The sequence below is a fragment of the Phocoena phocoena genome, chromosome 13 (genome assembly GCF_963924675.1).
Source record: "Phocoena phocoena chromosome 13, mPhoPho1.1, whole genome shotgun sequence".
NCBI lineage: Eukaryota > Metazoa > Chordata > Mammalia > Artiodactyla > Phocoenidae > Phocoena > Phocoena phocoena.
Window position 1 is genome coordinate 89,725,397 of NC_089231.1, and position 142,038 is coordinate 89,867,434.

The following is a 142,038-nucleotide window of genomic DNA, read 5'->3' on the forward strand; positions in this document are numbered from 1 at the left end:
CACTGCGCCACCAGGGAAGCCCTGTCCTGCAATTTTAAGTGCAATCTTGAGAGGACCTCCTGGAGGCTCTGGGACAGCCCTGGTGGGGGGTGTGCTGCTTCTCAGCTCCAGCCCTGGAGTGTGAAAGCCACTGTGGACGGTACAGAAACCGAGGGGTGTGGCCGTGTGCCAATAAAACTTTATTTATAAAAATAGGCGAGGGGCCGCGGGTCATCGTTTGCTGACCCCTGCCTTAGAGCAACACAAGAGGTGCCTGGCCCCGGGTGAGCCGCTAGAACAGGGTTCCTCCCTGGACGGCCGACCAGCTCTGGCTCCTGTGGGCGAGACATCAGGTCTGTATGGTTTAATCACTCTTTGCCGGACCGAAGCAGTCACATCAGTCTCCTCGCACAAGCGCTGCTGGGGGTTGTCTTTGAGGCCACGGCAGCTGCTGTCCCCATCCCCCCTCACCAGCCAGGGAGAGCCTAGCTCCGCTCGGTTTAGATGGAGGTGGTCACCGGGGCAGCCCCGCCAAAGGGCGGAGAGGTCAGGAGCTCGGAGTTCACAGGGGGCTCCTGCTGCCTGGGGGATGGACGGGAGCTTCAGCACATGCAAGGAGGTGGCCGCTGGCGGCTCGACAGGAATACCGTAGAAAAGGCACGTGATTCAGATCTGGAGCTGGCGGTCAGCTGACGCGCTTAGGCAGAGCCACCAGCTGCGGGGGGTCCGCGCTCCTGGAGGGGGAGAGGTCCCCATGTCCCCATGTCCCCAGGACCCGCCGGCAGCTGAGAATAGGTCCCCCCCCCCACCGAGGGGATGCGGGCACGGCCAGGGCCCTCTGGGTTCCAGTGGTGGGCTGAGCGGGAGGGGCCCCACGCCTGCCCCAGGTCCTCAGGGTCTGCGCTGGAGCGGGGGCGCAGGGTGAGCCTGGGGGTCAGTGCCGCCCTGGCTTGATCCAGTTTCTGATGGTCCACTTCTGCCCCGAGCACCTCTGCACCACCAGCCGGAGCCCGAAGTTGGCATCCTTGGACATCTCCACCTCCAGGCACCGGCCTGTGTCTCTGTTCATGATGGGACCGCCCTGCATGGGAGGGAGACCCAGTCAGCCCGGGGGTCCCATCGCGAGAGCTTCCAAGGAGTGGGGGTGATACCAAGGCCAAGCGGTCACTGCACGGCCACCTGAGACTCGGGGTCCTGACTCTCCCAGTCCCTCTGTCCCCCAATCCCTCTGTCCTCTCGCCCCCGCCCCCGTCAGCCATCTCCCTTCTCCTGGAGTCCCAGGAGTGATCAAGACAGTGGACCCCAGGGCCCCTGAGACAGGCTTCTCCCCCAGAATTGCCCCCCTGACCCCTGGCATGTCTGATTTGCCCATCGGTCACCTCTGCAGGCCCTCTGGTCCCCCAGACATCAAGGGCCCTGGCCCAAACCCAAGGACCCCCAAGCTCATGTCCTGTACGTCCTCTATCCTTCTCCAGACAGGTCCCTCCCATGCACGCTGGCCTTCAGCGTCCTGGCTCCAAACGCGGCCTCCTGGGGACCCGCTGGTCTTGCTGGGTCCACTTGAGACAGTGACAGCTCATCCCTGCAGCCTCTCCTGTAACCAGGAGCCCCCAGACAGGACCGTGCACACATCTGTCCCAGGGTCTCCTGCGTGGGAGGAGTTGGGTCGATTTCAACAAATCTCTGGGGAGTCCAGTCTGGCCCCGCTTGGCCAGCAGCTGGGGCGGGGCTTCCGGGGCAGTCAGACCCCATCCCTTCTGCCTAAAGCCCCTCCCCAGGAGGCCAGAAGAGGCAGCCACGGGGCTGTGAACAGCCCGGCCCTTCCCTGGCTGTGGCTGCTGGCAGGTCCCCTAACGTCCGTGAGGGGGTCACGTGGGAGCAGCTGGTCCAGCCCCCGAGCCCTGCAGCCCCCGCTGCCCTCGGCTTCCGCACAGGCTGGTCCGGCGGCCCGGGGTCCCAGCAGCCCGCTGACCTGGGTGAAGTCCCACAGCCGCTGCGCTGGCCGGGCCACGTCCTCACACTTCCTCAGGGCGGGCGTGCGGCCCCTGCCGTCATCCACCAGGCACTTGGAGTCGGGCAGGAAGGCGGTGGAGCCCAGGGGGCCCAGCTGCAGCAGGCCCTCGGCGCTGTACCGCACCAGCTGGGGAGAGGCGTAGCCGTCGGTGGGCCGGGGCTGGCCTCACAGGGGCCCGCCTGAGGCCCTGGAGGGAGTAGGTGGGGCATCGCAGGCGGGACCAGCCCGGTCAGGGGCCAGCCTTGCTGGGGAGGGGCCGGCCCGAGGAGCCCCCTCGGCCCCAGGGCGCCCAAGAGGCCATGGGCGGGGAGCCCACGAGGGATGCCTTCCTGTGGCCCCGCGGCCCCAGCCCCCTTTCTTCCACAAATTCCCCCAGCGGGATGCTCTCGGACTCCTTCCCCGGAGCTCTGCTCGGACCCCTCCCTCCATGGGGCCCAGAGCCTCGGCCTCAGACGAGGAGGACTTCACACGTGCCCCGGGCCGCCCGTCTGCCCTCGAACCGGAGGCCGCCCCAAGTTCATGGTTCTAGGTCATGTCATTTGCCAAACACCAGCTAAGTAACGCCTGTGCACCCACGAGGAAACCAGTGCTCTAGATTCCTCCGCCCCCCGGCTGTGTGGCTTTGGGCGAGTCACGCCACCTCTCTGTGCCTCGGTTTCCTCATCTGTGAGCGGGAGATGACGACAGTGCCGGCCGGGCAGGGCCACCGTGGGGAACCCACAGGCGTGTGGAGTGCAGGCTGAGCACAGCAGGTGCCGGGGTCGGTCAAGAGCTTCTCTCCTCTCCTTTCTCGCGTTTTCTCTCCCAGGAGAGTGGGTGCGCGCACACACACACCCTCTGCTGTGTTTTCCAGTACAATCTGATGGCGCAGCACCTCCCCTGCATGTTCGCACGGCCCTGCGACTCTGCCACCCCCGCTTAGCATGGGGCCCACGTTCTCTCCTGCGTCCTCCTGGGGGCGGCGTGTGAACATCCCGGAAGGGGTGCCACCAGACTCGGGGGCTGGGCGTAAATGCACGTGACACCTCCCACGTCTCCTGGGATGACCGTCCTCGGCATCACCGCTCCAGGGTGAGGAGACCCGAGCAGCAGGGGGGAGGCCGTGTGGGGAGGGGCCGAGGCCCCGGAGCGGCAGCTCACGGTGGCTCAGACGTGGCCTCACCAGCCTGCCGGGTGGCCTGGGCAGTGCCGTGCAGAGTGGGTCCTGCTGCAGATCTGTGAGTAAAATAAAGACTGTGATCCTTGCGGGCCATTCTGCCTGGGGACAGGTGGTCACAGATATGCTCGTGTCCCTTCTCTGTAAACTTTCTGAAGCCACGGAGATTTGAATATGGGGTCGGCAGCCCCTGAAATGTCCAGCACAAGCTCCAAGCCAGAGCCCCTGCCACCTGTAGCTTCAGCCTCGGAGGTAAGGCCTGGCGGAGCTCGGAAGCGGGAGCCTCAGTGCCGGGGAGCCAGCACGGCCCGTGCTCAGGGAGGTCTGTCCCAGATGCCGAGCGGGGCAGCGAGCCGGGCTGGGAAGGGCTTCGGTGACCACAGGCGTCGCCGCTGGCTTGTGGGGAAGCTGTGTACTTTTAGAGATGCGTTCTGAAATACTCTGAGGTGAAAGGACCTGACGCCTGCAACTTGCTTTAAAATGACTCAGAAAAAAATAAATGATGCAAATACGGCCCGATCTGAACACCACTGCATCAGAATCAGGGGTGGAGAACCGTGTCTGTGAAGGGCAGGGAAAAGCATGTGTGCTTCATGGTTACTGCTGCACGTGTTTTCCCTTCTTTTCCCTCCATAAACCTTTAAAAAGGTAAAAACTTTTCTTTGGCCGGCAGCTGCTCTTTGTTGACCCCATGACCGTGTGGTTGGTCATTTGAAGACTTTTCTACTTTTCTGGAAGCTTGAAAGTGGTCAGAATAAAACCTGACAGGTTAAAGAAAGGGCCTCCTAACGACCCCCAGGCTATGTCGAGTCCAGCCCAGGAGGGGTCCCACGCCCACACGGAGGTGGACGCGCCTGCCCCGTGTCCCTCTCACTCACAATGGTCAGGCCAGCGCAGCGGACAGAGGACAGAGGGCTGGGCCCCATCGTGAGGGGTCCATACACTGGTCTGTGTCTGCCCCCTGAAGACCGTTTACTAACCATCTGTACGTGTGCAGATTTTGGTCCGAGACTGGCTTTCTTTATGTTGTAGGCTGAACCGTTTCCCCCCAAAAGTCATGTTGAAGTCCTAACCCCCTGGCACCTGTGAATGGGACCTTATTTGGAAATAGGATCATTGCAGAAGCGCTCGAGGTAAGATGAGGTCACACTGGGTTAGGGCGGCCCTAATCCAACGTGACTGGTATCCTGATGAGCAGAGAAAACAGAGACACAAGGAGAAGGCAGGGTGGAGACTCAGCCGCAGGCCCGCACAGGCCACGCAATGACGGAGGCAGAGCCTGGAGGGATGTGGCCACCAGACAAGAACTGTGGGGCCACTGGGGCCGGAAGGGTGGCCCTAGAGCCTCAGGAGGGAGCACAGCCCTGCCCATGCCGTGATTTCAGATTTCTGGTCTCCAGAGCCGAGAGAATAAACACCTGTCATTTGAACCGGTTCCCAGTTGGCCCCAGGACACTAACACAGCCGGGGATCAGGGTTTGGGGATGTAGCTTGTCCCCGTGAACACTTCGGCAGCCTCCACTGAGACCAAACCGACTGAAGTCATTTGCAAAGGAGACACCACCACGGGCGTGTCCGGCCTGGTGGGCACACAGGTCCATCTGACCTCCCCGTGGGGCGCGGTCCCGTGGGCTGCCCTCCCCGTCCACCTGTGTCCACATCCACCCTGGTTCGAGCAGCGAGGCCGCTTCTGCCGGCCGCCCCAGGATCCACTCGCAGGTGGAGGGGGGCGCTCCCCCAGGCGTCACGCGGCGTCCTTGGAACACCCACACCTCACTCAGCAGCGCGATTCGCTGCCCCAGACACCTCCGAGGCTGGCCCCGCGCTCCACAGCAGGGCTCGCTGGGAAACGACCACCGTCCACCCAGCCACCTGGAGTCGAAGAGGAGCAGGGCTTGTCCGGCGACGCCCCACAGACGTGGCCTCTCACCTCAGGTCTGTGCCGGCCAGAGGATTCCCTCCTGCAGCTGAGGGTCCAGCAAACTGGATTTCTCCCGGGAGGCCGCGTTTGCACCTCGATGGGTGATTCTGCTTCGCTCTCTTAAGGCAAGGCCACGTGCCAGCAGGGGTCCTGTGCAGAGGCTGCAGGGGTGCCAGGGGGCACGGTCTTCTCCATCGCCACAGGCTCGGCACCTCGCGCCCGCGATGGACCCCCACGCAGCTGTGCGGATGTGTCAGCACCCGTGGGTGTCCCAGAGCGGGAGCAGGTTCAGAGAGCTTCAAGGGGGCCGAGTGTCATTTCGGGGGTTAATTTAAATCCCACCCACTGAGAAGAAGCGTTGTCACTGCAAGCAGAAGGCGGGTCCGCTTGGGATTGGAAACATCAGGCTGTGCATCGGGCTCCAGCACACCAGCACCGCCACCTCTGGAAACACACCTGCCTGGGGTCTGGACACCCGAGGGGCTGTCTTTAAAGCCCTCCAGGTGATCAGAACTGGTGGCTAATGTGATACTTCCTGGGTTACGTCTACACTGTGGCTACCATTTACCCTCATTTTCCACTTCAGTCCACACGGCAGCCCTGAGAAATAGGTCCGTGATCATCCCCTCAATGGATAGGGAAACTGAGGCACAGGTGCCAGGTGATTCGCCCAAAGCAAAGCCGTTGCTCTTAATTTACCCAGGGCCTGAGCTCACAGCCTGCACGGCATCAGAATGCCCCGGCAGGCCTGCCTCTGCCCCCCGGGAGCCACCTCCACCTGTGTTCGGGGCTGTGTCCCTCAGGAACATCACCGCCACCCCTACCTGGGAGGACATCCCGTGGCAGGGGTACAGGATGGCACGGTCATCGTCTTCTGCCCCCTGGTCCAAGCAGTAGCCGCTGGCTTTGCTGTTTCTCACCTACGACCAGAAATCAAAGGAGAGGCCCCGTCACAAGGGTGCTAAAGGCAGAGGCAGGCTAGAGGGAGCTTTACCGACCAGTCCCCCGCCCAGGGCCTGTGGTCGCAGGAAGGGGTGGCCCTCCTGGGATAAGAGGAGGGACAGGGGGAGGGGGGAGGAAGGAAGGGAGAGGGGAGAGGAGGGGAAAGGGGGAGGGGGGAGAGGAGGGGAGAGGGGGAGGGGGGAGAGGAGGGGAGAGGGGGAGGGGGGAGAGGAGGGGAGAGGGGGAGGGGGAGAGGAGGGGAGAGGGGGAGGGGGGAGAGGAGGGGAGAGGGGGAAGGGGGAGAGGAGGGGAGAGGGGGGAGCGGGGAGAGGACAGTGCCCTGGCCGGTGGGCTGGCTGCGGAGGGACTGGCTGGGCTCCTCGGAAGGGATGACCATGCCTGGCTCTGGGGGCGATGTGGACAGATGTGCCGTGTGTGCGTGCGTGTGCGTGCGTGTGCGTGTAGACCCGGCCACCCTCCCCGGGTGAAGCTCGCCACAGAAGCGGTAGCCCTGGAAAACAGCGAGGAGGGCCTGGCTGGCTCCCGGGAACGGCCTCCCCACATTCACGTCTTTTGCCGCGTGACTGCAGCTCGTCCCCTCACTGGGGGTCAGGGTGCTACTCCCACAGCCCCCGAGTCTGGTCTGGCCTGGAGGCTTGCTCAGCCAGGAGACGCAACGGAGACGGCTGTGTGTAGCTCTGAGCCTCAGGACACCTGCAGCCCCCACTCTGCCTTGACCCCTGACTCTACCCCGAGAACAAGCCGAGCTGCCCGCTGGGGGTGACAGACATGTCACCTGCGCCCCAGTGCCCTGTTGACAGCCAGCGACCCTCCAGGTGTGCGGGTGAGCCCGTCCCCAGAGACCTGATGTCAGCCCGCCCCAGGTCAGGGCTGCCTGGACGACACCTAGGCGCGTGAGCAGGCACAGAGGCTTACTGCCCGAACCCTCTGTGTTCTAGGGATGTTTGTTTGGCAGCACTAACTAACTGACACAGCACTCCCACCCCAAGAGGTAGCACAGGTTTGAACCTTGTCAGCTGGCGAAGTTCCTAACGTTACAGCTTCTGAGGGTGGGCGATGCGTGAATCTGACTCATCGTGGTCAGGAGCGCGCAGGGCAGCCTGGGAGGGGCTGGGAGGAGGGTGGCCTCCCGCCCACGCTGCTGATACGCATCCCTGGAGCTCCCTGTCATGTGGGAAACCTCTGTGTCCAGAGGAGCGGGAATCTGGCTCGGGGGTGTACCAGGAGCTCCAGGAACGGACAGGCCTCCTGGGATCATTCCCCGCCCCTTGGTATCACTTCTGCTTGGCCCACCTAAGTTCACGCGTTCCTTCGCCTTGGGGAGCCTGGGTCCCCGTGGAGGAGCTGAGGCCTGGGGTAGGGGGAGGCCTGTCCCCCAGCACAGCCCAGGACGAGTGGGCAGGAACGCAGTGCCCTCCCCCGGCTTTAAGGAGAGGTGTGCGTGGCCGTGCACGTGGGGGCCGGTGCAGACACGTGGGTCTTCCCGCAGCTGGTGCCTGTACTGGTGTGAGCCTGTGTGTCGAGCACTCGCATGCAGGTATTGTGGCACACAGACACGCCGTGTGTGTGAACGCATCCGTGTGCAGGGCTCTGCACACATGCACTTGTGTGTTCACGTACCATTTTGCCTCAGTAACAAGTATTTGCAGCGTGCAGGGCAGGCAGCTTGGGTGGGGTCTGCACACACAGGGGAAGATGTACAGGTAGCTTTCAGTGTGCAAATGTACACTTCCGTGTCTGTGTGTACTTGCACCCATATGCACGTCTGCACAGATCAATGCGTGTGCATGACGGCATGTATAAACACGTGTGCGACACATACGTACGCACACGTGTCTCTGAATCTACTTTGTGTACCTCGGTATGCAGGCACGAGTGTGTGTCCCTGCGGCTCTTACACTGGTGTGTGCGTGAGTGTGCCCGTGCGCTCTGCTGGCTGCTGTCCGTGGACGTGTGCCCGGGGACAGGCCAGGATGCCGGGAGGCGGGGCGCGGGTGCGGGGTGCAGGGTGCAGCCATCCCTCGGAGGCGGTACCTCTCCGTACGTGAGCGTGTCGTTGTAGGTCCTCATCTCCGGGTACACGTTGTCCAGGTACCACTTGAAGCTGTGGCACTTCAGCCTCTGGCGCAGGGCCAGCCGCTCGGACACGTCCCCAAAGTCCACGCCGGGGTTCTGCGAAGCCGGAAGCGAGGCGGGACGGGTGCTGCCGTGTGCAGAGCCCGCACCAGCCAGGCCTCTGCCCGGGGGGTTGGGGAGCCCCAGGACCTGCAGGCCTCCCATCACAGGACCGTGCCACGCTCAGGGCTTCCCGGCCCCGAGCCTCGTCTGGGGGCCTTCTGCCCTCCCAGGCTCCTTGAAGGTCCAGGGCAGCGGGGCCGATGGGAAAGACCTGGCATCTCCGGCCTGTTTGCAGCAGGACCAGCTGGAGAGCAGCCGGCCTGGACAGACAGCCACAGGCGGTGTGTGTGGGCCAGGCGTGTCACACCCTGCACCCGCCCAAGGAAAGACCTGCCCTCAGCCAGCTCCTGGGAGGTGACTTCAAACATCCCGAGTATTGTTTACGGGGGCCAGGCCAGGTCGTCTGTGCTACAGGGTGATCTACGAGGGTCGCCGCGGGGCATCAGCTTGACCTCTGCAGGGGCCGGAGACCAAGGCCGGGCACGTGGAGGTCAGCCCCGTGCACGTGAGCCCCAGTAAATTCTGGAGGCTGAGGCTCGGGTGCGCTTCCCGGGTTAGCGATGCGCTGTACGTACTGTCACACATTGCAGCTGGGAGAATTAAGCGCAATTTCTGTGACTCCCTGGGAGTCAGTCACATCCTTCCGTTATAAGAAACCACAGCCCCCACGTAACAGCTTTTCTGAGTTCTGAGTCCTTGTAGCCAAACACTGAACCTGAGGGTGGCCGTGGGGGCCCTGACACTCTGTGACAGGTTGGGGACGTGGGTGGGTTTGAGAAAGCCCCCTCCCCAAGCCCGGGTCCCCGAGGCTCTGATACCAGCTAAGGAAGGACCGTGGGCCTGGTGTGAAGGGCAGACCCTGGGCTGGACGCGGAAGCAAATGACCTTGGGAGCCCTCCGCCTACAAGGCGGCCTCACCCAGACATGGGGCCGTGAATCCAACACAGTTCAGGAGGCTGCAGTGAAGATGTTTAAAATACCAGGACGTTTTGCACAAAATGAAGATAACGTCTCTTAACTTTTTTGTTATATACACGAAGCTCTATCTGCTGACAGCTGGACATCCGTGCACACGTGTGCCTGTGTGTGTGTGTCCTAATAAAAGATCGAGCTCCTTCTGTGGGTGGATGCTTCCAGGATGGGTCTACCCCAGAGACGCGAATCCTCCCGTGTCCGGGGGAGCAGAAGTGCGTGAGGCTGGTCCTGCAGCCAGTGGGGGTGAGCGGGACGGGCAGCCTGTCCTCAGCACTCCCACGCACACGCACATACATGCATGCACACAGGGCGAGGGGGATGCTACGTGTCCCAGGAGGGGCTGCGGTCACCCTGGGGCAGCTCTCAGCGCAGCAGCGGCTGCGACCCCGCAGTGCCACGTCTGCAGCCGCTCGGGGGCTCACACCATGGAGGGAAGGAGCTCTCGGGGCGGGAGGGAGGCGTGCCAACCAGCGTCACAGCTGCTGGAAACGGGCTCTGCTTGGTGAAGGTCATGCGTTCCTGAGCCTCATCCTGGCTGAGCTGTCCAGGAGGCCCCACCTCGCGTGGCCGGGCTATGCCTTGGATGACCACTGAGGCTGTCCCCGGGGGCAGCCCCGCCCCCAGCCCTCCCCGTCACCACCCGGTCCACCAGCTTACGCTCATGGGGATGTTCCACGCCATGTACACGTGGGACTTGAAGCCGTCCATCCACACCTCGGCCGCCCGCAGGGCGTTGCGCTTTGCGTAGTAGTCAATGTCGTTGTTGTAGGGCTTCTTGGTACGCTCGATGTGGGCCACGCGGGAGCAGGGCAGAACCTCCATGCTGCCACCGCACTGCCACACCTGTGGGGACCCGGGTCTGGATGGTGGGTCCGCCCCTCCCAGCAGCCACCGGGGCCAAGGGCACCCTCCACCCTCCCCGCAGATCCCCTGTTCTCAGATCCCCGGGACAGGCCTTCCAGAGGGCAAGGAGGCCCGGCCGCCTGGGCCGTTCCAGCGGAAGACGCCAAAGAGAAGCCGTGGCTTTGGGTTAAGCCCACCAAAGCCTGGGGGCAAGGCTGCCTCCCCTTCTGGATTTCCCACCGAATTGCATTTCTCTTGCACGTCCCACGATCTAAACAATGGAGGGATTTTTTTCTGATATCCTGACAGTTCATTATTATCCCTTTCCTATGGCCCCTGCCACCACTCAGTGTTTGCTCTGGGCCCAGAGCCTGGCCTGAGAGGGGGCTACTTCCTACCAGCAGCTGTCCTCCCCCCGCAGCTGGAAGAACCAACCTACAGTCTAATTTTAAAAGAGCAGCTTGCGGGACTTCCCTGGTGGCGCAGTGGATAAGAATCTGCCTGCCAACGCAGGGGACACGGGTTCGAGCCCTGGTCCAGGAAGATCCCACATGCCGCGGAGCAACTAAGCCCGTGCACCACAACTACTGAGCCTTCGCGCCACAACTACTGAGGCTGTGCTCTAGAGCCCATGAGCCACAACTACTGAGCCCGCGTGCCACAGCTACTGAAGCCCGTGTGCCTAGAGCCCGTGCTCCGCAACAAGAGAAGCACCGCAATGAGAAGCCCGCGCACCTCAATGAAGAGTAGCCCCTGCTCGCCACAACTAGAGAAGAGAGCCCCCGTGCAGCAACGAAGACCCAACGCGGCCAAAAATAAAATAAATAAATTTATATTTTCCAAAAAGAGCAGCTTGCTATGCAAACAGTGCTTCAAGCACCCCAGACACAGTCTCGGTCTAAAGGAAAAGTCTAAACAAACAGCTGTTTCTTCTGCAAATAAGGCTCCCCAAAGTCCCTAACTGCTAGAACCCTCACTTATAATAGAGATGTTATCTTGCATCAGGATCTCCTTTCATGCCTGCTTGCTTCTGCACTGCTTCACCTGACAAAACTTAGCCTTACTGGGCATGGGCTGTGTTAGTCTGTTCTATTCTACCCCATCCTATGCGATCCTACCTGTGCCATGAGGCGCCCAGATATTTGGTTCACACGGCTCTGGGTGTGTCCAGGTGAGATGAACACAAGTTGGTGGGCTGAGTAAAGCAGATTGCCCTCCTCAGTGTGGGTGGGCCCCAACCAATCAGTTGAAGGCCTGAACAGAACAGAAAGGCTGAGGGAGGGACGGTTCACTCTTTGCCTGATGGTCATCGAGCTGGGCTGCTGGTCTTCTCCTGCCTTCAGACTTGGTCTGGAACCACACCCCCGGCTCTCCTGGGCCTCCAGCTTGCCAACTGCAGGTCTTGGACTTCTGAGCCTCCGTAACTGTGTGGGCCAATTCCTTATCATCTCTGGATAACCCAGACTAGTGTCCTACCCTATCTTATCCCACCCTATCCCATCCCACTGAAAAGATGCTGGTGCAACCCACCAGGTCGACTTCACCACGAACAACTCAGTCTGATCAACTTGGCCCAAGCTCTCTTTGGTCAGACTCTTACCCCTGAGCCGCTTCTACTTCGACGTTTTGGGTGCCAGGCATGTGCTGAGCACCTTACGCGCCTCATGTCACTCAACCCACCACGGCCCAGGAAGGACGGGTACCACAGGCAACGCTCTCCTCACTGCACAGAAGAAGATACCGAGGGTCAGAGAGGTTAAGCCAGTCACACGAGCTCACGGGACCTGACCAGGCCCGACTGATCCCACAGCCTCTTAATGTCAATGCTGTGCTGGTCATACCTCCCCCGCACGGCCACTGTCTCATGGAAACTGTTGTATTTTATAGTTGAAATATAACATCAGTTCACAAACATTTGTCCATGCAGCCACACTTGAAAGTTGTCATTTCTTCTTTTTTTTTTGCGGTACGCGGGCCTCTCACTGCTGTGGCCTCTCCCGTTGCGGAGCACAGGCTCCGGACGCGCAGGCTCGGCGGCCATGGCTCACGGGCCCAGCCGCTCCGCGGCACGTGGGGTCTTCCCGGACCGGGGCACGAACCCCCGTCCCCTGCATCGGCAGGCGGACTCTCAACCACTGCGCCACCAGGGAAGCCCTCTCTTTTTTTTTTTTAATAATTTTTATTGCAATCTAGTTGATTTACAATGTTGTGGGATTTTTTTTTTTTTTTGGCTGCGTTGGGTCTTTGTTGCTGCTCATGGGCTTTCTCTAGTTGCGGCGAGCGGGGGCTACTCTTCGTTGCGGTGCGTGGGCTTCTCACTGCGGTGGCTTCTCTTGTTGCAGAGCACAGGCTCTAGGCCCACAGGCCTCAGTAGTTGTGGCACACGTGCTCATTAGTTGTGGCTCGCGGGCTCTAGAGCGCAGGCTCTGTAGTTGTGGCGCACGGGCTTAGTTGCTCTGCAGTGGAAGGGGTCTTCCCGGACCAGGGATCAAACCCGTGCCCCCTGCATTAGCAGGCGGATTCTTAACCACTGCACCACTAGGGAAGTCCAAAAGTTGTCATTTCTTATCGCAGAGAGGATGGGCCTTAATTCACTTCCCTATTGCCCCAGTTATTAAACATTTAGATTCTCCTCCTTTAGTTTCTTCACTATTAAAATCAAGGCTGTACTCCACATTAGAAACACGTTCTTGGGCTAAATCGTCAGGTACGTTGGCAGGCTCGAGTACTTTAAGCTGAAGTCTTGTTGACAAACACAACTGGGTGTTTCTCAGTCTTGGGCATGGATTTCACTCCGTGGGTCCCTCTGGCCTCTTGTCTAGCCTTCTTCAGCCTAAACGTTCTGCCTTACGCCCAGTTTAAGTGGCGCCGGCTTCATCAAGGCCCATTCCTCCCAGACAGCGACTGCGCAGAGTGGCCTTGACGCCTCGGGGCTCCAGCCTGAATTTGCAGAACCCACTTTGGGACCCATGAGGAGGGGCTTGAGAAGCGGGGCTGGCTTCACGGGAGGCGTGGAAGGCGGGGCCTGCTAGAGCTCACACCAGCTAGAGGCCGCGCTCGTTTCCTGGGGCTGCGTAACAAGGACCGCAGACCAGGTGTAAACAACAGACACATTCTCTCACGGCCCTTGAGGCCCCGCTCCCTCCGGGGCTCCAGCGGAGGGTCCCACCTCCCTCTCCCAGCTTCTGGTGGCCCCAGGTGCCCTTGGCTTGTGGCCCCATCCCTCCCGTCACGCGGCCTCCCCCCCATGGGTCTGTGTCTCAAGTTCCCCTCTCCTCTCTCGGGTAAGGACAGCAGCCATCAGATTTAGGGCCCACCCTAATTCCAGGAGGATCTCATCTTGAGACCCCTCACAGCTTCCAGGCAGAGGTCTCTGGGGCTGCCATTCACCCACCACAGACGCCAAGCCCCCGTCTCGGGGAAGAGCACGGCCCAGCCCTGCCTGCTCCCTCGGCCCTACTCTCTGCCCCCGGGAAAGCAGAGGAAGACAGGAAAGTCTCACAGCAGGTAACGGGCAGCCCCTCCTGACACCACCCACGGCTGGGATAAGAAATCACCCGAGCGAGGGAGGGGAGGCTGCCCACTCCTCGTGGCTCGCTGAGCACGTACCCAGCACGCTCTCCCCTGGCCCGGCTCATGGCCACTCGGGACCACTGCTTGGCACCCTGCAGGCTCAGCAGGCAGCACCCACGGTCTCCGCCCGACGGTGAGAACCGCGCACGCTCTGTATCAGAGACGTGGTGCATGTTTACGCCCAGGTCCCGAGCTGCAGACCCAGCCTTGCTTCCACGTGGCTTTGCTTCCACGTGGCTGGAGGTGGGGCCGCAGGGGGAGGGCTGAGGGCCCTGCCCAACTCCCACCACTTCCGCTCACACACCTCTGTCAAACCCCGGCACGTGGCCCAGCTGCCCAGGAGGCTGGGAGCACAGGTGGTCACCTGGTGAGCCGGGAACCTTCCAGGAGGCCAAACACTGAAACAAACAGAGGAAGCTCTGCACACCCGCAGGGCAAGTGCCCGGTCCCCCTGCCCATCCTCTGTGGCCACCGTCGCCGCACGTTTCCTGAGGGGCCTCCCTGCTGTCCGTGCCTGCCTAGTCTCCAGCCGGGGCCGGGGCTTCCGTCCAGCCGTGCAGGCCTCTGAACCTCCCCTCGCCCCTGCTCGTCTCAGCGCCCACCCCACACCCTGCCAGGGCCCCTGTGCCGGCTGCTCCCTCTGGCGGGAACGCCCTCCCCGAGCTCCGCTTGCCTGGCCGCCTCTCCACCTTCAACTGTGCTCGCATGTCACCTCCTCCGGGATTCCCTCCTTACCACCCCATTTAAAGCGCAGCCCCTCAAGCCTCATTCCCCGGCCAGCCCTGTCTGCCTCTGTGGCTTTTGTGTCTTTCTCACATGTGACACCATTTACCTGCTGATTCCATGTTGTCTGCCCCACTAAAATGTAAGCCTCGGTCAGTGGGGTTTTCCATTACCGCATTCCCAGCTGACAAGGCTGGACCAGGAGGTAGCAGTGGGATGACGACAAACCCCAACAATGCCATGCGGGGGCGAGCAGGGGATTAACCTCACCCTCGCTGCAGATGAAAAGAAGAACTGAGGCTCAGAGACGTTAAGAAAGACATCCAGGCTCACACAGCTGGTTCGTGGTGGGACAGGGATTCAGAACCCTTGCACGAAGACCCTGAAGTTTCTGCTTCACCCACAGCTGTGAAAGGTGTCACGGGGACGATTCACACCATCTAAGTGTTCCGGTCACGCCCACCCTGTGTCTCAACCACTAATTATCTCAATCGACTTGGTTAGTTGCCACCCAAACAGAAACAGCAAACACGAGGCAGAGGACCAGGTGTCAGGCCTTCGGGCAGCGGCTTGGAGGGAGGGCGAAGGGCACGGGGGCGGGGGGGCGCCCACGCCGCCCAGAGGGACCCCCGCCCCTCAGCCAGCAGATCTCAGCTCCTGGAGCCTTGCTGCTGGTTTCTGAGGCTGGGATTCCAGAGCAGCAGCCCTTATACATAAGCCCTTCTTACAAAGTCCGGAAATAACGGTCCATCAGCAGGAATGCCTGTGAAGGTTTATTTACCCTCCAGCCGCCCTGGCAATGCGCGCCCGACAGGTGTCCCAATAGGAGCCGAGGGGCTGGGACCAGGACCCGGTGACAGGGGGGCCGCGTGTGGCCTGGGGATGGCAGAGCGGGTGACAGGGCCTGAGTGCCTGCCCTCGAATCGACGCTCTTAGGACGTCCATCGTGAATCAAGCTGCCGTTTCTCGTGGATTCTTCCCCATCTTCCTCCTGCACCACAATGGTCAACACGACATTTCTGGAGAGCCCTGCTACTAAAAAGCCAGTGCCTCCTGAAACCTGAGCGGAGAAGGAAAATGGTCCCAGCCACTTGGCGGGAGAGGCCACGTGTCCGTGCATCCTTTGTAGGGAGACGCCTCTCTGGACTCCGAGTTCATCCCCTTGGCCGCACAGCCCAGGAGCGTGGCACACGGCTCCTCACCGGCCCCGCCTCTCCGTGAGCCTTCCCGTGAGGGCCGAGGGACACGGAGGGGCACTGCCGCGCTGCCAGCGCAGGAGCTTCCCAGCCTGCTCTGCGGTAGCATCTCCTGGTGGAGGTTAAAATTCTCACCCCTGCTGACCACATCAGAACTGATGGTCTGATGGTCGGGTCCCTGGGGCCCGAATCTGCACTCGGGGGAGGCCGTGCTGTCCCAGGGGCCTCCTGGGGAGGCGGAAGGAGCAAGGCCCGCGGTTCTGTTTGGATATAGCTGAACACAGGGGCCTCTGCTGCTGCAACCAGGGTTTCCAACTGGGTCCCCCCAGAGAGGCGACGGGGCCCGCGGCTCGACCCTGCAGTGAGACCCGCAGGGCGGCCAGGTGGGTGGGAAAGGACACGCGCGTACACGCACGCACACACGCACACTCACACCTGCCGCTGGGGACAGCTCGCCCTGTGGGCGTGCAGCTGTTCTGTGGAGCAGGCCCCTGCCCCGTGGGGGGACTTCAGGAGGGACAACCAGGAGCCCCCTCTGCCGGAGGCCTAGGGCTCAGTGTGCCGGCCACTGGGACAGAAGGCCGCTGACACATCTTGGACCCGAAATAAAGAGCTTCGGGCCCAGAGCAGAGACCCAGCAAATCTCAGGTCCGTTGGAGCTGGCGGCCCAGCAAACAACTGCAGCTGCTTCTCCAGACGCAGCCCTGGTTGCCGAGGGGGATGGAGGAGGAATGGGGTCCGGCGTCTGCTGCCTCAGGGCTGACCCCGAAGGCCTCAGGGGTCCCAGCGTCGAAGCTGGAGAGCGGCCGGGGCTGCTGCAACTCCTCTCCCCTCAGAGCGGCCTGGGGGCCGGTCAGCAGTGCGGCTGCTCGGGCCCGGCCCACCCTCCCTGATCACAGCCGAGAAGCGCCTCTGGGAGACCTGGCGGGAGGTGCCGCGGTGGCCGAGCTCCTGTTGACGAATCCAATCCCTCCACAGGTGGGCGCTGGCTGGTGAAACAGTGCCGGATGAGAGGTAAACAGATAAACCACCAGGCTGCGGGAACTCCCTGGCGGTCCAGTGGTTAGGGTTCAGCACTTTCACTGCCACGGCCCAGGGTTCAATCCCGGCTTGGGGAGCTAAGATCCCGTAAACCACGCAGCATGGCCAAAACCACCCCGAAAAACAAAACAAACAAAACAAAACCACGGGGCTGGTCCCCCAACCTGGAAACGCAGGCAGTCTGAGCCTTGAGCCCCTCCCCAAACATCTGTCCATCCTTCCTGTACTTTCAGAGAACCTGGGGAGCACCGCTGGTATGGCCCAGCCTGGTGCACGTGGCCACTGCCAGGCTGGGTCAGGGCTGGAGACACCACCTCCTTCAGGATTATTCAGGGGAAGGATCACCCCAAAGGGCACTGGAAAAGAGGGCATTGATTCATGTGCCCAAATGCAAACGTCCATGACCTATAATGCTGGCTCGTTACGAGACAGCTGGCCTGGGCTTGCACAGACTCAAGACAGGCCAGAGGGGAGCCATGCAGAGGGGAGAGGAGGGCTGGCCTGTGTAGTAACTGTGTCTTTTTTTTTTTTTTTTTTTGGTGGCTCCAAGAGGCCGGTGGGATCTTAGTTCCCCGACCAGGGATCAAACCTTGGCCCTCGGCAGTGAAAACTCGGAGTCCTAACCACTGGACTGCCAGGGAATTCCCTTAACTGTCTTTTAAATGTCTTTATTCTGATACTTTGATGTCTGAGGCCTCGCTGACCCGGAGGGACGGCCTCTCCCAGGTTCCCGATTCCAGGAGGCTGTAAACCACTCACCTGAGCGCCCCTGTCACATGTAACCCAGTCAGCCCGAGCCCCACCCCGACCCCCCCTGTGGGCTCTCACACCCAGGGCAGGGCCAGCCCCGCGCCCCAGAGCCCCGGGAATGGCTCAGCCAGCCACTGCTGGGCTCCCCTGAGGCATCCTTCCCTGGGAAGCCCAGTAAAGGCTCTGACCCCGGTGCACCCCACCCTCTGCCTCCTGACCTCTCCACGGCCCCTCCTCCTGGGAGCTGGGAGTAACCCCCCTCCCGTCAGTGGACGTGGTCTCCTGATCTGCTGGCCACTCCATACCTGAATAATAAAACAGCTGGCCAGGGCTGGCGGCCACCTGGGGGCTGGGACAGCAGGTGACAGCAGGGCCTTCGACCCCAATTCCCTCTCAGCTTCCATCTCACAGAGCAGGGTGCGCCTGGCCACTCCACAGGGCCCGTCCCCGTTATTCTTCTCCAGCTGCCCTGGAGGAAGATTCTAGCTGCCGGGCAGACTCAGAGTGTGCCGCTGGGAGATCTGAGAAGCTGCTGGCTCCCACATGCGGGCCTGGGAGAAACTTCTGCTGCTGTTGGTGGCCTTGCCAGCCTCCTCGTGACTGCTCTCTGGTCCAGCCTGTTTAAGGCCACTTGGGAGGGAATGATGCACAGACTCTGGCTCTCGGGGGTGCACACCCCAGTCAGGCACCGTGGGCCCCGCCCGGGCCACTTTGGCGGAACAGAAGTCGTCAGTTTCACAGGCGACCTGCTCGGGACCCTCAAGTCTTTCTCACATGATTTGCAGGTGACACAGGGAGGCTTTCAGGAACAAACCACCCCTGGCACGCACCCTGAGCTGAGCTGTATCAGCGCTCCCCGTGTGCGCGGAGATGCCCGGTGGCGTCGCTCCCCGTGTGCGCGGAGATGCCTGGTGGCGTCACTCCCCCTGTGCGCGGAGATGCCTGGTGGCGTCACTCCCCCTGTGCGCGGAGATGCCTGGTGGCGTCGGAGTCACGGCTGTTCCGCGGACTCTGCTGTGTGTCCAGGCTGGAAGGGTTCTCTGAGCGCGGCCCTCGGTTCCTGGTGACGGCTGTTTCTTGGTAGCTGCCTCGGCTGCCACGTGGACAGGCTCACCCAAGCAGACGTCCTCTCCCGCCGTCCGGGGTGCGCACGCCGCTGGGTTCCCTGAGGGCCCAGCCCAGGCCGGCACGTCCCACATCCACCCCGATGGCCCCAGCTGGTCGTTTCGTCTCTGAGCCCTAGACCTGAGGATGAAGAGAACGACCCTTTGCGGTATCAGGACAGGCTGATCGCTCTAATCAGCAACCAGACTTCACTGGATGCGCACAGGAGTTCACGCCTGGCTTCCGTCTCAGCGCACTGCAAGCAGCGGGGCACACAGCCCCTGGGGACCCGGCACTTCGTGGCGGCTACGTGCTCTCCCAGCGGCTGTTGGATGGAGAAGGAGCGTGGGCGCGGGCGCCGAGGACAGCATGGGAGAATGTCCCTGCTCAGGCCTGAGGGTGGAGCTGACGCCCCCTCCCCGCATTGCCCCATCTGGGAGTGGGGGGCGGGGGTGGGAGGCCACACCTAATGGGGCGGGCTGGTGCTGGACTCCAGGAAAGGGAGGCTTGCGATCACGATCACGCAGGGGAGTTTTGCTGCAGGGGGAGGGGAGGGAAGGGGGAGGGGGGGAGGGGAGGGGAGGGGAGGGGAGGGGGAGGGGAGGGGGAGGAGAGGGGAGGGGAGGAGGAGGGGAGGGGAGGGGAGGGGAGGGGAGGGGAGGGGAGGGGAGGGGAGGGGGAGGGGAGAGAAGCAAAATGGAGGGGGGCAATCCGCCTGCGTGGGAGACCCCGTGGAAGAGAAGGAGCGCGTGCTGAGCGAAGGTTGGAGAAGCACATGAGAGGTCCAGAACGGCCCACCTCCATTCATCCCTTCTAAGGGGCGTCTGTGCCAGAGCTGGGGCAGGGCTGGCGTTCCCGAGGCCTCTCCCACGTGGGCTCGTCCGCGTGAGTCAATCCCTTGGTTCCGAACAAGCAGCGTAACAGGCAGAGTGGGGAAGCTGGAGGTGGGGTGTGGGAGCCCAGCCTGGCATCTCCTCGCTGTGCCGCCCTGCAGCACTGAAAGGCACTTTCTATGGCAGGAGGCTCATGGCAGATGTCGGTGGGTCCCCAGGCCTGCAGCACCCAATCCTGGCTTCCCGTCGATGTGTCCCTGGCATTCACTGGGCATCATCCTCCTGACATCCATGTGCCCTCATCACTCTGGGAAGGGGCTCCACAGTCTGTGCGGAGTGCGTTTTCTCTTTGGACCGGTGAGCAGGGGACTCATTGGCAAGACCCGAGAGAGCCACAGGGGCTGAAGCTGACGTCTTTGCTGAGTGCTGTTCTGAGTTTAAAGCTGGCTTTGTCCAGGCTGTGTATTATGAGGAACATCTTCTTGAGTCTCTGGGCTTGTCGTCCTTGGGCTAGCCTGCGTTTGTAAACGGTGAGGACAACTTGGGGATAATTTAGTTCTTAACTCCTAGGTTTACATGTGATGAACACACACGTTTCCTTCTGGGTGTTGGGATCCACTGAACATGATAGAAGCTGGTTTTCACCTTGAAAATACTGAGGATGGGACTTTGCCTGTCAAGCTATGGCCAACATCTACTCAGGTTGGCCTCTCTCTTCTTTACCTTTGTAATAATCCATGGATCTAAAACCGATCAAATTGTCCATCCACCCACCCATTCACTCATTGATAAACCCATCCATCCACCCATCTACTCATCCATCCATCCATCCACCACCTATCCACCAACCACCAATCTATCCATCCACTCATCTATCCATCCATCCACCCATCCATCCACCCACCCATTCATCCGCATTAGTGCATACAATCAACATGACTCTAGGCAATGTGCAAAGCTGTATTAAGATCAGGAAATCAAATTGAGAGGCGAAGCAAGCTCAGTGTTCCTAGCCCAGGCCTCAAGGAAAAAGGTCGGATGCACCAGGGGTCCAGGCTGAGGCTGACAGGAACCCAGGCATCCTGCCTCACACCTGGCACATACCCAAGAGGTACCAACCATCATCTTCCTTTTGGCCGAACAGAGTTTCCACCTTTAACAAAAAGCAGGGCTTTATATTCACCCTGAAGAAAACGATGTGCCTCATGTTTAGAGATTTCACATGGAACCTGATTTTTAAAAAAGATTTACCATCTGCTCAATTGCCCGCCCCGCCCCCCCAGCCCAGGTCCAATTCCTACAGGGCAGCCAAGGCTGATGCCTCCCTCTTGTCACACAGACTCCTCGCTCTGCAGGAATGATTCATCTCCAGGGGCAGAATTTGACTGCATTTAGCTTTGGAAAAGCAAGTCCCATCTCCCAGGGATCAGTTGGGCTCGATTCATAAATTTTTGACCAGAACACATCTCTTCCCGGACTATCTGAGGTTATATATATGTACACACACATATGCTATGAAAACTGCTGTTTCAGTGTTCTGTTCTTATGCCAGAAACTTTCAAGCTGAGCTTTCGTTCCAGATTCCTCCCACTTGTTTCACTGAATGCTTTGAACGTCTCAAAAAAAAAGAAAAGAAAAAACCAGTTTCCTTCCTTCTAAACAAGTGGTGTGCAAAGTGTGGTCCTTGGAGAATTCCCTGGCGGTCCAGTGGTTAGGACTTGGTGCTGTCACTGCCAGGGGTCCAGGTTCAATCCCTGGTTGGGGAAGGCGGCCAAAAATAAAAAAAAAAAAAGTGTGGTCCTTGGACCAGAAACATCAGCATCCCCGGACACTCCTTAGAAATGCAGATTCTCAGGCTGCACTCCGGCTGCATTCCTGCTGAATCAGAAACTCTGGGAGTGTTTTAATAAGGACTTTGGGGGGTCGGTTCTGATGTTTGCTGCAATTTGAGAACAGCTGTGCTAAATGCTGAGGCCTCTCATCCCTCCCCCCACCTTCTCATTAGTGCTTTGAGCACTTGGCATAATCGTCTACTTCAGAAGCTCTGTCCCTTGAACACTACTTGAGGGTGGGACCACATCTTATTGAGTTTTCTGTCGTCAAACAGAAGTGAGGCTATACTTTTTAGGTCATGACTGCCATGGAACCAAGCCCACTGCAGCCGGATGAAATGAAAAAGAAGACATCTAGCTAATATCATGGATGTGAAAATCTCCCCTATCTGCCCCAAACATATAGAAATGATAGACAAAATGATTTTAAAAGTTAAAAATATATACTAGAAAACAAGATGAAATTCCGCTTAGCTCAGAGAGAGCAGAAATGCACTGATTTAAGTGAGGCTGAAGCTCTAAGGCAAACGCATCTAACCCTTACAAGGGGCGGGGGGCTGAATGTGTAGCCAGGATCCTTGTGTGAAGCCTGGGGCTGAGACTAGGCTCCCTGATTACGAGTAGAAGGCGAAACCAGCTCTGACTGATCCCTGGGGTTCGGCCAGAAATAATCCACCAAGAGAGGAAGCAGACATGTACCCAGCATCTGGAATCAATCTGGTTCTCTGCATGAGAAGTGAAACTGGAGATCTCGGGGTGAAAACTATCACTAATCAACTATGGTTCAATAAAAAGAAAAAAAGGGAAAAAACCCCTAAGCCACTAAATTCTGATCCACGGATCTGGGGACAAGATAACCTGAAACTTCCTCCCAGGAAGGAGTGAGTGTGCTGTGAAGATATAGCACACAAGGAAACCCGATTCCAGGAGAGCCGCCAACAAATCCAAAGATGGGTGGATTTAAACCCAAGGAAAGAGAGAGAGAAAAAGTGACTAAGAAGGTCTTAAGCAGACTATTAACCTTTTTCAAAGAGATGAGGAATGAGGGAAAAGCACTCATGAATACAGAACAGGAGGTTATGAATCACAACAGGTAGTTATAAAAAAGAACAAGCAGGTATGAAAAACACCACCGGAAGGTCTCATAAATATAAGATGCATTCATTAAAATTGAAAGGCAAAGCTGAGTAGGTGGCTTAAATAGTCATCTGGACCTGGCTGAAGGTAGAATTTGTTCACTGGAATATGGAGCTGAGGACATTACCCAGAACACATGGCAGGATGAGGAAGATGTGGTAAAGTGGATGAGCTCTGAAGGGACCTGGAAGGTCGATGGCACAGCCTCACCAGGCATCCAACAGGATTTCCAGATCAGGTGAGGCCACGTACTAAGAACCCGAGCACTTTCTGGATCCGTAAAACAGAAGCCTCAGGCTGATGACGTACACCAGGACTCAAGAAGAATACAAGGCAAAGGGTCATAGAACACGAGGGATTCAGGGCCCGGGACTATCTTCCCATCCATTCCTGTGTGACACTCTGTAAACTCAACTGATGTACAGGTGGACAGAGTCTGATAAAATGTTTCTAAGTTCATACAAAAGAGGAAAAGCAAGAGAGCAGCCAGGAAGATTCTAAAATGACAATGAGGAAGCATTCAAGTGCTAGACATTAGCATATTTTATAAAGCAGGAGATAATGGCTAAAAGTAACAAGTTCAAAATAGACACAAGCGTATCTAGAAGCACTTAGAATATGATAAAGGTCGCCTTTCTCATCAGCGGGAAAGGATGGAATGCTTAGCGGATGGTGTGAAAAGAGATAGTCCGTCATTTAAAACAGTATAAAGAAATATCACAACCTTACTTATATAAATAACATATTCCAAGTGGACTAGAGATTGTAACGTAAAAAAGGAACTATAAAAGTGTCAGAAGGAAATGTGGTCAAATAGTCTTTCAAATAGGCCTTTCTAAGAAGGACAGCAAATACACAAGCCATTTAATAAAAAAGTAGGTACTTACATTAAAAATTTCTCTCTATAAAAAGTCAACATCATAAAATTAAGAACAAGGAAAGCACTCGTGTCACACAGTAAAGAGTTAATATCCCTAATGTATGAAGTGCTCTTAAAATCTACTAGAAAATGAGGGACGTCATAAGAAAAAGATTAGCAAAGAAAGAAAAATATATGGTCAACAAATGTACGAAAATATTAACCTCGGGCTTCCCTGGTGGCACAGTGGTTGAGAGTCCGCCTGCCGATGCAGGGGACGCGGGTTCGTGCCCCGGTCCGGGAAGATCCCACGTGCCGCGGAGCGGCTGGGCCCGTGAGCCATGGCCGCTGAGCCTGCGCGTCCGGAGCCTGTGCTCCGCAACGGGAGAGGCCACAGCAGTGAGAGGTTCGCGTAACGCAAAAAAAAAAAAAAATTAACCTCATTAGTAATTGAAGAAAAGCAAGTTAAACAACAAGACATTCCCTGTGTGTCTGTCATGTATGAAAAAAGGGAGATTATATTTAATCAGATCACATGTGTTATATGCCTGGGAAACTGCCTCCTCATGTACCATTTGAGAAAACACACACACACCACACACACACACCACACACACCACATACACAGACACACACCACGTAATCAGACACACAGACACACATAACACACAGCACACACACCGCATACCACATACACATGACACACACACACACCACAGACACACACCACACACAGACTTTTGTGGGGGGCAGGGCGGGGGATTTGGCAAATTGTATCAAAAGCCATAAAATTATGTGTTCCAGCTGATCTAGCAATTCCATTTCTAGAAGCTCATTCTGAGGAAATGCTGAGACATGAAGGAAGATCCAGACACGAGAACACGACTTCAGGGCTGTGCCGTGTGGAGGGGCTGCCCCATTATAGACAGAGACCCACCGCCGAGTAACTGTTGGGGTCACGGCTTTCAAGAAATGCACACATATATAAAACAGAAGCAAAAATGTGGCGCACATTATGTGCACATGGAGAGAATTTTAGACACATGCAAGGCACCTCTGAGAGGATGTCCACCCTGGCGACGACAGAGGCAGAATCCTGGGTGACTTAATTTTGTTCCTGTTAGCTGACCTTGTGTTTTTCTAATAAAAGTCGCTCTTATAAAGGGAAGAACCAGAGTATCCCAGAAATCCCTGCACAATGAGCACCGTCACATGCTGGCTACGTTTCATTTAATCCCCAGCCGGCCCCAGGAGTTGTGTCCTATACGCCCCTTGGGGACAGAAGTGGGAACTGAGGCTCAGAAAGGAGGTGGCCCAGGTGGCTGACGGGCAGGGCCACCTCCAAAGGCAAGTCTCAAGGGGACAGCTGATGACCCCATGTAGCCACAGGGGCTTTTCCACAGAACACTCAAGTGGATGAGACTTTCCCTCTCCCGCGTTGCATCTGCTTCCACTGTCTGGAGGCCTGGGTCATCTGTTTGGGGGAGCGGAGGCTGGCTGGGCAGGTGAGGGGTCCCCCTGTGCGCTACTGGGGAGAGGACGCGCGTCCTCATCTTATCAGGCAGACAGACCCACTTGTGACTAGAACAAGCCCTTCCTGAAGCAGAACCAGATGGGACTTCACAGGCTACTCCCCACTGCCACCAAGAAAGGTCCAGGACCAGCCTGGGGGACACCCACAGCCCCTCTGGTGTGGCCCGTGGAGCAGCGTGGATTCCTGCACGAGTAACGAGGCCACTTCCCTGCTCTGGCAGGACAGGAGCCTGTGACGATCCACTCCTGGGGAATAGGGAAAACCTACCACCCGGCCCCCAGACGTCTAGCGCTAAGACAGCCCCTCAGAGGGTCGGGAGTTGAAGGCCCAGTAATTGCCCTCCGTGCTGAGAGGTTTGCCTGTAACACCCTGGGAAGGCAGCGAGTCGGAACGTTTTAAAATAGAGAAGCGAACGATTTCCAATCTCTGTGTGGCAGAACTTTGCCTAACCAGGCGCGTGCCTCTTGATTCTGTCTTGACCTTTATTAAACCTAACGGACGCGACGGGTTCATTTCCCCCTAATTGGCTCGAGGGCTTTCCTCATTACTGGACGGGCAGTTGGCATTTCGACAATCACAGAAATGTAAATTAGCCTCGAGACCACAGAATTACTCCTCTAATTGGACTGAATCTATCAGAAGGGCTGCGTGGCCATCTGTGTTAACGACGGATCGGATTCAGCGGTGGCTTCAAGGGCCATCTGGGCGGGAGCAGGGGTTCCAGGAAGGCGGGGGAGGAGCACGTGGGCCAGGGCCGCTCATGGGCTCTGCCAGGAGGGCTAGGCTCCTGCCACAGGGCCTTTGCACTTGCTGTTCCCTCGCCGGGAACACTTCCCCATAGCCACACAGCTTGCTTCCTCTCCTTCATGTCTGCTCAGATGTCACATCTCTGTATTCCCTTCCCTGATTATCCCTTTTAAAATGACAACCTCCCCCATCCCAGACATTGCTACCCTGGGGATGAGGGGACGTGTGTACCCTGCTGAATCCCCAGCACCTAGGATGGTGGTCGGCACCCGGACACTCATATTCATCAACAAGACACTGCTCAGCAAATGAACAGCTTGCTTCCCTTTGATACCCGCCCCCCACCGACCCAGCACTTAGCACAGCACAGAGGCCCCCTCTTTCCCAAATGATCCATCTATCTATTCTGTAAGTAAAGCTAAACGTCGACAGGCAGTCGCATGCAGCAGTGAAGGAGACCCAGCCCTGGGCACAAGGACTCACTCACATCCCAACTGGTGACGGAGGCGGGAGACAGGCAGTAAAAATTAAGCAAACCAGTGAGACAGTGATGGATAGAGCCGCGTCGTGCGAGGAGACACAGCCAGGCTTTGGTGGGCTGTGGCTGGGCAGGGCCAAGACCAAGGGTCAGGAAGCAGCCAGGCTGGGCGGGGCTCCTGGGCTGAGGGGGATGGAGCTCGGTTTGGACAAGGGAGGCCGAAGGTCAGGGGCTGGTGCTGGTGGGCAAGAGGGTGGGCACCGGGACACATGGTCAGCTGGATGGTGAGAGGGTCCTGCACACCATGGGAGGGAGTTTGGGATTAATTCTCAGGGTGGGGAAGCCCTAATGAGGTTGAAATAGCCCTCTCTCAGCTTTTACGTAGAGTGGATGAGAAGGCAGAAGGGTGCAGGCCGGAGATGAGCTGAATTCCAGGTGGGATTGACGCCGACCTGGGTTTTTAACCAGTAGACGTTGATAAGAGGCCAGGTGAGGAATTCAGGCGTGGCTTTATCAGGTCTGTGCTGAAGTACCAGGGAGTGAGAACTAGTAAGAGGTGGGCTTGCCAGCTCCCGGGGAAGGTGGGCTGGTCCCTTAAATGGGGAGCGGGTAGGGGTGAGTCCAGGGCTCAGGCCGGAGGGGTGCCTTAGGCGGTCTGCCCACCCACTCAGTGATGCCATGTGCAGGGATCGTGGGCAGGACCCGGTTTTGCTCCCTGCACCTCACAAATGCCAGTTGGTTTGTGGCATTTTTGTACCTTATTGTTCAAAATTTGCCCCAACTGAGCATGCGTGCAGTTATTTTTAGTCCCTTATACTTTCTTCGTATTCTGTTGTCCAGCTGCAAGCACTCCAGTAAAGGGTCCCAGGTCCCAGCCTGTCTCAAAACCACACTTTTGGGACTTCCCTGGTGGTGCAGTAGTTAGGAATCCACCTTCCAATGCAGGGGACACCGGTTCTATCCCTGGTCTGGGAAGATCCCACATGCCACGGAGCAACTAAGCCCGTGCGCCACAACTACTGAGCCTGTGCTCTAGATCCCACGAACCACAACTACTGAGCCCGCACGCTGCAGCTACTGAAGCCCGTGCACCTAGAGCCCGTGCTCTGCAGCAAGAGAGCAATGAGAAGCCCAGGCACCGCAGCGAAGAGTAGCCCCCACTCGCCGCAACTAGAGAAAGCCTGTGCACAGCAACGAAGACCCAACGCAGCCAAAAATAAATGAATTAAATAAATAAATTTTTAAAAAAGAGTCAATATAACTTATAAAACAAAAACAGAAAGTACCAACAAACAAAAGTCCAGGACCAGATGGCTTCACAGGCAAATTCTATTAAACACTTAAAGAGCTAACAGCTATTCTTCTGAAGCTGTTCCAAAAAATTGCAGAGGAAGGAACACTCCCAAACTCATTCTACGAGGCCACCTGATGTCACCCTGATACCAAAACCAGACAAAGATACCACAAAAAAGAAAACGACAGGCCAATATCACTGATGAACATAGACGCAAAAATCCTCAACAAAATACTAGCAATTCGAATCCAACAACACATTAAAAGGATCATACACCATGATCAAGTGGGGTTTATCCCAGGGATGCAAGGATTCTTCAATATTCGCAAATCAATCAACGTGATACACCATATTAACAAACTGAAGGAGAAAAACCATATGATCATCTCAATAGATGCAGAAAAACCTTTTGACAAATTGCAACACCCATTAATGATAAAAACTCTCCAGAAAGTGGGCATAGAGGGAAACTACCTCAACATAATAAAGTCCATATACGACAAACCCACAGCCAACATCATACTCAACAGTGAAAAGCAAAAAGCATTTCCTCTAAGATTAGGAGCAAGACAAGGATGTCCACTCTTGCCACTTTTATTTAACATAGTTTTGGAAGTCCTAACCACGGCAATCAGAGAAGAAAAAGAAAAAAAAAGGAATCCAGCTTGGAAAAGAAGAAGTTAAACTGTCACTGTTTGTAGGCGACATGATACTATATGTAGAAATTCCTAAAGATGCTACCAGAGCTCATCAATGAATTTGGTAAAGTTGCAGGTTGCAAAATTAATACACAGAAATCTGTTGCATTCCTATACACTAACGACGAAAGATCAGAAAGAGAAACTCAAGAAACAATCCCATCTACCATCGCATCCACCCTCAGCGGGGATTCGCCGTCCAGCCTCCTTCCTGGGCTTTGGGCCCGCGTTCCATTCACTCCCTGTCCCTCTTCGTGTCCTGTGAGATGGAGGCCTTCTACCCAGGCCCCCCTCCTCCAGGGACAGGTGGCTTTTCTGGGAGGACACTGCCCAGGGCTGCGAGGCACCCCCGATCAGAACAGAAACTAATCCGGTCGTTTCAAACAGGGGATGCAACACAGGACTGGTCACCGGTAGGGCGGACGGTGGGGAGGGCGGGGCTCAGGCAGCCAGCGACAGGCAACAGCCGGGCTGTGCGGGGCACGGGGTGCACAGCGCCCAGGCCTCTCCCTGGAAGCTGCCGGAAGCACCTAGGGACTGTCAGGGCAGGAGCTGGAGCCCCAGGCATGGGGGAGGGATGCCCAGCCCGGCCCCGCCAGAGCGTCTGCAGGACCTGGACGTGCAGCCTGCAGGGGACCCTGCGGGCACAGCCCCGAGGCCGGGAACATGGAGGACAGCGTGGCCCACCCCGCCCCCCAGCGGTGGTGTGTGGAACTGCTCCAGTGCCGTGGGTCCGGGACGGCCACGGGGCCACATTGCTGTATGACGTTAAACAACTGTTCCACTGAGAACGACATTTAGGAAAGATGGCTTGAAATGAATCTCGTCCCTGCTCTAAACGGGGGCGGGGCACACCTGCCCACTCTGACCCCCCCACGGCCCGGGCCCGCTGCCTCGCTCCTCTGCGCTCTGCTGTGGCCCACGGGGCTGCTGGGCTTGTAAGGAGACCCTGCCCTAAACTCAGGGACTGAGCCGGAGCCCCCGGCCCGGGGCACAGACAGTGGAGCTGCTGCCCTCGGGCCCATGGGCTTCCTGCCACTGGCTGTTAGCAGCAGAGGGCAGCCTGCAAAGCTCAGGGCAGGCATCACTGAGGCATCCCGCCGGCCTTCCCCACCCCCAGGCCTCGGCAAGGACAGCCTGCTGCCCCTGGATGGTGGGCCTGCCTTTACCTGACGCCAGAGGCGAGGTCCTGGGGCTCTGATCCCGGCCTCCGGGCTCGCCCGTGGAGGTCCCACCTCCCTTCCATGTCTCTGTCTGATTTTTTTCTTTCTTCTTTCTTGCTATTTATAATTTACTTTATCTTGCTGGGATTTTCCTGTTTCCTGGCAAGCTACCTTAAATCCAGTCAACAATAAAAGTTTATAAAAATAGAGTTGCCATATGATCCAGCAATCCCACTCCTGGGCATATTTCCAGACCAAACTATAATGCAAAAAGATCCATGCACCCCCATGTTCATAGCAGCTCTATTCACAATAGCCAAGACACGGAAACAACCTAAATGTCCATCGACAGATGAATGGATAAAGAAGATGTGGTACATATATACAGTGGAATATTACTCAGCCATAAAAAAGAATAGAATAATGCCATTTGCAGTAACATGGATGCAACTAGAGATTAGCATACTAAGTGAAGTAAGTCAGACAAAGACAAATACCATATGATATCAATTACATGTGGAGTCTAAAACATGACACAAATGAACCTATCTATGAAAGAGAATGGACTTGTGGTTGCCAAGGGGGAAAGGGGTGGGGGAGGGATGGAGTGGGAGTTTGGGTCTAGTAGATGTAACCTATTATATACAGAATGGATAAACAACATGTCCTACTGTATAGCACAGGGAACTATATTCAATATCCTGGGATAAACCACAATGGAAAAGAATAGAAAAAAGAATGTATATATATCTATAACTGAAAAAAATAAAAGTTCAAAAAACTATATACGCACACCTGTACACTTAATGTACATAAGTATGTGTGATTCTGTATATGCATATCTATATCATCTGTATGGATTCTACATGCCTGTCTATCCATATCTATATCCAGATCTACAGCAATATCTATATCTACGCCTCTGTAGCTACATCCATACCCATTTCCACACCTAATCCATATCTACACCTACACCTGCATCACCCAAGTCAGCAAACGTCCCCTGATGTCCCACAGGCAACGCCAACCCCAGACCCCTCCCCGACAGCTAGGGGGACCCTGCCCAGCTCAGAGCCCAGAGCCCCCTTTACAAAGTGGAGACCCAGACCAGGGGTGTTGGGGACCCACCTGTGGTCAAAGCACCAGGGCCAGACGGAGCCTGCTGCCGGGCCTCCTTTTGCTGGACGCCCCTTCTTCAACACCTCGGAGGCTTTCTGCCTTCCAATCCCTTGTCACTGTGACCACCGGCTAGAACTCTCCCAGGGGAGCATCAACCTGGCCCTTTGTCGCTGTCTAATGGCCAAACCCGCAGTCACCGTGCGTTCACAGAGCTCAGGGCTCCCAGCTACAGCTGGGTGCAAGGGAGCTTCCACACCTGGACCCTTCCCTGCCTCACCAGCTGAGACCGGGGGCTTTCCCCAGCTCTGCCCTCCACCTGCGCCGGTCAGCACCCCGTGAGCCCCATGCGGCCTCGGCTGTCCCCTATGTGCACTGGGAACCTACCCCACTTCTGGACGCCCCCTCATTGCGGGCCGCGCACTGTACGTGGTGGGCGTGGGCACTGCTCATGTTACGTTCGGGTCACCCCCCGCCCCGTCCCCTCTGTCTCCCCGACCCCTGCGCAGGGTGCCCTCTCTTCCCAGTGAGGTGTCTCGTGCCCCCAGTTAGTTACCACGGCAACAGGCTCCTGCCTCTCCTTCAGGAGGCGCTCCTTCGTGGAGGCTCACCTCCTTCCCCGTTCCCCATGCTGCAAAATCCTCCAGGAGGATATTCCCACCCAGGTGCCACCAGGGATGGAGACTGGCCCGTCTCTCCATCGCCCTCTCCCAGGCGCCTACGTGGTGACACCCAGGGCACTGCCTCCCCCACCCCCCATACCGAGTTCTCTTTCGGACAGATCGGGGTCTCAGATGGACCCCGACCCTAACCTTACCCCGTACACAGCCTGCTTCCTGGATGCCGGCGGTGGCGTTCAGCCTCACTTCTCTCTCTCCCCGGCATGCGGGATGTGGCTGCTGCCCTCGTCCGGCCTCCCCAACACCTGGCGTCTTCTCACCTCGCCCACACCCACTGTTTCTCCCTCCCTGGTCGGTTCCCCCATGCTGGCTTCTGCCTGACCCTGCACTGCCCCCGACTTGAGCCACTGCGAGCCCCTGGGGGTCCCCGCCCTCATGGCCCACAACCCCTGGCCGGGCCCACCTGGCTGGGTTGGCAAGGCCCGGTCGCCCTTCCAGGCAGGTCCCTTCCTGCCCTCAGGCTCCCAGCTGGGTTTGGTTTGGAAGGAGACAGGGCGCAAGAGGTCTGTCGGGGCGCTTCTCCCCTGCCCCTCCCTGTGTGGGCGCCTTGCGTCTCCAGTGGCGGTTCATCCCCCCCAGGGTGGTCCCTCCACCCAGGCGCATGTCCACTGAGCCCCCTGCTACCCACACCCAGGCCAGGGGTCGGGGCAGCCCCCAGGGGCTCTGCAGCTTCCTTGGGACTCTGACTGTGGTTCCCGAGCTGACATCCTCTAACACTGGGAAGGATTAGAATCCAGTGTAGAGGTGCAGGACTCAATCAAACACGGAGAGCTGGTACTTTCTGCCAGGTTCAGGAATCATTGGAAAGGATTTGTCTTTAATGACGAAAACAGTTGAGAAAAGTCAGCATACTGAAGGCTCTGCCGGCTAGCCCTCTGATTCCATTTTAAAATGTATAACTGAGGACTGATTCTCAATTTGTGATTTAAAATTGGACCTTGTCAGAGAATTTTAAACATTTGCAAACAATACTGAAATGCTTCAGAGAAGTTGAGATTTGGTGTAAGTTTCATATACTAGACACTCTAGAGTTTTTTAAGCGCTTAGGGGAATTTCTGCAATGATATCAGGCGTTCAATGTGCTTAAAGAGAAAAGAAAATATGCCACATTTGTAAGTGTCATTTTAAAAGTTCAAGGGAATTTAATTAACTGAAGGCAGAAATGGAACTGATCGTTGTTTAATAGCATCTAATCTGTTAAACTGAGTTAATCAAGCATTAATCAAAGAAAAGGGGAAGCTGAGTGTTCTTACTTTATTTATAACCACAATAATATGGTCTCTAGGTTTAACTTAAAAGCTTAAAGCAAACAGGTTTGGAAAGGTGTAACTTCAATAAACTGTATATAAATTTTTAAAAACTAGCCTTAAATAATCTTTTCTGTGACCTAAGTCCCTACAGACAAACAAAAACCTTAAATGAAACCCCAGAAAAAACCCACAAAATCCACAAGGACCCCAAACCAATCAGAGTTCAGCCCCACATCAGCAGAGCTTGGCCACAGGAGACCCCGAGGCCTGGCCCCTGGCCGCTGTCCTTCCGTCCATCCGTGGGTATTTACAGAGCGCTCAGTAATGCTCCAGGCCCTGTGCAGAGCAAGCCTGGCTGGCTTACGGTCCGCAGGGTGGCGGCTGGGCGGAGGCTGGTTCTCAAAGTGGGTTCCCTGGACCAACAGAGTCAGTGGCCCTTGGGAATTTGTTGGAAATTAAGATTCCTGGCTGGGCTTCCCTGGTGGCGCAGTGGTTAAGAATCCACCTGCCAGTGCAGGGGACACAGGTTCGAGCCCTGGCCTGGGAAGATCCCACATGACGCAGAGCAACTAAGCCCGTGCGCCACAACTACTGAGCCTGCGCTCTAGAGCCCGTGAGCCACAACTACCGAGCCCGCGTACCACAACTACTGAAGTCCGTGCACCTACAGCCTGTGCTCCGCAACAAGAGAAGCCACCGGAATGAGAGGCCCGCGCACCGCAACGAAGAGGGGCCTCCACTCGCTGCAACTAGAGAAAGCCCGCACGCAGCAACGAACACCCATTGCAGCCAAAAATAAATAAATAAATGAATTTTTAAAAAAAGATTCCCGGGCTCCACCCTGCCATACTGAATCCACATCTCTGGGTTGGGGCCCAGTGATCTATTTTAAGGAGCCTCTAAGGGATTCTGGTGCGGCTGGAGTCTGAGAACCAGGCCCAGAGACCAGCCTCACCCTTCTGGTAGGTCTCCTGGCCCCTCCTGCTCTGCCTGTGAACGTGCTCTGCTCAGCGCTCTGAGTGGTGGAGCGGCTGTCACAGCACCCTGGGGCCTCAGTGAGACAGGCTGGGACCTGGAACCTGGGCCCCTCGGCTGCAGTGCTTGTACCTGGACACACCTCTCCTCCAGCAATAAATATGAAGAAACTATACGGGACTAAAAATAAATGCACACGTGAGCAGCTGCTGCAAATTCTGGACAAAAGATACAAAAAGACCAAATAAAACCCAACTGCCCCTTCTGAAGAGCCGGGAGCAAAAGCAGGGCACCGAGCAGGCCCCCTGCGCTCAGCATCGCCTAAGCGCTGGGCAGACCACCTGAGCCACGCCTCCGGGCAGACCCCTGGACACACCCCTACCCTCACCCCGTGTAAGGGACCAGCCCCCCCTCAGGGAGCAGGCAAGCAAGGGAAGCTGTTGTTTGTTCTCCGACACCCCCACCCCCGACCAGCTGCAGCAGGGGCCCCAGGAAAGCCTTGCCTGAATTTCCTGTCTGGCCTCAGGCCAATTTCTATCGACTGGGGAAGGCCAAGAACCCTGGTCGGTATCATCAGGACTCAGCGTCCTGGCTAACTGTGATTCTCGTCCCATATAATGTCCTAAAAATTGGGAAGTCACTGCACACGCTGGCTTCCTCTTGTTTTACATCCAGAAACAGCTCTGAACCTCAGGCTTGGTTGCTGGTGGGTGGGAGCTCGTGGCCCACCTGCTGCTGCAGGACTTGCTCAGTTCACTGGCCGTCCCCAAACCCTGAGTCTTGGCCTCTCTGAAGAGGGGTCGGAGGCCACGGCAGTGAGGTCAGAGGTGACAGCGTGGGGGTCACATCCCTGGCCTCCGGCTCTAGCTTCCCAGCTGCTGGCAGCCTCGCTCCCACACAGCCAGAGCCCCGTGGGCCACCGTCACTTCCAGGCCGTTGGAGCTGCCCTGCTTCACAGTTTGGACCCATGACCAAGCTCAGTCAGCTTCCCCTGGAGAGAGGGCATCACCAACTGGGGCACCAACAGCTGCCCAAGTTACTCTGCCCCTGGATGGGACACTCTTGGTGCTGGCAATGCTGATAATTAAGAATAATCAGGGACTTCCCTGGTGGCGCAGTGGTTAAGAATCCACCTGCCAATGCAGGGGACACGGGTTCGACCCCTAGTCCGGGAAGAGCTCACATGCCGCAGAGCAACTAAGCCCTTGTGCCACAACTACTGAAGCCTGCGCACCTAGAGCCTGTGAGCCACAACTACTGAAGCCCGCGCACCTAGATCCCGTGCTCCGCAACAAAGAGAAGCCACCGCAATGAGAAGCCTGCGCACCACAATGAAGAGTAGCCCCCGCTCGCCGCAACTAGAGAAAGCCCGCGTGCAGCAACGAAGACCCAATGCAGCCAAAATATTAATTAGTTAATTAAAACTAGGCCCGGGCTTCCCTGGTGGCGCAGTGGTTGAGAGTCCGCCTGCCGATGCAGGGGACGCGGGTTCGTGCCCCGGTCCGGGAAGATCCCACGTGCCGCGGAGCAGCTGGGCCCGTGAGCCATGGCCACTGAGCCTGTGCGTCCGGAGCCTGTGCTCCGCAACGGGAGAGGCCACAGCAGTGAGAGGCCCGCGTACCGCAAAAAAAAAAAAAAAAAAAAAAAAAAAATCTAAAAAAAAGAGAAAACTTAAAACAGTGTTTCTTTAAAAAAATAAATAAATAAAGGAGTAATCAGGTTAAAACAAGGTCATTCAGGTGGGCCCTAATCCAGTGTGACTGGTGTCCTTTTAACGGGGAGCACACACAGAGGGAAGGGACGTAAAGACACAGGGAGAAGACGGCCATGTGATTGGAGGGTCGCATCTACAAGCACCAGGGTTCACAGCAAATACCAGGAGCTGGGAGAGGCAAGAAGGACCCTCCCTGGGAGCCCCCAGGGGGCGCAGACCCGGAGACTTCAGACTCCAGCCTCAGTGCAGTAAGAGGAGGGGGCCGTGGCTTTAGGCCTCCCGGGTGACGGTACTCTGTCAAGGCTAACAGATCCAGTGTCAAAAACTCTTTGATTTGGGGGCTCTGGTGTCGCCACTGGGCAGACAGCTAACCAGCTGGTTAGTTAGGCTTGAGCTAGTGTGGATCTGTGCTCCGGCCCCTGGTACCAGTGGCTAAGCTACTTCCCCATCCTGGGCCTCTGAGCATTCTGTGTGGAGCGGGGTCACAGCACCTCAGAAGGAGCACTTGTGCGTGAAGGGCAAGGAATTGGTGACCTGGTGACCTGGTCGTAACCCACGACCTGGTGCTGAGGGCTCAAACCCGAACTCTCCTGGAAGCAGGGTCCTTTGGCACCCCGGGTGCACAGTCCTTGAAAGCCCTGCCCATCCCTCTCTGGATGGGCTGTGTCACGTCATGTTAATTATGCTGTGACCATTCTGCTGAGCCATGAACAGAGCCCAGGATACTAGCCTTTGACTGGGCTCCGAACCCAACCTGGTTTTATCCTAAGAATACACTGAACCAAGGAGGTGAAATGCCTGCACACTGAAAACTACAAGACATTGATGAAAGAAGTTGAAGAAGACACAAATAAATGGAAAAGTATCCATGCTCATGGATTGGAAAAATGTTGTTAAAATGACCATACTACCCAAAGCAATCTACAGATTGAGTACATCCCTATCAAAATGCCAATGATATTTTTCCTCAGAAATAGACCAACCAATCCTATAATTTGTATGGAACCACAAAGACCCCAGAGCAATCTTGAGAAAGAAGAACAAAGCTGGAGGCATCACACTCCCTGATTTCAAACTACCTTGCAAAGCTACAAGAATCAAAACATATGGCATTGGCATAAAAACATTCCATAGATCAATGGAACAGAATACAGAACCCAGAAATAAACCCATGCACACATTGTCAATTAATTTATAACAAAGGAGCCAAGAATATACAACGAGGAAAAGATAGTCTGCTCAATAAATGGTGCTGGGAAAACCGGACAGCTCCATGCAAAAGAGTAAAACTGGACCACTATCTTACACCGTACAGAAAAATTAACTCAAAATGGACTAAAGCTTTGAGCATAAGACCTGGAATCATAAAATTCCTAGAAGAAAACGTCCTCTCTGGAGCCTTCTCTACAAGCTGCCCCCCCAGGAGCAGCCGTGGGGAATTCAGATGCTTACAACCCCCATCTGCACCCTGCTTTACACACATCCACCAAGACAAGCCCACGAAACAGGGTGGTTCTCCTCGTTGCCATCGCACAAACTCCCCAAGCCGAGGACCAGCTTTTACAATTTCCACCCCCACCAACAGCCCCCACTTTAGTGTAATGCAACAGAACGCGTGGCTTGAGAAATAAAGTCACATCCAAAACACAATCTCTTGTTACCATATTCATAATGTTTCCCAGTCCCGTTGCCATCGAGGTTTCTTACATTGACCTAAGTTTTGGGGCCTTACATCCCCCTTACTGGTAACACGCAGCTCACGGACCAGCCAGGCCGACAGGTCTGCTCGGCAGACGGTCCCCTCATGAGACCTCGGTGGCCAGGCAGTGACACTTACCCTCATGCCCAGCTCGATGTTCTCCCCACCGTACACCTCCATGCCCGGGTCCAGCAGGCCGATGTCCCCGAAGTACTCCCGGTCCACCACGAAGGAGCAGCCGATCATGGCCGGGGTTCTGGAGGGAAGCAGGCAGTGCATGAGCTGGTTGCTGGTGTGTGGCCCCGGATCTCCACAGCCTGGGTGGGCTCACCATCCTCTTTCCAAGCCCTCACACCTCATCCCTGCACTCCTGGTCTCCGCTTGGTCGCTGTGCCCAGGGCTTGGGACACAGGCAGGGCTGCCTAGGACTTGTCTTTGCGTCCCTCAGAGATGACAAAAACCAGTATTCAATTCAGGCAACTCAGTGTAAATTTTAAAAAATCTGTTTACCCAATGAGCTGTTTAGTTGCCCTGATCATCAGTCACTCGCCTACCTCCTTCGTTACTTTATCTGTGTATCAGTAGTTGCACAGGCTGTGCACTGCTCAACCCTACGGAAGCCCTTCAATATCAGACTCTCTCTGAATGACACACCTTGAAGTTGTACAGTACACAACCTGTGCAGCTGTCTGCAAAGGACTGCCAACTGTACTATCATTCCTGTAATAATTCCATTTACCGCTACATATTCTTAAAATGTCAGTAAATCTTGCCTTGTCCCAAGCAATTGTATGTGTAAAATCATGTGCCAATGTGCCGGTTATAGTTTTTTCTAAAATGCATTAACAATCTATCAGCGTTGAGACCTCCACTGGTCTCATGGAGCAGCGGTGGTCAAAGCAGGACAGGGTGAGACAGAGTGGCAGAGAAAAGTGGACGGTGTCACTGTGAATAGAACTGCACATTTGCTGACTCATTCATTCATTCATGATACATTCACATCATGAATGCAGGATATACTGAGTACCTGTTAGTCGGGGGGGATAAAAAAGAGAAAGGAAAGAGAATGGAAAAATATCTTGCTAGCAAGAAGTAGACACAGTCTCTGTTTTGTAGGAAAGCAGGACCTTCCAAGCTTTTGAAGGACATGTTTCCCTCAAAACAAAGACACCTCCCTTGTAGGCTGAGGGCTTAGTTTCTTCTGAGCTCTGAGAGGACTAGTAAAGGCTCCCCGCTGGGGCTTCCCTGGTGGCGCAGTGGTTAAGAATCCGCCTGCCAATGCAGGGAACAGGGTTCGATCCCTGCTCCGGGAAGATCCCACATGCTGCGGAGCAACTAAGCCTGCGCACCACAACTACCGAGCCTGCGCTCTAGAGCCCGCGAGCCACAACTACTGAGCCCACATGCCACAACTACTGAAGCCTGCGTGCCTACAGCCTGTGCTCTGCAACAAGAGAAGCCACCGCAGTGAGAAGCCCGCGCACCGCAAAGAAGATCCAACGCAGCCAAAACTAAATAAATAGAACAAATAAATTAAAAAACAAAAACAAAAAGGCTCCCCACTGTCCCCGAAGGCCCCTGTGGTCCTGGCAAGGCTGAAGGCTAAGGCTGTTTCCTGCTCCGTTCCCCCCGCTGTGCCCTCCCGCTGCTCCCACAGGTATGAAGTCACTCAGGAAAACGCCATGATAAATTGTTCTCAATCACAATTGAAAAGAAGCATTTCTTTTAAATGTGACTAGGACATCAGAAGCAAATGCCCATGAGTTGTCCAAGAATAACAGAGGCATTAAAAGGCGATTATCCTTTTATTTGTAAAGAGATCCAGTTTGTTCAGTCATGACATTTGAGCCACAAATCTAACAGCAACGAAATTTTAATGTCATCTGTGATGTGTAATAGCAAGCGTTTGGTTAAGTTATAGTTCACCAACCAAGAGAGATATTTCTCTCATTTTCTTAACGACACAAAAATCTCAGGCGATCTCTGGTGAATTTAACTACCAAATCCCTGCCAAGTCTGATGTAGCTAGTAATAATTTTTTTATTACTGCTCAGAGCTCCAAAATAAACTTAAACTCAGAAGGCGATGGAAGCAGAATCAGCTGGCACGGAATTTATTTGCATGAGAAATTCTAGCTGTGTTTACAGAAAACAGCCAGGGCTGAGGGGTTCTCAGGTTCGGCCGGGCAGGGGGAGACTTGTCGTCCTGGGGGCATCCTTATATCGGGGCTGATGGGCACATGCCGGGATATATCAAGCAGCATCTCTGCAAAGGGTCCTCACCCGGGCTCCTGCCTTGTAAAGGCAACAGACATGCGGACACACACAGATGCATGGATGCACACAACACACACGCATGCATGCACAAATACACACATGCAACAGGCGGGTACACAGACACATGTAGACACACACGCAACACACCCCCTACAAGGCCAGACACACACCCAACAAACAGATGTACAGATATACAGACACATGAAATACACGTACATGGTCCCATAAACGTACCCACAGATAGATACACATACACACAGACCTACACGTACACACCCAGACGTACACAGATAACACCCAGAGAAACACACATGTGCACCCCCCGCACACACAAACACAGACCCACACCTGCAGTGAACGCACACACAGAGACACTCAGACACCCACGCATAGACAATACACATCCTCGAGTCCACGGAATTCTGGAGTTCTGTATAAATGGGAGCGCATAGAATTAAGGTCACAAATGGGTCCTTCAGCCTTCAGGAGAGTGACAAGGGACAAGAGAGTCATCTGCTCTCGGCGTCTTGAGGAAGAACACGTGCTCGCAGGCAGGGCGTGGCAAGGCAATCGGCAAAAGCACAGGGAAGGCGTGTGCAGAATCTTGCAGACTTGCTGCCGAACTGGGTGCAGGGGTCACATGCACTGGTGGCAAGTTTGTGGAGAAACTGGGGGTGGGTGGGCTCAACTGTCTTGGAAAGTCCAAAGCTATGAGTAGAGAGCCAACAATACCTGTGCAGTGATGCAACGACGACCCAGCTCGGTGCGCACCGGCTGTGTGACCTTGGGCAAGTCGCTCAGCTTCTCTGTGCTCGGCTTCCCCGCCCATAATGTGAGGGGCAGGACGGTGCCTCCTCCACAGGCTGCTGTGCAGATGAAAACTGCATAGAGGAGTGTCTGGAGCCTGGGAACCGTTTGCTGTTATTATTTTATCCCGTGATTCCACAGCTGGCATTTATCCTAGGAGACTAATCCAAAAGCTATTCGCACAAAGCTGTGCACTGCAGCGTGAGTTATAGCGGCCAAAGGGAAATCAACTTAGAGCCCATCAGTGTAGACGGTCGAACGAATTTCGAGCCATCCCTTTTATGGACTGTTACTTACCCAGCAGGCGAGGTGCTTACCAAGACCCCCAGCGCCACGGGAAGTGACGGCTCAGGAGAGGGTAAGTGACAAGTCAGCAGGAAAATGTCACTATCCTACCACCGTGACCGGAGAAGCAATTATGTGTGAGTGTGTGTGTGCGTGTGGGTCTATGTGTGGTTTTGTGTGTGTGAGTGTGTACATGTGTCTGTGTGCTTGCATTTGTATCTGTGTGTGCACCTCTATGCACGTGTGTGCATCTGTGTGTGATTTTGCGCATGTGAGCGTGCGTGTGTTACTTGGGGCCTCGTTCCACGCTCCCCTGCTTGGTGGGGGGGACTGGGTGCTGGGAGGGGGCCCCTCTGCCACCCCTCGAGCGTCCCCCTTTCCTCCGGGCTCCTCTGGCCCCACTGGTAGCCGGCTTACACCCGCGATCCCTCCGCGTCCACCAGACACACTGGCTCGGATCTGGACTCCTCTCGGGGGACGGGGTTCAAACCCTCGCACGAGCTCCACGGCCCCTGGAAGACGCGAGCCGCGTGCGCCAAGGGGCTGCACTGCCCTCCCCGAGGCGGGGGTCCATACGACGCAGCCAAGATGCTCCGCACCTGCACCCTGCTAGCAGCTCAGAGCCACGCGGAGACGGGGACAAACACGCCACTGGTCACGGGTCCCGTTTTGACCTCCTTCAGACCCGGGAAATAGCTCCATTTCAGTGACATGGTTTGCGCCTGCGGCCAGCCGCCCCCAGCACGCAGGACCCCTGGGCCCACACCAGGCCTGCTGGCCCCTCACTCCCCTTTCCACGTGCCGGGGGAGCCGTCTTTCTCCTTCTGTCAAGGCTGAGATACTTCCCTCCAGCAATCCAAGCCTTCTTCTCACTCCCTTTTTCTTCCTTGAGCTTCAAGGATAATGAACGGTAGGGAAATTTCCTGAAGGAAATCTTCACATGCCAGCCTCTCCGGGGCTAATTTCCCCCCCGGGCTCCAGGGCGGGTGTGCGAGCTGCGTCCTTCAGAAGGGCAGCGGCTCCGCGCCCAGGTCCCAGGGAAACGAGAAATCCCAGAGTGGTTTTCAGGAGAGACCCTTCCAGGCCCGCGCTGTCCCCGGGGATGCAGTTTCCCAGCCTGGGGTCCGGGGATCGGGGTGTGCAGGGTGAGGAGCTCCATCAGAGGGTGGCCAGGAGCCTTTTCTGCAGGCACTGGGGTGCCAGGGCTTTTCCCGCGGGGTCTGCTGTCACGGGGAGGTTGTGTGAAGACCCTTCCCTGAGAAGGGGGAGAGGAGGGCCATCCTCTGGATAACAACCTTGGAAGCAAAGGACCTCGCGGCTGCCCCTGTGGTCCTGTTTCTCCTGAACCCCCAGCTCGAGGCCCGAGTGGAGCAGGCTGCTGGGAGCGCTGGGGACTGTGGCGCTGCCCCTCCCGGGGGACCAGTGGCAGCTCAGCTCCAGTGGATCGTCACCAGGCAGGCATGGGGGCCTGGGTTTTCCAGAATCTTCTACTTTTCAGAGAGTAGATATCAATTTCATATGAAATCTCTTAAGTGTAAACTTTGGTTCCAATTTCAAAACGTACATGGTACAATCGAGGCAACACGCTGTAACTCAGAGGCGGCCTTTTCTAGAACTTGAAGGACACGGTTACGCCACTCTTGGCTCCCCGGGTGCCGTGCACACTGAGACGGGAGATTCAGAGTGACTTCTCTCCCCAAGAAGAGGGGCCGGGGGTCTGGGGGCCATCCTGAAGCATCACAGGCAGGGCAGTGAGTCCCGGCACGGAGCCTGCTGAGGGCCAGGCGGGGTCTGGGGAGGCTCCGGTCGGCTTCCTCTCTTCCCCGAGGGACACACCGCATCTGATTCCCAGGGAGCCTTGGCTGGGCGTGGTCAAAGCCATCAGCCCCGCAGGCAGCCTTGAGAGGCCCTTGTCAGGACTCTGCTTCCCCGCGGGCTGCAATTGTGCCCGTCGAGGACGCGATTCGGGGACTGGCTGTGGTGGTGGCTCCGCGTGGAGCTGAGGCATGTTTGTGACTGTCACACGCATCAGCTCCAAACTGCCACCGTGGTCTCATCTCAACGTGGTTGTGTGCCGGCTCCGTCCCCACGGGGACACCCTCCTGGCAGATGCCCAGCAGGGCTTAGGACCTTCCAGTCTTGCCGTAGGGCTCTGCAGAGGGCCTGTTCTGGACATTGGCTATTTTTGGTTACCCAGCGTGTTCATTTCCCGTGGCTGCGAAAAGAAGTACCATAAACGGACTTCAGACAAGAGGTATGTGTCCTCTCACAGCTCTTGAAGCCAGAAGTCCGAGGTCAAGGTGTGTAGGACTGGGCTGTGCTCTCTCTGGAGGCTCCAGGGGAGGCTCCTTCCTGCCTCTTCCAGCTGCTGGGGGCCCCAGGCGTCCCTTGGCTTCTGGATGCATCCCTCCCGTCTCGGACTCCAGAGTGGCGTGGCCTTTCCTCTTCTGTGTGTGTCTCTGCTAAGGACACTCATGACGGCATTCAAGGCCCAGCCTGGTGATCCAAGGTAATCCCCCCGTCGCAAGATCCTAATTGCATCTGCAAAGATCCTTTCCCCAATGAGGTCGCCTTCATGGGCTCTGGGGGTCAGGATGTGGACACGGCTGTCTGCTGCGCCCAGCCTTCTTATAAACACCCCAACATCTTTTAGGGAGACCGCCTCTCTCCTTGCACATACTCCCTGTGGGACGATGAGTCCCCAGACCTTCCCCTCTGTGAAGGTCAGCGGGTCACTGGAGGACCCCTTCTCCCATCTGCTTCCAGGAAAGGTGGGGGCAGGGGTTTGCGGCCCAAGTTCAGCCATTGCCTCCTCTGTTCCGGGGACTGACTGGGGTGGAGGGACACCCGTCCGCAGTGTCGGGGAGACGTCTGGCTTTCCTGCTGGCTCCTCCCCAGAGCCGCTTCAGCTCACGTTAGCTGGTGCCCTTCTCTGTTGCTGGAATCCTCCTGGTCCCGGCTCAGAGAGGCTAATTTTTTTTTTTTTTTTTTTGCGGTACGCGGGCCTCTCACCGCCGCGGCCTCTCCCGCTGCGGAGGACAGGCTCCGGACGCCCAGGCTCAGCGGCCATGGCTCACGGGCCCAGCCGCTCCGCGGCACGTGGGATCCTCCCAGACCGGGGCACGAACCCGCGTCCCCTGCATCGGCAGGCGGACTCTCAACCACTGCGCCACCAGGGAAGCCCTCAGAGAGGCTAATTTAACTGGCATGGTAAGCAGCTTGGGCACTGGAATTATTGCTTTTTCGTATGTTTTGAAATTCATTTTAAAAATCAACTCAGCAAAGTTAAATTTCCACGCAACAGGACACATCCCTTGAAAGCGTGTGGCCCGAGCAGTCTGGCGGAGGGAACGCCGGGTAACCCCGTCCCAGTCCAGACGGAGAATGCGTCCATCCAGGGCTCCTCGGCGCTCCGCCAGGGGACTGCGTTCTCTGGGCTCCTCTATGCAGCAGATCACACACTGCGCGCTCTTGGGTATCTGGCTCTTTCGCCTCTGTTCCACCATTTTGAGTTTCACCCGCATCGTTACGGGCATAACCGTTTATTCCCTTTTAGTTCTGAGAAGTCTCCCGTTACACAGATAGGTTATGCTTCGTTCATCTAGTCACCTGTTGGTGGACATTCGGGTCCAATTCGGGACTACTGTGAATAACGCTGCCACCACAAACCTTTGCAGGTGTCTTTTGTAAACGTGCGTTTTCGTTTCTTTTGGGACGATACCTGGGGTAGAGCGGCTGGTCATACAGGAAGTGTTTTTACCTCTTTGAGAAACTGCAAGTTTTACAAAGTGGTCTTGCCGGTGCCTTCTCGCACCGGCCGCGCTGAGAGTTCCGTCTGCTCCGCGTCACCAGCCCCCGCTGCCGCTGGTCTCTCTGTCCATTCTAGCAGGCGTGCAGGGCCCCTCACTGGGACACTGTGTGACTCCGTGGTGGGCATTTTTCTATGAGTGTGTTAGCACTTTGTCTACCTTCCTGTGTGCAGTATCTGTTCAAGGCCTTTGCCCATTTTTTATTTGGGTTTTCAAATGCTCTCCAGGTAATAGTAATAAGGAACAAAGTTTGAGACAACACACAGTGTGGCCAGAGCATCCTTCCTGTAGCTCGGGGCATCCAGGCTGCTGTGAGACTTAATTTCTCGCTGGACGGCTCTTTGCTAATGGAGGGTAGGGGCCCGGAAGCCCCCGTAAGACACTCCTAGGGGAAGAGAGAGCTTTCAGAGGCGCAATGAGGGATGGTCTTGGTCACTTGCGGGCAGAGTGGCTTGTTTCAGCAGGGACACATCAGTTTGTACAGATGAGGCAGGAGGGGTCCCAGCCCGAGGCCCTAAAATCCAAACCTCTACAGGGGGCGACCTGGCCAAGGCTCCAAGGGGTCAACAGATCCTGCAGGTGCACGTTCACTCCAGGAAAACAATGCCTCCATCCTGCTGGGCCCCCAGGAGAAAGCGGTGGCCCCACTAGATTTAGAAACAAATTTCCCAGGGGCTCAGCAGACTAGGGAAGTGGAAGGAAGGGCTGCAAACTACAGAAGCTCAGTCGGTGACGGAAACAAACAAAGCGGGCCAGGTGCAAGGAATGACAGCACAGGTAGGAAGGCAGAGCGTCAGGGAGACAACGGGGAGGGGTGGGGATTTCGGGAACTGGAGACCACCACGCTGTTTAGACAGGGGACTGCTTCTCAGCCCCAGGGACTGCTGCCTTGTGAGACTATGCGCCTTCCCATTTTTATAAAGATGCTGGGCTGTGGTTTTTTTTTTTAATTTATTTTATTTATTTATTTGTGGTTGCACTGGGTCTTCACTGCTGCACACGGGCTTTCTTCTCTAGTTGCGGGGAGCGGGGGCTACTCTTCGTTGTGGTGCGCGGGCTTCTCATTGCGGTGGCTTCTCTTGTTGCGGAGCACGGGCTCTAGGCGTACGGGCTTCAGTAGTTGTGGCGCACGGGCTTCGTTGCTCTGCAGCATGTGGGATCTTCCCGGACCAGGGCTTGAACCCGTGTCCCCTGCATTGGCAGGTGGATTCCCAACCACTGTGCCACCAGGGAAGCTCTGGGTTGTGTATTCTTTTTTAATATTTTATTTATTTATTTGGTTGTGCCAGGTCTTAGTTGCAGCAGGCAGGCTCCTTAGTCGTGGCATGCAAACTCTTAGTTGTGGCATGCATGTGAGATCTAGTTCCCAGACCAGGGATCGAACTTGGGCCCCCTGCATTGGGAGCATGGAGTCTTAACCACTGCACCACAAGGGAAGTCCCTGGGTTGTGTATTTTTAACATGTGAAAATCTCTCCATTTTCACATTTGGGAACCGATTCAAAATAAAATAAATGCTTTGCAGGACAATCTCTGGGGTCTGCTGAAACGCCTGGGGTCTCTGTAGCACACACACATCTGTGGTCTCCAGGTCTCTGCTCTGCTCCCCGGCTTGTGTTTTTGACTCTTGTGGTGCTGTCTCTGCCTCTGTCTGTCTGCGTGTCCGTCTCTCCCTCGTTCTCTCTAGGTCTCTGTCTCCTTTCCCTCCCTCTCTCCATCTCTGCATCTCTCGTCCTCTCTACTCCATGACGCCTTCCCAGTTTTGTCCCTTGGTCTCGCTGCCGCCTACCCTGACTCTGTCTTCCTCTGTTCATCTCTCTTTCTTGTTCCCTCTCACTTTCCTTGGTGAGTCCCCTGTTCTGCTCTCTCCATGTCTGTGTTCCTTTTCTCAGTCTCTTTTACTGGCTCTTTCTCTTTGGGTGTTAGCTCTGTCTGTCTGTCTCCCTCCCTCTCCCTCCCTCTCCCCCGCCCCCGCCCTACCTCGTCATCTCTCAGGTCACCAACTGCAGCCACTCCCAAGTTTCCCCACCACATCACCATGTCCTTCTGCACATCTGGGCAGACGCTGCATCCCACCACATTCACTTCCCCACGTGGCGCCAGGCCCTGGCTTTCTGCAGGAGAGCACCCCCGTCTCTCCAGCCCCCAAGCCCCCTGCGGCAGCCCTGCCCCACCGCCACCTCACGCTGTCCTGGCTCCTTCCAGGGCAGGCCGTGCCCCAGGGGCCCCGGGGGTCGGCTCACCTGATGGGCGCTGCCTCGTCACCACGGTCCAGCCAGTCCTGGGGCGGGATGATGTACATGCACCAGAGGCCCCAGTTGTAGCCGTGGGCTGCGCTGGCGTACTGCTGCACCTCAAATGTGTCGTACTTGATGTTGTCGATGGCCGGCAGGACGATGCGCCGGCGGTCCTCCCGGATCCGCGAGAGGGCGGGCTCGGCCCTGCGGGGCGGTGCATGCCCATGGGGAAGGGCATGGATGCCGGGACCCCCCCGCCCCATTCCCCCAGGTGGGGGGCCGGAGCCAGGCCTCCTCCAGGGAGGCGGCCACACCCGGGTCTGATGACGCCTGCGGACGGTGGATCCAAGAGCTTCACCTCTGGAAGCCCCGGGGTCGCCTGGGCTGCAGACCCACCTGCCGAGGTCTCGCCCTTCCCGGGCCAGCCCGTGGCTAAGGACTGATGGACACGGGCACACGGATTGGGCCCAATCTCTGACGCCTCTATGGGGCCGTCCTGGCTCCAGAGGCCCTGTGGGTCAGCTCAGTCTGTCCCTTCACAGCTCGGCCTCCCCCTCCAGCGCATCCCACTTCTGGGCCCTCCTTCCCCGCACGGGTGGCCGTACATTCATTTACAAGCGTGAATTGAGGACCTGTTATGTGCCACACCCTGTTTTAACACACCGGAGTACATTCACGAACTAGAAAAGAAAAAAAAAATCCATGCCTCAGGGAACTTAGGATACACTGAAGGGACAGAAAGGCTACCAGGTACTGTTGTGCAGTGCACAGCCTCCACAACAGTATGTGGTAGCCCTGACTGCGTGGGGGTCAGGGGACAGACAATAACATATAAATAAATGATATAATATATTAGGAGGTGACAGCTGTTGTGGTGGAAAAAGAGAGCAAGTAAGGAGGATTTGGAATTGCCCTTTTAAATAGGGTGCGTGGTGTACGTTGCCCTGGGTGGTGAACAGAAGGAGGTGTAGGATGTAGCAGGTGGTTGGGAGAGCTGGTTGGGGGGGGGGGGGCGTTCCATGCAGAGGGAGCAGCCAGTGCTGAGCTCCTGGGATGTGCTGGTGCACTTGGGGAGCGGGCCAGGGGCCTGGAGTGGAGAGATGGGGACAGTGTAGGCAATGAAGCTGGGGAGGAGAGGGACCAGAGGACATGGGCTGTCGGTTGCGGATTCTCCTTGCAGGAGTCCAAGAGGCAAGCAGGTTCAGCTCGACCCCAGAGACGGCCTTGTCTACCGCAAGGATGGGATGCTGCCCGAGGGCCTGTCACCGAACTGGAGCTCAACGTGGTCGTGAGCAGCCCACTGACGGGGCAGCCAGAGAGACGAACGCTACAGGTGGCCAGGGGTCCAAGCTCAGGCAGGGACAGCGGGGGCAGGGTGGGGCTGGGGCAGTTCTCTGACCCTGGCAAGATGCGCCACGTGGCCCGCCTTCCTTCCTGTGCTTCCAAGCGACAGCCTGGTCTTTACCTGCCTTTCAGCTTCATGAGGAGGCTTAACTAATTACTGTTAGCGGAGTGCTTCGGAAGTGAAAAGCTCTCTGCAAATGCCACATCTGCTGATCAGGCAGGATCTTTGTGGAGGCAGTTCTTGGAGGGAAGGGCTATTTGCAGATGGATAACTGGGTTTTCAGTGGTGAAAATTAAAGTTGCATTTAATGTGGTAGACTTGTGATTCTCCCAAATGCCCTCCAAATGCTCCAGGGAGTTTTACGTACATTAGAGGGACAGAAAGGCCTCCAAGTACAGCTGTGCAGTGCACAACCTGCACAACGGTATGGAGTGACCCTGGTGGGGAGCGCAGACCATAGCACGCCATTAACGATAGAACGTGACAGGTGTCATGGGAAAAGAAGACTCGCTTCATGAGGGTGGCAGACGAGAGGGAAGTGGGGGCCAGCAGGGGAAGTCAAAGCAGAAAGAAGTCGAATCTCCGTCAGGAACGTACTGGGACAGAAGCAGCGCTGAGAACAAACTCGGGGTCCTGGGGTGACTGAGATGCCACAGCGAGAGTGGAGGGAACGTGGAGGAGAGGGCTCCACTCACCTGCCGACCAGGCATCAAAGCCCTGGTCCAACCAGCAGGAGCCATTAGGAGAACCAAGAACTTTGAGAGACCCCGAAGGCCAGACCCTCGTGGCCCCCAGCTGGGGATACCGGCCAGGCGCTGTGGGACTTGATCAGCACGTCCACCACGAACACCTCCTTACAGCGTTCGCAGTCCTCGCATTTCCCGCAAGGGAGTATCTCAGTGAACGTATTAGTTTAGGCTTCACAGCGTTTGAAGGTGTAATGTGGGCGATTTGATATAAAAAGGGTGAAGTTTAGTTTCTCTTGAAACAGGGCAAGCTGCCCACCCCCCCAGGGTTGACCTTTCCCTGCAGCTCATCTGGTGGGCGCTCAGGCTGCCCCTGGGTGCAGGGCTTATACTCCCTGCCCATGTGGACCCCCTGCAGACCCTCCCACTGTGGGTTTACTTAAGGATCTCCAGATGGAATCATCCTGGGTGACCTGGGTGGGCCCTAAACCCACTGGCAAGGGTACTTAGGAGAGAGAAGAGGAGAGACACAGTCACACAGAGAGGAGAAGCCGTGTGAAGATGGAGGTAGAGATTGGAGGGACGCGGCCACAAACCAAGGGACTCCTGGCGCCCCCAGAAGCTGGGAGAGGGTTGAGCGGTGTCTTCCCACAAAGATTTGTCCATCTGGAACCTGGGAGGGGACCTTATTTGGAAATAGAGTCTTGGCAGATGTAATTCAGTTAAAAAGCCCAAGATGAGATCAGCCTGGATTGGGCTGGGCCCTGAAAGCAAGACGTCCCAGCCTTCCTGCAGGGCGGGCCCCGGGGCACCTCTAGATCATCTCACGCAGATGTTCCTGCGTCACTGAGGTATCCCTGCCGCTCCCCTGGCCACATCCCCCTCCAGGTTTCTCACTAGAAGCCCACCTCACCCCTGCATGGATGGGTGGGAGAAAATGAGTGGGCGCTTTGATCTAGAATTTTCCATAAGGATGAGAAATTGCTTCCAACTTGTGCCCTAGACTTAGGTCTCCGTTAACTGAGACCCTACAGACCACGTGTTCATGCAGGAACTGCCCCCAACCTTTGTGTATTCCCCTGGCCTGAGGTCACGTGAACAGCCTCACTTGACTGCCACCTGCTGGAATGAGTGGCCAATTCAAATGCCTTTGGGGACAAGGTGGGGATACAGATCAATCTTCGTATATACGCATCAGAAACAGGGTTCTGGGTCCAGGAGCTGAACGCGGAGTGGCCACCTGGCTGGACTCAGCTGCCCCCGGCCCTGCCAGGCTCATCCTCTTTGCGGAGGTCCTGCAGGCACCAGCAGACCCCGCCGACCCCGCCCAGGGCCCAGCCCCGCCCTTACCAGCCCATGCTGAACTCCACGTGGGCGTCAAAGAAGCCCACGACAGGCGCCGTGGCGACCTTCCAGCCCTGCAGCCGAGCCCGGATCAGGCCTTCTCTCCTGCTGTTTCGGACGATTTTCACAAGGCCCGGGTACCTCTTGCTGACGTACTGGTCCAGGTTGAGCTTGAGCTCCACTGTGGGGGACACAGAGATGTTTCGGGCGTGACACCTCGGGAGGGCCTGAGGTCACCGAGACCCACTGTCGTTGTGTGCCCTGGATCCATATTTCACAAACATTTAAGAGGACCCACCGTTGCTGGATGTGGGCTCGGGGTGCTGGGGGGGGGTACCTCGGAGAGATAAGAGCCCACCTCACGGAGCTGCATTCCAGCGGGAGAGGCAATGAACACTCTAGCTAGACTGATTCAGACAGAGGCACGTGTTATAAAGACAGGAGAAAACGGGGCTGAATTACTCAGCTGTAGAAAGGAAGGCAGTCCATGGACAGATGGATGGATAAACAAAGTGTGGTCCATCCATACAGTGGAACGTGATCCAGCCTGAGAAGGGAGGAAATTCTCACACATGTTACTACATGGAGAAACTTGAGGACATTACGCTCAGTGAAGTAATCCAGTAGCCAGATGACAAATCCTGTGTGATTCCACTTATATGAGGTCCCTAGAGCAGACAAATCCACAGAGACAGAAAGCAGGGTGTTGGGTGCCAGGGGCTGGGGGAGGGTGGTGGGGGGTTAGTGGGGTTTTTGGGGGTTTTGTTTTTTTGCGGTGTTGTGGCCTCTCCTGCTGCGGAGCGCAGGCTCCGGGGAGTTAGTGTTTAATCGGGACAGAGTTTCACTTTGGGAAAGTGAAAACGTTCTGGAGATGATGATGGCGATAGTTGCACAATGACGTGAATGTACTTAACACCCCTGAGCTCTACACTTACTCTGTAAACGCTTAACTGTATGTTATGGGAATTTCAACTCGGTAAATTATTAAAACACTGATGAGGGCGCAGGCGTCTACGTGAGGAAGCTCCCAACAGCCAAAAGCGCAAGCAACAAAGTAAGTCACAATAGTAACAGACTTTAGGGAAAAGAAAAAGGGGAAAAGCGAGTGGGCATCTGAGTGAGGCGGGCGCTTCTCCGGGTCGGCTGGGCAGGTGCAGGGGCGGCCTGTCTCCATCCCTCCCCCTCAATCACCAGGCTCCAGTGGACGCTCCTGTGAGGTCAGCCCTGGTCCCAGGGGTGCCCCCAGTCGCAGCAGCCAGGGGCTCCTGGAGCAGCCTTCCTGTGCTCTGTCCCGCCCTCTCCAGGGCCCCGCAGGCCGGTGCCGGCCACCCGCTCCCTGCTCCCTTGACGGTATCAGGCGGGGCTCTCCCCGCCCCCGCGTAGACACAGAGCACATGCAGGGCTGGAGCTCCTTCAGGCCATCCTGGAGGGCTCTGGGAGGCCTCGCCCCGGTCTTCTCCACCCGCCCCCCGACTCCCGAGGTGAGGAGGAGAGGCTGCTGTGATGGGAGGGACTGGGGACGAGGAGGGGCCGGTAGGCCCGGCTCAGCGCGCCAGGGGCTCGGTGTGGGGACCGCAGACGGGCGCAGGCGGGGCACCTCCGGACCCCTGTTAGGGGCTCGGAGCCCCTGTGCCAGCTGGGTGTGGACAGCGTGCTGGGCTGGACTGAGGCTGACGCAGGGCCACGCTAAGGGCCCAGGTTCCGGCCGTGAGCGCCAGTCCAGCTTCCCCACCAGCAAGGCTCCCACTGCAGCTTTGTCCAGGTGCCATTAGCATATGGGGGAACTCACACGCTGGGGGCCTTCCTGGCTGGAGGAGCGATAGCACCCTGCCACGGCTCAGGTCCACCCAGAACTTCAGAATGAGACCTCAGGTGGAAGTAGGATCTTTGTGGATATAACTAGCTCAGGATCTTGAGGTGCAAACCTTCTGGGTTAGGGTGGGCCCTAAATCCAAGGACAAGTGTCCTTAGAAGAAGAGGAGAGACACGGACACACCGGGAAGAGGCCTTGTGAAGATGGAGTCAGAGATGGGAGGGATGTGGCACAAGCCCGGGACACCAGGGGTGCCGGCAGCCGGGAGAAGCTGGGCGAGGCAGGAAGGCCCCTCCCCTGGAGCCCCTGGAGGGAGCATGGCCCGACTCCCAGCGCGAATTCAGACTGCCGGATTCCAGGGCTCTGACATGCTTCCCTCACGGCGGGCTGGGCTGGTCCCACTCACCGTTATCGCTGTTGTCGTCCACCAGGATGACCTCCCTGAGGAGCTGGGAGGGCGTGTGGTTGACCACGCTGTGGACGGAGCGCAGGATGACCGAGAGGGCTTCGTTGACAAAGATGAACACCACGGAGATCTGGGGCAGGTCGTCCGAGTAGGTCATCTGTCTGCACCTGCGGGAGAGACAGGGTTGGGGGCAGTGGTCCGTGCCGGGATGTGACGGGGAGGTGGGAGCCTGGTGCCCCCGCGGGATGCCCGCTGGGACCAGTTCTCAATCCTGCTTCCAGTGGAAGGGCGACAGCAGTGCCACAGATGGAAAAGGACCGAGCACAGTGAGAGGGACAGCACGATGACATTTGTCGCAGAAGCTCTGGACTTCAAGGCTCTGAGCCTGAACCCTGCTGTCTCCTTGCAGCGAGGCAGGGAGCTTGCACTTTAAGGGGTTCAAGTCCCACTGGGATCACACAGGGCATTCTTCCTTGATGCCCCTGGAAGGCGTGGAAGAGAGATGACAGGAACGGTAGTCCTCTCGCCATGCAGCCCAGTGGAGGGCCTGGGAGAGAGCCCAGCCCGGAGCCCGTGTCAGCTCCCGAGGCCCAGCTCTACCTGAGCGCCGGGTGGTCACGGAACAGGCGGCTGCTGGACACGTGGCATCTACTGCGTGGGTCCTGCGCTTGGCGGCCACTGTCCCCTGAAGTGGGGTCTAAGTAGACACTGCTGGGCTGCCCAGGAGGGCGGAGCGCTAGTGCCAGACGAGGGCTGTTGAAGCGGGAGAGATGCCTGCACGGGACGGTCTAATCGTGGCCTCCGCCTAACCGTAGCATCGAGGGTGAAATGGAAGAATGAAGTATCTTCTTCCAAAGGTCTTATCTTGGCTGTAAGGTTGTGGGAGGGGAAAAGATGGGGGGCAGGGAAAGCAAAATATTCCATGTTGGGTGTGGGATGAGGCCGGTGACGGTGGAATAAGTTCACAAAGGGGCAAAGGGAGCTCTCAAAGCTAGAGAAATGGGAAAAAAGGAACAAAACATAAAGTAAGACAGAAGGCACCCAATCAAGTACGTTGGCTGCTACAATAAATGCAAATAAACTTCCTCTCTCCTCAAAATGGCAGAGGCTTTGCTTTTCTTTTTCTTTTTCTTTTAGAGGCTTTTCAATGGAGTTAGATACACACACACTAAAGCACACTTATACCTGCACACAGTCACACACAGCTCTGCTGTGTGTAGTTTACAAGAGACACAGTTCAAATAGAGTGATTTTTAATCTATTTATTTTATAAATGTATTTATTTATGGCTGCCTTGGGTCTTCGTTGCTGCCATTTCTCTAGTTGTGACGAGCGGGGGCTACTCTTCACTGCGGTGCATGGGCTTCGCGTTGTGGTGGCTTCTCTTCTTGCGGAGAATGGGCTCTAGAGCTCAGGCTTCAGTAGTTGTGGCACGTGGGCTCAGTAGTTGTGGCGCACGGGCTTAGTTGCTCCGCGGCATGTGGGATCTTCCCGGACCACGGCTCAAACCCGTGTCCCCTGCATTGGCAGGCGGATACTTAACCACTGCGCCACCAGGGAAGCCCTCATCTCCTCTTCTAAGGACACCAGTCCTATGGGATAAGGACCCATCCTATGGCCTCATTTTGCCTCAGTCACCTCTGTAAAGGCCCAGTCTCCACACACAGTCACATCCTGAGGTCCTGGGGTCGGGACTTCAACCTGTGCATTGGGGTCGGGGGACACAACTCAGCCCCTAACGAGACCCAAAGGCTAAGGAGGGCCCAGCCAGGCTAGGACCGGGGCCGTCCGGTGCGGCAGGAGTGTGTGGGCACGTCTCCCATGGGGCGATGCGCTATCTCACTTTCTTCTGTTCATCTACACGTGACAAATCACTCCTGTTATAAACATGCACAGCCTACAAATGGTTGTTTAAATGAGAAATCGTACAATATATATGGCTCATTTTTGTCCACCACAAATTTGCATAAAAATAATCTGTTTTCCTTATAATATAATCCCCTTCTCAGTTGAAAAAAAAATTGGTTATGTTAAATATTGAGCAGAGGGAATTCCCTGGTGGTCCAGGGGTTAGAACTTGGTGCTTTCACTGCTGTGGCCCGGGTTCAATCCCTGGTGGGGGAACTAAGACCCCGCAAGCCGAGTGGTGCAGGCCAATAAAATAAAAATCAATCGGTAAATATTGAGCAGGGGGTGTTCCTCACACACGGGGAGGTATGACGTCAGTGAGGAAGTAAGAAACCCACGCCTAAAACCCCGTTGAAGACAAGGACGATTACCACCCTCCCCCTGAGCTTCTCTTTACAGCCTCTGACCTGAGGCACCTGGCCAGTAGAGCACTTGGACTTGACCTTAGGCCGGAGTCCTCCTGTCCTGCCTTTGCACCCGCACAAGCTCCGGTGGCCGCTGGGTAGGACTGTCCCACGATGCCCCTGCTTCCCTCCTCTGGGCAGGAGGTGCTGTGTTTCTGGGTTTCCTTCTGCACCTGAATCGGCCTCAGTTTCAGGGCTCAATGTCCTCCCACCCTGCAGGGACTGTCCCTGCACTGAAGCCCGGGAGGCACTCGGTGTGGCGGGGGAAACAAAACTGGCCGCCACACTGCAGCCCTGGAAGAAGTTGGTCTGAGCGGAGCCAGAAGGTTCTCCTCTGTAATTGAAAGCCCTGTTCCTGTCCGACAGAAAATAAACCATGTTTACGGTGATTGGAAAGAATCAGAGTTCAGCAAGGGGGCGGCTCTGAGAGCTTGTAAACCTGGTGACCCAGGGTGGGCCCCAGGAGTGGGGCAGAGGTCGGGACAGAGGGACTCGGGCCCTGGGGCAGGAGGACCCCATCGCCCCCTCCCAGAGCCTCCGGAGGTGGAGGGAGACCCAGAGCGCTCCCACACGCCGAGGCTCTTGGTTCACCGTAGAACTAAAGGAAGACGGGTGATACACTTTAAAGATTTCAACTTGACCAAGTAACATTTCTACGTTCAAACTTGAAGCTAACAGGTACAGGTCGGGAGAGAACCAGACGACACCACCCTGAGCCCTCCCTCCTGCTGCCCCCCACCTGCTCCCCTTAGCGATGAACACGGTCCCTTTCTGGCCCACCTGCTCTGGCAAAGCCTTGGCCTTGACTGTGGTCTCCCCGCCTCTCCCTTGACCCTCTTCCTGGATGCGCTCACCGTCCGCTGAGAAAGGGCGCGGTCTCTAGGATGTGTGAGCTGGGCCCCCTCTGACCTGACCTCTTTGTCTGTTTCCTTTTGCTCGCTCAATGGCCCCACGTGGCCCCAGTGCCTCCAGGAGCACGCCAGGCCTGCTCCTGCCTCAGGGCCTTTGCACGCCCTCCCCCACGCGGACACGTCACTGACTGCTCTTCTGCTCTTTCTCCCCTGGGCTGGGAGCCCCCAGGCAGGGCCCCCTGTTTGTCTGGTCACTGCTTCACGGCATCTAGAACGGCAGACGCTCCATGGGCTTCAATCCACAACATCTAAGAAGCTTCCGTTCACAGCTCCTGGTGGAATCAAAGGTGGGGCATGAGGTGCATGCTTAAAGCTGCGATATGTGTCGGAGCTCTGAATAATTTTGTGTGAGGGAGACGTTAAAAGTCTAAACTTGAGCCTCGAGCTGAATTTGAGGGTACGCGTGCACGTACCACAGGGGCGCACGCAGCCCACACTCACACACACCCATGAGCCCTGACAGGGCTGTGCCCCGCCCCACTTGGGGCATCTGCCTTATTTGGGGGTCTCTCCAGTCCTGGCTGAGCCACGTCTAATCATCCAGACCCGGGTTTCCCAGTCTCAGCCCTACGGACTCGGGGGCTGGATAATTCGGAAAAGCCTCTGTTGTGGCGTCGTCCCGTGTGTGACAGCCAGGCTGAGACAACCCAGAATGCCTCCAGACACCTCCACATGTGCCCCGGGGTGAAATCGCCCCGTGAGAAGCCCTGGTCTAGGATCTGGGGTCTGGCCCTGGCGGGGCTGGGATTTGGCAACCGTTCCAGCGTCATGAGGCTCCCGGCACCCAGCCCAGCGTGCCCGGTGACTGATGTTAGCTGGAGCGCAACCCTCCCTAGGTCCCCTCCTCCCCCTGAAAATCGAACTCCAGCCGGAGTCCTGTCCATCCTGTCTCAGGCTGTGGATGTCTGCTGTGGTCCTGCTCAGTCTCTTCCTTGTCCCCCATAACATGTGTGGTTCAGCCCCCACTGTCACATTCTAAGTCACCGGGTGGAATCCCAGCCCCTGGATGAAGCAGGGGGGACGTGACTGGGTCTGAACCAGGCAGCTCAGCAATAGGCTCAGGAACAGACACACAGAGCCATGGAGAGGTTGGCTGGGGCCTTGGGGAGATAGGATGTGACGCTGGAGCAGCTGCATCCATCTTGCGTCCAGTGGTCATGATGAAGCCAATGAGGCCAACAGCAGAGCAGAGAGATGGTGAGATGCCAGGTCCAGATGTCATCAGCTGAGCCTCAAATCCAAGTCTACACGAAGCCAGTGCTTCCTCCAGACTTTGTAGTTGCAGGAATAATACATTCTCTCCCCGTCTCTCCCTTTCTCTCTCTTTTTCCAGCTTAAGCCAATTTGAAATGGATCTTCTGTCAGTCCTGATCCTGCACAGGTCCTGACATGTGCGTGATGCAGGGACACGCTTGTGAATGCCCCTCAGGAGGGGTCTGCCCAGTCAGCCGCACCCCAGAGTCCCAGACCAAGCCGAGAGGGGAAGATAGGGGACCAGTGGGTCCAGTGCTCACAGACGTTAGTCTGGCCTTGGCCATTGCACACCCTGTCTCAGGACGTCCCCGTCCAGGCGAGCTGGGGGCTTTCTCACATTGTTGGTAGAGACGACACCAGCTGCTTCATCCTAACCCTGTCCTTGTCTAGGACACAGACAGTCCCAGCTTGGGACCTCAGCTGCCTCGAGAGGAGGAGAGAGCCAACTGCCAACCTCCTCAGCTAAATTCTCAGCAAACCCCATTCTTTGAGACTTGGGTGTCCCCGCCATCCTGAGAGGCAAAGACTGAGCAAACTAAACACTGGAGGGGCTCTGAGAAGGAGCAGGAAAGCATCCTTGCCTTGCATGGTGCAAGGTGAGACACACAGACAGCCCAGGACACAGGGGAGGGGTGCTACGTGCCTTCTGAGCTGAATCATGAAGAGCAACAAGGCTTCGTGTGCTGGGACTTTGTTCTGGGGCCACGTGGCACCAGAGAGGCACAGGACTCTGCCCAGGCCGCCGCGCTGTGAGGAAGCCCAGGCCACACAGAGGGTCCACGTGTGGGTGCTTGGGTGGACCGTCCATCTGCTGCCAGGCGTGTGCACGCTGCCCCCCCCAGATGATTCCAGCCCCCACCGTTGAGCAGCCCCCATCACACCTTCCCAGCTGAGGTCTCAGGAAGTACTGCTCAGAGAGGCTATTCCCCCTGCACCCCGCCTGACCTCCTGCCCCTCAGTACATTAAAACGTGGTTTAACGCAGCTAACTAAGCAGCAATCGTAACCAGGACAGGTGCGTTCCCCGAAGTCCGGCGGCTCCGTCCTGTTCTTGGAAACATGCTGTCCTGCGTGGTGCTGGGTACACGCTGGACACTTCCCGCACGGGGCTGGGTACAGGCTGGACGCTTCCCGCAGGCTGGCCGGCTTCACGCCCGCCCCCTCAGGTCAAGGCCGGAGGAGGGGCTGGGCTATGGGCCCCAGAGAGGCTCTGGCTCGGCTTCGCACGTCCCATCTGGAGCCCGAGAAGCAGGACATCCTCAACCACCAAGCCGTTTCACAGAGGATTTATACACCCACAGAGCACCAGGCGCGGTTACGGGCTCTCGAAGCCACTTCCGAGGTCGTGACTGGAATGCGTCGCACGCCGCGTCCCAGCTGGCCTCCGGGGAAACGGGGCCGTGGCAGCGACACTGATGGAAGTTTATGGGGACGCCCTTTGTGCCGCTGGAGAAAGAAATGCAGGATAGAGAGGGGATGAAGTGGCAGTGGCCTCCCGGGGGGACAGCAGGAAACACATCCATCTCCTGCCAGAGGAGACGGGTCTGGGCTGAGCACAGACCCAGGCAGCTGTACCCTCGGAAACCGAGAGGCACGTTTCTGGGAACAGCTGTCAGGAGGGTTCTTGGAAGCACGTCACCGGGGAGTGGGGATGCCTTCCGGGCAGCAGCCGCCTGCTGGGTTGACACGCTCCTGCCCTCTCGGGAGCATCGGTGCGAGCCTGGAATCCCAGAGCAGTGCGTCCCACACCAACGCCTGGCCTTCCTGCCAGCCCAAGGCAGGATCCTGACGGGCACAGGGACAGCGCAGCCCCACGGAAAACCGGCAGAAGAGGGGCTGCTTGGGAAGGTGGAGAGGAGGAAACCCGAGCAGCGAGGAACGCCAGAGCCTCCTGCCTTGGGGTCTTGTCTTTCCCAGCCTGAGTCCGCCCATCTGTCCAGGCAGCTGGCGGCAAGACCTCCCAGAAGCAATATGTACGTGCACACACCCAGACGTGCGTATACTACACACGTGCACAAGCACACGTGCACACAAGTAAAACACACAACTGCGCACACAGCACAGATGTGCACACGCACGTGCCCGTGATGCATTCGCACGCACGCCCTCACGGGCACCTTGGGCACAGCCACGCTCTGTGGAGACATTGCCCGTGATGCATTCGCACGCACGCCCTCACGGGCACCTTGGGCACAGCCACGCTCTGTGGAGACATTGCCCGTGATGCATTCGCACGCACGCCCTCACGGGCACCTTGCGCAGAGCCACACTCTGTGGAGACATTGCCCATGGTGCATTCACACGCACGCCCTCACGGGCACCTTGGGCACAGCCACGCTCTGTGGAGACATTGCGCATGGTGCATTCACACGCACGCCCTCACGGGCACCTTGGGCACAGCCACGCTCTGTGGAGACATTGCCCGTGGTGCATTCGCACGCATGCCCTCACGGGCACCTTGCGCACAGCCACGCTCTGTGGAGACATTGCCCGTGATGCATTCGCACGCACGCCCTCACGGGCACCTTGGGCACAGCCACACTCTGTGGAGACATTGCCCGTGGTGCATTCGCACGCACGCCCTCACGGGCACCTTGCGCACAGCCACGCTCTGTGGAGACATTGCCCGTGATGCATTCGCACGCACGCCCTCACGGGCACCTTGGGCACAGCCACGCTCTGTGGAGACATTGCCCGTGGTGCATTCGCACGCACGCCCTCACGGGCACCTTGCGCAGAGCCACACTCTGTGGAGACATTGCCCGTGATGCATTCGCACGCACGCCCTCACGGGCACCTTGGGCACAGCCACGCTCTGTGGAGACATTGCCCGTGATGCATTCGCACGCACGCCCTCACGGGCACCTTGCGCAGAGCCACACTCTGTGGAGACATTGCCCGTGATGCATTCGCACGCACGCCCTCACGGGCACCTTGCGCACAGCCACACTCTGTGGAGACATTGCCCATGGTGCATTCACACGCACGCCCTCACGGGCACCTTGGGCACAGCCACGCTCTGTGGAGACATTGCGCATGGTGCATTCACACGCACGCCCTCACGGGCACCTTGGGCACAGCCACGCTCTGTGGAGACATTGCCCGTGGTGCATTCGCACGCATGCCCTCACGGGCACCTTGCGCACAGCCACGCTCTGTGGAGACATTGCCCGTGATGCATTCGCACGCACGCCCTCACGGGCACCTTGGGCACAGCCACACTCTGTGGAGACATTGCCCGTGGTGCATTCGCACGCACGCCCTCACGGGCACCTTGCGCACAGCCACGCTCTGTGGAGACATTGCCCGTGATGCATTCGCACGCACGCCCTCACGGGCACCTTGGGCACAGCCACGCTCTGTGGAGACATTGCCCGTGGTGCATTCGCACGCACGCCCTCACGGGCACCTTGGGCACAGCCACACTCTGTGGAGACATTGCCCGTGATGCATTCGCACGCACGCCCTCACGGGCACCTTGCGCACAGCCACGCTCTGTGGAGACATTGCCTGTGGTGCATTCACACACACGCCCTCACGGGCACCTTGGGCACAGCCACGCTCTGTGGAGACATTGCCCATGGTGCATTCACACGCACGCCCTCACGGGCACCTTGAGCACAGCCACGCTCTGTGGAGACATTAATGGCTCATATTCATTGGAGGAGCCTGTGCGCGGAGCTAAGGGTGAGTACGGATCTCAGACTCACCCTTCCACACCCAGGCCCTCACTCACAGCTGCGGGCGACCCACACGCACCTTTGGAGAGACACTTGGGCTGAGATGCCTGAGAATCACTGCTCCACGTGTTCAAGGAGAAATGAGCACACACGCCACACTCAGAGCTCAGAGCCAAAGCCGGTCAGAAACAGAACACTGGACCGTGCACAGAAAGGCCCCTCACACACACCCCTCATAGGAGCCCGGTGGGACAGTAACACGTGGGGTCGTGTGCTCACGGGCACGGTCGCCGTCTGGCTGCCTGGAGGCCTGCTCCTCATGCCCAGGAGAGCGAGCGGACTGCAAGGGTGGCCAGACCACACATCCCTGGGTGCAGTGCTGCAGAGGACCCCTGCGCCCCCCTGGAGTGTCTCTGCCTGGGCAGTGAGGTCCATCGGGGCCCAAGTGTGCGACCTTCAGGGCATGTGACCTCCAGCCCCTCCAGGCACTCCCTAGGGCAGTCCCTGGGGTGGCTGGGCCAGAGGCCGATGACCCGCCCCATGCCAGGGTCCAGCTCAGCGCAGGTGTCTTCTGTTGCCCCAGCAGCCCCAGCAGGGCCCTGGGGATCATCAGTGAGCCCTTAGGGTGGACAGTGGAAGGGAGGGGAGAGGTGGGACCCTGGTACTTGTTTGTCCGGCCCCCGACGGGATCTGGGGCAGCCCCACATTGAGTGGACCCTCCACGGGGCCCTTGAGTGGGCTCCCCCTTCCCAGCAAATTCCCAGCTGAGACGGAGCCACGGGGCAGGCGGCCTCCGATTTTCCTGTCTGGCTTTGTTAGCCTCCAACCCTGCTGCAGGGGGACCAGCTGGTTCTAAGGAAGAGCCCGGCACACAGGAGGGTGAGCGGGTGGGGCCTGCTCCCCTCGGTGAGCGTCCCAGGCGGAGGGGCAGCCTCAGCTGAGGGGCCCCCGCCCTCCCCAAGCATCTCCTTCCCTGAGCTCCTGGGCCTGGTGGGAAGGGAAGGGGGTCTACTGGCTGCAGCAGGAGGAAAGAAACCAGCTCGTTTCCCTGACAGCACCGTGCTTTCCATCCCGCCATCTGGGACCCTTGCCTCCACTTGCAGACCCTCAATGCCGGTGGCATCAGAGCCCCCATGTGGAGCCGGATTGGCACGTGGCATGCGGTGCCTGCTTCCAGTGCCTCGCGATCACCATCCCCTAAATCCGCACTCATTACACTTGTCCGCCGAGCCATGCACAGCAGAGACGATTCATACGCACTGAGACTTCTCCAGCCCTGACCGGGGGTGGGGTGGGGGCATCACTGCACGGGAGTGCAGGACGGGGCCTCGGACGAGGCCGTTCATTTTTACGATGCCGTTTAATTTGGGCTTGCCAGTCTTCCTTCCATTATCCCGTGGGCCAGTCTTCATCAAGATCTTTGTTATGTGCTCTGTGGCATAATTAAAGCCACCGCTTAATCAGAAAAGTTATCTACCTCCAGACAAAGGGAAATCAATAATGTATCTAACGGAGAAAGGTAGAGAGAACTTTGGTTTGAGAGTGGATGGAATTGCCAGTTGAGGTGGGAACACATGCCCACACACGTGTGCCTGCACACACACGTACACGCTCCTCCACCCGCGTGTGTTGTGATGACTGCACCTGCCAGATTGGACGGATGGGCTCCGGGGGCTAAAGGCTGTTCAGGAAACCAAACTCTGAAAGTTTCAAACAGGCGTAGACAGAGCTTGCATTTATGTATTGGTTCATTTAATCCTCCATGCATATTTCCTGAGGGCCTCCTAAGCACCAGGCACGGCCACCGATGTGTGACAACGCGCAGCGGCTGCTGTTTGCGGAGCGCAAGGCTCCCCCAGTGCCCGCGAGCGAGCCTCGCAAGCCCGCGTGTCAGCCTGCTGCAGCGCCAGCCTCAGGCCTCCTCCCGCGGCGCCAGGCAAACTCAGCGCGGGATCGTCGTCATCTCGTTTCCTGCCGCGGCCCCCTGCCAGGTCTCGGCTGGCAGTGCCGGGTCAGGGACTGTGGAGCGGGCTCTCGGGTGGGGCTGAGGCGGCACCGGCTGGCGGGTCTCTGAGCGCCGGCTCTCGGCGCCTGGCCGCCTGGCCGCTCTGCCGGAGCGCGCGGGGGCTTCCGCACAACGTGGCGGCCCCTGGTCCAGGGCGCCTGCCGGGCTGGCGGGGAGCCCTAGAGCTCCACAGCCTCACGTCCGCCCTCCTCGATGGGATGACCAGCCTCAAAAGCCCCCCTGACTGCAAGGGGACGGACACTGTCTCCACCTCTTGATGCGGGCGGGGCAAGGTTCCAGACGAGGGGTTTGCGTCCACCTTTGGAAAATACGATCGGTCACACCGGGTGACGTGAGGAAGGTAAGACTCTGGGGGAAATCACGCCACACCACAGGCTGCCTCCTGGATTTGCAAATAAAGGTTTTTGGGGCCAGAGCCATGCCCGTTCATGTACCTGTTGGCTGTGGCTGCTCTCGCACGGCCCCAAAGCCTGAAACATGTACTGTCTGGCTCATGAAGTAATGAGAAACATGCACTGGTCTCTGAGCCGCTTCTCAGACACAGAGCCGCAGCCCTGGAACCTCCAGGGCGATGGGCGAGGTCGGAGTGTTCATACTGAGCTCCGAGTGCCTTGGGAGTCCCTGGCTGACGGGAGGGAGTTTTGTTCTAATGAGGCAGCTCTGGGTGGGCTCCTGGTTGGGGGCTGGTCATCAGAAGGACCGAACCACGATTAGAAGTTGGCGCTTTCAGGGCTTCCCTGGTGGCGCAGTGGTTGAGAATCCGCCTGCCGATGCAGGGGACACGGGTTCGTGACCCGGTCCGGGAAGATCCCACATGCCGCGGAGCGGCTGGGCCCGTGAGCCATGGCCGCTAAGCCTGCGCGTCCGGAGCCTGTGCTCCGCAAAGGAAGAGGCCACGGCAGTGAGAGGCCCGCGTACCGCAAAAAGAAAAAAAAAAAAGTTGGCGCTTTCAGCCCCTCCTCCCCACCCTCTGGGGAGGAGGGGCTGAAAGTGAAGCTAAAAATGGATCATGGCAACGTGATGAAGCCTCCGTAAAAGCCTCTGAAGTACGGGATTTGGAGAGTTTCTGGGGTCCCGAACACATCCAGTGCCAGGAGGGTGGGATACCCCGGCTCCTCAGGGACAGACGCTCCTGGGCTCAGGACCCTCCCAGGCCTCCCGCTGCGCAGCGCTTCTTCCGGCTCCTCCCCCGTGTCCTTCATCGCGTCTCCATTCTAGAACACGCCAGTAAACACAAGTGTCCCTAAGTTCCGTGAGCAGTCCTAGCAAGTGTCTGAAGCCGAGCAGGGGTCACAAGTGCCGGGGCAGAGCCTGGAGCTGAGGTTGGCTTCTGAGCCTCGCACCTGTGGGGTCTGATGCCGACTCTAGGCAGAGAGTGTCAGAACTGAATCGAAGTGTAGGACACCCAGCTGGTGTCTGAGAATTGGCTGGTGTGGGAAAGCCCCACACATCTGATGTCACAAGTGTTGTGAGTGTGGCAGTCTTGTGAGAGTAAAGAAGAACAGGGAGGTTTTTACACACGGCCTTTTTCAGGAAAAGTTTTCTGACGCCCCCCCCACTGCAGAACATCAGGCACCAGGATATTGTATTTTACTGAGCAGCTTTTTCAGCCACTGCTGCACTCCCTGGGTGCCTCAACATCCCTCGTGGGGCTCCTAGATTCTGCCCACATCCCTCTTGAGGATGTCACCCATTTCCTTCCAGGATCCTGACTGACCCAAGGGCCGATTTGAAGGCAGGCAGAGCTGATGGCTAACAGCGGCATCCCCTAGATCAAGCCGTGCCTGAAAGCCTACCCTTCAGCACCTGAGCCAATACATTCCCTTTTTTTGCTTCAGCCGTTTCAAACTGGGTTTTAAGTCTTACCAACCCAGCCCCCAGAATGGTAGGCAATAAGGGGAATTCCCGTTGGAGGACTAAAGGTCAGGGAAGATCTCACTTCCAAATATAGAAGACTGGATGCCTGGTCATGCTCATGAGAAGACCCCAGTTCCTCGTCAGAAAGGCCCCTGGGGGACTGGAGCCCGTGTTTTAAGCGAGACTCTCATGAGGGCTGTCACTGCTTTGAATAATCCCCATGATGCAGTCCCGAGTGCAGAGGGAAGTTCTGGGTCGAGTGACAGCGGCAGCAAGCTCCAGAGAGGCCCCGGGCAGAGCCTGTGGGACAGGAGGGCACTGGGGGGAGGGGCGTGAGGGAAGGGGCGTGGGAAGGCTCCTTTCCACGTCTGATTCATCAGCCACATCGCCCATGGGGGTAGGAGGGGTGGTCTGCACACGCGCCTGGTGCCAAAGCCTCCTCACTTCTTTTTTGGGAAGAAATGGGATATAAGCAACCAGGCGAGTAACTAGATAAAATCCACATTCTCTAATTCAGGGAGGCAGAGAGCTCCGCCCCTTCAAATCAGAGTTTCTGTAAAGCGGGTTTCTATCAATTAAGGCAGCTTGTAAAGGTCAGCTCTTTCAAAGTTCGCCCTGATGTCTTTTGTGACGTGAGAGTGACAACTGGGATTGATCACTCTGTCCGTTTTTATTTCGGCAGGCTGAGGTTTCTGACGGGGGATCTGAATCCTCAAAGGGAAAGCCACAATCGCTCCTGCTGCTTGAGCAAATCCCAGGCCCAGCAAGACATGGGAGGACAGTGCTCCCGAGGACAGGAGAGTGTGCAGTGACACACCACGCACATCGGGTGGAGCCCTTTCCGCTTAAAAAGCAGAAAATCCAGTGCAAATTTGCTTAAGCAAAAAATTTAAAATATATATGTGTATGTGTGTATACTAATTTACTGCAGAGTCTAGCGGACTTATTTTTAAAATTTATTTGTAATTTATTGCAAGTGGCTTCAGGGACAGCTGGATCCAGGTGCTCATAGCACTGGAACCCAGTTCCTCCGCACATCCCAGCTCTGCCATGCCCTGCAACCGGATTTTTTTCTTCGGTTTCACAAGTGCGCCCTGGGAGCTCAAGCTCTCCCCTCATGATGATAAGACAGTGCAGATCCCCAGGCTCCTAAACCTGCAGTTTTACTTTTGGGGAAAATCTTGATTTTCCCCGCCATGGCCTCAGGTAATTCCAAGGCTTATGCTGGACTGGCCTAGACCATGTGATCTCCTTGAGCCAATCACTGTGGCTGGTGGACCGTGAACTCTGATTGGCTTAGCCCTGGTCACGTGACCCACCCTGCAGCAGGGGTGGGAAGTTTCCATGGGTCCCCACATGGAAACAGGGAGCTACTGCCCGAAGAAAGAGAACTGGATTTTGAGGAGGCGACCGACAAGCGTCTGCTACACGCAGACGCACATCTGTTCTGTAAGCACCACTGCTCTGATGTTGGGAGATGCGGCAGGACCGTTGGGAGACCCCTGCCCTTGGCCCAGGGCTGGGGGTGGTGGGCTGGACCCCTGTGGGCTGGGACTGCTCTGAAAGCGGGCCCTGGGGGGATTCAGGGGGGGTCACAGAGAGGCTTCAGCTTCATCATAACTTGGTCATGACTGGACTCAAGCCCAATGCCCACTGGGCAAGGGGTCCAGCCATGCAGAGGCAGCGTGGAGGGGTTCTAGAGGGTTCCGCAGGACCACCAAAAGAACACGATCTCTGGGAAACAGGGCAAGAAGGGGCTTTCTTCAGTTATGACAACAAATGCTATGAGGTGAAGGAGGAGACACAGCAGGAGAACGCCCCCCCACTGCCTCCGACCCAAGTCCAGGGGCTGCAAGCCCCTGGAGTCACAGGGACGGCGTGCTGTGACCCGATGTGCCGCGTGGCTCAGGAAGGTGGAGCACGGCGCCACTTCCGTACCGAGTCAGCTGAGGTGTCCCCACTAGGACCACGTGCACAGGAAGGGGCCAAGGCAACAGGTCTGGCTCGTCCATGCCCTGCACCTCCTGGGAGGTGACCTCTGAGCCCTTGGGACACCCTGCCTGAGAAGAGCGTCACCTTCACCTGGAGGCCTGGGGCCTTGCCAGGTGGTCTTTGCTACAGTGGGATTCATTTGGGGTCTCGGCTTGACCTCTGCAGGGGCTGGAGACTGAGGTCAGCCAGTGAAAACCCAGACACCAAGGCTCAAGGGAAAAAACAAACAAACAAAAAGGCTCGAGGGAGCCCCGCTGCTGGCAATATGCCATAGTGTGCTCACGCCCCACTGGGGGGTAATCAGGCACCGTCCCTGTGAGCCCCACCATGAGGGCCGGCTGGAAACTCCTGCCTGGTGTCCTTCAGCGATAACAAACTGCACCACGTGTGTAACAGCTTTGCTGAGCCTTGTGACTCCTTTTAGTGAGTTATTGAACTTGAGGTTGGCCTTGGGGGGTCCCCCGAACCGCACCAGGGCTGCCCAGGCGCTCAGAGCTAAACGCCAGCAGCTGTGCTGACCCTGCTGGTGGGCAACTTAGTTCATCCTCCAGAAGTCAGGACACAACGGGGGCTTTCAGAAATCGACTCGCACTCAAACACATGCACACGCACGCGCGTGCACACACACTCACACACCCTCAGAGCCCCTGGCTCATTCAGGTCCGTGGCCGGCACATCTCGGCACCACCTGCGTTGTTATTTACTTTGTATGTTTCTCCAAATTGGCCTGTTTTACACCTAAATGCATTTTTTAAATTCAAAACGGCACCTTTATTTCGTCGCTGCAAATGGAAAGCAGCACCACTTACGCTAAATCAACGGTAACCATGAAAATAAAACAGCGCCATCACGAGCCGCGGTGGTCAAGGCGGGGGGGGGGGGGGGGGCGCCTGCTCCAGGGTCTCTGGGTATAATGCGACAGAGGGGGTTTCTCAGGAATGGAGTCACAAGACGGCCTAACCTCCCACTCTGCAGCTCAGGTCAGCCAGTTCCCACCACGCATCCCGGCTGCCGCTAGAGCACGGAACCTGGGCAGACGCGCTGGTCCCCGCGCCCCAGGCCCCAGCACTCCCTGGTGCGGCCACGCGCTCGCTGCCAGCCCTGCCCCAGCGCCCTAGAAACTCGTTTCTGGGCATCTCACCTCACTTCTCGCACAGCAAGCCCTCAAGCTTGGAGGAACAGGGAGCCTGTGAGAACCGCTCCCTGGTCCTCCCTGGGCTGGGGTAGCCCCGAGGCCCCGTGTCCCCAGTGGAGCTGATCCGCAGCCGACCGCCTGTACCCGCAACAACGATGCACCTTCTCGTGCCCCGGGCCCTTCCCTGTCAGCCTTCCCACTCCCTCCCAGGGCTTCTGGGACCACTTCCCAAACCAGAGTCCTGTCTCAGAAGCCACAACTGGAAGAAGGGCAAAGCAAGACAGGCGCTGAAAGGAGACACTCCCCCGCACCCCCCACCCACCTTTCCTTGAAGGCTGCTCCGCGGACTCAGGACTCAGAGGGGCAACTTTGCCCACACGGCTGCCCGGCCCAGCCCAGCCCTGCACTGCAGCCCCTGCCAGGAAGAAGGTGCTGCTGAAAGTGTTTTCCTGTTCCAGGCTGCCAGCTGCAGGCAGGGCCACAGAAAGGAGCCTGGCTGCATGTCCAGGGTGCAGGCGCCCTGCTCGGCGGAAGTTAGTAAAGCAATGAGGTCCACTCAACACGGAGTTCTCTTCCAGTCTCGCTTCTGCTTTACTACAGGATGCAATGATCTGAGACCAGGAGTCCTGAGTGACCAGAAGGCGAGGCACAGCCATCGAGGGGTCTGACTTTTCTGACGAATCAACTGCTGTGGCTTTGGGAATGGGGGGGGACAGGGGTTTACAGGCAAGTGACAGAAATGGAAGGCCTTTTAGACACGGGCGACGCTCATTTCAAGCAGAACCTCCACCCACCATCGCGGCTCCTGCACCAAAAGCGGGAGGACAAACGCATTTGGCAGAGACTGTGCTTCAAGCTGTGTCACTTGTCACTTGTGTCATTTGTATAAGTGGCGGCACCTGGAGCATCGGCGATGGCGCTGCCCAGCTTCCTGGGCAGCGCCATCCCTGAGCAGCCTCAGTCCTGTACTGGGCACCTGCAGAAGGTGCCCATGGCCAAGAGCAGAGAAACCGGAGAAGAGAAGACGGATGTGGGGGCCCCACCTGCCAGGGGCCCCCTCCCTCCGCTCTGCCTGTCCAGCAGATCCTGTGAACATCTGGGTGCCAGGAGCCCAGGCCTGCGGGGGGCTGCCTGGAGGTGTCTGTGGGAGGGGCGGCGTACTCACTTTTTGGGCCTGTAGTCAGGGATGGTCCTGTCCAGGGAGATGCGGTCGCTGAGCTGTGCGTTGTACCCGTATTCCTCGAACTTGCCCTCTGTCTCCTGGCTGTCGTCTCGCAGTGTGGCCGCCATGCCGCCCTGGCCCAGGCCGCCCGGCCCCTCCACCAGACCGATGGGCTTGGCGAGCCCTGGCGGAAAGGAGAAAAGAGGGGGTCAGGCACGTCCCAGGACCTACCGTGTCCTTCCCCCGCCCTTCTCCCAGCCTCACCCTAAAAGGCCCTTTTATCAGGTGCAAACTCAGCAAATTCCTCGCATACCGCAGGATTCCAGCTCTAGGACATTGCAGGAAAGGCAAAGCTATGGAGACAGTAAAAAGATCAGTGGTTGCCGGGGTTTGTGGGGAGGGATGACTAGGCAGAGCACAGAGGATTTTTAGGGCAGTGAAGCTACTCTGTATCATTCTGTAATGGTGGGTGCATGTCCATATACAGTTGTCCGAACCCAGAGCGAGTACGGCACCGAGAGTGAACCCTCATGTAAACTGCGGACTTTCAGTGATCATGACGCGTCAGTGCAGGTTCATTAATTGTAACAAATATACCACATTAACGCAAGGTGTTAATAACAGGAGAAACTGGGCCGGGGCTAGGCTACATGGGAACTCTCTGTACCCGCCACTCAACGTTTCTATAAACCCAAAACTGTCCTAAGAAGCAAAAGCTATTTTTAAAAAATATTTACTTATTTATTTTGGCTGCCCCGGGTCTTCATTGCCGCGGGGTCTTTAGCTGTGGCATGCGAACTCTTAGTTGCAGCATGCATGAGGGATCTAGTTCCCTGACCAGGGATTGAACCCAGGCCCCCTGCATTGGGAGCAAGGAGTCTTAGCCACTGGACCACCAGGGAACTCCCATGGGTTTTTTAAAAATATAAAATAAAAATAAATTAACTTAAAAAATGCAAAGGAGCTGCCCCACGTGCTCACCAATCCTTGAAGTTGTTGGTCTTCATAATTTAAACTAATTGTACATCCACACAATGGAACGCTACTTTGGGATAAAAACAAAGGAACTACCAAATATGCAACAATCTGGATGAGTCTCAAAAGCATTACGTTGAGCGAGAAGCCTCCGAAGACACAGAGGAAAACACATGTACGACTCTATTTGCAAAACTGGAAGAACAGAGGAAGCTACTCTATGGTGACAGCAGCGAGAGCAGGGACCACCGGGGTGCAAGGTGGCATTGGCTGAAAAGGAGCCCTCCCGGGATGACCAGGGTGTGTGTGCATGTGTGGGTGCCTGAGAAGGTCAGGCCAGGCCAAAGGAGTGTTTTCTGGAATGTTCTGTTTGGTCACTTGTGCCAGGAGAGGAGACACCATCCCCCTGATGCCAGGGATCAGAGCAGTGCCAATCTAGCAAGGACAACACCCCTTGCTCTCTCTGGGATGGATGAGTCTGGGGCATCTTGGTTTTGGGAGTGAGGTCCGGGGAGCAGAAGTTTAAGCCAGAAAGAGTTGGGATGAATTCCCATCCCAGAGATGCAGTTATTATCTTCCACAGAGAAGTCTCTGGTCCTAGCTCAGGCCACTAGAAGTATAAACTCAGGGAAATATCTAACATTGATGTCATATGCTGCCTCACACTGGGTACCAGGATCTTCTTTTGTGACATCCTCTCCCTCCTTAGGTTTTTAAGTTAGTTAAACAAGGAGGCCACTTGTCTGGGGGGTCTAATACATGGCCTACATGCAAACAAACCCAAACCTAAGCCTGGGAATGCCTCAAGGTTACGAAATGGAAACCCAACCACACACAGCCAATCACACACAGAGAATCACAGCCAATCACACACAGCCAATCACAGACACCCACACACAGCCAATCACACAGAGCTAACCACACACAGCCAATCTCAGCCAATCACAGACAACCACACACAGCCAATCACGCATAGCCAATCACAGCCAACCACTCACAGCTGGGCTTTAAGCCATACCAGTTAACGATCACTTTTGCTTTGCTTCAGCGCTTAATCTATACTTTCTCCAGCTGCTATGGGTGGGGCGCTGCTAACCACCTCCAGTTCTAGGTTGCCCCATTCCAATCAATTTTTGTCCAAATATAATCCTTTTTGTTTTTTGGCTGGCAGTGCGCATGCGGGATCCCAATCAGGGACCAAACCCACGCCCGCCTGCAGTGGAAGCCTGGAGACCTAACCTCTGGACCACCAGGGAGTTCCCATGTTCAATCTTAAAATTTGCAATATGCCTCAGTTTGTCTTTTAGCGGTTCCCAGCGAGGGCAGGGGGGGGAGCCGACCTCCATCCTCCACACAGCCGGGGGCTCCTCTGATCACCAGAGCCAAGGCCGCAGGCTCCAGGGACCACCCCCTCCCCCAGTTCCCAGACCAGGGATCAAACCCGCGCCCCTGCATTGGGAGCACAGAGTCTTAACCACTGGACCCCCAGGGAAGTCCTGGGAATACTCCATTGTAAATGACAAATGTAGCGTTGGTATCTATGTAGGACTGAAGGATACTCACTGGATGTAAAATTGAAAAATCACATGACACAAATCACTTATCTTAATACTGCAATATATATATATATATATATATATAAACATGCTGTTTTTAAACGTCTGTACTGTGCTTGCAGTTTCTTTGAAAGGTTTGTAAATAGACGTCTCCCACAGGCAAATGTGCTTCCAAACCTGAAGAGAGAGTCTCACTGCTCGTGGCAGCCCAGCCTCAGAGTGCGTTCAGGTGGCCGGAGGGCAGGGGTTGCCCCGGGTGGGACCGCCTGCTGCAGCCGGGCCCCCGCAGCGTGGCTGAGGCCATCACGCCAGGTTCCACTTACAATAGTAAAATATGCACATGCTGAGAAATTCAAACCACCCAGAAAAAGCTATAAAATGAAGAGCTAGCGCTTCCTGTGCTCTCTCCCTCTCTCCAAAGGAAATGACTTTTTCTGGTGTTAGGCCTTCCCATTTTGTCCACCGTGGACACGCAGAGTAATTTTATGGGTCTAGTTTTTGTCAGCCAGAGACTATTTCCCTTGACTTCCTGGCATGAAAGATGAGGATTTAGTCCATTTCCCCTACCGCCTACATCCCGTTCCTGCCTCCCTTGATTTTTCTTAGCTATGTTATTATTTTTAGCTGTTCTGGTGGTTACTTTTGTGACCTTAAAAGGAACACTTAAGACTCTATTTCTGGAAGTATCAACTTTAGCTGCTGTCTATGGACTCCTTACCAGGTTACAGGAGAAATTAACATACTCCTGGGGTTGCTGTTCAATGGGTATAAAGTTTCAGTTATATATATTTGTTCCAGGGATACACACACACACACCTCTGAATAAACCTAGAGCTCTGCTGTACAACACCGTGCCTCGTTAACAATCCTGTATTGTGCACTTAAAAATGTGTTAAGAGGTCAGATCTCATGTTCAGTGTTCTTACCACAATATAAATAAATAAAATGTTGAATCGCAAAGGAAAAAGACATTAACATACTTCCTTTGCGTCTCCCGCTTAGCTGTGCCATCCCTTTTATGGTGTCAGAGATCATTTGTAACATCTACATTTTGCTCTGTAACTGCGGCTGGGCTTTCCACAGATTTGTCCATGGGTTGATTCCAAAACGAGAGAGGAGTCCACATTTGCCACACTGTGAGTATGTTAATATTATTCACTGTGGAGACAAGCAATGAGGGCCCATGAGGACTGAAGTGGAATTCTATCACTAACTGAACCCGTGCACTTAGTGAAGAACTTCCAAATGTCAAGGCAGTATTGATTGCTTTTGTGATACTCTGTTAATTTCCCCGAAGTATGCATATTTTGGTTTGCTTTAGGTTTGCAACTTGACTTTCTGTACAGCTTTTTAAGATGAACGTATAAGGATGATAACGGTAGCTAGCATGTGTCCTTTAGATACCAGCTCATTCATTCCCCACAACACCCCTGTGAGGTAGGGCTATAATTCACCCCATTTTGCAGATGAGTTAACTGAGGCACAGAGAGGTCCAGTGACCTGCTCAAGGTCACACAGTTTGCAAGCGCCAGAACCTGCACCTGTGCGCAGGCGGTGTGGCATCAAGGGAAGGTGCTGCTGACTCTCCCAGGAGCTTCCGAGTCACCTGCCTCGTGAGACAGGGGCCAGTTTCCTCTTGCAGACACTCCTCACGGCAGAGCTGGGACTAGAGGGAGGTGCCTGGGGTGCAAGATTCAAGGAGACGCCCGCCTTCAGGGTCCCCGTCTCTCAAAGTCCTCCACGACTTTGCTCCTTGAATCAGCCATTTGCCAGGTGCCCACGTCCGCAAATGACCACAAAACACCGCTGCGGACGTGCTGGTGGGACCAGCTGGACACTGGCCATCGCTGGAACCAAAGCGCCGGGAGCCTTGTCCGTGCTCTTCACTGCTGATCTCCCAGCAGCCACGGAGCCCGGAGGGACGTGAGCTGGGAGAGTGGATGGAGAATGAATGACTGCGCCCGACGGACAGAGAGGGTGGGCAGGGAGCCAGCACGCCGACCCCAAGGGGCTGTACCCCTGGGACACTCTCCTGCTGGGCCCTGGAGGCGGGGGCTCCGCGGAGCAACAGCTGCCCTTAGATGGCTGTTCTCAAACGTGGGCAGCGACCCCTGGAGGACACAGACTGCAGGCGCCCACCCGGAGCATCCGATTCCGCAGGTCCGGGGTGGGCCGGAGAACTGGCACCTCTGAGAAGCCCCCAGGGCGTGACGCTGCCGGCTGGGGACCCCACTCGGAGGACCTCTGCCGTGGAACAGGCGCTCACCGCCTTTCACCCCGCCACGGGTACAAGACGCACTGCAGGCGAGAACGTGGTGCACACCCGGCCTTTGGGCTCCAGTGGGGCTGGAAGCAAGGGGAGGATCCTGGGTCGGCACCTTCTGGGCCTCACCCTGGGCCCTCTTGGCTCTGCGGAGATGGCCGACCCAGAGGAGGCTGCAGCGGCTCTCAGAGGCTGGCCCCCCAGAGCACCCTTGCGGGGAGGCAAGGGGTCAGAGCTGCCCGCCGCGGGTCTCTGATAGCCCCCGTCGCAGTCTTTAGCAGTCTTTAGCAGTAAAGACATGTAACCGCTCGCCTGATTGAGAACCCACGGATCTCGTTTCGTTTTCGAGGAAAGTCGTGCACATCGGTGCTTCCCCGCAGTGTTCCCGGAGCTCTCATCCCACCTTTTTTCTCGTGTCCCAGCGTTGACTCACATCTCTTCTCCCAAAGAATTCCTTCTAAGAGGCGGGATTGATTGGTACCCCCGGGAAATGAGGGCAAACGGAGAGAGAAGAAAATTGTCAAGATTAAAGATGGCTCGGCCGTTACTGCAGGGTCTGAGGCCCACTGAACCGATGGCCAGGTAGGGCCTGCCAAGGCCTGCTGGAGCCACGCCTGCAACTGGGCTTTTGTCCTCACATCTCTCAGTTCCTGGCATCACCAAGCAGCCCGCAGGGGGTGGGGCCGGGGGTGGGGCCGGGATGGGACCTGGGGCGGGTTTGGGGCTGGGGTGGGCCGGGGGGGCCGGGGCTGGGGCCGGGGGGGGGGGCGGGGGGGGGCGCCGGAGGTGGGGCCGGGGGTGGGGCGGGGCTGGGGCCGGGGTGGGGCAGGGGCGGGGCTGGGGCCGGAGGGCTGGGGGTGGGGGTGTGGGGAGGCAGCAAAGTGCCCTCGTTCCTGCCCTGCCTCTTGGGGCTCCTGCTCCAATTAGCCAGCCTCGGTGCGAGGGCCCCTGAAAGAGCAAGAAACCAGATTCCCCAGACGGTTCTGGGTTGAACTGTGGCCCCCAGAGATACGCCCAAGTCCTGACGCTTGGGTCCCATCGGTGCAAACTTATTTGGATATAGGCCTTTGCAGATGTAGTCAATTACAATGAGGGCATCCTGAATTGGAGTGGGTTCTAACCCAATGACTTGAGCCCCTTAAAAGAAGAAGGAATTTTGGACACAGACACACACAGAGGAGATGGCCATGACACCACAGAGGCGGTGTTGGGAGTGATGTGGCCACGAGCGCAGGACACCTGGGGCCACCAGGAGCTGGAAGAGGCAGGAAGGACCCTCCCCTGGAGCCTCCAGAGGGAGCGTGGCCCTGCACACACGTTGGCTGCAAGGTTTCTGGCCTCCAGAACCGTGAGGGAACGAATGACTCTTGTTTCAGCCATCCGCTTGTGGTGCTTTGTTAGGGTGGCCCCAGGAAACGAACACACAGACCCACCACTCACACCGCCCACTGGGACGTGACCTGCAGCCAGTGGATCCTGAGAACTGCACGTGCCAAGGTGCAGCATCCCTCACATCCGATGGACGCTCAGGCCATCGTCAGGCTGACCTGTGCGGATGTGGGTGCAGATTCCAGAGGCACCGGCTTCCTTAACAGGAGCAGAGGGGTTGTTTTTCCTGTTTGAAACCCTCCCCCTCCTCCTCCAGTGGAGGGTGCCGCAAACTTGTCATTTCGTCCTTGAATAGCTGTGATTTTGAGAACAATGGGAAATTTGCATTCATTAGCTCGGAAACTTCTGTCGGACAGCTTTTCTGACAGAAGAAACAAAAGCCAGCATCCTCAACGCAGTTCTGGGACTGGAGGTCAGAGCCGACGTTCGCCGCACTGGCCCGCCCGTGCCAGGCACTACCCACACCTGCTTCCGTTACTCCCCACGGACCCTTCTTCTATGCCAGGCGCCTTCATCTCCCCACTTCACGGAGGAGACCACCGAGGCTCGCCATGGCCACAGAGCCAGGAGGTGGCGAGCCCAGCCTCTTAGCCACGTGCTGTAAACTTCAAAGCATCTCAAAGAAGCTTCTTAGAGGGGACTCAGAAAGGTCACCAGCTTTTCACTTTGACATCAAGGACATTTTAATTACAATTACTTGTCACTATTACTACCATCTCATGAAAGGAAGGTCCTGCACTACACCCTGGGCAGGAAGGATGCATCCTCATGGTAGCATTTTAGTGAAATACACCTGGCTTCCATTTTGCCCAGGCAGGTGGGGGCGCGGGGGTGAGCTTCAGGCCCACACTACAGGTGAGCCACAGGAGGCTCTCCCAGCACCTGCTGGCCCACGGTGCTCCTGGTCGCACACTTCCCCTCCAGGCAGGTAAGGGGCTCCCTCTGTGGGTAGGGGGGGAATGCCAGTCAAGGTTAGAGGCAGGGATGGTGCTGGGAACACCCACAGTCAGCATGGCACGGGGCCCGACCCGGTGACGGTGGATAACAGGTGCAGCCACATCACAGCATCCAGACTGAACACAGCCCTGGTCGGGAGACCTATGGAGCCCCTCTGCACACCCACAGGGGCCTCACATCTCTCCCAAAAGATGAGCTGCCAACTGGCATTCAGGGAGCTTCTCCAGCTCAGTGGGAATCGGACGACCCAGACTTCCCTGGCGCCCACTGGCTCCCCGCTTCTGCATTGCCCTTGGGGAGGGGCCGGAGGGGGGCACCAAGGGGCAATTCTGCGTCCTGCTTTCGCTGCCACTTAAAGTTATTGTCAGTGTCTCCTACGCTCTTATATGTGACTCGGTAATAATTACAATTAATAATCACCTTTTAAAGCACCATGATATTTAAACATTTACTTAACAGTTCCTATGTGCTTGTACATTTACTTATTTATTTATTTTATGCATTTAGGTTTGTTTCCTTATTTCAGATATTGAACTACTGGGTCAAGGATAAAATATTTTTGTGGATCTTGGTGCCAAATCACTTTCCAGAAAGTTTAGATTTGTTTTATATTGTTGCCAGCAATATATGTTCTTACTTCTCTAATTAGAAAGTGCATTTCTTCTGATTGAAAAGATCATAAATACTTATTGCAGAAAATTCTGAAGACACACACACACACACACATACACACACACACACACACACACACACACACGGGACTACCCAGGGTCTCACTCCACAGGGAAAACCAATACCGGTATTTCAGTGCTCTAGATTATTTCTATAAGATTGTCTATAATAGTTTCAACTAAGTTTAATAAATACACATGATGCATATACAAGTCTGCATTCTGCTCTTATCACTACATCCTAAGCATTTTCTTATGTCACAAAAATTCTGCGGAAGCGTAACTTTTTATGACTGCGAACATAAAATCTCATCTTGTGGCTGTACCATTTATTCCTTCAACCATTCATCAAAAATATATGAAGCATCTCAAATGCCAGGATCCGTGCCAGGTGCTGTGCGTAGGTTCCCGGGGGAACAGGCACAATGCCTGCCCTCAAGGGGCTCACTGTCCGGGCAGGAGACAGTCACACAAACGCAATCGTGGGCCAGTGTGCTGAGGTCAGCCACGCTCACGGGAAGACACAGGGCAGCTGCCCCCGCAGCCTGGGGTTGGGGGTTCAGACACGGCCTCCTGGAGCCTCCGGGGAGCTTTCTGAACCTGCAGGAAAGGGGCCCACAGAAGGGCCAGGAACACTAACCATCAGGTGGAGGGGGCTCGGAGGGGCCTGTGCTGAGTCTGACGGTCTGGTGGTGGCGTCCAGGTGGGAGGGGATGAAGGCTCCCTGCGGGCAAGGTGGCCTGTGGGCATGGGTGACCCAGTGCCTTCCCTCCCTCTCTCTCCCCCCGACCTCAGCAGACCCTCTCTGGTTCTTTCAGGAACCGGCCCTCTCCATGGCTGTCACCCATGTGGCCTGCCTTCTCCGCCACAGGGTTCCAATGAGACACTTCATCCCCTGGACGCTGGCCAACGGTGGGCATGTGCCCCAGGAAGATTAATAACCAGGAGACACAGCCCCCTCCTCTGATGTCTTGAGCACCAAGAATAAGGGCTTTGAGGGCCGTCTTGGTCTCCACAAAGGGAGGCTGCCCGTTCAGGTGTTCTCCATCCCAGCCCGGGTGGGTGGCCCACTCAGGTGCACTCCAGCCCAGCCCAGGTAAACAGGAGCTGAGCTGGCCAAGGCAGAACAGGGCCTGAGGCCCCAGCACAGAGGCCTGGTGGGTGGGTGGCTCTCCCAGGGGCCCAGATAGCTGGGAGCCCAGGCGGAGGGGGCAGAGGTGGGTCCCGAGCTGTAGGAAGCAAGTCGTCAAGGTCGGGTGGAAAGCAAGGCTCCGAGGGGCAGGCACAACTCAAGGCCCTTTCCAAATCCAAAGTCCCAGCATGCTTCTACTGATGGAGTGCCCATCGGGGTGCCCACTGCTTCCAGAACATTCTCTGCTCTGCTGCTCTGGCCCAGAGCCCGAGGGGACACCTCTGGTGAAACCCATTTGGCTTCAGAGGCAACAATTTGACTTTCCAGAGGTAAAGTGTCTTCCGTTTGAGGGCCTGGGTGAACCGTCTCAAATTCATCATCTCTGCGGTAACTGGCAGGGATCGTGCACTTATGTGAAAGACCGCCGATCGCCCACAGCAATTCTGCTTTTATGGAATAATCATTTGAAGTTCCTTTCCCACGACCTGAGGGAGCACACTTTTCTAATTACAAGAGATAATTTGGAAGACGCGGTGGCGAGGAGATGTCTCTATCCGAGCGCGGGTGGGAGACCCTATTCACGCGGGGGGCAGGGGACTGACTCTGGGTTGGAAGGCAGGACAGCAGGAAGGTGCAACTGAGGAGACGACTCAGGAGCTGAGGGGAGGAGTTTGGAGCCCGTTTCCCAGATGCTTTCTCTTGTTGTGCCCCGAGAAAAGTGACAATGGCATTTCATGATAAATAGGGACTGTCGTTCGGCATGTGTCATAGGGCAATAGGGAGGGGTGGGGACTGCGGTGAGTGGGTGCACACATCCCACCTGCAGGGACTACCGCTCCAGATCTAACAGGTCCAAAGACATCAGATCTTCTAGACTTTCGAGAGAAAGCAGCAGCACAGATTCATCTCTCTACATATCAGCAACTCATTCATATTTTGGAAAAAAATCTCATAAGTTAAGTAACAAATAGGGTCTCTATCTGTTAGTTAGCCGGGACCGGTGTGGTGGGCTAATAGCTCTCAAAGATAGCAGGTTCTAATCCCCAGAACCTGTGGACACATTGCCTTAAATGGTAAATGGGACTTTGCAGGTGGGATTAAGTTAAGACCCCTGAGACGGGCAGAGATGGGTTACCCAGGAGGGCCCTAAATGCCATCACAAGTGTCCCTGAATGGAGAGGGTTGGGGGAGGTTTGACAGAGACAGAGAGGGAGCCCTGTGACGTGGAGACTCAGCGGGCAGGGAAGGCGGGAAGGATCCTCCCCTCGAGCCTTCGGAGAGCGTGGCTCTGCCCACACCCCGACCGTAGCCCAGGGAAACCCATTTTGGGCTCCTGACCTCCGGAACTGTGAGAGAACAAATCTGCGTGGTGATAAGTCCCCAGCACGTGAGTTGTCACTGCAGCTCCAGGAAATGAACTCGACAGACAAAGCTGCTGCAACAGCAGGGGAAGCTAATGTCCTGGGCGGTGCCTCTCTCGCTCCTCTGCCCTGCGGCCCTGATGTCCCCAGGATGTGGCAGGGGACCAGGCAGAGCGCTTGCTGGAGACCTGCCCGCCAAGGTGGGGAGGTCCCCAGAGCTGGGGTCTTGGGATGGTCTGCTCTCACCAGCCCTTGCCAGTAGCCCTGGGCTGGGCCGTCGAAACCCTTTCATCTGCCGTCAGCACACGTGAGCCGTGGTGCCCCAGGGATGGCGGGAGCACAGATTGTCAGACCCAGAGGTTTGGGGGGTGGAGAGGCGGAAGGCGTCTGCTGAGGGGCCGCATGAGCTGGTGGAGGCAGGGCCAGGCGTGGAGTCCAGGCGCCCGGGTACACTGGCCCAGGAGTCCAGGTGCTCTGGAGATGAGCCCTGGCCCGGGGATTCTCCAGCTGCTGGGCACCTCAGAACCTCAGGGCAGCTGGCTAGAGTGCAGGTGCCTGGGTTCTGAGGTGCCCGGCAGCTGGACACGCCTCGGGACCCTCGGACGCGGACCCTCAGCTAATGCGGACGGTCCGGACCCTGCAGAGGACCAGCCAACAGGAGGAACCAGCGGGGCTAGAGCGGGGATGAAGCCCCAGAGGTGCTGCTGTGGGTCCTGGTGTTTTCCCCACGTGGTGCTCTCGGAAATCAGGTTTCACGTGGAAGCCTGACTCCAGCTTTCTGGAAGGATCTGGCATGCTGGCCGCACGGGCCTGCTTCTCCACAGGGCAGCGATGGGCCGCAGCCAAGAGCTCCACCCCCGCCCCAGGCAGGGCCTCTGCTCTCTCGCCCTCCCTGCAGGTTTTGCACGGTGCCCTGGAGGTCGAGAGGTTGTGCCCCCGGTTTAGACGGATGGAGAGGGGTGCTGGGTTGAATGGTGGCCCCAAAGGCGTTGTCCAGAAGGAACCTGTGAAAGTAGCCTTATTTGGAAAAAGGGTCTTTGCAGATGTAACTAAGGTAAGGACTTTGGATGAAATCATCGGGATGAGGGTGGGTCTTAAATGTGACGACCTGCATCCTTACAATTTAGAGAGACACTTACAGAAGGAGAAGCCACGTGATGAGGGAGAGAGAGTCTGGAATTAGGCGTCTACAAGCCAAGGACTGCCGAGGATTGCCGGGGGCACGAGAAGCTGGGGAGAGGCCTGGAACAGACGTCCTCAGAGCCTCCAGGAGGGATCAGCCTGCCAGCACTTTGATTTCACACTTCCGGCCTCCAGAACCGTGAAAGAAGAAATTCCTGTTGTTTAAAACTACCCTGTTTGCAGTCATTTGTTATAGCGGCCCCAGGAAGCTCATAGGAGAGGGAAGGAGGAGGGGGAGGGGGAGAGGGAGGGGTGGGTAGGAGGGTGAAAAGGGCCAGCTGCACACCCTGTGGTTGCTTGGCCAGCATCTATTCTCTCCATCCTTTTTATTAGTAGAACCTCAATTTGTCTTGGAGAGAAATGCATTCAGCTAAAAGGCTCGCCTCCCTGGGCTGACCTTGCAGCCAGGAGTGGCATGTGACCAAAATCTGGTCAATAAAATTTAAATGGCATTCGCTGGGTGGAATTTCTGGGAAACGTGTCTAAAAGGCGCAGAGACTCAGCTGGTATATGTGGGGTTTGTTTTTGGTTTTTGCCTTTTATCTACAGCCCTTCCCCCTTTCTCCTACCTGGAACTAGGACTCAATGTCTGGGGCTGGAGCAGCCGTCGTGTGACCATGAGGTGGAATGCCACACGAGAGGAAGGGGGGAGCCACAATTCAAATGGGGTTGGGCTCTTGAGGACATCTACCAGCCTCGGGATTTCATGTTCACAAGAAAAACAAAGCACAGTGCAGTTAGGTCATGTCAGTTGGGGTTTTTGTCAGGACTCTGAATTCTTCACCCAGAGAGGCAAGGGGGTTCAAGTTAGGAATAAGAGGACACTGCAACAAGAAAGGCCAAGCCGCCTCCCCCAGCCAGTGGCCTCCCACCCAAGGAGGACTTGGCTGCCCACCCTGAGCCGAGAGCCTTCCCGGGACGTGGATGGAGCCGCCAGCTCCCGAGGACCACCCCCCGGAACATCCTCTCCCCAGAAGAGTCATTTCACACTTGGCCAACCCACTCCTTCCAGCACAGAAACCTGGGCTATGTGGGCGACTGCAATTTTTCAACTTGGAAGGAAGCGTGGCTTTCAAGCTTCCAGCTTCTCTTTGAATCACTGATTTCCATCTGTCATAGTGACTTCAGCCAATATTCTGAGAGAGGAAACAGCCCAAATGGAGAGGCTGCCGGTCACAAGATAATCTGAGAGGAAGAAGCAGAATGAAGACACCTTTGGGAACCGGTTAGACAGGCCCGTGAGGTACAGCCTCGGTGTTGGGACACCCCTGGGGACACACGGCCGCTGGCGGCCTAGAGAAGGGGACTCCGTCAGCAGGGTCCCCATAGGGACAGGACAGGCCAGTTGGACTGACCTGCCGCCCTAAAACCACTAAGATTTAAAACAAAGTAACAAAATCAATTGTGAAAAAGCACTAAGTATCTGACAAGACGGGAAGAAATTACTGGGATGAGCGTGGAGAACACTGGAGATCTGGGAGATGCATCCAGGACGTGCTTTTTCCCCGGAGGATGTTCTGAACTCTGTGGACTTGGGGGCACAGGGGGAAGGAAGTCAGAGGGCCAGATGGACCCCCGTGTGGGGCATACAGCCTCTGGGAGGCCTGGGGAACGGCGCAGATACAGATCCTGCCCGTCCAGGCCTCCAGTGAGGCCACAACTCCGTGTTTCCTGATGACCAGCACACAGCCAATACACCAGGACACTCGAGAGAACAGAGACAGGCTTCAGACGGGCACTGCCGGGTTGTGGGTCCTCACGCTGCCCTCGGATCAAAGAGGCCCTCAGTCCCCTCTCCTAACATCACCCAGCAAGCGGGACTCCACAGTGCGCAGTGCAGAAATCCCCCGTCACCTGCCCGTCACCTGCCCGTCACCTGCCCGTCACCTGCCAGGCTCTAGGTGGTGTCCTTCCAGTGCCCGTGACCTTGGGGTTGGGGGGATGAGGGGTGGCAACGGTGGCTCCGGCTTCCCTCTTTTCTTCCCCTATGAGAACTTAGGCTGATTTAACGTGCCTGATTATTAATTTTGATGATTACAAAGAGGAGATTAAAGCGAGAGCCCCTGGTTCGCCTTCGAAGATAACGTCCCTCCCAGCTTCGGCGTTAGCCACTCTCTCCAAACACAACGGCTAATTTCCTTACAGACAGGTCTTTTAAGATTCCCTGGGGACCCAAACCAATAACATATTGTCAATAGTGGGAAGACGGACTGCCCTTCTGAAACTATGAAGCCATGAATATTTTGCAGGACGTGGCAATACCTGTAAAATATATTCTCACTGAGACTAATATGGTATTTGATAAATCTTCATACATAATATTCATGTTCAACTAATATGAATATTTATGGGGCCAAAGCCTGGGAGATAAGGGATGACTGGAAACATCTGGCGAAATGCGCTTCCTAGCTCCTTCACTTTGTAAAGCACACGGGCCGTGGAATGTCCCTCGGCCAGCTCTTGGGCCAACGTGCCCCAAATTTGGGCCTGATCACTGCTGGGGAGTGGGTACGGGGGACATTTGGGCGTCCTGTCCCTTCAGTGGTGACCTGGCTCTGAGCAAAGCTGCCCAACGATGTCAGGGTGGCTGGGGCCCGACCTTCCCCACGCCCACCGCATCGGGCTCCGGTCCCGACGGCAGAATCTCCCGGGAAATGCTTGTCCCGTAGGCCAGCCCCGCTCTGGGGGTCACAGGCAGGAGGAGACCTCAGAGCCCACACTCAGGTCCCCAGGGAGCCGAGAGCCTGGGCAGCCCAGAGAGTGAGGCTGGCTCTGTGCCCCTAGCCCCACTGGACGGGTACAGAGGGCCTGGCCCCACCCTGGGCCTAGCTGCTGACATCCTGGGGCAGGGGCTGCCCGCCTTACTCAGGCCAGAGCCCCAGGACCTTGTGCATAGTAGGTGCTTATTAATGAATGAATGAGGGCACATATACATGAATGAAGGGGCCGCTGCCGGGCGCCCACCGCAGGAAACGGAACTGGAGCCAGGGGTGTTGCCCCCATGCTCCGTCTGGAGAGAGTGTCCTTCCAGACAAAGAATGATGGACGAGCGTAAGAGCTCACGCTGACCCTGAAGATGCAGAGTGCCCCACGGCGTGGCACCCCCAGCTCAGTCAGCTTGGCCTTCGTGACAACTCCACTGACAGGGGGCCTAACAGCAGACATCTATTTCTCACGGTTCTGGAGGCTGGAAGTCCAGATCAAGACAGCAGTTTGGTTCCTGATGAGAACCCTCTCCCTGCCTTGTAGATGGCGGCCTCCCTGCTACGCCCTCAGGGCTCCCTTCCTCGGTGTGTGCACGCAGAGAGAATGAGATCCCCGACCTCCTCTTCTTACGAGGCCACTAATCCCATCATGGGGGCCACGCTTATGACCTCACCTCCCCCAACCACATCCCAGAGGCCACACCTCCTGACACCAGCCCACTGGGATTAGGGCCCCAACATAGGAATTTGGGGGACACAGACATTTAGCCCATTGCATTCCACCACTGGCCCCCCAAATTCATATCCTTCTCTCATGCAAAATACACTCAGTCCTTCCCAACAACCCCAAAAGCCTTAATCCGCTCTGGCGTCAACTAGGAAGTCTCAACTCAAGGGCTTCTCTAAATGTGTATCAGCCACTCATGTCCCCTCAGACCTGAGCCCCTGGACAGCTGTGGCGCCAGGCTCTCCAGGACCCAGAGCCAGGCCGGGGCCGAGTCCGGCGTCTCATTTTGCTCCTGGTCTGACCCCTCCCCCTCCCCCCTAAATAAAGCTGGAATGTGTTTGAGTTGGAGGCTGGAGCGAAGCCACCAAGATTCAAACCCCGCCTTCACTCGCGTCCTAACTTCAGGCGAGACGTTCAGCCTTCGTGTGCCCCCCCCGGGGTGAAGGGGGCAGAGCCCCCATCCCAGGGCTGCTGTGGGGCTGAACGAGGTGACACTCGGGACGACGGGCGCTTGTGTTGTTTGTCCTCGAATGTCTCCTGACACAGGGGCCATTCGCATTTCCCCGCCGTTTGGGTTTCTCTCCCCCACGTTTAGCATCCCAGCCACTCCCACCAAGACAGGAGAGTCATGGGCCCACCGTCAAGTGCCTTCGAGAAGACCCGAGGGCAGAGTGGCGCAGGTGCAGCCAGACGTGGGCAGGTACGGCGACCACAGTTACGTGGTGCGGGCGGAGGCGGGAACGGAGGGCTGGGCGAGGCTGCAGTAGGCAGACCAGCTCCTGCTCGGGGATGGTCTGCAGGCTCCAATCTGCAGATCCGCTGCGAGCCGGGCTGGCTGCCGAGTCAGGACAGATCAGACCGGCAGTGGCTGTCCCCGACCCACCCTCAGAATCGCCCTCGACGGCTCCAAGTTCACTGAACACAGCTCTGTGGCCTCCTGGCTCCTCGCTAGCGCTGGGATGAAGTGAGACCAGGAAGAGGGCTGGGGACCTGTGGTACCCACCGGCCCGAGGGGGTTCCCTCTAACCCCAGAGGCCGCTCCAGCCGCAGGGCCCCAGGTCGGGGGAAGAGTCCTGGGCCCAGAAGAGCTGCCTTTCCGGAGGGAGGTGGGGTGCAGCGTGAAGACACCTGCCCTAAGTGGCGCTGACTGAGGATCAGCAGGTCCCTGCTTCTTGGGTCCTTCTGACCGCACAGGCCACCAGGTCAGGAACAGAGATGCCAGCCCTTCCAGCAGCGGAGGGACCTTGGAGGCGAGGAGGTGAAGGCCTAGAGCTTAGCAGTTGACCTCCGCGGGTCTCAGAGCCACGTGAATTTTCTCTGGGTAGCTCTCTGGACACACCCGCTCCCAGCTGCCAGGAGTCTGCTCTGACACCTGCAGCCCGGGAGGGAGCACGTACCTCACAGCCCTGTTCGCGGGGGCAGCAAGGGCTTCCGGCAGCCCCAGGCAGTGCCCAGCGCTCTCTGACTGTGCCACAGGGTGGGGCCGCCCTTACACCAGGGCCACGTCGGATACGAGGCTGTCTTCCTCCACCTGCGCCAGGCCAGCTGTTCATCTCCACAAGGGTGCGCGGGGCCCTCACCTTCCTGGGCCTCTGTCCTCCTCCAGCCATTCCAGATGCCTGTCCCCCTTCCTCACTGCTTGGCTTTGCACCCTCTGTGGGGTCTCCTCCCATATTCATTCATCCATAATCCATCCACCTCCCCACCCATTCCCCTGTCCACTCAAATGTCCTCCCTCCCTCCCTCCCTCCAACCATAAATCCATCCATCCACCCAGTGAACATTTATTGAGAAGCTATTATGTGTCAGGCACTTTCACATGCATCATCTTGTCTAATCGCCTCAAAATCCTTTCACGGGGCTTCCTTGGTGGCGCAGTGGTTGGGAGTCCGCCTGCCGACGCAGGGGACGCGGGTTCGTGCCCCGGTCCGGGAAGATCCCACGTGCCGCGGAGCGGCTGGGCCCGTGATCCATGGCCGCTGAGCCTGCGCATCCGGAGCCTGTGCTCCGCCACGGAAGAGGCCACAGCAGTGAGAGGCCCGCGTACCGCAAAAAAACAAAAGCAAAAACAAAAAATCCTTTCATGGAAGGATGATCACCCTCCCCATTTCACAGATGGGAAAACCGTGGCTCAGCGAGGGGAACTGACCTGCCACGGTCTCCCAGCTGGGGTTTGGGTCATCTATCCAACTCCAGTGTGCAGCTCCAAACTCCTCTTCTTCCAGGAAGCCCTCCTGACCTTCAACACAGCCCATCAGCACCGTGCTTTCTTGTCACTCACACTCACTGCCTTAGAGAACAGAGAATGCCAGGCAGTTGCCTCCCCACTACCTGGCTGTAAACTCTCAGAGGAAGGCACCCAGGCTCTGAGCTTTGGGCACCCCGTCCTGTGCTCTGCAAGCAGCCAGCGTTGGTTCTGTGAATAAAGTGTGAACTGGATGAAACCACCTCCCTGATCCCCACTCCCGAACTTCCCGTGGATGCCTGGGGGCCATGCGTTTTTCTGCAGGGGTGGGGCTGCATCAGAAAGGGACCCACAGGGCTGGCGGAGTCGGTGGGGGGAAGGTCAGGGGACTGTGGACAAGCGGAAAAGAGAGCTGGAGCTCTCAGCCAAGTCAGCTGAGCGAGACCCACGCGCCAGGCATCGCCCAAGAGCTCACATGCTTCCCTCACTTACTTCTCACAGTGATACCAGGAGATAATTAGTATTTCATCCCATTTTACAGGTGAAGAAACTGAGAGCAAGGCTGTGAAGGAGGCTGCCCAAGGCTGCAGGGAGCAGGGTTGCTTAACCAGGTGGTCTGGCTCTGCAGCCACATTTTAGCTGCAAAGCTCTGCTCCACCAAAGAAGGTAAGCTTTTCTCCTTCCCTGCGTCCACTGCTAAGAGCTCAAGCACATGGAATATTAACACATTTCCCACAGTCTGCTCACATAGTGTGAAAATAGTCCCTTGCATAACCCAGGCACTTTCTGTTACTTTCTTTCTCTGAAATGAAATCGAGGCTTGCTGGGTTTCAGATGCAGGCTGTCCCCAAAGCTGGATTTGACTGGACTATATCCTGTTAAAAGTACAAGCAGTCCTTTTCGCTCTAGCCGGAGGCATAAGCCCTCACCACCGAGCTGACCAGGCTGATGTCTCCCAGTCCATCCCCAGGGAGACGGTCCAGGGCAGGGACCCTGGCGCCAGCGTGCCGGGGTCCAAATCCCACCACTACTGTCCCCGCTGGGACGTCAGCCCCGAGAGGCAGGAACCCGTGCCTCAGTCACTCCTGACTCGGCATCAGGAACACGTGAGGAGTGAACAACACACGGATAAAGGAGATTTTCCATCATTCCAGAGAGGGAGAGCTTCCGCCTGCAGCGGAGTTTCCGAGGACCCCTCTCGCCGTGAATCGGCCTTACCCCTCCCTCCTTTGACACCTGGCCAACCTCCCTTCAAGGGTACCTGTGCTTTTTGAGAGCAGAACAGAGAAGCTGACCAAACTGTTCCAAGACCTGGATCCCATCTGGGAATGTCCTCAGTGGGACATCGGATATGGAAATGGATAGAGACATTTTTTTGTCGAGTTTCCAGCCAACGAAGGATAAGCTGTCCTTTCAGAATACGGTGCCGAAACTTTGAAATATGCAGATTGCTGGGCTGAATTGTAAATGCAATCACTTAGCCCCGGCACACGCCCGAGGTGGGGATCACCGCCTGCATGAATTATTCCTAGAAGCGCTGGCCCCCTGGGTCTGCAGACAGAAGTCTGCGGATAGAGCCAGCCCGGGTGAGGTCCGCTCCTCCCAAGGGAGTTACGTGAGCGGTGTTTATCTCAGGGTGAAGCATCCCTGCCTCTCGTCCCCTGAAAATGCCAAGGCCCCGGTCTGCACAGCGCTAACCTCTGTGACCAGAAGTGGCCTCGGCTGTTCTGACTCAGCAGTGGTCAGCTGGGGTCAGAGCCGGACCAGCAGGCAGAGGATCACAGGCAAAGAAGAGGGAAAAAGGCAAAACCAACGCGCTCTTGATCTTCTCAGGGTGAGTGAAATGTAATTGCAGGCAGCTCCAGCGGAGGAGAAGGGAAAAGGTGATTCTTGCCAAACACCCCGCTGGCCGAGGCTGTGTGAAGCCCGGGCTCCAGCTGGGAGCACCAAGTATTTTCTCACTTTCTGTAGTAAATCAACAACAGTGGGGGAGATGTGAGACGGATGCAGGGGGATAAGGCCACTCAGTTAATGACCCGGGGTGGGGGGAAGGGCCAACCAGTTAAATGCTGCCACTTTGAAGCAAGACCGGCCAGGACCCGTGATTAAACCCCGAACAGACTGCAGCTGTTCTTTCAGCCACGGTGGCTTTGACTGTTGGGATGGGCAATGCAGGACATTTTAGCTCGTAAAGCAGATTCAGGGAGGCTGGAGATGGATGAACTCAAGCTGGAAAGGCCCCGGAACCAGCGGGGAGCTACTCCTGGAATTAAAACTCACAATGAACAGGGGAAGCTTTGTGATGAAATGTACATGCCCTACAGGTGGAACGCGGTCTTCAAAATGGAGCCACTCATGCACAGAAGGGGCTCGGAAACCCCTCCTGAGAAGCCGGCTCTCAGGGGTGGGCGGGCTGGTACAGGAGTGCCACAGAGGCAAGGGGTGGTCCAGTGACGCGGCCAGCCCCCCTCCGGCCTCAAGAACCTTCCATGCGCTTCTCAGACTCCCACCCAGCCCCTTCTCCACGGCGCTCTCCTGCAGGCTCCACCCAAGTGTGTCCTTCATACTTCGGTCGCGTAAACGGTACTGACGAGGCATCCTCCCGGTGCCACAGTCTGAGGCACTTGCTGTCCTCATGCGGCTTGTGCTCTCGTGTGACGTCTGAATCCCCGCCGCAGGTGGGGAAACCTTGGACGCCTCCCCAGATTCAGCTTCTCAGCTGTGGCATCTGCCTACTGCCGAAGCAAGCACCACAGCATGGGAAGACGGCTGCACGAGGAGACACTTGCTCCCTCTGTGGCCCGAGAGTCCAAGGGAAACGCCTTCTCTCCACCCTTCTGCTTCTCACCTTCCCCCGGGGGCCTCCCGGCCCCAGCTCCTACAGGCTTCGATTATTAAAACTCACGGTGCTCAGACTCTTGGTAGGATTTCAGCTTCCCGATCTGAAACCTGGGCCCCGCCGCAGCGGAGGCAGCCTCGGGGACACACGCCCCTTGGCAACATGACAGCCCAGCTCCCCACTCTTCCCACCCCCTTCCTCCATGCCCGCACCCCCCGTACCATCCCCTCTGCTGCTCTGACGCAGACCCGGGCTTCCCAAAGTGTGGGGTCGGAGCCCTGGCAGGACCGGCACACAGGATAGGATTGTTGGCAGGAAATGAACACGGTGTTAAACAGCATTGACTCGCGCCACGCGACTTATCCCCTTTTAAAGTCTGTCTCGATCTCCCGATCTCTTCAAGGAGAAAGTCTTGGTTTCATGCCAACATATCCCCCATACTCGAGAATCTCCCTTTTAACAAAGAGAGGGCAGGCTTCTGGCTCAGAGCCTCTGGTGACAGCTGCGTCACGGTGGAATTAAAGGGCACGATTTTGTTTTCATGGCGTTCATTCACGTAGTCCCCTCCTGCTTATGGGTACAGTGGTGATTTGCAATTGTCTTTTAAAATAAATTTATTCTAAACAAAACAATTGTTTAGAGAAAGATCCGCTCGCTCGCTCATCCAACAGATATTTACAAGGCACTAACTATATGCAAGGTGCCTCCCTAGGCCCTTGGCATCTAGAGTTGTGAATAAAACAGACACAAACTCCCACCCTGAGATGAAGAGCAGAACAGGTGTTGTGTACAAATCTGGTGAAACAGTACCAGTCTTATGTGAATGTCTCTAGCTTGAGAGACAGCAGGGCCAGCAAGAACCTGTTCCCAGTGGAGGGGAAGTGACGTTGGCAGGGCTGGTGGGAGGGGGCCTGCACCTGAGATGTCCAAGGCCGTTGCCTGGTAGACCACAATTGGACCTTCTGTTATTTTAACCTGAACTTTTAATAAGTGCAGAAATGTACATCATTCTGAAGCAAGTATGCTTTTAGCAGCTGCCATCACTAACTTTCTAAACAACCTGGGGCAAGTCCTGCTGTCTCACTGGCCCTCAGCTTTTCCATCTGTACAATGGGCCCGTGGCGTTGACTTCTGACTGTAATGGCTTCGACCTCTGACTGTAAAGCACTTGGGCTGGGGTGGGTCTGGTTAGAGGGAATTAACGCACATGTGTCTGAATTTTAAAAACCAGCCAACCAACCCAAATGGAAACCCTCCCATCCCATCCCCAGCTTGAATTCAGCCTCTGCTCCGAAGGGGTCATAAGAAGGCAGAAGGGCTTGAACATTCGACCAACTGAATGGGACTCTCTTTCCCTTCTCACTGAGCTCAGAGGTTGTCCAATTCCACTTTCAAAAGACTCGCTGTGCCAGTTGCAGGCAACGGAACCAGGGATGCTGTATTTTATGTGCAAATTAAGATATTCAGAAGGATGATTTTTGTCTATAAACATTTTTTCTTGCCTTGAGCGCTGAATTTAGAAGCAAACTCTCGTGTACATACAGGATGTGACTACACTGCATTTCCTTAAAGAATATTTTCCCCCGGGTCCTGTGAATTTGAATCTACACACACCACTTAATAAGTCTTTGCTGAGGTCAACAAGACATCTCAAGTAAAGGTCACTGGACCGGCTAAAGAAAGGGTATGGGGAGAGCTGGGGAGAATACCCTGCCTCTGGGCCCTGCTCCCGGGGACAGCCTTTCCTTCCCGCCAGCTCCTTCAAGCCAGGAGAGGTATTTCTAGAAAGCAGTCAAAGCAAAGGAAATCTAAGCAATAAGTCAATTTTGTCTGGGTTTCTCCCTCTCCTTTCTAATCTCAGCTGAATTAGTGTCGAGTAGAAACTCCAGGAATCCATTTCATATCTCTTGGATCTAAAACACAACAGACACTAGTGCAAAGGGCAGCGGCTCGCCTCTTCCAGGAAGCATTCTCTTTGCCGTGCTTCAACACCCTTTAACACGGGAACTGGTGCCAGTTTGAAGGGGTGAGCGCCGCTTTCACACAGCTTCTTGTGAACAAAGGTCAGCCCCACTCCTGCACTGTCCTATCCTTAGGGACCGACCTGGGCTGAGTGTTAGATTGGGGCTCTCTTGTCATTTCCAGGAACAAATACTGAATGACCCCTGGGTAAGATGCTATGCTAGGCACATGGCCTAAGAGAGGGATGCAAGACGGATTCATCAAAGAGAGTGGGGTTGGGGGGAGTGGACAGAGGGACAGAACAGTTGGAGGAAGGGGTGGGTAAAGAAAGGAGAAGGAGGGCTTCCCTGGTGGCGCAGTGGTTGGGAGTCCGCCTGCCGATGCAGGGGACGCGGGTTCGTGCCCTGGTCCGGGAAGATCCCACATGCCGCGGAGCGGCTGGGCCCGTGAACCATGGCCGCTGAACCTGCGCGTCCGGAGCCTGTGCTCCGCAACGGGAGAGGCCACAACAGTGAGAGGCCCGCGTACCGCAAAAAAAAAAGAAGAAAGAAAGGAGAAGGAGAGAGGGACATTGATGACAAGGAAGAGACTTGCTGAAGGGAAGAGGGAGGAAAGATTTTAAAAAGAAGAAAGGAGAAAGGGTGGGAGGAGGGGGAAGAGGGAAGCGAGGGGAAGGGAGAGAGGAAGGAGGGAGAAGCCGGGAGACAGGAGGGGGAGAGGCTGGGGTGGGCCTGGGGATAACACTCCACTTTCCCGAAACCCTTCATCATCTCCCATCAGTGTTGGGAAAGTCGGTCGAAGGTCTTGGCTTTTTCTGCCTCTAAGAATCCTGGTCCCTTCTCACCCTGAAGGGTGGGGAGAACGGCTCTCGGTGCTGAGATGGCCGTCATGATGTGACAACCCGACACGCTGCCAATGTTTTTATATAATCCTCTGGTTTCCCCATAAAACAGACCATAACACCCTGGCAAGTACACTTCAATAAAGCTGTGTGCTATTACTGGGGCACGCCGCCTTCCCAGAGATGAATCACTGCCAGAATGGTCAAATGGCAGTTGAACCAAACTTTTCTCCCCTCGTGGCTTCAGTTGAGCAGGAGAGATCAGAAAAGCCGCGGAGCCCACCAAAAGTACCTCCAGAGAAAAACCAGGAGTTCGGGGATGGTGAGAAGGTGCTTGGGAAGCCAGAGGATGCTCTGCCTTCCCCGAGCAGGTGGGCACGGCTGCGGACAACTCCTGCGTCCCGGGCATCACCAAGCCTCAGGTTCAGAGCCGCTGCTCCGAGGCCGGCTGGGCCTCCAGAAGAAAATCCTGAGATGACCCTCACATCGGGCGGGCGCCATGCAGAACAGGCCCGGCCTGTGCAAGCTGACTCCCAGACAGCTCCTGCTGGAGCCTGTTACTGGCGCTGCCTGAGGGGTGTTGCTGGGTCTGCTGATGCAGAAACCAGAATAGCACAGGACAGAGGGGAGCCCACGAGTGAGGTAAGCACTAACTTTCCTCCTTCCTCCTTGTACCTCGGCACCGAGTGAACCGACGGGGGAGCAGTCGCTTTCTTCTGCTCCGCTGCATCCCCAAGTGGAAAAGTACTCCCCCCCCTTCCCCTCACCCTCCTTGACTCCCACTCTGACTCTCAGGGTGACCCACACCTGCTTGGGATGAAACAAGGCGCCCACCTCCAGGAGCTGGGCTTCCTGTAGACGCTTCCAAGGACTCCAGGGTCCATCTAGGTAACTAACACCTGCCAAGCCCCTGCTAGGCCCTGGAGTCTCTTCATCCACGAGCCACAGGCTCACGGCCTCAGACGTGGCCCACGACTCTTTGTGGAGTGAGCCCCGAGCATCCCCAGGACGGGGGGCTGAACGGGCCCAGTGGCCGGGGGTACCTTTCTCCACCAACATTTAAAGGACACCTCTGAAGGGCAGTGCCACCACCCCACCTCTCTGCACCTCCTCCCCGAGGGAGGGGAGTGAGTCCGGGCTAAGTCCCGAGGCACCGCATCTCCCGGGGCATCACAGCTCTTGTCCTGGGCACCGCCTGCTCTTAACGCAGGCCCCACAACCTCTAGAAGTTCTCTCGCATCCCCTCGGGGGACAAGGCGGATTCCCTTCATGTGTGCTGGGGGAGGGGGGACGGTACGCAAGGGTCCACTGGGCGAGTGAATGCGTGCGTGGCCGAGCAGGCCAGTGCCCTCTGCCACACGGAGCCTTCATCGCCTTTGGCCTCCTGCCTAATTCCCTGCCGAGAAACAGGAGTCCGACCCCAGCCCTGGTTGGCCATCGGGCCCTGGTGTCCTCGGAGGTTTTAGCGGTCGGGCGCAGTGCGGCGTCCCAAGCACGGGGACGCTTCCCCCCTGCCCAGCGCCTCTGTCCCGAGCGGGGCGCTGGCTCGGCTCACCGTTCAGCTGGGTGTAGACCACCTCCTCCAGGTGGTCGAGGCGTTGCAGGATGGCCTCGCGCTCCGCCAGCGCGCCCGCCGTGGCGTGCCGGCTGCGCACCCGGCGATCGGCGCTGCGCACGATCCGCACCGGCCCCTCTGAGCGGTCCTGCAGGCGGCAGTACACCGAGAAGAGGATGATGCCCACGAACACCAGGATGTTGACCGTCAGCAAAGTTTTTATCTTCCTGGCCACCGCCATGAACGCGGCTGGAAGCTGGGGGCTGCCTCACCCGCGGGGCATCCCCGTGGGCCCGGCGGCCGCAGGAGCCTCCGTCTGGCCCGCTGCTTCGGGGACCGTGAGCCAGCCCGGCTTGCCGCGGGCTGGGGGCTGCGGACCCGCTGCGCGCTCTGCCGCCTGTCCCCGGGAGCTGTCCCTTCAGCACCGCCCGCGCCGGCTCAGCACGCCCCTCCGCCTCCCGGGTTCCCCACGCGCAGGGGCTGCCCGGGGCCGCGGATGCAGGGGGCACCCGGCATCCTCTGCAGAGGGGCGCGGCCCAGTCTCGGGGGCGGCGGGGCGGGCCTCGGGGCCCGGAGAAACGACGGAGGTGCGGGCCGGCAGGCGCTCGGCTGGCGTGCGGCTCCTGCCCGCCCCGCCGCCACGGCGCCGGTGCGGAGTGACGCGGCCGCCCAGCTCATCAGCATGCAAGCGGGGCCCGCACCCTCCCCCGCAGGCCCACCCTCCCGGGACGCCCCCTCCGGGACCACCCTCCCCTCCCCTCACCTCCCCTGCGGGGCGCAAGGTCCGGCGCGCGCTCCCGGCGCCCGAGCAGGGTGGGGCGGGGCCTCGCGCTCAGGGTACCCCGACCAAGGGCATTCGGGCGGGGGCGGGGGGGGGGGTGCGGAGCACGCGCGCAGTCTCTCTCCACGCCCCCTCCCCAGACTTGACCGACCGAAGCGGGGTCCTGGGGAGCGCCTGGTCAAGGCGGTGTAGTCCGCGCGGATGAGCAGGGGTAGGCGGGAGCGTCTTTATGAGGAGAAGCGGGGACAGTAGGGTCAAAGCCACCTCGGTGGCTCGTCTCCCCCTTCCCTAGGCCAAACTGACTCTACTCCCGGCCTCCCTCCCCTTGCCCCTCTCTGGGGCTGAAGGCTGGGGAAAGCTGAGTCCAAGGACGGGTGGGCCGCGCTTGAGAGTCGGTGGTACCTAGGGGCACCTCCAGGCGGAACTGCGAAACCCACCAGGAGGGGGGAAAAGGCGCAGACCCCTGGGCGTCGGGTGCTCCAGGTCTGAGTCCTCAGACCTCAGGGGAGAGCAAACCCGGCTCACCGCGTCTCCATTCCCATCTCTAATCTAGCCCCAAGCCCGCGTTTTATAGATGAGACAGCCGGGCTCCGTTGGAAACTGAGCAGCCAGAGGCAAGGGGTTCTGTCGACTTCACGCTGTCTCGCCAGTGCCTCATGTTTACTTGGTGCTCAGTAAATACTTGTTGAGTGAATAATTGTGGGAACACGCATTAAGAGCTGGCTTTGTGGGGCTTCCCTGGTGGCGCAGTGGTTAAGAATCCGCCTGCCAATGCAGGGGACACGGGTTCAGCCCTGGTCCAGGAAGATCCCCCATGCTGCAGAGCAACTAAGCCTGTGCGCCACAACTATTGAGCCTGCAAGCCACAACTACTGAAGCCCGTGCATCTAGAGCCCGTGCTCCACAACAAGAGAAGCCACCGCAATGAGAAGCCCGCGCACCGCAACGAAGAGCAGCCCCCGCTCACCACAACTAGAGAAAGCCCACGTGCAGCAACGAAGACCCAACGCAGCCATAAATAAATAAATAATTTTTTTTAAAAAGAGCTAGCTTTGTGCTGGCCCCTCACTGTACCGAGATGAATAAGATACTGACCCTTGGGCTTCAGGGAGCTCTTGGTGTGTGTGTGTGTGTGTGCGCGCCCACATGTCTGTATGCATGTGTGTCTCTGTGAGTGCATTTTGTTTTTTGGCCACATCACGTGACATGTGGAACTTCCCTGACCAGGGATCGAACCTGTGTCCCCTGCAGTGGAAGCGCAAATTCTTAACCACTGGACCTCCAAGGAAGTTCCTCTGTGTGTGTATTTGAGTGTGTGTGTCCACGTATGTGCATTTGTGTGTCCAAAGGTGCATTTATGTGTGTACATACGTGTACATGTGTGTATTTGTCCCTGTGTGCATTTATGGGTGTGTCCGTGATCATGCGCCTATGTGTGTGTGGTGTGTGTGTGTGTGTATCCATGTATGAGTGTTTAGGGGAACTTTGGGGTCTCTGGCTCTTGGTCCAGTGCTCTTCTTGCAAGCATACATTTCTAAACGTCAGACATACTGGCCTATCCAGCATGGAGGTTCTGTGCCTCTTGGTAGATTCTCCTGAGAAGCCGAAAGACCCCTTGCTCCTTTCCCTCGTCAAAACTTTTTCTTTCTCAGGAAGTTTGTCCAAGAAAGGCAGAGAACCATCACCAGGAAGGGCCCAGCCGTTGGGACTTGAGGCCACAGCTGGCTACGGGGTGTTCGCCTGAGAGGAAGCTGAGATTCTGTTTTTCATCGTCATTCTGGGAGAGTCTCACATGCAGCAAGTGTGATAAACACTGGTCCGTTCTTGGTAAATAGCCATTCCCCGTCCCTCCTTAAGAAATACTGTATTTTTCTGTTTATAAAATGCCGAGTTGTAAGATGTTTCCCCATTTTACAAGGATGGCTTTTGGAATAAAAATACAAACGGCTAACATTTACACAGTTGGTAAGATTGTGCCAGACCCTGTTCTAGGTCCTTTATGGCCATTAACCGATTAAGACCAACAGCAACGGGCATGATCTAATTAAACTATGAGGAAACTGAGGCAGTGAGAGGGCAAAAGCCTTGTTCAAGGTCACATCAAGGGCAAAGCATGGATCTGGGCTTCAAGCCCAGACAATTTGGCTCCAGAATCAAATGTATTAGCCACTGTCACTCAAGAAAAGAAAACTCAAGCACTTTTCATTAGATGTCTATTGAACATGACGTTAGAGTGGTTTTGCAGAAGGAAGCATTCTTTTGTTCATGTAAATACACTGAGCTGCGTCCTAAGGTTTAGCAGGAAATGATGCATCCCCAATATGCATTCACATCTGGCTACATTTCATCTGAAGTACAAGCACGTTGACCTGGGAAAGTTTGGGGGTACGTTGCAGGGACGGAAATGCATCAGTCCAGCCAACCGGTGTTCGTTTGATTTCTTAAATATACTGAATGCTCAGCAGTGAGTTGTGAGATGTGCTGCAGTAATGTGGCTCTGGGGCAGGACCGTGCAAGGAGGAGGACCACCCCGCTTCCACCAGGACCATCTTCCCTCTGACAGAGCTCTGGCTTCCCGGGGGCGTCCTCAGATGCCAGCCCTTCAGAAGCCGCCAGGGAGCCTGCAGTCCACAGTGCTGATTTGCCAGCCTGGGAAAACCCTCACCGGAATTGCGGATACCAAGTGGGAAGGCATCCACGGGACTAAGGGAGTCTTGTGGTCACAGCCTCGAGGCGGGCAGGCGTCTGTGCCGGTGCGGGCCATGGGAAGGCGGAACCACGGAAACACAGAGTGGCCCCGGGAAGGGACGTGCTAGGTCCTCTGATGTCCTTGAAGTCAGCCTCCGTCCCGAGGTCTGCCTTGAGACAACACTCCTGTTGGAACAGAATTCACGCTGACTTGGGCCTTGTCCTTTTGTGGACCACAAACTGAATCTCAAGATTCACTAGATGATTCTCTCCTGGCTCATGGAGAGGAGGGCGTTTCCTGTTCAGAATTCAGCCTGAGTATATGGCATGCGGTGCTTTATTATCTAAACGTAACAGTCAGGAGAGCCTGGGTGGTGTTGCAGAAAGAAACGGCCAAATCTCGGCAACTCAAACAATGCGGGGCTATTTCTCAGACAAGCTGCATATCCACGGGGGTCAACAGGGGAGTTTGCTGACGACTCACCTCGGGACCCAGTCGTCCGAGAGCAGCCACCTTGAGCGTTGCCTACAGCTGTGCCGAGGGGAGAGGAGAGGAGAGCTTAGGGGGGGGCCTCACGCTGGTCATTAAACTCCCAGCCTAGAAGTGACACCTGCTATTTCCACTCAAAACGTATCATCCAGAAAGTGTCACGTGGACCACCCTGCACCAACAGCTGGGGTAGAAGTGAAATTCTGCCGTGCACTTGGAAGAGGGCGATCTGGAGATATTTGGGTGAATAACACTCAGGATCCACACAGCAACCTTCCAGAAAATTAGGATTTTATTCCAAACTCCTCCCACACTCCCAAATACCAGGCTCTCCAGGGTAGCAACACATGACTGTTGTCAAATTAAAATTTAATGCAACCATTTTATGGAAGACAAAAGCAAAAAAAAAAAAAAAAACGTGTGGTGAATTTTGGTTTAGACGGGAATCATTGATGAGGCTGGACCGCAGGCATCTGCTCCTGAACCAGCATCCTCTGAGAATTGCAAGCTGAGCTTCTGAATGATGGGGCTCCTCCCCATGGGGATTCTCAGCTGGCAGGGGCCCCAGACGAGGGCAGAGGTTGTACGGGCCAAGTTCTTGCTGAGCGATTGACCCCCAGACACGGAGCTGCAGGAACACTCCAACAGCTCCAGCTCATGACCAGAGACAAAGCGGGGAGCTAATGACACCCCAGGATCCCAACTCCAGTCTTGTCTTCCCCTGCCTCTGACTTAGGCCACCAGATCTGACTCTAAGCAGCTTTAAAGAGGCGACAGAGATGTTGGCGGAGTCCGCTCCTTAACCACGGGCCCCTCTGGATGCCCCCCGTGACAGCCGGTGGGCCTGCAGCCCATTACCCCCACAGATGGGTACATCAGGTGATGCAGGTGCAGTGGGTGGAGAGGCAGGGAGGTCTGAGATCTGCAGGCCAGACCACCACCTGCCTTCTCCGGGCACAAAGGGCACCTTCTACTGACCCAAGAGAGGAAAGTAGCGCCAGGAGGACCAGAAAGTGCGTGCACGGGGTGGGGAGGGGGAGCAGGGGTGTGAGAGAGAGATGGACAGGGAGAGAAAGAGGGGAAGGACGGGGAGGGCGGAGGAGAAAGAGAATTTGGTGGGAGGTGGGGTGGAAGGGAGCGTCCATCGCAATGGAAGACGCTGGGTGTCGCTTCCTGCTGTCATTTCTCCCCAAGACATTCTAAAATGGTGATTGAATTTGCGAGTGTCCTCACCGCCTGAATCACGTCTGGCCCTTGGGTTCTGAAGCTATAACCCAGCTTCACAACTGCTCCGGTACAATGACATTGTCTATTCCCCGACAGTAATGGTTCAAATGTCTGTTCCTCACTGGTCTCACGTAGGACAAAAACCTCATCTAGGAGGCCTTCCGTGTCTGACTCTTAATATGTTTACCAGACACTTAAAGAGCGTTTACCACATGCCAGACACTCGTCCAAGTACTTTACAAAATGCATTCACGCAACCCTCAAAGGGAAGCGCCATTATGCCCATTTTGTAGATGAGGAAATAGAGGCACAGAGAGGTTTAGTAACTGCCTAAAGTCACACAGGTATCGGAGATGGAGCTGGGATGCAACCCAGGCCACCGGGCTCCAGCTTTTAAACTCTACGCTAGGTGCCTCTGCTGCCAGTAAGCTATCTAAAATATATTCTTCCTTTTATCATATTGAAGATTAATCTCTCCCGTTTCCTACTCGCCCATAACGCTAACTTGTCCCTTCATCACAGGTGCCTGGGCTGCTGAATCATTAATCCACCAGGGTATTCAAAGCACCACCAAACAGCACCTTAAATCACCAGCATTCCGTCATTCAGCAGGTGCGTCTACAACCAAGGCAGGGCTCACAGGTCAGGCTTATCTCTGCTCCATGACGTCTGGGGCCCCAGTTGGCATAAAGGAGTGGAAGGGGACCATCTGAAGGTTCATTCACTCGTGGCTGTCGTTGTGGCCAGTGGTTGGCTGGGACCTGGGCTGGGCTACTGGAACACCCATGCTGGCCCCTCCACGTGGCCAGGGCTTCCTCACAACGTGACTGCCGATTCCAGGACCAAGCCCGCCTAGAGGGCCAGCCACACTGCCTCTTGTGACCCAGCCTCAGAAGTTACACAGTGTTGCTTCCGCCACCCAGATTGAGGGGAGGGACACAGACAACATCTCTTTGTGGGCATGTTTTGGAATCACTCTACCTGGGGACCTCTTCCCTAACCAGTCTGATGAGATGTCTCTTGCTCTCGCTTCCCAGCTGTCGGAAGGATATGGCTCAAGCCTAGCTGCACGGAGGACCATCCCCCCCGGTGGAGCCGGGGGTCTTGTTTGTGTGGGCATCATTCTTGATTGCAGTTAGGTTTTAACAGCTACACCACTTGAGCAGCTGAGTCTAATGTCATAAACCCTGGGCTGGAGTCCCAGCGGAGCAGATGCCATCAGTTGCCTACCCAACCTCCCTTCCTTCCCTGTGGCAAGAGCAACAACAAACGCCTCTTGGCCACAAACGCCTATTTCAGACCAAGAAGTAAATCTTGATTAGTTGAAACCAACCCATGATAGGTCTATGGAAGGTGCTATGGTCTGAATGTTTGTGTCCCCCCCGCAAATTTCATATGTTGAAATCCTAACCCCCAAAGGTGATGGTATTAGTAGAAGGTGGGGCCTTCGGGAGGTGATTAGCTCACGAGGTGGAGCCCTCAAGGGTGGGGTTAGTGCCCTTATTAAAGAGGCCCCAGAGAGCTCCCTCGCCCCTTCCGCCATGTAAGGACACAGCCGGAAGTTGGCAGTCTGTAGCCTGGAGACGACCCTCACCTGACAATGCTGGTGCCTTGATCTTGGACTTCCAGCCTCCAGAACTGTGAGAAATAAGTATCTGTTGTTTATATGCTGCTCAGTCTGAGGCATCCTGTTATAGCAGCTCCAATGGACTAAGACAGGTGGTCATATTAGCCAGTTGTGGCCGAGAGTGTAGGCAGAAGTCTGCAGGGAAGAGCTTGTAGGAAAGGTTTTCTTCCTTGAGTAAAAAGCACTGATTCTACTGATCTGGCCAACTTTCCCTTTCCCCCTTCCATTTGTCCTCTCTGGAACTCAAATGTGATGCCTGGAGGGACAGCAGCCATTTGGTAACCATGAAGCTACAAGTATATGGATGAAGGTCAACACCCATTAAGGATGACAAAACAGAAAAGTGAAGGAGGAAGGTCTCTGACAGCATCACTGAGCAGCTCTCCAGGACTGGGCTGCTGGCCTGTGGAATCCTGTTACGAGAAACAAATGAACTGCTATCGCTTGAGCTGCCATTAGCCAGGCTTTCGGCCCTGCATCCCTAGTTAATATACCTCATGAGCCACTCCACGGTTTGGGGCCGGCTGAACCACTCAATCATCCACCACAAGCACAACTTCCATGGTCCCCTGACTCATGAACCCCCATAAATGTCTACCGTCCTATAGCTGGAGAACAAGGGTGACGTGTCTTCCCCATCCTGTGCTCTGAGCAAGGAGCTTTTAGTGACTGCAACTAGCAAACTGTTGCCAAAGCAACACGTATAACCTGGATCTGCCCTGAGCACCCGTGGCCTCTGCTTGGGGCTGTGTGCATCCAGGGCTGTCACTGCACCCGGGGCACCCAGGCTACTCCAAGGCCAGAGGCTGCAGGCTGCTTGGTACCTTTGCAGTGAAAGAAGCAGGGAGGGAGCTTCCCATGACCTTGGCTGTCCTCGCCCTCAGAGCCTTGTCATCAGCTGAGCGCCCTGCGGGTTGAGGAGGGTCACCTGCACCCAGGTGGGAATGCTGCCGCAGGCTCTGCCAGCCCCACATGGCGCCACCCCCATCCTACCTGTGCCCGCCTTGCCTGGGCATGGCTCGGCCCACACCTGCTTCTCTCTGACGGGGCCCCTTCTGTGGTCCGTGCCAACCTGGAGTCTGGCCCCTGTGGAGGAGATGGACCACCAGGGCCTCCTGAATCCCTGTCCCTCTGTCCTGCCCTCTGTGGCTAAGCTTCCTGGTGCGGCTGCCTTTACTTCCTGCTTGGATTCCCATCCTCAGTTCCCCCTTCAGTGGCACCCCTGCCTTCCCACCAGAAGGGCTCTTGTGAAGGTACTTGGCAGACTCAGGGACCTGCTCTCAGTTCCTCCCTCACGCCCCTCCCATGCTGTGCTGGGACGTGTTTAACATCAGCTCTGCGGGGGGAAGAGAGCAGTTGTGTAGGGTTTGCCAATTTCCGTGGTGTAAATACTCCCATCACGGCTAGTTTCAAGCTGGCAATGTGACACCACTGAACGTAGAGTTGGGGACACGCCCAGTTGGGCTTTGTGCACTGGGTGGAGCCTCTCCACCGGGCCAGCCCCTCTCTCGGCGGCCCTGACACCAGGTCGCTCGCCTTTCTCGGAAACTGCTCTCCAGCTAGGGTGGCACCACCCTTCCTCGGATTCCCTCCTGCGCCTCTGGCCTCGCCTTCTGGGTCTCCTGTGGAGACTGGTCTTCCCTGCTCAGCCTTGAAGTGTGGCACCGCTCAGGGCCCTGTCCTTAGACCTTCCTTTAACGCACTCCACCCGACTGCATCCACACCCGCTTCCATTTCTGTCCGAACGCCCCAAGTCAGCATCTTCTTCCCATACTGTGGAGCTTAGGAGAAAAGCCTGCGGATACAAGACCAGAATGGCAGAGACCTCAGCGAGATGGAGATGCCGACTCCCCGGGTCCGTCCAGGCGACTGGTCCCATCCCGGTCTCTGCCCATCCTGTGGTTCGGTGGTCTGCACTTTGTAATCCTCACCACACCACACCACACCTTTCTTTCCTTCCCAATCAGACTACACAGTGCAGGTCTTCATCACCTCTTCAGGTTGGTCCCCGTGGGCTTCCCTGGTGCACAGTGGTTAAGAATCCACCCGCCAATGCAGGGGACACGGGTCTGAGCCCTGGTCTGGCAAGCTCCCACATGCCGCGGAGCAACTAAGCCCGTGCGCCACGACTACTGAGCCTGTGCTCTAGAGCCCGCAAGCCACAACTACTGAGCCCACATGCTGCAACTACTGAAGCCCGCACATCCAGAGCCCGTGCTCTGCAGCAAGAGAAGCCCGCACAGCACATAGAAGAGTGGCTCCCGCTCACCGCAACTAGAGAAAGCCCACGTGCAGCAACGAAGACCCAACACAGCCAAAAATAAATAAATTAAATAAATAAATTAAAAACAAAAAGTTGTTCCCCGTGACCCCCATCCCTCTTGCCGTCCGTCATCGATGGTGGCATGAGGATTCCTTCCAAAGCACAGCTCCAGCAGGGGTGCCACACTTCCTCACATGCTTCCACGGCTCACTAGTGCCTCCAGGATAAAGTCTGCCCCGGCACGCCTCAGGCCTCTGCACGCTCGCTCTCCGCTATGTCCCCAGCATCATCTCCTGCTCTGCTCCATCTCCCCTCACCACTGGTCGATAAAATGGAAACCTGCGCTGTTTCCTCGACACCCTGCCCCGTGCCCCTGTGCTTGAGCTCAGCTGTCCCTTCCCAGGAATCCCCGGACACGGCTGGCTGGTAATGGTGTTATCACTACCGATTTGCAGACAAGGAAACTGAAGCTCAGAGACATGAAGTGACCAGCCAGGCCACACAGTGGGGAAGCTGCACAGCCAGGATTGGCACGAGGGCAGTCGTACGCCAGGTCCACACCCCGCCAGCAGGCTCTGCCTCGTTGGAAGCGAACTTGGATCTCAAGACATCCAGAGTGTGGGGCCTCAGTCATGCAGGCCCAGGGCTGCCACCTCCCCCTTACATGGAGGACACGTTTCAAGGTGCCCGGTGTGCTGCCAGGACAGGATAAGGGGGCTCAGCAAGTTCCTGAGGCCCAGAAGACCACGACGAAGGCCCTTTGTTCAGGGTTCCTGCTGCTGTCATGCGGGGAAGTGATGTGACCTGGGTCAGCACGTTATCAAAGAGAAACAGATATCTTTGCATTAGGAACGTGAAATACCATCATCTGCAGAGGGCCATCTTTGATTTCCCTTTCTGCTGTAGGTAGAATTAGCTCAGAGCTCACAGAGAACACTTCAGCTGGAAAAGGCCATTACTGGACACTCTTCCTTCTGCCAGAGGAGAAAATCTCCGTCTAAACGGTTTTCATTTCCATCGACTCCCAGGCCTGGAGTTGACCTGTAAGCTGGCCAGCCCGCCCTTATTGGGTCCCTTGAAAGGGTCTAATAACCCAGGATGACTTGAAAATACAGCATTCATAGTTTCCAGGGACCCACTGCCCAGCCTTCGCAGGGTCCTGTCCAAGCAGAGGGAGGCTGCAGCCTCAGGGGAGCAGCCCCAGCGCGGAGCTGTGGGCCGCCGATGACTGCGGTGTGCTACCCACGCGGTCGCCAAGGCCGGCCGGAGTCAGACCTTCGTGGGCCGAGGCTCCCAGAGCGGCATGGGGCGCGGGTGAGTGACTGAAGGTGGCCCCGTGCCACACACGGCCCTGAGAGGCTGGGAGCGTCCAGCCTGGACTTCCGTGAGCTGATGGCTGGGTCTGACCACAGAGGAAGCTGGGGGACACGCAGTGGCTTGGGAGCGAGCAGAAGGCCCCCGGAAGGGGCCCCTGTCCCGGGGACACGCTCTGTGGCTCACCTGACCTGGAAAGATATCAGCGTCGGGGCAGAGTTGGAGGAGGTTGTAGACAGAACAATCGCACGATAAGATCGGGGTTTCCCCCAGCTTTATTGGGGTATAAATGACAGATAAATATTGTAGATACTTAAGGTGTACAATGTGATGATTTGATACGCGCATACATTGTGAACCGATCATCACAGTTAAGCTAACAGCACATCCATCACCCCACTTAGGTACCATTCTGTGTGTGCGGTGAGAATAACATTTCCTTTCAGCAAATTTCAAGTACACAGAGCAGGGCTGTTAAACACAGTCTCCACACTGTCCATGAGGTCCCGCTCGCAGCTGGGACTTCGCGCCCTTTGACCAGCATCTCTCCATCCCCCCACCAGCCCCTGGAAGCCAGCATCCTGCTCTCTTGGCTTCTCTGATTTCAGCATTTACACACATTCCGCCTGTGAGTGAGATCATGCGGTGCTCGTCTTTCTGTGTCTGGATCATCTCACTCGGGTCCGTCCATGTTGTTGTAAATGGCAGGATTGCCTTTTTTTTTTTGCGGTACGCGAGCCTCTCACCGTTGTGGCCCCTCCCGCTGTGGAGCACAGGCTCCGGACGCGCAGGCTCAGCGGCCATGGCTCACGGGTCCAGCCGCTCCGCGGCACGTGGGATCCTCCCGGACCGGGGCACGAACCCGCACCCCCCGCATCGGCAGGCGGACTCTCAACCGCTGCGCCACCAGGGAAGCCCCATGGCCTTCTTTTTTTTTTTTTAATATTTATTTATTTATTTGGAGTCTTAGCCACTGGACCACCAGGGAAGCCCCAACATAGTCTTCTTTTTAAGCTTCATGTGGGAACAGAAGCTATCTGAGGGGGCCCTCTGACTGCTCAGTTGGCAGCCTCGCAGGGGGAGGGGTGGGGCTGAGGCCTGGAGAGTGACCGGCCCTGTGGTGGACCTCTGTTTTCTTGCCGCCCACCCATCACCCCTTCTTCTGGAAATAATGTCTGTTTCGGGGCGCCACCCCTCATTCAGCCACAGTCCAGGGGCTTGCATGGCTCCCCTCCCACCCCGCACTCACCCTGTGGCAGGCGGACATCAGGTGGGCGGATCAGACGCTGCGTTGTGCTGGTGACCGTGATCGGCTCACAAAAGGACAGCGACCAGGCTGTTGGATCTGGTCAGAGGTGACCCAAGACTTCTGCTTGAGTGACCAGGAAAGACAGATTTGGGGGCTGTGAGCTGTGACCCCGGTGCAGCCAGTGCCGCTGCAGGGAAGTAACCCAAAGGGCCATGCGGCCAAGCCCCGGGGAAACTACAGCCTTGGGACGGGAAGAGCTAAGACCCTGAGGCAGTGACTGAGCCTCTGGATCAATCTGTACCTGAAGCCGGTACACGACGTGTCAGTTCAGTGCCAAGACCAGATGAGAGGCGCAGGAAACCTGTGGGAAGAAATGCCTGCAGAGGGTGCCGGGGAGGAAACCGGAGGGGGCAGGGACGTGTTCAGACCTAGCGGGTCTGGCCCCTGCAGGGCGGCAGGAGGAAGGAGTAGCAGGGCCGGGGAGCCCAGTCTGAGATGCGGCTGGAAAGTCTCAGCCAGGCTGGCGGCGTCCTCCAGCCAGCGCTGCCCCACGTCCTGCAGGAAGGCCTGCGCCCACCCCAGAAAGAGAGTTCACAAAGGAGGAAAGACAAGTGGCCAGTACACTTATGGAGAAACAATCAACTTCTCTGGTGACCAAAGACCTCCAGATTAAAACATCCATAAATATCACTGTAACCGCTCGACCAGCTGGGGCCGAAAGGACAGCATGACGTCATGGGGCGGGAGTGGGGCGGGGCTGCCTCTCCCGCTGCAGGGAGAGTAAATGGGCGCTTTCTGGGGGCGACCTAGCCCTACTGACCCAAGTCCCCACAGTCACAGACCGCCTTTGACTGCAAAACCACGTCTAGTCATGTGTGCTTCCAAAACAGAGATGTGAACAGACAGGTGTGCAAGGAGATTGGAGTACTGTTTCAGGAGGGGCTGGGGAACGCTTTTTTGCCAGGTGTGCACGTGAATGTGTGTGCAGTGTGTGTACGTGGAGGTGACTTGCAAGTGGGTGTGTGCTGCGCGTGTTTGCACACAAGTGTGTGTGGGACTGCGTGTGTGCACGTGCCCGTGTGTGCCCCCCGCGGCAACAGGGCCTGACTGACTTGGCGGGAGTGGGTGGCATGCGGCCGGGCAGAGAGGGGAAAGGCTGGTTTGCATAAGTCACCAAGGCTGCTTTGCCGGGTCAGAGGCCAGGAGGCCGCAGCGCGTCGTCTTGGCGTGAAAGCCTGACGTCTGCACGGACTTTGGTTCTTCTGGGCACCGAGGATGGGCGCCACGCCTGGGCGGCAGGGATGGAAAGCGGGCTCGCCTCTCCCCGGCAGCCGGGGTACAGGCGCATCGCTCTTGTCTCTGGAATCCTGACCTCACGCAGTCAGGCTGCTGGCGCCTCTCAGGGCCCACACGCACAAGCATCCGCCCACCGCGCACCCCCGGGGCTGTCGTCCTGCAGTCTGACGTCCGCCCCGTGGTGGCTGTGACCCCACAAGGGCCCATCCGAATGCAGAGGCCCTGGCCCTGCCCGAGGAGCCGTGGAGGCCCCGGCGCGGCCCCTTCACTGAGCCAGACACAGACCCACACCCTCGGCAGCTCGGGCCCCAGCCTCACTCACGCGGCGCACAGGCTCTGTGCCCTGGGGAGGGCCCGCGGCTGCGCGTAGCAGAGGGGGTCTGAGCGGCCGGCGGGGCGCCCGGCTCCTCGGAGGAAGCCGCTGAGCAGGAGGCCCTGGCAGGTGAAGAAGGGAAGCGTCATCCCGTGAGAACCTGGTGAGGATGGGCTCCGCGCGGGGTCGGGGAACCTTCTAGAACCGGGAGCAGGCTGGAGTGGCTGAGCCTCGGCAAGAAAGAGGGAAGGGGCGGTCAGGACGAGACGGGGAGGCCAGAAGCGCGCAGCCCAAGGCACAGTGTGACCGTGTCCCGGACGAGAGCGGAGAGTCCCAATCACGGAGGGCACCTCACGCTTCGTTAGAGAAGGTCAGGCTTCCTGTCCTGCGGTGGGCGGTCGGGGGACAGAGTGCGAGCTCATACAGCGTGGCTGGGAAGCATCCAGCAGGCGGGTTGGATGTGCATGAGAGCGAAGCGAGGGCGGAGATGCCACGGGATGGAGGGGCTTCCGCAGCCAGGAAGAGGCTCCCCGGGGGGGGAGGGGGGAGAGCTTCCCCCGTGGAGAAAGGAGCGAAGGCAGGCGCAGGCAGGGCTGGGGCTGGGCAGCAGGACCTTCAGGCTTTGTGGCTTCGGGTCTCTCCCTGGAGGAGGTGCACACCGGTGTCCAAGAAGAAGGGGAGGAGGGGACCTGTCGTGCTCCTGGGGATATGGGTGACCCCGAGCCGGGACCGGGAGTGGACAGGGCCGACCTGACTTCTCCTCTGAAGTCTCTGCGCTGCCTTCCAGGGCCCTGGCTGAAGCTGTGAGCAGTCACCTACGGGAGAACAGGTGAGGCAGGTGGGGCGCAGCGGCCTCCGACTTTCGTGGGCTGAATGGCAGCCCCCCAAACGCACATCCATATGCCAGGCCCAGGGCCTGTGAAGGCGACCTCATTTGGAGACTGGGCCTTTGCAGGTGGAATTAAGGCGAGGATCTTGAGATGAATTATCCTGGGTGAGGGCGGGCCCGGCAGCCAGCGGCTGGCTCCCTAAGGGAGGGGAGAAAGGAGGATGGGGGCCCACGGGAGGGAGGGCGGGTGAGGCCAGAGCAGAGACCAGAGTGCGTGGTCCACAGGGCTGGGGCCGCCACTCCAGGAGCGGGAGAAGCAACAGCAGATCCGCCCTCAGATCCCCCAGGAGGAACTGGCCCTGCGACCCCCAGGTCTCAGATTTCTGGCCTCCAGAACTGAGAGGACAAACTCCTGCAGTTTTCAGCGCTCAGGGAACTCATAACAGGACTTTAAAACAAGCTTCAAATATAAACAGTGATAACAATGGACATCAGAATGCATGAGGGAAATCCCATTTTCCTGTACAGTCTGTGGTGGACCCCGCAGGCATGAGGTTAGACGGGGGGGGGGGGGGGGGGGGAGTCTGCCAGTGGGGGAGGGGAGGGGACTTTATTCCATTTGATGTTTATGTGGTCCTCACTGTTGCCAGGGCTTCACAAATCTCATCTCCGGCCAACTGTGGCCCCAATGTTGTCAGAGGTTCCAAAATTTTCAAGAAAACTAGAAATTTCAAATTCCACGTGAAAGTTCTCAGTGTTTAAATGTTGGCAAGAAGCGGCATGTGCTGGAGCACTGCGGGTCAACACTGCGTCTGAGACACCTGGGGCAGCTTCTCTGGAGACCCACGGGGCTCACGCCCGCCCTTCACCTGGGAGCGACCGCCTGGTAAGCAGCGAGGGCTGCCGGGGGCTGGTTGACATCCCGCTGGAGCTTGAAACTGGCCGTGGCGGGAGGTTCACACCAGAGACCCTGGCAGAGGCTGCAGCTGCGCCGCCCCTCCACCTCCACCCCACGGTCTCGGCCCCTTGTTAACACCTTGCTCCCCAGCATGCCCTCCCCACCAGGGCCAGCTTGGCCCTCTCTTCCCCACAAGCAGGGCCCTTTTCCATGCAATGACCACAGGGAGGCGGGCTAATGTCAGGCTCTCCCCACCTCTAATCCACGGCCCCAGAACCCGCATAGCCCACCTGGGCTGACCCCACTCTCTCTGCCTTGGGCGCGGTGGGCCGCCTGCTTGGCTGTGGCCGGGATGGCTGCCTGCACTTTCTCTCTCTGCTGGGTTACTAAGGGGATGAGATACACACCTGGAGGTCCTGGCCGCAATTCTGGGAGGGAGCCTGCCTGAGAATACAGTCAACGCCCAGGGCAGCAGAACTGAGGGAGGGAGGGAGGGAGGGAGGGTGGAAGAGGGAGACGCCCCCACACAAAGAACACACACAGTGTAGGGAATCCATGCGTAGTACATACATACACACGTGTGCAGTCCCTTCCCGTTGTTGGAGGATTCCGTACTTGCGCATGTGCCTGCCCACTGGAATCTATCTGTAACCTCACGATCGCTACTCATGGTTCTTCCTGGTCACTCGGGGACGTGGCAGGCCCGACACGTGTTTTCCTGGCAGGGGCGGAGCCAGGCGATGCTGTCGTCTTGTGTCAGCTCTGGGGCTGTAAGCAAGTGCACTTCGTGTCTGTTTAGGGCCATGTTTTTTGCATTTTTGTGCTTTTTGTGGGTGATTTCACTGTTTAAAACAGCCCTCAGCACAGAGCTGAAGCGCCACCCAGTGTCCTAAGGACAAGAAGGCTGTGACGTGCCACTGAGGAAATGCGTGTCAGAGGGGTTTTTTCTGGTGTGGTCACAGCGCTGTGGACGTGAAGTCCACATGCCTGAATCAACAACACAGATTAATTGAGATTTCTTTAAACAGAAATGCACACAAAACAAGGTGATGTGTTGATTATTTGATGAAAATGTTGTGACCAGAAGCTCACAGGAACACAACTCTGTTTTACCCCTAAGAACAGCAGTTTAGTATCCACTGATTCAGTATTTGCAGTGACTTTATAGAACATAACTACTGAGAATAATTATAATAGACCAAATACACAAACACGTGTGTGTGTGTGTGTGTGTGTGTGTAAATTGTAATGATATCATTTAAGCCCCTGGATCCAGCTATGTCTGAAGCCCTAGATCCATCACACAACCCCTGGTTATATAAATCAGTACATTTCCTGTTTTGGTTAAACTTGTGTGGGCTGGGACTCTACTGCTTGCTAACAAAAGCTTTCTTTTTTTTTTTTTAATTAATTTCTTTTATTTATTTTTGGCCGCATTGGGTCTTCGTTGCTGCGTGCAGGCTTTCTCTAGTTGCGCCGAGCAGGGGCTACTCTTTGTTGCCGTGAGCGGGCTTCTCACTGCGGTGGCTTCTCTTGTTGCAGAGCACGGGCTCTAGGCGTACAGGCTTCAGTAGTCGTGGCTTGCGGACTCTGTAGTTGTGGCACACGGGCTTAGTTGCTCCGCAGCCTGTGCAGTCTTCCCGACAAAAGCTTTCTTACTAACACATTACCCAGGATGTCATTTCTTAGTTCTAAGAAGGGGTCTCCCTGGGAATCCCAGAAAGATCTTTACTTGCCAAGCACTTTGTCCAAGCTGACAGCAGGAAAGCTCAGCGCTTTCAGTGACGTTTGGAAGCAGTGAGAGTTGGGGTAGGACACGGGCGCCCCTGTGGGCCATCTGACATTCCTCTCCCCTCCGGGCGGTCTCCCCAACTCTGGTTTTCCAGCTGAACCCCCCAAGATAGGCAACAAAGCAGAGCCAACACACAGGAAGATTTACAACAGCCTTTTGTACACGCGCGTGTGCTCGCGGACACGATGCCCCAGCCGCTGCCTTTCCTTTCATTTAGTGTGAAGGAGCAAGTGGGTCCCAAACTGCATGTACTCAGTCCTCGTAAATCAGACATCTCTGAGCACCTGTCGGGACGGCCGGCTCTGGGTGGGGCATCACTGCCCTGCTCCCGGCTTTCTTCTGGCCAACGGAACGGTCCCGAGAACCGGTGGGCGGGGAGACCCCTTCCAGAGTGCAGGGGTGGGTGTCAGTGATGCATCCATGGAGGAGGAATGCGTGGGTGGGCGTCCGCGAGTAGGAAGCTATTCTTCCCGCTTGTCTCAGAGTCCCAGCCCCGGACACCCGTGACCTGCTGACCGCCGTACGCAGTGCTCACCCGACTTGCTCCTTCTCGCCTCTCAGGCCCGAGCTCTGGTGTCATTGCCCCCGAGCATGCCCCGACCCCCCACTGAGCCCCCGAAGTCACTGCGTCTGCCTCGCTGTGCTTCACGGTCCTCGTCACCACGGAGCAGGCATCCAGGGGTCCTGGCTGTGTGCCTGGGCTGTGTCTCCAGTTCAGACTCCGGGCCTCAGGGACAGTGCCTGGCGCTTGGGGGGAGTCTGATAAACACTTGCTTCCCATTTCCCGGGACGGAGGAGAGGTGAACTGCATGGTCTGCCTCGGAGAAGCCAGTGGACACAGACAGCTGGGGTGGGCAGTGGAGGTGCCGGGGAACCCCAGACTAGCCCTCTTGTCAAGTAGTCAAGGGTCTCGAGGGGGCCCTAACCAGCTCCTGTAAGAGTAGGAACCTAGTCCCGAGGCTGAGGACTTACCTCTGGGAAGCTGCCCAGCTCCACGCCCTATTCCCAGCTGGAGGTTCGGGGTGTCTGCAAACACAGATCCAGAAAGGAGGGGAAGGCGCTGGCTGGGGGTACTGGTGAAGGCGAGCTGGCAGTGAGCTCTAATCAAAACCTCAATTCCTCACCAAGTTAACAGAGAAGGGGGCACCAGAGCAGATGGCAGAGAGGGCGTGTGGGTGGCTGAATCGTTCCAAGCTTTGGAGGACACCTGGCTTTCCACCCTGTCATAACTCCATGAGTTAATTTTTAGGGGAAATCAACGCTCTTCTGTGCCGGCCGAGAAAACATTTCTGCAGCTCTTCCCATCTCTGACCCGATGGGATCGGATTTGGCCAAAGTGGCGCCTGGGAGAGTGGCAGATGGACTCGCGGGCCCCCCCAGACCTCACCTGCCCTCTGCCCACACGCACGTGTCCCCCGCGGGTGCACCCATGACACTCCAGACAGCGGTCACTGGAACCCGCCAAGACGGGTCCCAGGTCTGAGGCTGGAGGAGATCACAGCCTCTGCCAGAGCTGGTCCCCTGGGGCCACCTGCACACAAAGTTACCGTCGCGAGAAAGCTGCCTGCTCAGCGCTCCCCACGGCCACCTCTGGGCCTCCGGGGGCTCGGCCATCGCAAGGGTGTCCGGAGAAGGTGGGGAAATGGGAAGCCAGCAGGGAACGGTGGCAGTGACGCCCGGATGCTCTGTGCCGGGGGCGCGTCGCAGAGCAACTGCCAGTGCTGCTGCCGTGAGACTTGTCAGGTGTCCCCAGGACGCCCTGAGGCCGTTCAGACGCAGGAATGTCACCTGCCCTTTTTCTAAACAAACCGTCTAGAATAACCTGTAACAACCTCATTAGAAACGCAATCTGTGCGCTTCCAGGCTTCCGGAGCCAGAGCCTGGAGCGTGGGCTTCTCAGCTCTGCGAGCACCGGCCTGGGCCTTTGCCAGCTACCACTACTATATAATTTAATCTAATTGATCAATTAAATCCAAATAATTTTTCAACAAGCTGTAATAACAGTTATATAATTTCAGTTCTACATATAATTTTCTTAACGACTTTATCAAAGGAAATTGCTCACTGGGACTTGCCTTGTGTGTGGGAGCTGTCATCACCACGACTCTGAGACCCACGCAGCAGCCCACGCGCAGAGTTCGCTGACGGGCTGGGGTCGCGTCCCCCCCACAGAGGAGGCAGCTTCCCGTCTACCTGACTGGTGGCCCTGCTGAGTCCCGTCCGGGCGAAGTGTTCAGGCGGGCTGGTCATGAGACCTCGTGGAGACACTGTGGCTCTCTCTGTCTCATCTGTTGAATTACGTTCCGTTACACTGAGTTACAATCGGGCGCTCAGAACAGCAGATGCCCGCACCGAACAGTTATGTTTGTCCACGGCGAGGTCAGCCGGCTCTCCTGGGCTGGCTCGGCTGTCGCGAGAGGACAGCTCTCCCCTCCACACGTGTGGACCCTTGGCTGAGATGACCCGGCTTCCCCCGCGGGCTGGCCCGGGCACCTTCTGGAAGTGCTCACGGAGAGGCAAGAGAGGGCCTGAAAATGCACAAGGGCTGTCTCAAGCCTCCGTCTGCATCTAGGCTGCTCTGCCCGTGGCCAAAGGAAGGCGTGCGTCACAGTGGGGGGCCCGCAATGTGGGAGGCCAAGGGCTGAAGGGCGGGGCCTGCTCCTGGGGTCACAGATGCTATCAATCTACCCAGAGCCCTTTGGTCGCTGGCCACAGACACTGATCCCGAAAAACAAGTGCAGGAATAGGATCTACTGGGAAGATGTGAGCAACATAGGAGGTGAAGGGAACAGCGGAGCTGGGAAAGGCCAGTGCCCCCTGGACGGGAGTGGGTGGAGGCAGAGACTGGGGGCGGAGCTCCGTGGGCCTCTGGTTGGACCAGCATTAGCCCTTCTCCGCTCAGCAGCCAGAGGCCAGCTGGCTTCTCTTTGGAGGGCAGGGAATGGCGTCTGGCCGGTCCCCCCAAGACTTTGCACAGTGGGGCAGCAGTGACCCCAAACAGAAGAGGGCTGCAGTTTCCAGAAGTGGAAGGAGCGGGTGTGGGCTGCAGAAACAACGCAAGTCCCCCGTGCGAAGCTCCCTCGTGCAAACTTTCCCAAGAACGCCCCCACGGTGCCCGCAAAATGCAGCTTCGCCCTCGGAGCGGCTCTCGCCGTCACTGGGCCCTGGAGGCTCTGCCTTGAGGTGCCGGACCGCTTCACTGGGCATCCCCGTCACAGCCGAGCCCACGCTGTCAGCTCCCGGCCTGACATGCATTCATGTATGTGTGTGCACTCTGTGGGTGTGTGCATGTGTGTGTGTGAGTGTGTGCACACATGTGTATACGTGTGTGCGAGCATTGTGTATGTGTACACCTGTGTGTGCGCGTGTGGTGTTCAAGCATGTGACCGTGTGGTCACGCATGTGTGTATTGTGATGTGCACTATGTGTCGGCGTTTGTGTGGTGTGTGCGTGCACGTGTGTATTGTGTGGTTATGTGTGTGTGTGTGTGCAAGCGTGTGTGCACATGTGTGCCTGGTGTGTGTGCGCGTGTTTTCATGTGCACACGTGGTGTGCGCATGAATGTGTGTTGTGTGCTGGTGTGTACTGGGGTGTGTATGTATTTGTGCATTATGTGTGGCGTGTGTACCAATGTGTGTGCACACGGGTATGTGTTGTGTTCTGTGTGCCCCTTTGTGTATGTGTGTGTCCCCATGTGATGGTGTATGTGTTGTGTTCTGTGTGCCCCTTTGTGTATGTGTGTGTCCCCATGTGATGGTGTATGTGTGTGTTCTGTGTGCCCCTTTGTGTATGTGTGTGTCCCCATGTGATGGTGTATGTGTTGTGTTCTGTGTGCCCCTTTGTGTATGTGTGTGCTCCCATGTGATGGTGTATGTGTTGTGTTCTGTGTGCCCCTTTGTGTATGTGTGTGTCCCCGTGTGATGGTGTATGTGTTGTGTTCTGTGTGCCCCTTTGTGTATGTGTGTGCTCCCATGTGATGGTGTATGTGTTGTGTTCTGTGTGCCCCTTTGTGTATGTGTGTGTCCCCATGTGATGGTGTATGTGTTGTGTTCTGTGTGCCCCTTTGTGTATGTGTGTGTCCCCATGTGATGGTGTATGTGTTGTGTTCTGTGTGCCCCTTTGTGTATGTGTGTGCTCCCATGTGATGGTGTATGTGTTGGGGGCTGTTCCTGAGCCTCTGCCTGCCTTCCAGCATTGGGGATCTGAGGGCTCTTGGGTGGTCTGGTGGTGCTGGGCAGGCCTCTGGGTGTCCTTTGAGATGGTGGGTATTTAGAGACTTCTGTGTCCTGGAGACCCCACATCGAGAGCCACTGAGGGACACACCTGAGTTCAAGCCTTGCTTCTGTGACCTCGGGCAAGTCCCCTCACCTGCCCGTGTCTCAGCCTTAGCCTATTTCACCTGTGGAACACAGGGGTGAGGGGCAACTGGGGGGTCACTTGGGGCACATGTGCTCAGGGCTGACCAATCAGTGTGGGTTCTGCCCAGCCCCCAGCCTGCCTATGAGAGCGTGACAGCCCCCATTCCGGGGAGACAGGGGTAGAGGAAGAGCCGGCTGGAACCGCCCTGCCTGGTTCCGGTCTAGACATGCCGCTGTGTTCGTCTGCTGGGCCACCCTACCGAGCACCACGCACAGTGGCCCCCGCAGCAGACATTTGTTCCCTCGTTTTTCTGGAGGCTGAAGGCCCAGATCCTGGATCTCAGGGCTGGTCCTCCGAGGCTCTCCCAGTGGCTGCTGGCAGTCCCAGTGTCCTCGGCTTGCTGCCTCACCCCCTCCACGTCTGTCTTTGTGTGGCCTTCTCCCTGGGTGTGTGTCTGTGTCCAAATCTCCCCTTTTTATGAGGACACCAGTCCCATGGTGGATGAGGGTCCACCCACTCCAGTACGACCTCATCTTAATTTGACTAATTACATCTGCAAGGACCCTGTTTCCTAGTGGGGTCACGTTCTGAGCTACTGGGGGTTTGGGATGTCAACGTGTGCATTTGCGGGGGTGGACACAGTCTGACCCATGATAGCCAATGAGGGGCTCGTGGCCTTGAGCGGAGCACCTCAGCTCTCTTGACGGCCTTTCTGGTCTGAGAAATGGGGTGCTTTCCACCTAAGGCTGTGAGGATTTAAAGAATAAACGCCTGTAACATGTGAACAATGGGGCCTGGCGCTTTGGAGGCGCCCGGTAGACATCAGCCATCCTGTTATTCATCAGGGTGAACGTGCAGCGCCCAACTCCCGGCCTGCTGCATCCGTCACTGCCAGAGACACACCAGCTCCTCTGGCCCTACCTCCCTGCTCCACACTTCCTTCCCTTACTATGGCCTCGGCCCAGGGAAGGGGCGTTCCTCCGGGCCCAGCCCAGCAGGAGAAGATCAGCTGTTTCGGGCTCTGTCTCCACCTGAGGGGCTGGGTTGGAGGACTTTCAGAGAGCCTTGTGGTGAAATTATCAGAATTTCTCCTGAAACCAGCAAGAGAGCTTTCCATTACCTCTCCAGAAGAGTAAGAGCTCCCCCAGGCTCCAATCACAGGCTGCTGTGGAACTAAGTTTTCCCAGAGAAGCCCCGTTTCAATCTGAACACCAGACTCCTCACACAGCAGACTGCTGAGATTCCCACCCAGCCAGGGAGAACAGGGTGCCCTGGCAACCCTGGGATCTGGACCCCCAGGCCTTGGAAATGAGGGGGATGGATCTGGAGCTCCGGGAGAGACCTTGCCCCCTACACCTGCACCAGGGCTGCAGAGGTTCAGGGTCTTGCTCCAAGCCCCTCTGGCTCTACTCTGTATCTCATCCAGTGCAAAGTCATTTCAAAGAGGGCCTTCACATGTTCCCAGTAGACCTGTTTTCTTTTGTCCACCAACACTTCTTCAAAAATTCGAGTTATTTGCCAATATCTACAAACCAGAATATTTCACATTTAAAAGGATTTCTGGTGTCTCTAGAAGTACTGAGAGATGTGGCCACCGAGGGCTTCTATTTCCTCATGGAAAAAGTAGATGGAGCTGAGCAAGTACCACTCCTTTTAGAAGGACATGCAAATCCAGTCTGCCACACTCCCGTCTGGCCCACTTCAGTCATTTACTTTACCTTTCTGGTCTGTGGACTTTTAAGTTTGGGATCAATTTTATAGAACGCTGACCCCTCTTCAAATCTCTTGTGCTAGGAGCAAAAGTGCTACCACCATCACCACCACCATCACCACCACCACCATCATCATCATCACCATCACCATCATCATCACCATCATCACCACCACCACTATCCCATTATCACCATCACCACCATCACCACCACCATCACCACCACCACCATCATCATCATCACCATCACCATCACCATCACCATCTCACCATCATCGTCACCATCATCACCCTCATCATCATCATCACCATCATCACCATCACCATCACCATCACCATCACCATCTCACCATCACCATCACCATCATCACCATCATCATCACCATCATCACCATCATCACCACCATCACCATCACCACCATCATCACCACCATCACCATCATCACCATCACCATCATCATCACCATCATCACCATCACCATCATCACCATCATCACCATCACCATCACCATCACCATCATCACCATCATCACCATCACCATCATCACCATCACCATCATCACCATCATCACCATCACCATTATCATCACCATCATTACCATCACCATCATCACCATCACCACCATCACCATCATCCTCATCACCATCATCACCATCACCATCACCATCATCACCATCATCACCATCATCACCATCATCATCATCATCACCATCATCACCATCACCATCACCATCACCATCACCATCTCACCATCACCATCTCACCATCATCATCACCATCATCACCATCACCATCATCACCATCATCATCATCATCATCATCACCATCACCACCATCACCATCACCATCACCATCACCATCATCACCATCATCACCATCACCATTATCATCACCATCATCACCATCACCATCATCACCATCATCATCACCATCACCATCACCATCATCACCATCATCATCATCACCACTACCGTCACTATTACCACCGTCATCATCACCATCATCATCTCCACCTCCTCCACCACTGTCCATACGCATATCCCTATATACTCACACAGAGACTCTCTGTGTCTCTCTGCCTCTCTCTTTCACCAGATTCATTTCTTTACCTCTGACCTCTTTCAGAGCTCTCTCAATGTATCCAAGTGTTGGCAGCTCATGCAAGTACAAGTTAGCACAACTGGGTCAGAGCTGGTGGGGGTGAGAGTGGTGGTTGGTGGAGGTGGGGTTGGAACCCTGTGTTAAGAATACCCATCTTGGGACTTCCCTGGTGGTGCAGTGGTTAAGAATCCACCTGCCAGTGCATGGAACATGGGTTCGAGTCCTGGTCCGGGAGGATCCCACATGCCACGGAACAACTAAGCCCGTGCACCACAACTACTGAGCCCACGTGCCACAACTACTGAAGCCTGCCCGTGCCTAGAGCCCGTGCTCCACAACAAGAGAAGCCACTGCAATGAGAAGCCCGCACACCGCAACAAAGAGCAGCCCCCGCTTGCCGCAACTAGAGAAAGCCCGCGCAGCAATGAAGACCCAACGCAGCCAAAAATAAATAAATAAATTTATTTGTTTTAAGAAAAGAACGCCCATCTTGCCGAGACCTCCTGGGGAAGACGTGCTGGTGAACCCTGCTCATACAGTGCATGTCACTTTGACTCCGTGTCCAGCTGAGGAAGGATACTCATGCCATTATTTTCTGTCAACAGCTGTCTGGTATTGACTGAGCGTCCAAGATTTCTTCAAGGAGCCGCCTATTCTCAATCCGTTGGTTGAGGTGAGGAACACCCCACTTCTAGCTCTGAAGCAGTCCAGGGTTCCTCAGGTCAGTGAGCATATTCCATGCCTGTGGCCCAAGGACTGCTATGGAGGTGGACACGTGGCCCAAGACAGGTCAACACGACCCAATTCTTGGACTTTTTTGTGGAAGACTGACGAATGGTGCTTTTTTCCCATGGGCTTTGCACATGTGGGGGGATATGGGTGAGGAGCCACCGGGGATCATCTTCACAGCGACTGGGGAGCGTGGCTGAGAGTGAAGAGCTCAGCAGAGAAGCAGATGATGGGTGGAGCCGGAGGCCCCGGGGGCACTTGTTTATCTATTTATTTTTGGCTGCGTTGGGTCTGCGTTGCGGTGCGCAGGCTTCTCATTGCGGTGGCTTCTCTTGTTGCGGAGCACGGGCTCTAGGTGCGTGAGCTTCAGTAGCCATGGCACGTGGGCTCAGTAGTTGTGGGGCATGAGCTTCATTGCTCTGTGGCATGTGGGATCTTCCGGGAGCAGGGATCAAACCCATGTCCCCTGCATTGGCAGGGGGATTCTCAACCACTGCACAGCCAGGCAAGTCCCGACCCTGGGAGCACTTGAACCCCTGCACCCAGTTGTGCCTGAATCCACTCTCATGAACAATAAATCTGCTCTTCTGCCATTTTGAGTTGGGTTTCTGTCACTTACCATCAAAATAGCCTTGGAATATTCGGCTCCTTTCCCAGAAGACATTTCTGGAAATGTTCCAGCCCAGGGCTTGAAGGTCACTTTATCCTCTCAGCTTCAATTTCCTTCCTGGAGAAATGGGATAATTGTACCGGCCTCGATGAAATAACGCACACACTGTGACTCAAGTTGCCTCCCCAGAACCAGCAAGAGGTGGACACTCCAGGGTCTGGGTTCTGCCCTGACCCCACCCCGCCCAGCTCTAGTTGGGACTCCTGGGCAACAGAGACTAGCATGTTCTCGTGACCCTGGGGACTGCTTCACCGTGGTGGTCTGGCCTCGAAGGTTTCCAGCTAAGCCAGCTGTGCCCTCTGGGGATGAGTGCTGCTTCCTTGGGAGGGAGTTACATCTGGGAAAGGTTGGTGGCCCCCCAGACACCCTGATACATCCCTAGAGGCAGCATGGGACCACATCCGTGCCTCTGCCCCAGGGAGTCGTGCTGAGACCCAAGCCCCCAGACTCACAGCCCCGGGCGAGTGGAGCTTTCGGGCAGGACACCTGTGCCTTCACCTCCTGACTCCCCTGCTTGGCCACCCTCCGCTCAGCTCAAGCTGACCAGGTTACCGTGTCAGATGGCCATGGTCCCCCAGGTACTATTTTTCTTTTATAGTACTGGTCCCAGAGACAAGTGTCAGATTTTCTCATCTGTAAAATCTGAAGGCGAAAGGACGAAAGAGAGTCTGGACCTTCTTCCAACACACAGTCCACACGCACTGGCCACAACAGCCATCACCTGAGACACACGTGTGCAGGACAAGATGTGTTATGGGGGCTTTCACTGCACAGCTTGTTTCCTTGGAGGCTCCCAATTGCCCCAGTGGATAAATAAGGTGGAGATTCCAATAATTTCATAGGCGAAACTGGCACCAAGAGACTGACCGACCTACAGACGCAGCAAATAATTAGAAACAGATGTGAAAAGAGCACAGGTGAACTGACCCTCTCGTTGCACCATAAGTCAGACCCCCCAGACCCCTAGCTGCCATGCCCTGAGTCCCCAGGCCAAGAACCAAGGACCGTCAAACGCCCAGGACCCCCTCTCCTTCCCTCCTCTCTCCTCCACACGCCTCCCCACGGCCCCCAGTACTAGACTCTGTGTCCTGGCGGGAGACAGGCCAGAGGGGATCAGGGACAGTGACTGAACGAGCACCGCACATTCCTTCCCAAAGAAACCCTTCCTCAAGTAGATGAACTTAAGTCTCCTCTCCTCCTGCCAGTACCCCCACGCCTAGCAGTTCCGACGATGCCGTGGGTCTAAATGCTTCCTTCCCTGCCTCTCCCCAGGCGAGCTCAGGAAGGAAGAAGGAAGTGAGCAGGAATACGTAAACAGATAAAGTGAGGAGCGGGTCTAGGAGTGGGCTTGGGACTCACTGAGAATTCTGCGTGATTCTGACTATTATCCTTTCACGTTTTCCAGACCAGTCCAGAGAAAGAGACAGAATTGCTGCAAACTGGCTTCTAAAGCTGGCTTCCCCCGGGGGTGGGGAGTCTGGGCCCCGCTGGACAAGCAGTGATTAAAACAGGAATCCCGACTTGTCGTGAGGAAGCAGCCCAGGCTCTGAAATGACTTTGCTAAGCTTCTCTCCCTCCCCAGGCAGCCCTGAACGTCCTCGATAGTGCAGACAGGGCTGCCTCTGCCGCTGCACTTAGAAATATTTGATCTATTAGCTTATCAGTGGGGACAGCTTCCCTTTGCTACGTGCCGCGAATGCTTCCGCAAAAACGTGACCGGATTTTCTCAGAACCTTCCACGTGCCTCTGTCAATCTAACAAGGGTCCCAGGTGAGGAATGCTACATAACACGGGCTGAAGAGTGAGGAATTTGGGGCCGGTCAGCTCGACATCCAGGCTGGAGAGGGAGCAGGGGGTGTGGCCCAGCTCTAAGCATCAGTTCGGCATATGGCAAGGAGCAAACCCACAGACAGGCAGATCAGCAGCAAAGCTGGGCGGAGCCTGCCTTCTCTCCTCTTCTACCTGGACATACAGCTGGACTACATTTCCCAGACTTCCCTGCTGCCAGGTGTAGCCATGTGACAGAGTTCTGACCAATGATGTGTGAGCGGAGATGATGGGCTTCCCTTCCAGGCCTGGACCTGATGATCCTGGCTCTGTCCCCACCGCTGGCTGAATGGAGAGGATTCAGAGGGCCAGAGGAGGATAGAGCTGCAAGGCACAAGAGGGGCCTGGGTCACTGACCCTGATGACCTACACTGAATAATGACATGAGCTTTTTTGGGGTTTTTTACTTTTTTTTTTTTTTTAATTGAAGTAGAGTTGATTTACAACGTTGTGTTAGTTTCTGGCATTCAACAAAGTGATTCAGATATAGGTATAGATACAGATATACCCACATATATATATTCTTTGTCGTATTCTTGCCCATTAGGTTTTGTTACAGGATATTGAATACAGTTCCCCGTGCTCTACAGCAGGACCTTGTTGTTTATCTATTTTATATACTGTAGTGTGTACTGCTAATCCCAAACTCCTAACTTATCCCTCCCCTATCCCCTTTCCCCTTTGGTAACCATAAGTTTTTTTTGTATGTCTGTGAGTCTGTTTCTGTTTCATAGGTAAGTTCATTTTTGTCATCTTTTAGATTTCACATATAAGTGATATCACACGATATTTGTCTTTCTCTTTCTGATTCACTTCACTTAGTATGACAATCTCTAGGTCCATCCGTGTTGATGCAAATGGTATTATTTCATTCTTTTTTATGGCTGAGTGATATTCCACTGTACATATAGAGACATGAGCTTTTTAATGCAGAAAGTAAATATTTTTCTGAGATTTTGAAATTTCATCGTGTATCTCTACCAGCAGCTAGTGTATTTTACATTTGCTGATATAATGCTCTGAGGCAATATGTGGTGGGTTGGTCAGGACGTTATGTGTGGCAAATAACAGAAGACCCAACTCAGAGGGGCTTGAGCAGAGTAGGTGGAATTTATGAGCTCCTGTAACTGTGAAGTGAGAGACAGGCAGGGTTCAGGAACAGCTTGTTCAGGGATCCAAAAACCAGCACCAGGAACACATGTCTCTCCCAGCACAGCCCCTCTACACTGGCTCCGGCTCGGCCAAGCTCACCTCTGTGGGGATGGAAGTGTCTGGCCAAGCCCGGCAGGGGTCGTCACCCCAGAGTCCTTGTCTCTGGAGGGGTCACACGTGCAGGGAGACATGGGCTGTATTTGTCCAGGCTGAGGCATACTGACCTTTCAGCTCAGTCAGAGTCGTGAGTGGAGAAAGGGCACCTGCACACCAACAGGGAGGCTGTCGTTGGAGAAACCTGGGGGCGCTCTTGGCTGGTTCCAGGAAAGACCGCGGTGCCTGAGCCAGCGGATGCAGGCACAGGGGAGGGTCGTGGGGCACAGCAGATGTTGGACACAAGCATAGCCCACCCACCCGCTTCCCTTGGGGACCTCCCTCCGTCCCACCAAAGGGCTCCAAGGGCGGCCTCCACTTCCACACATAATCCACGCAGATTGATCCAACCCAGCCCAAGTCCTGCCCTTGGAGGTTTTTATTCCACAGGGGGAACAGAGTGAGGCTTTAGACCCTGAGGGCGCTGGGACTGGGGCTGTTAGCCCATCCTTCCTGGGAGGGAGACCCCGATGTGATGGAGCTGAGCTGAAAGCCCCAAGACTCGAGACTCAGGCAAGGGAGAGCCAAGCCCCTCCATATGCCCCTGCTTTGCATCCCCAAGACCACCTTCAACACATCCCTCTTTTGCCAAAGTTAGTTCAAGTCGATTTTCCATCACTCAAAGCCAAAGGAACCTGAAAACACAGACTTCTTCTACAGACAGAGTTCTTTCTTCTCTATTGTGTGTGATGAAAATTTAGATTTACCTGAAGTCCTTTCAGTTAGTCTGGTGACCTGAAGTGAGACCTACACACGCTCGGGGATGGACCCTTCATGCCGTTTGAGGCCAGGCCCATCCCCAAGAATTCCTGAAGTCTGGCCTGGCGATGCTGCCGTGACGAGGGTCCTCAGATCCCTCCCACCACCCCCTCAGTGCTTTGAATCTGCCACCAGTAAAAATAACAATGGGAACAATCCTCGACGTGCACCATTGACATTTCATCATCTTAAATACTCTCAATCTTATATAAAAGTAGCTTTAGAACACACGGCTGGTTCCGTCGGTCTGTAACGTACAATGACCATGTGATCTCCCCACACGTTTAAAAGCAGACAGAGACCCCACGCCCTACTGTCGACCGAAAAAATTCACAGCCTATAAGTTGAGGGTATGTTTTATTTAGCAGACAACCCTGAGGACTCAAGCCCAAGACACAGCATGTCAGGTAACTGTGAGAGGCTGCTCTGCAGAGGCAAGGGGGGGGCGCCAGGATACATAGGAGTTTGTCCAACAAAGACCAGGTAGATGGAACATCAAAAGGTTACTGTTGATTAAAGAAAACCAGATTCTTCAAGTTAAGGGATTTAGTACTTTTCTGTGTATGGGAAGATGCAAGAGTCTGAGCTCACTGAAGTCATTCCTTTGATGTGCACCTCAGCTCTCTGGGGCCAGTGTCCTGTGTTTTCCCATCCTGAGTCCCCTCAGGGTGCACTGTCGGGGTGGGGGGTGGCTGCAGCAGGTGACTGCTAGATGGGGGGCATCCTTTCTATCCTGAGTTCCCTCAGGGCTCACAGTCCAGGCTAAAGTGATGGCTTGATGGCTGCAACGTCCTTTGTTTACTGTTACGGCAGGCAATATCCTTCATTTACCCCACCTTTGGGTGCCCTGGAGCCACCAGAACTCCGAGGACTTTGGAACCATCTCAGCTGTGGTCACAGGAAAACTAGATGGGCTGGAAGAAGTTAGTGGGTCAACGGTTCCCACCAACAGAGCGGCCCCTGGACGGATGGAATTTTGGAAACTTGGTCTGTCCCTGATGGTCATTCATGAGTCTGCCTGGTGGGAATCCAGCCAGGAGCCCTCTGTGGCCCACCTGCTCTCAATCTCACGTCCTCCATAGGACGAACCGCCCTGTCCCAAGCACTCATATTTCACTTCCGCCCCCAGGAGACAGAAATACTGGTGGCTGGACTTGAGTCTCATGGTCCTTCCCTGCTTTGGTTGGACTCCTGGGGAGGCGTCTGGAGAAGAGGAAGAAGAGAAGCGGCAGTTTCCCAGCCACTGCAGAGGGTGACTCAGGCGGCTTCTGTTCCGCGGGGAACGGTCCAGCTTCCGAGGGAGCCAGTTCCACCAATTCAGCCCTGCCATCTGGAACATTCTGTCTCGCTGGTGTTTACTTTCTGAAACTTTGCATTCCTGGGGCCTGAGATTGGGGGCAACTGTGTGTGGAAAATATGTGCTTCCTTTCATATGTTCCAGTGACACATAACAGCTTGCTTTCAGCCCTTTAAAACAGAAACCGAAAAAGAAGGAAAGGAAGAAAGAAAAGCCTTTGCCAAACACTTTCCCCACAGAGGAGAAACCCTGGGGATTCTAGAACAGAAGGTGCTCTGGGAGGTGGGGCACCGCCAGCTGCGTGGCTTTGAGTGCCCGGTTGGTGCAGAGGAAGGTACCAGGTGAGGGCCACGTAAAGGGCCTTTTGTGAGGGGTGAGCGCGGCACAGGCCGGCAGGAGCCACCCTGGGGGTCCCACGCAGCAGCCTGGGTGGAGCCCAAGCTTCTCAGAGACATCAGGCTGGGGGAGGGGGAGGGGGAGGGGGAGGGGGGGAGGTTGCAGGGTCACGGGGAGAGTCTGGAGCCTCAGCTCCAGGCTGACCCTCTGGCCCACATGCCATCCAGACTCTTGCTGGTAAGAGGTGGAAACCCAACCTGAACTCACTTAATTGGAAGCAGCATGTGTTACCTCATGAAGTCTAACTCAGGGGAGAGTGGAGTGAAGCTCCTGGGCGACGGAGACCAGAGCTTCAGGGCCTGGGTTCTCTGGTTTCCTTTGCCAGCTGTCTCCTCCCCCTGGCTTCCTCCATGCCAAGCCCCCAGACCCACACTCCATACGGCTGGGCTCTGTAGCAAAGTCTGAGAGCTGTTCATTCTCCAAATGTCTCCTCTCAGACCGCAACCTGGTAACAGAACCCAGATAAAGACTACATTTCCCAGCCTCCCTTGCAGCAAGGTATGGCCACATGACACATTCTGGCCAATCAGCTGTGATGATGGTGATGCGGGGCTCACCCAGGGAGATGTCCAGCGCCACGTCCTCCCTTCCCAGGTGGGAGACACACCTGGTGGAGAGCCCTCCTTAGAACAACACGGGCAGAGACAGAGCAGATACATCTAACGAAGGAAAGAGAATGTGCTGCGAGACATGCCCGGCCCTTTCAGATCTTGGACAAGTCAGGACCGGCCTGAGAAATGGCCCACTGGACACAGGTAAGCCAGACAACAGTCCTCTCAGCACCGGTCACCCCCCCAGGTGTGTGACAGCCCAGAGCCCGGGGCTCCTGAGGGCTTGGCGTGGAACACGGGTCCCACCCAGCTGTCACCTCAGCCTGAGCTCTGTCCAGCTGCTGGTGGACAAAACCTCTCTCCGGACCAAACCTTCTCTTCCTGGGGTGCCCTCTCTGGGGCCCTGCTTCCCACTGGGTGATGATTTAGATCCATGAGAGCCTGTCAAGTTGTCTCCCTCCTCTCAGGTAACCCAGTGACCTGCTTCATGAGAAAGCACCTGTGTTTGTTTAGCAGGTGTCGAGGGAGCCGTGGGTCGCTGGGTATTCAGGCAGGTACTTCACTCAGGTGTGGCCATTGGGTGAGGAGTCTTCCCAGGCTCACGCCTCCACTTCCCTCCCCACCAGCAGAATCGCTCAAGTCCAGCGCTTCCTGCTGTCACATCTTCCGGAGAGCCATCCCTGTGGATGGGGAAGCAGCAGCGCTTCTGCGAGCCCAGCATTCCTGAGAATTCACCTGGAGGCTCAGCTGAGTGGATCTCCCATGCTCTGGCCTCCCCCGCCCCTCTGTCCTCCCGGGACCTCGGCTTGGTGTGTTTGCTTCTGCTCCCACAGTCCCAGTAGCCCCTATTGCTTTAAGGATAATACTCAAGTCCTTGCTGTTGTCCCCAAGGCCCCGGGGGTCCAGGCCTGCTGCCCCCACCTTACCTCTCGTCTCTTCTCCCTTCTCACTGTGTTCTAACCACCTGGTCCTCGTGTGATTCCTTGGATGTGCCAGGCCCTCTCCTGCCTCAGGGCCTTTGCACATGCTGTTCCCTCTGCCTCATCTGTTTCCCTTCCATCAACTTAGCTGCTGCTCAGCTTTCCAATCTTAGCCTCCCTCCCAGAATGTCAGGATCTCCTGCTTTTCTCTCTGTAGTCCCATAGGCTTTCTTTCAGAGCACTTACCAAAGTTTATAGAAATGTAATCATGTGGTTATTTGATTAGTGTCTGTCTCTCCCGCTAGACTAGAAGGCCCCCCGAAAACCAAAATATCCATCCCTACCCATCACTGTATCTTCTGAATACAAGTGTTTGTTGAATGAATGAATGAATGATAAAAAGGCAGACACAGGCCACACAGACATACATGACACAGACAGGCTCTCTGTGGTTCCGTCCTTAGGGGCTGGTCCCCGAACAAGGGATTCACACCCAAATCAGGGAAATTGTGAGAGTGGGCGTGTTACCCTTCCTGAAGCTTCTGTCTGTGGTCTTGACACTGCACTGCACATATGATCATTTTTAATTCAACCCACATTGTCCATATGGAAGAGCCAGGAAGCTTGGCTTCAAGGAAGGATTCATTAGACGGATGTATCCTTCTATGTTACCTATAGGACAAAGCGGTTTAACTGTTTCCATTATCTTTGAGCTTTTATTACCCTGGTTATTGATCTTCCCTTTTAATGAAGCCCATCATTAAGCAACTAGGAGGCTGTGCCTGGTCTTCATGAATACGCTGCTGGGCACAGCTCAGCCAAGGAGCCCCCGCGGCCATGAAGCAGAATCACCACCTCCTCCCATCTCCTGACCTCTTCTCTTCCTTGGCTGGCGCGAAGGGCAAAGGAGGAGGGGGGAGCCCAAGGGCTTTCCTGGGGACACTGTCATCAGTAGTATAAGCCGGAGCCCCCAGCAGACACGCAGGAGGGCCTGGTCCCACCGCAACGGGGCCAAAGCGTGGGGAAGGAGAAGAGACGGGCAGAGATGTCGGGCACTCTCTTGCATCTAACACGCGGAGTCAGGAAGCCCCGTTTCCAGACGCAGGTAACAGCGATGACCGTCTATCAGCCTAGGGCACAGAAAATTACACATCTTCCCTTTGTTTCCAGCTAACCATCAGTCACACACCTGACTCACTCCCTGTGTAATAAACACCTGTGTTTTGCCCACTCAGAATCCAGTGCCCCTCCTGTGGGGTACCAGCAGCACAGCTTCCCTTGGGGGAGTCCCCGCAGCTCTCGGTACCCAAGCTGTGGGTGAGGTTGACCTCATTACCTGCTTCCAGGATTGGGTCCTGGCCAATCAGCACATTCCACCCCCTGGCCCAGGGACTGGTTCAGGAAAGAAGACATGACCCAGTCAGGCAAGGTCAGACGCAACCCTAGGATCCTTCCTGCAGCTATTGAGAGAGAGCGCGCGGGAGAGAGAGAGAAAGGGAGAGAGACCTCCAGGCGCCACCTCACGGCGAGAGCCTGCCTGAAGATGAAGCCCACCCAAGAGAGGACAGAGCTGGGAGCTGGGACAGAAGACTCCTGATAGCATGGATTCAGCACCTGGATGAATCTATACCTGAAGCTCTGTCTGTCCTTAAATCTTCAGTTACACGAGCCCTTTGGGGCTGGATCCAGGTTGAACTGAGTTTCTGTCAGTTAGGATTGACGTATGATTCACTGCGGTCACAGTAAGTCCAGCGCATCTCCCTGGAGGCTTTCCCCGCCACCTGAAACCATAGTGATGGGGGTGTCAGTTCAAAGGAACAAGCCCTGTTTCCAAGGGCTTGGACCGGCAGAGAAGTGAGTGGGATGCATGCCTAGTGCCACGAGGTGGCGCTGTTGATCGCTGGTCCTGCACAGTCCCATGGACACCATGGGATGCTGGTCCAGACCCGCAGAGGGTCTGACGGGGCCTCACCTGGGCTCTGTACTGTGGCTCAGCCAGTTGGCCCCAAACCATGGTGCCATGCTAGTTTGGAAGGAAGCTAAGGAGATTCCCACTCTGGCCAGCCAGTGTGCTGGAAGGAACCCTGTCCCCTGTCATCCAAGCTCCAGGTCCCGCCCCCCATACTCCCCACCTGAGGCCTCCCTGGGGGTTTGGAATCACTTACTCAGGGTTGCATCTGTTGCTGCATAGCTAGCAAATCACCTCATGACATAAAGCAGCAGCAACCATCTATTTTGTTCACAAACGTACATTTGGGTGTAGATTGGTAGGGAAGGGCCATCTCTGTCCCACGAGGCACCAGCTGGGGCGGCTTGGCGTGGACTGGGGGGCCCCTGAGTTGGTGCCAGCTGTTGGCTCAGTTTGCCCCCATGTGGCCTCTCTGCGGGCCATTTGGGCTTCCTCACAGCATGGAAGTCAGGTTCCTCAGAGAGAAGCATCACCTTTATGACCTAACCCCAGAAGACATGTGACATCACTTCTACCCAGGGAGGGGACAGGGACCCCACTGCTCAATGGGAGCATGGAAAATGGAGTGTCGTGTCCCCCAGAAAAATACGATGGAGTCCTACCTCAGTACGTCAGCTGTGACCTGATTTGGAGGTAGGGTCTTTGTAGATGATCTAGTTAAGATGAAGGTGGGCCCTAATACAAAATGATTTCTGTACACTTCTAAGAAGTGTCCTTATTAGAAGGGACTAGGACACAGGACAACCATGTGAGGACACAGGGAGAAGAAGGCCGTCTACACGCCAAGGAGAGAGGTCTCAGGACAAACCAGCCCTGCAGACACGTGGATGTCAGACTTCCAGCCTCCAGAACTGAGAGAGACTATAAATGTCTGTTGTTTAAGCTTCTCAGTCTGTGGTACTTTGTTATAGCAGCCACAGGGACTGATACAAGGAGATACTGTTGCAGCCGTCTTTGGAAAACACATCCCACCAGAGGATGTGTGATAACCTAGAGTCTCAAAGAAAGTGGGCAGAAGCAAACCAACATATACAAGGCATGGCTCTGCCCCCCCTCCAGGGGGGGCAGGGTCTGGGAGCAGGGTGGGGTGGGGAGGGGTGCATCTTTGGCTGGTGGGGAAGCAGCGACAAAAACACAATGAAGCCACCCGTGTCCGACCCCTGACGGGCTCGCCTGCGCGATTGTCCAGCAAGATGCGTTTGCTTTCATGTGCTTTCTCTACATCTTCTCATTCAAGCTTCTCAAAACAGGTTATCTTGGCAAATTGCTAAAAAGATTCCAAGCCTGGAAAATGGGCCCATCGTTGCACGTTCTCCCCGAACAGCCCTCCACACTCCCACGCATGCCCCTTCTTCGAGATCCTGGCTCCGTGCATCTGTTACCACTTCCCTGGAGGCGGTGCTGTCCTGCCCCCCACCCCCGCGCCTGGGGAGCCCGCGTACTTACATTCCCATCACAAGAGAGGTCCCCTAAGCGAGTCCTTCCCACACCACGAGGGGCTGCTCCAAGGTAATGGTTCTGTCCACCAACAAAGGCAGGAGCTCCTACTGCAAATAGGAGGTGCCGCTCCGCAGGCGTCCACGGGATGTGCAGGTGAAGGCAGCCCCTGGGATGGGTACCGCAGGATGCCCAGCCAGATCGGGGGGCCGGTCTGGCAGTGCCACAGAGCCCAGACCTGGGGCAGCCCCAGAAGGTCCCACAGGATGGAGCCGAGGGGTGCAGCTCCACCCAGCACAGTACCTGCACGCGCCCCGGCCCCCCCCCCCCCCGAGCCTCCCAGGTTCTTCGGGAGTCCTGGACCTTCCTGCAGTAAGAGACGGTGCATCTGTCTAAGTCACAGCTGCAGACTGCAAGGCAAAAACGTGATTACTTCCCTCCTCAAATTACGGGTAATGACACCTGGACTAAGTGTAATAATTACGGACAAAGCGCTGTTGATGCAACTGTCAGGTACGATGTTGACTCAGCCAACCCTGCCCTGCCTTGGAGAATGAATAGGTAAGTTGGAGCAGCAGAAAAGAAGAATAAATTCACATCTGGACTATTTCTGTTCTCTGCCTCTGCAGGAGAAATAACAGAGAAGAGAACAGAACAGAAGAGTGTGACATCTCTCTGTTCGGAAGGGCTGGCTCCCTCTGCCTGGAGACTGCTTCCTGACAGGCGGGTGGGCAGGTGGGCGGTGGGATGGGGTCCCCCACCCCCCAGCAGCACTGGAGGTCGCAGAGACGCCAGGAGGGGGCCGCCTGGGTCCCGCGCTTCGGGACCCATCTCGGGCTCGGGGCACCTCCCCGCACCCCTGCGCGGCCCACTCCCACCCCCACCGGGAGTCTCACTCCTTTGGTTCTGCACAGGGCAGTGGCTCCAAATTCAGGCTCAGATCAGCCAGACTGAAATCTAATCCTGGGCAGCCAGGTGGCCCTGGGCTAATATAGTTCATATCTCAGTGCCTCAGTTTCCTCTTCTGTGAAATGGGTGCAATAATGCAACCTTCCTCGTGGGGTTTTATGAAGATTAAATAAACACAGAGTTAGCATTGGTCCAGGCAGGCAGTGAAACTCTTCTGTATGACACTATGATGGTGGAGGCGTGACACCATGCATTTGTCAAAACCCATGGAATGTACCGTACAGGGTGAATCCTTGTTGGACTACAGACTTTAGGTAATAATGACGTACTTGTTCATCAGTTGTAACCGGTGTACCCACTAATGTAAGACGCTCATAAGAGGAGATATTGGCGCAGAGGGTCTATCTGGGAGCTCTCTGTACTTTCTCCTCAACTTTCTGTAAACGTAAAGCTGCTCTAAAAATAAAGTCTCTTAACTTCTTTTAAGGAACCAAAAAATGTCAATTTTCATTTATTCACTACTGTTGCTGTCAGGCCGGTCTGCTGACTTCAGGCCTCACGCCCCCTCTTTCGATGGATTGCTTGGTTCTGTGGTCTGTTCCACCCTGATATGGTTTCTCCCCAATGTGTGCGGCGGCAGCAGCCACTGTCTACCTAGATCCGGTCTCCCCCTCCTAACAGAACCCTAATTTGGTTTGGGTGGCAGTGGGACAGCTGTACAAAACTACATTTCCGGGCTTCCCTGGTGGCGCAGTGGTTGAGAATCTGCCTGCTAATGCAGGGAACACGGGTTCGAGCCCTGGTCTGGGAGGATCCCACATGCCACAGAGCAACTAGGCCCGTGAGCCACAACTACTGAGCCTGCACGTCTGGAGCCTGTGTTCCGCAATAGGAGAGGCCGCGATGGTGAGAGGCCCGTGCACCGCGATGAAGAGTGGCCCCCGCTTGCCACAGCTAGAGAAAGCCCTTGCACAGAAACGAAGACCCAACACAGCTAAAATAAATAATTAATTTTAAAAAAACCCTACATTTCCCAGATGCCCTTATAGTGAGGCATGGCCATGTGACAGAGTTTGGCCCAATGAGTAGAGATCTCCTGGGGATTTCTGGGAAAGCTTTTTTCTGACTTAGGTGTGACCCCTTTTCCTCCTTCCTGTTTTGAATGTAGATGTAATGCTTGGAGGGCAGCAGCCATTTTGTAGCCATGAGGTAAAAAAAGACACACACTAAGGTGGTAGAGAAGGAAGTGAGTCTGAGTTCTCACTGACATCCTCAAGCAGTTGTTCGAGCCCTACACTGTTTTTGTGTCCCTATTTGCTTAATCAAGTTTCTGTTAGGTGCTGCTGAACATAATCCCAAATGCTATGTGCTGCCTTTGAGACTAGCCCTCTCAGGTCTACACACTGTGACACATGGGCAGGTGACCCTGCACCCATGCCTTGGTCTCAGCATCCCAGCCCCCTGACCAGTGGCCGTGTCAGTGCCAAGGAACCCTGATGACACAGGCTTCCAATCAGATTATGAGAAGGGCCAAGTAATCAGGACTCAGCAGAAGAGAACGACAGGCTTCCTCTGGTGGGAGATCTCTGGAGAGCAGGGGCACAGAGGAGTACTGAGCTGGCCCTGAATTGGCCTCAGCCAGCATGGGAAGGGAGGGACCTACTCATTCCAGCTTCACCCAGAAATTCCCTCGCTCAGCCTGGGACGAAAAGGGAACAGAGCTGAAGAGCCAGGCCACCACCTCCGGGCATCCGAGAAGGCACAAGGCAGAGCTGGGGAGGGGGTCTGCGTCTGAGAGCAGCACGGATGCTGGCAGCCCGGGCATCACAGGACACGCCTTTGTCTCGGGCGGTGCGGTGAAAAGGGAGATGCTTCCGTGGGCACCAGCAGACGGGCCTCAGCCCCGCTTCCTCTTAATTTGTGTAATTCAAACAAAAGGAGCTTTCACATTTTCTCTGAACATTTGTGCACCTCAGCCTCCCCTGCTGGGCCCAGAAGCCCGAAAACATCACACGTTCTCAGCACAGCCTTCTCACTTTCTTTCTCAGATGAAACCTCTTATTTCAGAGCAGCTCACTGGGGGTGGGGCAGGGGCCTTGAACTTGAGGCTTTGAGGCCAGTTCTGCAAAGATGACTTCAAGAAACTGTGACCGCCTTTGAAGGAGGCTCAGAAGGTGGGGTGTGGACTCCCACGTCCTTCCTGCTGCAACCAGGGAACGGAGGAGGGGTCATCCAAGGTGATTCGTCAGTAGCGGCAGAACGCTCCTTCCTCACCACGGGACGGCCTGGCCTGGAGGCTGTCCACAGCAGCGGTACACGCTCCCGGGCGGCACAGATGTGGGGAGAAGCCCCGGCCTCCGTGGGCTGGCAGGCCAGGAGCAGGGGCTCAGGGAGGTGGGATTCTCACCAATGGCTCAGCACGAGACCCTGGGCAGTGGGCTTCTCTTCCCTGACATTCAGTTCCTCATATTGAAATGATAAAAAAGCAGGGCTTTTTTTTTACTTTTTAAAAAAATTTTTATTGGAGTAGAGTTGATTTACAATGTTGTGGGTCTCTGTAAATGGCAGTCACCCCAACTGAAAGTGGCTTAAAGCAGAGAAGGGTATGTATTGGCACGTGTGGCCGAAAGTTTCAGGGGTAGCATGAACTTCAGGCACATCTTGATCCAGGCGCCCCACCAGTGTCATGGAGACCAAGTCTCTCTCCTGACTCTGATTCCACCGCTCTGGCTCCGTTTTCATCCCAGCTCTCCCCTCCTCGTGACAAGATACCACCAGCAGAGTGTCCAAGCACTTGAGACGAAGGAAGCCTCTTTCCCACCACTGAGGTAGAGCTCTGGGCGCACCTGGTTGGCTCAGCCCGGGTCACATGGCTTTCCCTGAACCAATTGGATGGTTAGAGGAAGGTGACACTCTGATTGACCAGGCCCGATCACATGCTCACCTGTGGGTTCACAGATGATGTCACCTGAAACACCAGACTGGAAGAGGGAGAGAGGGGGTCCTCGCAGGAAATGCAGGGCACGGTTAGCAGCAGGGGAAATGCTGGGCCTTGGTCTCCTCCTCCCTGACCCTTTGTGACTTGACGGGCATGATGCCCTCAACCCTGAGGACCACACCTGGCAGCATCCCAAGGCATTACGGGTACAAATGCCTGTCCAGGTGAATGAAGCTGGTCACGCAGCCCCCCTGCAGGCCGCCAATCTCGGATGCCTGTGCGGTGACCGCAGGGGAGGGAAGGGCAGGATCACGGGCCATTAAACCTCAGGAGCTCTTGAAAAAGTTGGGCTCAAGGGCCATAAACCCAGATGTGCCAGGCAGGTAAAGGAAGCTCTGGGTACCAGGCGTCTACGCTCGGTGTGTTTAGCCCCAGAGTGTGCCTGCCTGCAGCAGGCACTCAATAAATAGTTGTTGGGCGAATGAGGCAGTGGGTAGAAAAAGGCCAGGGGAGGGAAAGCCAGCACAGGTACTGCAAACATCAACTATGCCCGGACTGGTGGCAGGGCTGTGTGGAGTGGTGGGGACTGTGGCCTGACGGAGGGCACATGCCCCACGGAAGGCAGTAACCACCAACTAGTGGCAGCCAGCTCTCACCGGAACTCCACCTGGCCAGAATACAGGCTTTTAAAGAAAACCAGACGCCCTGGTTTTTATGAAAAATTTCATGATTTTAAAATCCTTTTTAACACACTATAGAGAGAAAAAAGAAAAACATATCCAGTGACCCAGATTGGACCCGTGACAGACATTTTGTAACCGCTGATCTGGTCCAACCTGTTTTCCAGGCAAATAAAATGAGAGCTGGACTAGCGCTCTTCTAAGCCAACACAGACAGAGGCTGGCTAAGGGCCCCCGCCGTCCTCTGCGGGAGAGGCCAGAGCACCTCCGGCCCCAGCTTGGGGTTCCATTCCAAAACTTTGACACCCAGGAGCAGTTCTGACTGAAAAAGGAATATACAAATGAATCTCTGGGGGTCCCAGGAAAGTGTCCAGCGCGGCATGAGATCCCCCCGAAGGTGCCTCCTTCCACTGTGGGCAGCCAAAGCATTGCCTGTAAGGAAGGAGTTCTCACCTCATTCGAGCCATTCCTGGAAATGGAGGAGGATGGAGGTCTCACCAGCTCCTTTGATGAGGCCAGCGTCCCCTCCGTAGAAAAGTGGACAAGGTAATATGCTGTCACGGTAACAAGCCTTGACTCTGGACCGAGTGTACAGATTCCACATGAGATGCTCCCTGTTCCTGGAACCACCTGAACGTCCTCAGCTGGAATGCAAGAGCAGCTGAAAAGCGCCTGAAGAACGAGGGATTAATTATCTCTTATCCAAGGGACTGTAAAAGCAGGCTGGTTGCAGGTGGGTCCATCTGTGGCTCAATGAAGATTTCTCCTCGCGATTTCAAGGCCGCCTCCAAGTTCCAGGCAGCCCATCTGAAATCCTCCGGGAGCCAGTCTTTGCCTTGTGTCCTTTATAAGAGGGCAGACAACTTCCCAGCAGCTCCTGGCAGACTGTCCCGGAGTCCCATTGGCAGGGTGGCCTGCCGGTTCCCTTCGGGGCTCTCCAGTTCCGGCGTGGCCAATTGAATTGCAGGACTGGCTGCATCCCATGGAGACCAAGCTGGGGAGGCACCACCACCCCCGAGTGCATTGCTGCTGCCTGAAGCCTGAGCAGGGGGAAGGTTGCCTGGCAACCAACAGTGTCAGCCACCTTCTCACCAACTGTTGTCAGCTTGGCTGGACGCTGCCTCACAGGTGCGAGGCCAGGCCCAGGGCAGCCCAGTGGCCCGAGGCGGCCATTCACGACGAAGCCTTCCCGGGCACCCGGGGGCCCAAGCCCATCCAGCTTGGCACCATTACTACTCTACTCACTCCTTCTGGCCCAAAGAGCAGAATCTGCATGAGATCCCAAGGTGGGTCCCTGGGGGTGGCTTCCATCTTCCCTGATGCCAACATACCCACCGCTGCAGCCAAGAAGAGTGAGGCCAGGCCCAGGGCCCCATCCAAACAGAGAGGCCTGTCCTGCTGCTCTACTCTGCTCTGCCCAGGAACAGGTGGAGGTAGAGTGAGAGGAGAGTTTCACTCAGTAAAGACCTGCTGGACGGGTGCGCACACACGCGCGCACACACGTGTGTTGACATGCATGTAAACATGTGCAGACACACGCACATGCATGCACGCGAACATGCATGCACACGTGCAGGGACACATACACAGTACACATAGCCCCCGACCTTTGGATCCAGCTCCACAAAAGCAGCTAATTTATGTTTCCCACTATAAATACATTTCTGAACCCATCAGCGTGACTATTCCACGAACACGTAACTCGCCGTGTGGCAAACAGAGATGAGTTCGTGACTGCAGGTGAGCCAGTGCTGGGAATTTCAATTTTTTATTTTACTTGAGATTCAACACCAAGTAATAACAGCGCCGCTTGGATGGAACACATTTCCACATTCAATGAAAACAGAAACGATCCTTCTTAGCAGAACCCCCGGGGCAGCAGCGGGGGGGCGGCTAGGAAAGCGGCTCAAGCCCGCCCGTCAGGGAGAAATCTCTGAGGATGGGAGGGGTGTGGGCGCTGGGAGAGGAGCACAGATGTGTGACCCGCAGTTGAGCCGTCGCTGGGACAGGTTTCTGGGCAGAACTGTGTCCACCAGTGCCCTGCTTTTCAGTGCCACCCACTGGCCCAAGGTACAAAGGGCTGGCTTCGGGGACACTGCCCCCAGGAGGAAGCCAGGACAGCGATCCATGGCCCCCAAGGGTCAGCTCCTGGAGTCATGGTCGCTGGCCCTGAGAACACATGCTCCGCAGGAGAAGGTGTGGCAGGCTCGCAGCGCGCACTGGGACCTGCCCTTCCTCCGTGCTCCCCACCCCCCTCACTGGGTCGCCTCCGGTACCCTCAGGCTTTGTGGGGATGACATGACCTGAGGGGATGCCTCGTCAAGGTGAGTCTTACCTAAACCCTCCCCAGAGCGAGTAGACACAACCATCCAGGGTGTGGGATTCCAGCAACACTAACAAGAAGGCGAGCGCCAGCGCCACCTCCCACGTGGAGCTGGACCGCACTCCACGGGAGCTTTCGCTGCCTGCTCCCGCCTTGGGTTTGTCCGCTCAGCACCAACCTCTCCAGTTTTGGTAGCTGAACCCAATTTCCCTTCCAGGAATCTGGCCCTACTCCATCTCTGTGTACTCAGTTTTTGGTCAAAACCAGTCTAAATGTTGCTAGGAAGGTATTTTTTCAGATGTGATTAACATTTTTTTTAATCGTGGTAAAATACACACAACATAAAATTAACCATCTTTAAGTGTACACTTCAGGGGTATTAAGTACATTCATACTATGAAAGCACCACCACCATTATCTCCAGAACTTTCTCATCTGCCCAAACTGAAACTCTGTCCCCATGAAACACTAACTCCCCATCCCCCCGCTCCAGCCCCCAGCACCCACCATCCTGCTTTCTGTCTCCATGGATTTGTCTGCTCTAGGGACCTCATATAAGTGGGATCCTACAGTATCTGTCCTTTTGTGACTGAGTTATTTCACTGAGCATAATGTCCTCAAGGTTCATCCATGTTGCAGCATGTATCAGAATTTCCTTCCTTTTCAAGGGTGAATAATATTCCATTGCATGTGCATATACCACATTTTGTTTATCCATTCATCTGTCCGTGGACACTTGGGTTGCTCCTATGTTTTAGCCATTGTGAATAATGCTGCTGTGAACATAGGTGTGCAAATATCTCTTCAACCCTTCTTTCAATTCTTTTGGGTGTTTACACAGAAGTGGAATTGCTGGATCATATGGTAGTTCTAGTTTTAATTTTTTGAGGAACTACCATATTGTTTTCCATAGTGGCTGCACCATTTTACGTTCCCGCCAACACTGTCCAAGGATTCCAGCCTTTCCACATTCTCCCCAACATTTATTTTCTTTCTGAGGTAGCCATCTTAACAGGTATGAGGTGGTATCTCATTGTGGCTTTGATTTGCATTTCCCCAATGATTAGTGACGTTGAGCATCTTTTCATGCGCTTATTGGCCATTTGAATATCTTCTTGGGAAAAATATCTTTTCCAGTTCTTTGTCCATTTTCGAATCAGTTTGGAGTTTTTTTTGGTTAAGTTTTAAGGAGTTCTTTCTACATTCTGGACACTAATCACTGATCAGATATAATTTGCAAATAATTTCTCCCATTCTGTGGCTTGTTCTTTCACACTCTTGATAGTGTCCTATCATTCTCAAAATGCACAAAAGTTTTTTATTTTTATGAAGTCCAACTTATCTCTTTTTTTCCTTTTGTTGTCTTTTGGTGTCATATCAAATAAATCTTTGCCAAATCCTGTGTCATGAAGATTTCCCCCTGTGTTTTCTTCTCAGAGTTGTATAATTTTAAGTCTTACATTTATGTCTTTGATCCACTTTGAGTTATTTTTGTATGTGGCATTAGGTAAGGGTCCAACTTCCTTCTTTTGCATGTGGGTATCCAGTTTCCCCAGCACCATTTGTTGAAAAGACTGTCCTTTCCCCATTGAATGGTCTTGCCACTCTTTCCAAAAATAATCTGACCATATATATGCGAGGGTTTATTTCTGGGCTCTCTGCTCTGTTCCACTGGTCTATACATCTGTCTCGATGGCACACCACTTGGATTACTGTAGCTTTGTAGTATGTTTTGAAATCAGGAAGTGTGAGACCTCCAGCTTTGTTTCTCTTTTTCAAGATTTTTCACTTTGGCTAGTCAGTGTCCCTTGAGATTCCACACGAATTGTAGGATAGAGTTTCTGGGGGAAAAGTGATTAACATTTAGATTGGTAGGCTCTGAGTAAAGCAGATGACCCTGCATAGCATCAGTAGCTATGGCAAGACGGGAGCATCTCTCACTGCAGCCCATGGGTGGACAGGGAGGAAGGAGAGGGAAGAGGGGAGGGGTGGCGGGGGGAGATGGAGAAGGAGAGGAAGGAAGAAGAGAGGAAGGGTAGACACCAGCTGAGTTTACTACCTTGCCCGGCAAGAAAGGAGCCGGTGAGGAAATCCTGAGCAGTCATTCGAGGGGAAAATTCGTGGGTTTGGGGTGTTAGAAAGAGGGGTTGATAGGTGCTATCCTGATGAGAGATTGAAAGCCAGCACTATAGGTGGATGAAGGAGGGAAGTTTGCATGTGATTGGACGAGGTGAGCACCTGCTCACTTGTCAGTCTTCAGTTACTCAGGGTCTGGAGTCCTGGGTCACTCGGTACTCATCATCCACCCACTTCTCAGCTTCGGATGGTTGAACCACCTGGATGAAACTCAACCGTGGTGTCCAGCCTCCTGTGCGGCCCCAGTGATCCCCACTCCTGCCGGTCACACCCTGAGGAGCCCCTCCCACATTAAATCGGGCTGACGTGTGACACAAATAACATCTGGTAGAAGCTGTGGAGCGTGACTTCCAGAAGCAGATCATAAAGGATGTGTTGGCTTTCACCATATTCTATGTCCTCTGGCATTGCTCACTCCAGGCGGAAGTGAGCAGCCCCAAGGAGCCCAGTGAGGGTGCCATCTTGGAAGTGGGCCCAGCCTCGGTCAGGCCTTCCGATGATGCAGCCCCAGCTACCGGCTTGGCTGCAACCTCAGGAGAGACCGTGGGCTTGGAGCCACCCTGCCAGGCCTCTCCTGAATTTCTGATGCAAAAAAAAAAAAAAAAAAAAGGAGAAAGAAATGTGCAAGATAGTAATAGTTCATTGTCATTTAGGCGGCTAGTTTGGGGGGTGGGGGTAATTTGTTACATTCAGTTGTGATGGTTCCCAAGCATTCACTACCCCAAGAGGAAATATTTTCTTTTATATGTTTCTGACTTACCCTCGGTCAGAGGGGCCCCAAGGCAGGCTGGCTCGTGCCCCAGTGCTTCACAGTCTGGGTGAGGAGAAGAAAACTTTCCTGTCCGTAGTCTTTTGTAGGTTGGATTGTGTCCCCTCAAAATTCATATGTTGAAGTCCTAGTCTGCAGTACCTCAGAAGGTGACCTTGTTTGGAAATGGGGTCATTGCAGATGTAATTGGTAAAGATGAGGTCATTCTGGTCATCCTAATCTAATACAGCTGAATTCTTATTAAAAGAGAAATTTGGACACAGAGACACACACAGGGAGAAACTGTGTGACCACAGAGGCCGAGACGAGGGATGTGGCCACAAGCCAAGGGATGCCAAGGGCAGCCGGCCACCCCAGAAGCTGGGAGGGTCAAGAAAGACCCTCCCCTAGAGCACAGCCCTGCAGACACCTTGATTTCAGATTTCCAGCCTCCAGACCTGTGGGAGCATAAATGTCTGTTATGCGGAGGCCCCTCTGTGGAGCTGTGTAGCAGCAGCCTCAGGGCGCTCACACAGGTGGCACAGTTACGCTGCACAAGGACGCTCATCACAGCGGGTGCTCTTTCTAACAGGGCAGATTGCATGACTGTCCCCGGACAGTAGCGGGCCCTCTGAGAGGACTTATGCGTTTCTGTCCCTTGATGGCAGGCTCTGGCACGGTCTCACCTGGGGCCAACAGGTGTGAACGGAAGATTCCGGAGCCCTTGAGGGGCAGAGCCCACCCCCCTTTGCAGTCAGGCCTTGCTGCTCAGCGTGCCGGGCCCAGAGACAAGTGTGAAATGGCCCTTTTCTGTTGTAACCGCTGATCTCGGGGGCAGCTCCCCACAGGGGCGCCTCACCTAAGCAGACTCAGCGCTAACCCACCGGGGAGACGAGAGCCTAGCAGCAAAGCAAGAGGCTGGCCAAACCAGCGGGACCCATTTACAACACAGGAATATTCTCTGATCTTTATTCAGGATATATTGCATTTTTAAGAGAGTATGTCACGTGGAATTCGGACTGGATTTTGTAAACTCAAGGAGCACAGTTTGACCGCACTGAAATGCAAACGGGATCTCCACTGGGTTACAGCCTTATGGGCGACACTTATTCTCTTATTCACACTTCTATTCCTTTCACAGACTACACAATAAACCTAAGTTTATTGTAATGTGATCAGGGAAAAGTACGCTTTACTTCGATTCGCGTTAGAACACAAAGAATGATCAAAATGCCACCAGTAACGTAGCCTCACGTGCCACACCTTTAAAAAGCAGACCTCTGGGCTTCCCTGGTGGCGCAGTGGTTGGGAGTCCGCCTGCCGATGCAGGGGACGCGGGTTCGTGCCCCGGTCCGGGAAGATCCCACGTGCCGCGGAGCGGCTGGGCCCGTGAGCCATGGCTGCTGGGCCTGCATGTCCAGAGCCTGCGTGTCCGGAGCCTGTGCTCCGCAGCGGGAGAGGCCACGGCAGTGAGAGGTCCGCGTGCCGCAAAAAACAAAACAAAACAACAACAACAAAAAAAGCAGACCCTGCAGCCTTTCTGCCACGCTCTCCAATGTTCTGCTCCCGAGCCAGGCCGCTCAGCACTTCCCGGGACCACATCTCAGCAAAGTCTTCAGTCAAGACAGGTTAAGTTTCGCTGTAAACCAAGAAGCTCATCTTTATTTCTAGGCAATTCACTTAAGAGCCTCCTAAAATCTGCTAACTTCCATGACGAAAATCATTAAAAATCAAATGAGTTTTCCCACGGATAAAACCTAAGATCTTCCCTCAGTCCTGGGAAGGACAGAACTGAGTGGTAATTTCTCCTATTGCAGGGAGATGAGCAGTGGAGGGGCTGGCACTGTCTCCCGAAAAGGAACCTGAGACCTGTTCTCTGAAGGAAAAAGCAGAAGCAGACACGGTGAGCCCGGTGGCTACGCTGGCGGCTGCGGAGAAAGCCGCTCCTGGAGATGCATCCTGCCTGGTAACCGAGCAGCAGGCACCTGCATCCCCACTGGCAGATCCTCACGCCTGCTGCTTCCCCCATTTACGCGCAGCTAGACCACAACCTACGGAGTAGGGTCCCCTGAGTCCATCCTCATGAAAAGAGATGTTTTAGAACCACCTGCAGAGTGCAAAGTGCCCGGGCAAAGCAAAACTGACCACGTGGCCCCAGCCAGACTCCTCAGGGCCTCCCAAACCTCCCCGTGCGTCACCACAGGCGGTGCGAGGTTGGCTCCCCTCCCAGCCCCCGTTGACTCTGCCTTGGGGAGTCAGTTATCTCCTGCCATAATCATGCTTCTTAACAAGTCACCCCAAAACGCAGAGGTTTTCAAGAATATTCAGTTAGTCCACCAGTCGGCAGGTCCACAAGTAAACTGGGCTCTGTGGGGTGGTCTTCCTGGCCTCGCCTGGGTCCCTTCACTCGTCTGGGGGTGGGATGGATGCTGGCTGGTCTAGGCTGGTCTGGGCCGCTCTCAACCAGTCTTGGCCAGTCTAGACTGGTCTGGGCCAGTCTGAGCTGGTCTCAGCTGGTCTAATCCAGTCTTGGCCTTGGCCAGTTTTGGCCGGTCTAGTCCGGTCTCAGCTGGTCTAGGCTGGCCTTGGCTAGTCTAGGCTGACCTCGGGTGGTCTAGGCTGATCTAGGCTAGTCTAGGCTGGACTCGGCTGGCCTAGGCTGGTCTAGGCTTGTCTGCCGTTGAAAATCACATTTTGATGGATTTCGCCCCAATCCAGGAGTCCGCCTCAGCATTGTGGGAATCACCCCTCTCCAGAGAGACGGGCCGTCTGAAGCTGCCCTTCCAGATGCTCCACCGACCTGGGAGGCCTGGGCAGAGTCGAGGAAGGTGAGCGAGGATGAGGGCGTCCTGCAGGGAGCTCTCAGCCTGGGGGTCACCACGGCCAGGCAGGGTGCGGGTTCTGTCTGGCAGGTGGACCTGAGGCTCAGCCACCCTGGGGCACCAGACCCCAGCTGGGGCTGGAGAGCATGAGGAGGGGGTGGACGGACGGAGGGAGGATGTCGGGATAACAGGCAACACTCCTGCTTCCCCCTCCCCCCACAACGTGGAGCCTGGGCCCCAGGGAAAGCCTGTTTCTTCTCAGAGCCACGGCTGCTATCGACTTGCACCCCCTCCTTTCTTCCCATCCCCTCCTTCCTCCCCATCTGCCCATTGCAGACGGGCCCCAGCAGGAGGAAACGGTGGGCGCTGTGGCGTGGAAACAAACCCACAGACGTGATTCCCAAAACTGGAAGAACGCAGGGGGCGCCGGCCTTGATCCCACGCAGCCGCTACGTGAGACCAGAGACCTGGCGCCTGGGCCGGAGAGGACAGCAAAGGAAGCTCTCGAAGCCCCGCAGTAAACCTCAAGCTCTCGGCAGTTTTGCACGAGAAATCATTTTCACGTTGTGCCTGTGTCGGGGTGACTGCAGCCCCGCGGCCCCCAGAGGGGACCCTGCCCCCTGGTTGGGGAAAGCCAGCTGCCACCCAAGTCCATGGCTTTATAATGGATGTGTGAGAGCAATCGGCCATTCGGGCACTGTGCTCTGCCCACACGTTGAGATTTGATTACTTTTTTATCACTAAATTAAGTTCCTTCTCTTGCCCGTCTCGTTACGTGAAATCTCTTTAAATCTCGATAGACTGCAGCTTCTCCCCGCCGCTCGGGCCACGGATAACCGTGTGGGGCACTCTTGGGGGCCCTGGAGCCAGTAGGCAGACGGTGTGGGGGGGTAGGGGGAGGAGAAGAGGGGGGATGCCGGTGCCCCTCGGAGACAGGAAGGCGCAGGGGCTCAGAGCTCCTCACACCAGGACGATTCTTGCTTCTCAGCAAAGCTGCAGACGGGCGACACGCCTAGGCCGAGGAGGAACAGCTGCTGGGGGCTCCGAGCCAGCCTCCTGCCTGACTCCGGAGCTCGCTGCAGCCAACGAAGCGGAAACCCATGCGGAGATTTGACGCGCTTCCCCTGACAAGCGTCAAGGCGGGGCTGCGATGAGAATTGGGAGTGTTTCTCAGAGCCCATCGAGTCATCTTCCTGGCTCTGGGCTTCCCTGGGGGCGCTTAGAACTTAGAACTTCCCTGGTGGGCTCAGAACTTCTACAATGCATCACAGCAGTCACGCCTGCCCCCCTTGCACGCGCACGAAGGGGCCATAAAAGCGTGCGCCTTCACCTTCATGATGAGGACTTCAGGCGTCCTGAGCGTTCACTGGCCTCGGCAAAGCGTCAGCAGTTTCGGGACGGGTGTCAGCCGACTGAGCTGCTCTGCGGTGGCAGGAAACCCCGGACCGCGTTGGTTCCAAAGTGCACAGGTTTCTTTCGTGCTCACACGGCACATCCATTGCAGCTGAGGCCTCGATTTCACTCTGGGGCCAGGGATGCGGGGCGGCATCAGCACCAGGAATGAAACGCGCCAGAGGTGACCCGCGTCGCCTCACGGCTCCCTGGGCAGACTGGCCGCGGGTC

General features: G+C 56.1%; 1 protein-coding gene and 1 non-coding gene across 2 annotated transcripts; one reads left to right on the forward strand and one right to left on the reverse strand.

The window, feature by feature from the left end:
* Positions 1–913: 913 nt before the first annotated feature.
* GALNT9 (polypeptide N-acetylgalactosaminyltransferase 9) lies at positions 914–92,301 on the reverse strand. Its single transcript, XM_065889747.1, has 11 exons — positions 92,061–92,301; positions 67,764–67,944; positions 51,433–51,599; positions 49,220–49,394; positions 45,845–46,042; positions 36,564–36,681; positions 9,844–10,029; positions 8,068–8,205; positions 5,895–5,990; positions 1,952–2,119; positions 914–1,060 (listed from the first exon to the last, which is right to left on the reverse strand). Exons 1-11 carry the CDS (start codon positions 92,299–92,301, stop codon positions 914–916), a joined length of 1,815 nt encoding a protein of 604 aa, XP_065745819.1.
* On the forward strand, positions 20,943–21,015 carry TRNAD-GUC (transfer RNA aspartic acid (anticodon GUC)). Its single transcript has one exon. It is a non-coding gene; the product is annotated as a tRNA-Asp (tRNA).
* Positions 92,302–142,038: the final 49,737 nt, after the last annotated feature.

Bases quoted from the DNA above. Each gene is read 5' to 3' on its own strand.
- GALNT9 (XM_065889747.1), bottom strand. From the start codon at position 92,301: ATGGCGGTGGCCAGGAAGATAAAAACTTTGCTGACGGTCAACATCCTG. The intron at 67,945-92,060 runs GTGAGCCGAGCC...CCTTTCCGCCAG, and splicing joins GGTCTACACCCAGCTGAACG to GGCTCGCCAAGCCCATCGGT. The intron at 46,043-49,219 runs GTAAGGGCGGGG...ACCGCCCCGCAG, and splicing joins GTGGAGTTCAGCATGGGCTG to GGCCGAGCCCGCCCTCTCGC.